Consider the following 144179-nt stretch of genomic DNA (forward strand, 5'->3'; position numbering starts at 1 on the left):
ACATTATCACTGGTTTATTTTGTTTTATGGTTTCTTTTAAGTTGTATTTTCTTAGACTGTATAGAGGTTTTAATTGTCTGGCTTTGGTTTTGAGTTTTTGGATTTAACCTGCATATTTTTATAATGGTTTCACATTAATTATTATTATTTTTAAAATATAAACTATTTTCTCAAAACACGACATTTTTCTAAGCTTCTGCTAAATTAATACATTTCAAGGCAAGTTGACTAATTGAACATATGTTTGAAATAAAAAAAGTAATTAAAGGTTTTTATCGAGTTAGCTTTGTTTTCAAAATCACTTCCATATGACATCGTCAAATACAACCATAACATCTAGGCCAGGTTTGGGGTGTTACATTTAGTAGTATCAGAGCCATATTGTAAAACTCAGCTGTAAATTTTGGGTTCCAAAATTTGGTTTTAAAGAATTGGTTTTCAAAGAATTTTAAACATTCTAAAGTAAGTATGTGGTACACCGAGTCTTCGGCGCCCATCCTGTAAGTATTTTTTATTTCTGATAGAAAATTCTAAAATTGTTATTGATGGTCTACTTGAAAACACCATAGCTAGTACATTCTGAAACTGTAGTGAAACTGATTAAGACTAAAACTTCCGAAAACAACTCTAAATTTCTGATACTTTATGCATAAAACATCTGTTAATAAATATTAAAACTAATGCATAAAACTTCTAATGTAGATAAAACTTCTAAGTCACAATGAGCTCACGAGGTATCCATGGTTATGGTATTTGAGGCTGAAGTAAAAGCTGTAGGGGGCTCCAGCTAAGTCCTCATCTCTGGGCAGTATGCCAAATCTGGACACGAGTAGACACCTGTATCACCTGCTACTGAGACTAGGTCTTAGAGTTATTCAGTTGGAGATGACGCATTGTCCTAAGCCATGCTGAGGATATTAGAGAGGGTCCCAATCTAAGGGCAAAAGGTCAATAACTGAATGACTCCGATCTAATAGAGCTGAGTTATTTAGGGTGTCACAAGAGTCACCCCTAATATGGCTGAGTACTCGTTGGATGCCACTGAGAGAATCATGGATGACTTGGGCTGTACCCCCGAGTAGAAGTTGAAGGGTGTAGTCTCCTTGCTTCGCGACAAAGTATATCAGTGGTGGTTAACCATTAAGGAGGGAACTCAATTTGACCGTTTAACTAGGGAGTTCTTTAAGACTATATTTCAGAGTAAATATGTGGGAGCCAGCTACGTTGTTGCTCGCAGGCGTGAGTTTTTGAACCTCACGTTAGGTGATTGATCTGTGCCCGAATATAAGACTGAATTTCTGAGGCTGAGTTGCTATCCTCGAGGTATGGTGGTGTCGAAGTATAAGAGATATGTATCGGAGTATGAGAGATGTATATCAAAGTATGAGAGATGTGTTAGGTTTAAGGACGGTCTAAGGGATAACCTGAGGGTTTTGATAGCTTCACAGAGGGAGCGTGAATTCGCAGTTCTGGTAGAGAAGACAAAGATTGCTGAGGATGTAGCGCCAGAGCAAGGACTGCGAGAGGGGTAAAAATAAGAGGGATTCAGAGCCCTCAAGTTTTGTGCAGAGGCCTAAAAAAAGGTCAGATCTGATGGGCTAGTTATAGTGGGGGCCTCTACTTTTTCTGTTGCTCCTACTGGGTTACAGCCGTACAGTGATTGTGGTAGACACCATCTGGGCAAGTGTTGGAAGAGGATTGGGGCCTGTTTGAGATGTGGGTCCCATGAGTACCGCATTTAAGAGTGTCCATTGAGGGCTGATCAAGTGCAAGCTCTAATATCAGGTCTTGCACAGCCATATAGAGTAGTTCAGCAGCCACCTAGGGGCCGTGGTCAGGCTAGAGGTGGTAACGATTTGGATCGTGGACAAAGAGCACTGGCCTGAGGTACTGGTCTTACTGAGGCGAGGCAGCCTACTTTGGTTTATACTGAACGTCACCGAGAGGACGGAGATGGTTCTAACGTCATCACCGGTACGTTCTTTATATTTGATGTACCTTACTTTACTCTGATAAACATAGGATCTATTTATTTTTGTATATCCTGTTCTGTTTTTAAAAATCTGGGGTTATCGGTTGAGAGTACTTCTAGTGAGGTTACTGTGATAAGTCTGTTAGGGCAGTCTATTCAAGTTAGTAAACTGTATAAGAATGTTCCGTTAGAGGTTCAAGGGGAGATATTTCTGGCTAATTTAATGGAGCTTCCGTTTGGGGAGTTTGATCTGATTTTAAGTATGTAGTGGTTAGTGGAGCACCGGGTCAGTTTGGACTGTGCATCTTAGAGGGTCGTTCTGAGGACCAATGATGATGTGGAGATGGTTATGATTGGTAAGTGTCGAGACTGTTTGTCGCATGTAATCTTCGCTTCAGTAACTTAGAAACTGGTTCAAAAAGGATGTGATGCGTACCTGGCCTATGTGAGTGTTTCAGATTCTAGGGACTCTTCTGTTGGGAATATCAGAATAGTAGGAGATTTTCTAGACATCTTTTCTGAAGAGTTACCGGGTCTACCTCCTAATCAGAAAGTGGAGTTTGGGATTGAGTTTCTTCCAAGTACAACTCCAGTGTCTATCACTCTCTATCGAATAGCACTAAAAGAGCTTGCGGAACTTAAGGCACAACTGTAAGAGTTGTTAGACTTTGGCTTTATTCGTCTTAGTATGTCTCCATAGGGAGCACCAGTACTATTTGTTAAGAAAAATGATGGGATCTTGAGGATGTGCATAGATTATCAGTAGTTGAACAAGCTAACCATTAAGAATAAGTATTCACTTTTGAGGATTGATGACTTATTTGATTAGTTCCGAGGGGCTTCTGTGTTCTCTAAGATCAATATTTGTTTAGGGTATCATCCGTTGAGGGTTAAGAAAGTGAATGTCCATAAGATGACATTTAGGACTCATTATGGACATTATGAGTTCTTAGTTATGCCTTTTGGGTTGATGAATGCACCGATTGCATTTATGAATCTGATGAATCGGGTATTTTAGCCCTATTTAGATCAGTTCATCGTGGTCTTTATCGATAACATTTTAGTTTACTTTAAGACTAAAGAGGAGTATGATGAGCATTTTAGAGTAGTGCTTCAAATTCTACGTGAAAAATAGCTTTACGCTAATCTAAGCAAGTGTAAGTTCTGGCTTCGTGAAGTGACTTTTCTGGGGCACGTAGTTTCTGTGGAGGGGATCTGAGTCGATCCTAGAAAGATTGAGGCTGTGTTGGATTGGAAATAACCTAAGAATGTGTCTGAGATACGTAGCTTTCTGGGTTTTGCGGGATATTATCGTCGGTTTGTTGAAGGGTTCTCTTTGATTGCTGCTCCTCTCACTAACCTACTACGTAAGGATGTCCCTTTTGTTTGAACTGATGTACAGTAAGAGAACTTTGAGAAGCTCAAGTCTGTTCTGACCCAGGCTCTTGTTCTGATACAGCCTGAATCTGGAAAGGAGTTTGTGGTATATAATAATGCGTCGCATATTAGTTTGGAATGTGTTTATGTAGGATGGTAAGGTTATGACTTATGCGTCCCATCAATTTAAAACGAACGAAGGGAATTATCTGACGCATGACCTCGAGTTGGATGCTGTGGTCTTTGTACTGAAAATTTGGAGGCACTATCTGTATGGTAAGATGTGTGTTATCTACATCGATCACAAAAGCCTCAAGTATCTCCTTACTCAGAAAGAGTTGAATCTTAGACAGCATCGTTGGATTGAAATGCTCAAGGATTATAATTATACCATCGAGTATTATCCAGGTAAGGCCAATATAGTAGCCGACACTCTAAGCCGAAGAGCGATATTTAATTTAAGGGCGTTGTTTGCTCGTCTTAATCTGTTTGATAATAGGGGTCTGTTAGCCGAGTTGTAGGTTAAGCCGACTTGAATTGAGTAGATTCAACATAATCAGTTAGTGGATGAGACTCTGGGTGTATGGTTCCGTCAGGTGAAGAATGGTACTACTTCTGACTTTGGGTTGAACAATGACAGTGTGTAATATTTTCGAGGATAGATGTGTATGTCGAATGATTCTGATATGAGACAGTCTATTTCGAGGGAGACGCATAGTAGCCCATATGCTATGTATCCCGGCAGTAATAAGATGTATCATGACCTTCGTGAGTTGTACTGGTGGCCGGGTTTGATGCGTGAGGTTACTGACTTTGTGGTTCGATGTCTAACGTGCCAGCAAGTTAAGGCTGAGCACCAGTTGCCTTCAGGTTTATTGTAGCCAGTCAAGATTCCCTTATGGAAATAGGAACGAGTGACTATGGATTTCGTTAGTAGGTTTCCCTTAACAACCACTAAGAAGGATTCTATTTGGGTCATCGTGGATCGATCGGCCAAGTCTACTCACTTTATCCCGAAGCCAGCGAAGTTGTATATCTCTGAGATAATTAGACTACACGGGGTTTCAATGTTAATTATTTCTAACAGAGTTCCTTGTTTCACTTCTCGGTTCTGGAAAAAAGTTACGTGAAGCTTTAGGGTCGAGATTAAACTTTAGTACTGCGTTTCATCCTTAGACCGATAGTCAGTCTAAGAGGGTGATTTAGATATTGGAGGATATGCTTAAAAGCTATGTGATTGATTTCTGAGGCAGTTGAGAGGATTATTTGCCGCTAGCTGAGTTCGCCTATAGTAATAGTTTCCAGGCCAGCATTCAGATGGCACCTTACGAGACCCTGTATGGTCATAAGTGTCATACTCCTTTGTGTTGAACTAAGTTGCACGAACGTCGAGTTTTGGGTCCTGAGTTGGTTTCTGAGACTAAGGATACTGTTTGACTGATTCGAGGTTCTTTGAAGGTGGCTTTTGATAGATAGAAGTCTTATGCGGATCTGAAGAGGCGTGATATTGAGTATTCTATGGGGGACTTCATTTTTCTCAAGCTTTCTCCACGAAAGAAAGTTTTGAGATTCGGTCGCAAGGGCAAGTTGAGCCCTAGGTTTATTAGGCCATATTGGATTCTGAAATGTGTAGAGCTAGTCGCTTATCAATTAGGGCTACCTCTAGAGTTAGACCAGGTCCACGATGTGTTTCACGTCTCGATGCTGAGGCAGTACCAATATGATTTGTCTCATGTTGTTTTTATTAAGGAGATCGAGGTTAGGCCGGATTTGACCTTTAAGAAAGAGCCGGTTTAGATTTTGGATTATGATGTTAAGGTTCTGCAGAAAAAGTCTATTCTATTGGTGTAGGTGCCGTGGCGGAATCATAGCACTGAGAAGGCCACATGGGAACCTGAGGACTTGATACGAATGTAGTATCCTTATTTGTTCTGATTAGGTAAATTTCAAAGTCAAAATTTCTTTTTAGAGGGCAGAGTTGTAATGCCCAACTTTTTTATCTCTGCTTTTGTGAATAATGGACACAAATATCTGAACCTGCTTCAGTGGTTAAGTGTTCTGGATGTGTGTGGGAGGTCTCAAGTTTAAGCTCTAACTTTAGCAAATTTTGGTTCTTTTGGGGTTAAGCCCCATCTTTGTTCAGCGGACTTATATTTAAGTGCCTGCAATCTCATATCAGAATGAGCTTGTTGGTTCGAGTGGTAAGGGTGTGTTGTGCTGGAGGTTTGGTGTTCAAATTTTTGCGGGAGTGTGGGTATTATTTTTGCTCGGTTATTAGATAGAATTTTGGTTGAACTATAATTCTGAGAAGTGGGTTAATGGGAGAGTGAATTTAGGGATTTGCTATCACATCTTTTATTTTTTTCTTATTATTATTATTTTTTTAAATTTCGGTTTCTTCCTAAAATTCTGACGTGATTTTTCTTGCTCTCCTCCCTATTCTGTGCTTTCAAAATCCATTCTTTCTTTTCAATCTATGTTTTATTTTACTCTTTCAATTCGAGCTTCATTCTACGGGGTTTGTTAATCGTCTTGGTAAGTGGGATTTTCTTATTCTGTAACTTAAAGTTTCTCTTCCAAACGTTGATTTGGGTTATACCTTTGTTTGGGTAGCAGCGAGTCAAAAAGATCGTGATTCTACCTCTATGGGATTGTAGTTTATCATTTGGTGTGTTGAAGTAAGCGGTTCTAGAGGCCTCAGGAGTGTTTTTTCATCGAAATAATACCAGGTATGTACCCGAAACACAGAAAAATAAGATTTTACGAAAGCCAAAAAACTCCACTATCGACGCCACACGATTGTGTAGTAGGCTGTGTGCGACGACACAACCGTGTGATCGACGAAGGCCAAGCCGTGAGCAAAACTAGGTTGTGTGATAGCCAGGGTGTGGCCGTGTGAGCCACATGGGTTAGGCTAGATTGGGCGTGTGGGCCAAACATGTGCATGAGTATGATAGTATATGCATGTTATACCCATATGTAAGCATGTGAGTATGGTTATTCTATATGTCTGAAACTGAATATTCTGTATCTGATATTAGGGTTGGGATGATATATATACATAAGGAGGAAGTGTTCTGAAAGGCGTTTATCGCCTATTATCTGGTAGCATGGCTGCATTATATCTGTTATGTGCTGCATCTGTACACTATAGTGTGTAGGGCTGGGTGGGTGTTTTAAATCCCACATGGTGTGTAGGGATAGACGGAGATGGTGTGTAAAGGATGGGGCTAGGATTTTGATTTTTGATTTTGATATGCATATCTATATCTCTAATAGGCTTAAGCCTGAATCTGTATCTGTCTGATTCTAATTTTCTGTTATGTGCATGCTTAATTCTGTGGGGTTACAGACTGAGTTTACATAAACTCACTCTTTTTTGTTTAATCTGTACAGGTAACTATAGAGTTAGGCGGATCGATGCAGTGAAAGACTCGATGGTGACCACAAGTTTTCATTGGTTTATTTTGTTTTATGGTTTCTTTTAAGTTGTATTTTCTAGGACTGTATGGACGTTTTAACTGTCTGGCTTTGGTTTTGAGTGTTTGGATTTAACCTGCATATTTTTATGATGGTTTCACATTAAGCATTATTTTTCTAAAAATACAAACTATTTTCTCAAAACACTACATTTTTCTAAGCCTCCGCTAAATTAATACATTTCAAGACAAGTCAACTAATTGAACATGTATTTGAAATAAATAAAAAGCAATTAAAGGTTTTTATCAAGTTAGCTTCGTTTCAAAATCACTTTCATGTGACATCGTCAAATAGGACCATAAAGTGACATCGTCAAATACGACCATAAAGTCTAGGCCATGTTTGGGATGTTCCAATAAGGTTGGTGGGAGGGAGAAAAAAGCAAGCAATAGCCAATTTGAAGATTAGCATAGTCATTGAGCAAAACATGGGAGAAAAAGTAAACAGTTTGAAGAAAAAACAAAAATCTTTAGTGTTGATCCGAAGAATTTATTTCTATAGGACATAAGTAAAATTTTTAAGATAATAATTTATAATTATAAGATCCAGAGAAAAAAAATTGAAACATTTTCTAAATTATTTAAGTTATGTGTCAGTGAATTTAAATAAATATTATTAATTCAAAACATCTAATTTAAAAGTAAATGAAAAAAATCAATAAAAACAAAATGTAAATGAAAAAAATTACAAACTAAAATAATTCATTTCAAAATTATGGTGTTTAGGTTACTATGTTTAACCAATCCACTTAAATGGTAAAAAGCAAAAATAAATGTAACCTTAAATCCTTTTATAGGTAGGAGATATACAATTAAAATTTAAAGTCTTAATTAGGGATGAGCAAAACTTGATTTGATTCGGAAAAATTAAAAAAGTATTCGAACTTCGAGTTAATTGAATCGAGTTATTCGATTTAAGTTTTGAGTTTTGAGTCGAGTTAAATTTTACAATTCAAATAACTCAAATAATTTAAATAACATATTAGTGTAAATACCCCTTTGTTTCTTGTCAAATTTGAAAATGAACAAATTGATCCTCTATCAACAAAAATTACAAAAAGAAATCAAAATAATTTTAAATTTTGGAGTAATCTTTGGGGGAAAGTAAAGGATAGAGTGGGCTAAATGATTTTCCTTTAGTTAAACAACGAGACAAATCTTTTGATATCATAAATAATGTCTGGAATCACGCAACTATTACTTTATGCAAAGCCATGATTCCACGTTAGGGATTCAAAGCCCAATATTAAGATTCGTACTTATAAATTTTAAAAATTTTTAAGTTTTATAAAGTTGATCTCGTTAAGAATAATACGAAAATATAAAATAAAAATTTAAAATTTAAAAGAGGATTAAATTAATTAATTTTATTAATTTTAAAATTATAATATTAAATTAGTTGACATCATCGAGGGAGAACAATTTTTTAATAATTTATTTAATTGATTTTTAATGCATTGTTTTAGGTTTTATCACTTTTTCATTTTAATTTTTAAAATTTCTTTTATCCGGATCAAGACTTCAAGAAAAGTATTTTTTTATGACCAAAATGAAAGCAATCTAGAAGTTGGGTGACGCAGTTAAGAATTTAATATTTGAGTGACTAAAATGAAAGCACCCTGAAACTGTAAAAGAATTATTCATAACTACTCTGCTTTGAAACAAAGGATCCCAGTTTTCACTACACTATTGCAATTACTTCTACTTCAACTATCATGCACATGCCAACAAGACCTTATGAGATCCAATCAACTAAATTTCTAATTTGGAAATGTTTATAATAAAAAAGGAAAACTTACCTCTTTTCAGAAACGCTCTTCCTGATTGTTCTTCCTAATCTCTATGTTATCCTCTACCTAACAACAAGAGCACATATCATGTTAGAGCAACCAAATACTGGACCTTTATATTTTAAAAAGTTAAAGTATGTAATTAACTTACTTCAGCCAATATGCATTCTATGTGAGCGATTGTTTGACCGTTACATTCTTCACAATAATATATATCATCATTAGATTTCTTTCTTCCTCACAAAAATCACAATAATACTCTCCAGAATCATCTGTTATAAAAGAATCCTTGAAAATGAAATGATGAATATGATATATGAATTTCACAGTATATGTCTATGGCATGGGAACACATTTCAAATGAAAATTGATATCACACTTTAGACAATGATAAAAAGGCTCTCCTACATAACTTCATGTACTTCACAATTGAAATTTCCAGACCTTATAAAATGAAAGAATGAGTTACAATTTCTCCCAAAATAAATAAAGACCATTCAAGTGAAATTCACATTTCAATGGTCGCCTTAAGGAATTAGCACATATAACATGGAGGTTTAAGTCACAATGTTCACAGCTATATACAAATTCACCTGAGAGTAATTCCATAGTGCAAGCATAACATCGTTGACATGTAGGGAGCAGGCGACTACCCAACATGTGATTTAAATGAAATGGGACTCGAATCTTTTGTGGCAACCTAAGGCAAGATTCATGAAGTATATACCTGCAGTATCTCAGAGGGCAAAAATAGGCTGGACCTAAGATTTTGCAATTTACAAATTTTGCATGCTGTTTCATATACAGGTTCATTACAATTGGCAAGGACAAGTTTATAGGGGTGGGTGAAATGGTGCAACTCATTTACTCTACCTGTCATTTTCTCTTCTAAAACCCCAATTTTGTGAGTTGTTAGAGCTGTACATTTCATATCAAGCTTGAAATTACACTGCTAGCAAAAGTATATGAAGTCATGACAAATGTCTCTACACTCATCACATGTAATTAACTGGTCACGCCAACGAGTTGAAGTATAGAGGTTAAGAGGATGGTTAGAATGAAAAGGGTGTTGTATCTCATATGACCAGGGATTTAAATTGCGGTCGCGGTCGCGTTTTCGGTCGCGTCGCGTTTGTCGCGGTCGCGGACATAACGGACGCTATTGCGGTCACTGCGGGTATCGCGGTCGTGAATTTTACATTACTTATTGTGTATTGCGGGTATAGCGGGTTTCGGCAGTAACGGTTTCGGACGGTGCCGTTACCGCTATATAACGGCCGCTATTTCGGTAACGGACCGCTATTTAAATCCCTGCATATGACAGTTTAGCACTTTTTTCATGTAGGTGAAGACCAGGACATGTCTTACAGAAGAAGCTTGAACCATTAAGTACCAAACGACAACCCCTGCAATAATTTTCTCCTTTTAACTCTTTAGTTACTTCATATATCTGGTGAGTGGATGATAGGTCGAAACAAACTCTGCACATTTACAAAGAAAAAAAAAAGAAAAAAAAATCAGAGACTGAGCAAACTCGTTTCTTAATTACATAAAAAAGTTGGGTTAAGTTTTTTGAGTAGTTGTTCAAGTGATTAATTATTAATAAAAGCATTAGAGAAAAAACATATTGTAACATATTCATAATAAAGTTGGAAACCAGAGTGTGGATGACATTACTCCATTCATTCTGCTCCACAAACAAAGCTTTGTTTTCCATGGGCGGGGGTGAGGAGGATGGGAGCTTTCCCGATGCAACCTTATCCTATAAACCAAACATGTATTAATATTTATTTCATCTAGACTCGGAGAGCTTCACAAATGTAGCTCATATTTCTACTATTAACTTTTAATTTACTTTTTTTTTACAAAAAAATTAAAAAGAAAATCAAAGACATCGATTTTAAATTAAAATATTAAGGTTAATTAGATCTTTGCTTTAGTTTTTGCATATAAACTAATTTTAAATTTCAACAGAGAATTTATCTGGGGAGAACTTATTAATTCATTTTATGAATGAGATGATATAATTCAAGTAAAAGAAAAAAATAATAAACATCCATTGTTGGTGGTGAAGGACAAGCTCCATCAACACGACAAAAGCTTAAACCTTAGCATCAATAGAACATTACGACATGTTGATAACTGGTTTTATCACAACTCAAGCATGACATATCTAGTGTGATTGCAAGTAACTATCACGATAAGGAAATCAATCCCAAATGCTCTAAAACAACGGGCAGGCAAAATCCGTAAATGAACTGAGCATCCATCGAATTGGCGAGGACGATGACAAAACCATCCCTAAAATTACTTCCAAAAGCAATACTACATGCATAAGTAAAACTAAAAAACATGCGATAAGATGAGACAAAAATTTCTAAAAGTGAAGACTTATTAAGCAATAAAAAACAAATAAAACTCAATACAATATGGGTCTAAACTGACTCGTGAAATAATTTATTATTTTAAAATATTCTCAAAAAAGAAACAAATTAATAAGCCTACAAAGAGTCATGCACTGCCCAAGAAAAATTGCTAGTGACTTATGGAGTTTTAGCAATAGCAAGCACTCCAAGAAAGATAAGGTTGGTGGGAGGGAGAAAAAAGCGAGCAGTAGCCAATTTTAAGATTAGCATCGTCATTGAGCAAAACAAGGGAGAAAAAGTAAACGGTTTGAAGAAAAAACAAAAATCTTTAGTGTTGATCCGAAGAATTTATTTCTATTGGACATATAAGTAAAATTTTTAAGATAATAATTTATAATTACATAAGATCTAGAGAAAAAAAAATTGAAGCATTTTCTAAATGCTTGCCACATGCTTTGCAATATGAATCTTGCCCTTCCTCAGCTTCCTTATTAAAATCTTTGAAAAAAGTGAGAAGATGATGGTGGCAGTCAAGTTTTAGGGAAGGCGAGAGTTTAGCGCAGTGAAAATCAAGACGGAAGCTACAAATCTCGCACACGTACAAAGGGGTACCAGTTCCACACACCTCTGAACAAACATTGCATTTCCGATTTTTGTAGGTATAGGTTAAGCGAAGAGGGTGCTTAGGATGCAAAGAATGAGAAAGTGTCCTGGGTATCTTATCACCGCACACCTGATGGAGATAGAAATTGCACAATCTACAAACATAGCACACTTCTGATGGTAGTAGATGTTTTTCACACGAAAAACAATCATAGACTTCTTCGCGTACCTTCCTATATTTGAAGAAGCTCAGCTCGTGACAGTGGCTGTAGTGGAAGATTGTCTTTTTCTTTCCATCTTTAAATCTCAATGGCTCTTGATCTTTAGGCAGCTGACCACTGACCGAAGGAGCACATGTCAGATCAAGACTGAAATCACATGAAGAACATTTGTACACACAGCCAGTAGATAGATACAAACATTTATCACAAATAAAATCGCTAAAATAATCCCATTGTAGTTGAAGTCGGTGTTGCAAGTGGAGGGGGTGAATAATCTCAAGAGGCAGATCACGATTCAGTTTATCCGCACATGAAATGTGCTTCCAGACCTTGCACCAAATACAAGTAAAGGCAGTACCAGAGATTTGCCCTCCACATTCTTCACAGCGACTCTCTTTAGTCTCCGTAAGATATATGGCGGACAAGTGAGATGTATGATTGCAGGGACGTATATGATGATATCCATGTGAAAGAAGAAAGAAAATGTAGAAATTTAAGATTAAACAAAGAGAAAGAGAATGGGAATTAATGAAGGTAAATTGTGTTATGCGAGGGAAAGTATAATTTCTTCTGTGATGGGAATAACTATACAAAGAATTTTATGGAAAGCGAATAAATAAAATAAAATAAAATAAAAAATTCAAGCGGGTAGATTGAAAGTTATCATTAAGTGTAAAAGATACCATATGTAAACCCATGATTTCAGGTTAGGAATTCAAAGCCCAAATCTTTAAATTAAAATATTAAGGTTACATCTTAGCTTTGCTTTTTGCATATAAACTAATTTTAAATTTCAACCCAGAATTTATCTTTTCTAAAGTGACAACTTATTAATTCATTTTATGATTAATGGATGATACAATTCGAGTAAAAGAAAAAATAATAAATATCCATCGTCGGCGGTGAATGACAAGCTCCATCAACACGACAAAAGCTTTAACCTCAGCATCAATAGAATATTACGACATGTTGATAACTGGTTTTATCACAACTCAAGCATGACATATCTAGTGTGATTGCAAGTAACTATCACGACAAGGAAATCAATCCCAAATGCTCTAAAACAGCAGGCGGGCAAAATCCGTAAATGAACTGAGCATCCATCGAATTGGTGAGGACAATGATAAAACCATCCCTAAAATTACTTCCAAAAGCAATACTACATGCATAAGTAAGACTAAAAAACATGCCATAAGAAGAGACAAAAACGTCTAAAAGTGAAGACTTATTAAGAAATAAAAAACAAATAAAACTCAATGCAATACGGGTCTAAACTGACTCATGAAATAATTTACAACATTTTCGACATTTTCAGCCCTCCTGTAGCAAAGAAACCAACCAAAAGCAACAAATCTAAATATTATTTCAAATTAAACGAATGATATATAATATAAATATAAATAAATTAAATATAAATCATATTATTCTTACAATAATGTTAAAAGTTAAAATGAAAAAAAAATATTTATACGATAGTCTAAGATGGCGGATGTTGTGACTGCTGAAACATCTTCATCATATTCTGAAGCTGCTGTTGGAGTTTGTCGTACTTTCTTCTCTGCTCTGCTTCCCTCACTGCAGCCTCTGCTGCTCTCATTGCTGCCTCTGCTTCCCTCGCTGCTGCATCAGCTTTAAGTTGTAGCTGGAGTTCTTTATATTTTCTTTGAACCTCAGCTTCTCTCGATGCTGCCTCTGCTTCCCTCACCGCTGCATTTGCTCTAAGTTGTAGCTGGAGTTCTTCATATTTTCTTTGAACCTTAGCTTCTCTCGATGCTGCCTCTGCTTTAAGTTGAGTAATTTGCTCAACTGTGGTCGCTTGCATATGAGCCATCTAGTCTCTTAACCTCTGAACTTCAACTTGAGCCTGACTCCCCGAAGGCATGTATTGCTACAAGCTGGATCCAAAATATTGGGTCGGGTTAACAAAAGATCCTTGAAATCGAACCCGACCTTACCTTACAAGACCAAAAACTTCAGTAATAATCCTGTTATCAATGTCCTCAAGATGAATAGAACTATCACTGGAAGCAATCACTTCGTACTCTGCCTTTTTATCCTTTAGTTTCTCCAAATAAATAAATCAAATAGTTAGGAACGCAAAATATATTATAAAAACAAATGCAACATAACTTAACAATATTTTCATTACAAACAATGAATTAAACCATTTGAAAATAAACACTATAAATATTTAAAACAATTCAAATTTTATTAAGTAGACATACCATAATTTCTGCAGCTTCAGGAGTCATAGGAGATCCATCTTTCTTCCTATGTGTAATGTCAAAAAGTTGAAGGCGTCCAACTTTTTGATCGGACGACAGTTCCTACAATATAGTAGTAAAAATATTATTTAATGGAAAGTAATATAAATCATTTGACACTATTAATAAATTCAAAATACCTCGGCCTCAACTACACAAGCAAAATTTTTCGACCCAACAGTGTGAGTGAATTTCTGTTTTTTCCTGCTGTTTTTTCCAACTCGATCACGATCCTACGTTATAAAATTATTATTACGTATATAGTAAATACTATAAACCGAAATAATTATAAGAGTTTGGAAGTACGTAATACCTCTCCTTTCTTTGATGTCCAAAATCTAACCGCATCTTCCCATTGGTACTTCAGCATTCCCGGCGGGACATTTTGCAATTTCTCTTCGAGGGTTATTTTTGTCTTAAAATAATCTTTCTTTAAATTACTTTTATGGTCTCTCCATCTTTTTCCCAATGCCTTCTTTACATAAGTATCGGAAACCTCTAAAGCAAACCTCGCCTACAAAAAACACAAGTTAAGAAAGTAAATATAAATATAACTTAAACTCAAGTATTATAAATGACATTAACGTTTTGTTACCTTAATATTATCGAGAGCTTGATTTTTGTTACTATCAGGCATTTGATGCCATGACTTGTAGTTGATAGGCAACATATTTTCATTTCGCGCTAGAATGCCCAAATATCCTGCTAAAAGTCGAGCTTCTGATCCAACAAGCTGACTAAAACTATTTCTACATACTTTGGCACGCTCGACTGGATCTAACTCGTATAAATCTTTAAGTAGCGTACGTCATCGACCTCTGCGCGTCCCACCACTTTCAGCTGCAAAATGGTATATTATAATATAAGAATTTGACCCTAAACTAACCTAGCTAAAATCTTAAATTAATAATCATATATATATCCTAAACCTAAAACCCTAAATTAAGTACTATAGTGATAATTAATTAATTCAATATTTTAAATTTAAATTAATACTATTCTCTTTTACAATTATATAAGAAATTTTTTAATATATAAATTAAAAAAATCAGTAATTATGTACCCAAAAAACTTTAAAATTATTTTCCCAATAATACTATTTTAATTTTTCCGTGTGTTTTATTTCAAATTATTTCTACGTGTTATTTTTTTGAAGATTTTAAATATTCAATTAAAAATAAGTTGAATTTTATTTAATTAATATAAATAATAAACCAATTAAGATAAAATGTTTTTTTGCGGCACTTTCACAAAAACGCAGCTAAAACCCCGAGCTTTAGCGGCGCCTTTCTAAAAATGCCGCTAAAACCCCGAACATTAGCGGCGCTTAATAAAAAACGCTGCTAAAACCCTGAGCATTGGCGGCGCTATTTTAAAAACGCCTTTAAAACCCACAGCATTAGCGGCGCTACTCCAGAAACGCCACTAAAGCCCTCGAAAGGTCACCAAACGACACCGTTGGGTTTGGTTTTTTGCGGCGTTTTCCCGAAAAACGCCGCTCATGCTTTTTTTTAGCGACGTGTGCTTAAAAACGCCGCTAATGCACAATCTTTAGCGGCGATTTCCTTAAAGCGTCGCTAATGCTCGATTCTTACCGGCGTTTTTTGTCTAAACGACGCTAAAAGTGCCGCTAAAAGCCTATTTTTGTGTAATGAGTTAGGGGGTTTAGAAGATGATGAAAAGGATGCAAAAAGTGGGGTTTTTAGAAGATGATGAACAGGATGCAAAAAGTGGGGTTTCTTATTATTATTCATTTCTCCTTTAAAACCTATTTTTAATTTACTTGGTTGGACATCCATGTTGACATTTAAAACCTATTTTATCTACCACGTCGAGTTGTTATGGTTTGGGAGGTAACAGATCTTAACGATAGAATGACCATTTCGTAACAAAACGGTAACGTAAGTGACTATATATTTCAAACATAAGTAACTAAATGTAACCTGAAACAAATAAAAGTGACTATTTTAATAGTTTATCCATTATAGAGTCCCAAATTTGCCCGGCTATCTAGAAAACCAAAACAGAAAATAAATAAAAAAGTCCAAATCTTAAATGTCCAGTTACAAATTACAAACCCAAAAAAATAATTAAAATTACAACCCAAAAAAATTGACCCAAAATGTTTAAAACTTTTCAGAAAAAAAACAAAAAACCTAACCTAACCATAGCCACAAGCCTCTGTCCCCACCTGCTCTACCAACCGCCTGCAAGGAAAAGAAAGAAAAGACAGAAACCAAACGAGCAGTTGAAATAGTAGAAGGAAATAAATCAGCTATAAAAGCCTGGAAACCGATTGTAAAAAGGGTTCTTTTTTTTGAAAAACACATGAAATCAAATACAACAAAAGAAGAAAAAATACAAAAGAAATAGATTAGAAAAATGTGATTTTTTTTATTTTCTCTCCGTTTCTGTTTTTATTTTTGCCTATAAAAATATAATAAACAAAAATACCAAAAGAAGGTCGAAGACACCTGTCCCTTTGCATTCTGTCGCTATAGGCGGCAGAGGTCCATCGTTTCTGATGAAAAGTGACGTCTTGTGGGCTCAGAGACTCGAAAAGCTAAAAAAATGGCCTTTTTATCTTCTCCGGCCACTGTGTACGACGGTGCCATCGTCGGAGACCGGTGGCCGCCACAGTGGCAGACTGCCGGAGCCAAGGCCGGACTTGAGGGCTTTGAGAGAGGGGGGAGAGTTTTTTTCAGATTTTTTTTTGTTTTGAGGGATGAAATGATTTTTTTTGCAAAAATTTTGACTTAGTATGAAACGGCGCTGTTTTGGGCCTAAGCTTCTAACTCCAAAACGGCGTCGTTTTGAAGCGGAGCCCGACGACCCGACCCGATTTGTTAAAGGATCTACGCTTTTTTATCCAATGGGTTATTTGTGGTCCTAACCCTTCCGCCTTTTATTTATGCTTCAATCTAGTCCTATTTATTTTATATATTTACAAATTTTGCCATATAATTTCATTTCTGTTTCATTTTGGTCCACCTGCGCATAAAGACGAGATATTTTCCTCTTTAGTCCTTGCTCCTTTGCGATCATCACATTTTAACCCCCTTATTTATTTTATTATGATTTAGGCCCTTAATTTCATTTTAATTCCAATCTGATCCTCATTTATTTAATTTTGACCATTCATAGTTTTTTTTATTTTTTATATATTATTTTATTTATTTTTCCTTATTTCTTAGTATTTAAAATTAATTTATTTCCTTTTTATTGTTGTTATTGTTATTTCACCATTTATTTATTCATTTATTATTTTTTATACTTTTAAAGATTAGATTGTTTACATTTTCTTACTTGCCTATTTGTTATTATCATTATTTTTATAATATTACTTTTTTATCTTATCTTTGCTACTTTGTCATTTCTTTTATCATTCTCGCATTATGTACGTTTATAATCGTCATAAAACTTAAAGCATTTTTTATTTATTTTACACTATGGATTAATATTTTTACTATTGTTATAGTTATATTGATATTATCATAGCATTTCATGTCATTTTAATATTCTCATTTTCAAATCACTACATCCTCCATTATGCTTAAATGTAATTAGTTGTTTTTATATTTTACTTTAAATACCATAAATACACAACATTTAAATGTTACAACTGTTATTATTCAAAACAAATTTTTAAAAATAGGCAAGGTTTCGTATTTGAGAAATTCAAAAAATCGTACCCTAACTTACGCGTTAAACTTAAATAACCGAATATCCTTTTAAAATTAAAATACATAAGATTTCAATTAAAAAATAAAGGCAAGCTTATTCTCAAAGGTTCAAGGTGCCGTGTCCTAATTTACGGGCTGTGATATTTTGTTATCTCGAGACGAGGGGGTCTTTAACGCTTATTTCGATTTATTCAAGCAAATTTTAAGTAAAGTTAACATTAATACAAAAAGGGATTGTATTTTTAAATTATTTTCAAGTTTTCAACTTTCGACACTAAGACACGAATAAACCAATTAGGTACCAAATTTGAGCTTTACGAGAGTGCTAACTCTCTCTCGTGCGTAACCGACTCCCGAATCCATTTTCTAAATTTTGTAGACCAAAAACCATCATTTTAGTAAATCAAACATTCTATTAAAACGGTTAAATTACGAGGTGATCCGATCACATCTCACAAAAAAGAGTTGGTGGCGACTCCCATTTTCGTCTTTTCTTAAAATAAAAAGTCGATTTCAAGAAAAGGTTTTGACGCCCATAATTTTTCAATTCCTTATATAAAAAAAAAACTTTTTTTTCCTTTTTTTATTTGGAAACTTTGCTAGATGTATAGTTTGTATACTAACATCGGCAAAGTGTAAAGAAGTAGTTTGTATACTAACATCGGCAAAGTGTAAAGAAGGCTTGAGGCATAAATGTATTTTTAATCTTAATGCAAAGGCAATAACTTTTTAAGAATTTTATGGAAAGCGAATAAATAAAATAAAATAAAAAATTGAAGCCCAAATCTTTAAATTAAAATATTAAGGTTACATCTTAGCTTTGCTTTTTGCATATAAACTCATTTTAAATTTCAATCGACAATTTATCTTTTTTAAAGGGAGAACTTATTAATTCGTGTTATGAATGGGACGATGTAATTCGAGTAAAAGAAAAAATAATAAATATTCATCGACGGCGGTAAAGGACAAGCTCCATCAACACGACAAAGGCTTTAACCTCAGCATTAATAGAATATTACGACACGTTGATAACTGGTTTTATCACAACTCAAGCACGACGTATCTTGCGTGATTGCAAGTAACTATCACAATAAGAAAATGAGTCCCAAATGGTCTAAAACGGCGGGTGGGCAAACTCTGTATAACCTTAAATCCTTTTATAGGTAGGAGATATACAATTAAAATTTAAAGTCTTAATTAAGGGTGAACAAAACTCGATTCAATTCGGAAAAATAAAAAAAAATTGAATTTCGAGTTAATTGAATCGAGTTATTCGATTCAAATTGAATAAGTAATTCGAGTTTCGAATTTGAGTTGAGTTAAAGTTTACAATTCAAATAACTCAAATAATTCAAAATAGCATATTAGTGTAAATACCCTTTGATGTTTGTCAAATTTGAAAATGAACAAATTGATCCTCTCTCAACAAAAATTAAAAAAAAAATATTCAAAATAATTTTAAATTTCACACAAGAGTGAAGTAAGGAATGGGAGTATACTTTGGGGGAAAGTAAAGGATAGAGTGGGTTAAATGATTTTGAGTAAAAAAGGATGGAAAAAGCCATGATTCCACGTTAGGAATTCAAAGCCCAATATTAAGATTCGTATTTATAAATTTTTGGGTAAACTACTAAAATAATCACTTTTGTTTGGTTCAGGTTACATTTTAGTCATTTATGTTTGAAATGTTACGTTTTAGTCACTTATGTTATCATGTTGTAACATTTTAGTCACTGAGCCGTTAATTTCTGTTAACTGTGTAACAATAAGCTGATGTGGCACATTAAATCATCATTTCAAACAAAAATTCTAGGTTAATTTATACAATCGGTCCCCATATTTTTTCGTTTGGAGCAATTTAATTTTTTTCTTTTATGATTTTTTTTAACTTTCTTTCTTTTACATTCTCTTATGGTTCTCCCTTTGTTTTCCTCATTTCTCCATTTCTTTCAACGTAGTTTTGCTATGTTTTATTTTTTTGAACAATTTAATTTTTTCTAGTGAGGCGAGCTTGTGGAGTAGTTACAAACAGAAAACATAGAAAAACTATGATAAAAGAAATGAAGAAGGGAGGAAAATAGAGGGAGAAGCAGAAGAGAATGGAAAAAAAAAGTTAAAAGAACTTAAAAGAAAATTTTAAATTTGTTTAAAATGAAAAAATATAGGGACCAATTGTAGAATTTAACCTAAAATTTTTGTTTGAAATGATGATTTAACATGCTACATCAGCTTACCGTTACACTATTTTTGGCAATTAACGACTCAGTAACTAAAATGTTACAACACGATAACGTAAGTGACTAAAACGTAATATTCTCAAACATAAGTGACTAAAATGTAACCTAAGGCAAACAAAAGTGACTATTTTAGTAGTTTACCCAAAATTTTTTTAAAAAAATTTTAAGTTTTATAAAGTTATATAAGTTGATTTTGTTAAGAATAATACCAAAATATAAAATAAAAATTTAAAATTTAAAAGGAGATTAAATTAATTAAATTAATTAATTTCAAAATTATAATAATAAATTAGTTGATTTTTTCAATAATTTATTTAATTGATTTTTAATGCACTGTTTTAGTTTTATCGCTTTTTCACTTTAATTCTTAAAATTTCTTTTACCCGGATCAAGACTTGAAGAAAAGTTTTTTTTTTTTATGACCAAAATGAAAGCAATCTAGAAGTTAGGTGACGCGGTTAAGGATTTAACACTTGGGTGACTAAAATGAAAGCACCCTAAAAATTGGGTGACAAAATTGCAAGGGTTTTTTTAGGTGACCAAAATGGAAGTGTCATAATAATTAACCAACTAGGTAGTTTACCTAATAAGGTATATTAATATAAGGTTACTTTTGTCTTTTCATGTTTTTAGTAAAAAAGCCATTAAAAATCTTACATGTGATAATATTTTACCCGTCCGCACGGGCATTAATAAAATATTATCTTCACCACTCCAACTAATGCTTTATTTAAGTTATTGATTGATCAGTTCGTGTCACGAGTCAATCGAGCATCAATTCGGTTAGAAAAATTATAAAAAAATTATTTTTTAATTAAAATAAGTCATATTAGTCGAATGTATTTTAATCTTTTTAATTAAAAACAAAAAAAAATATGCATATGGAGAGATTTGAACTCATATAAATTGAATTGGTAAAACTTTAAATTTGCAACTCAACCACTTTATCAATGACTCAAACTCTTGGTGTTGGTTCGCTTCAACATATTGGGTACAAGAAGGATCCTCGTTCCTGCACATGGGTAAAGGCTGCTCAAGCCAAACCAAACGATGATAAAGATGACAATGTTGAAGGAGGTGATCTGGTTCCACACCTCCCACGCCAACTCCACCACAAGACGCTTAATTTTCGGCCAAGACATCAGCTGTCCTCAATGCAATTGGGTCATTGCGAGATGACATTGGTTCATTACGAGATGTAGTTAGTGGCATAGATGCTAGGATGACTACGATAGAGGAAAACATAGCTTATCTTATGTATCAATTTCCTCCACCGCAGCCTCCTCAAGATAGCTAGGACTCATCTTGCATATCATGCATTTTCATGGTTTAATTAAATATTTTACATTGTTTTTCTTTTCCTATTTTTATGTTTGTTGCTTGTTTGTAGCACTTAAATGTTAACTTCGTATTTTGAGAAACTTTGGAGCTTGATGTTAATTCTTTATTCTTCTTTGCTTTATATTTTTGGACTAACCATTTTCTTTCTCTTCAAGCTTTAGTTTGGTTTGTAAAGGTAAATTGGTTGGTAATTCATCTCTATAATTTTGTAACCATTTTTCAAAAAAAAAATCGAGCCTTTAATTGAAATTAATTTAAAAAAAGGGGAGTATTTTATTCAAAAATAAATTTACCAAAATGTTTTGTTATATCAAAAAGGGAGAGATTGTTAAGTTTTAATTTGATAAAAGTTTTGATATAATAAATATAATGTTTTTGAATAAAACTTATTTTTGAAATAAAATTTGATAAAGTTCAAAGTAAAAATTTGTTTCAAAATATTTGTAAGAGGTAAAATTTTAAATATAATCTTTCAAAAACTTTCAAAATATTTTGGAACTTATTCAAATTGATTAACAAAATTTCCAAACATTTATCAAGTGTTAAAATGATCCCTGGGATTAAAGTGTCGATACCCTTTATAAGGTATCAATATCTCTGTTTGGTATCGGTACCAATTTTGTAATATCCCAAAAATTACTACAATAAGAAAATAAGTATCCTTGATATAGTAAAATAAGGAAATAAAGTGACAAAAAGGGAAATTTTGAGTAATGGCAACATTGGGAGGTATATTATGATAAATTAATTCATGAAAGGATTAAATCGCAAAAGTGAGAAAAGTTTTATTGATCAAGAGTAAATACTCAAAATTTGAGGGGGTAAAGTATTAATACCCTCTAGAGGTATCGATACATGTTGCTGTAGGAGGCATTGATGCACTGGTTTTTTACCTCATCAATGGCTCTATTCATTTCCTCAACAACCACAACAGTTGGAATCAAAATCAATTATGTAACAACCCATTTTTAGCGGTGTTGGAAATAGTGGTTTTGGGACCACGACTACGATAAGTGAGTTATTATTTTATTATTTATTTAATTTTTATATGGTTAATTTAAGATAGTATTAAATTTTTGTTAAGGAATTTTGAAGTTTAAATGGTTAATTAGTTAAAAAAGACTAAATTGTAAATGATGCCAAAGTTGATTTTTAGTAGTTAAAAGGATCAAATGGACGTGGAATCTTATTAAAAAGGAATTAGATGGTAATTATACCATAAAATGTGTTGGTGGATAGTTATGGACAATGTTTAGTTGAAAATTTTAATTATTAATAAGGGTGAAATGGTAAATTAATAATTAAGCATAAAAATTAGTAAGATAAAATCATCATCTTCCTCATTTTAGCCTAGGTAAACCGAAACAACATTGAAATAGAAGGGGGAATCTTCGGTCAAGGCATATTTTCATGCATGGTAAGATTTTAAGCCCTGTTTTAAATGATTTTTATGTTTTTGAACTCGTTTTAGCTTAATCTACTTAGCCCAAGGGTTAATTTGCAAAACTATTAAAGTTTGAGGGGCTTTTCATAGTTGAGTTTGAATTTGTTTTAATGTTAGTTGATATATTATTAATTTTGGTTGTTAAACAAACTTATTTTGTTAAGTGGTTTTTGATGAATTTAGGGTTTAAGGACTTTTTATGAAAATAGTAAAATTTTATGGTAACATGATGAAATGATGGTTTAATTGGGCTGGTATGGGTCCCTAAGAAATTCGGTTAGCATGTATGGAGGGTAAAAATAGTATTTTTACAAGTTTCGAGCTTAAAGAGCAATTTGTGAACAAGTTAAAATATGAGGGGTAAATTTGTAATTTTATGATAATATGAATTATGGATTGAATTGAATGCTTGATGTTTATTGAAGTACTTAATTGAATTTAATTATCTATTTAGATCAAGATAAACAACAACCGGACTTAAATCGTAGAAAAGCTAAAGTTTTAGACTAGACTTCAACCCGATTATTGCAACCATAGTTGTCGAGGTAAGTTCGTATAAATTATAATATCGTTAATGATAATTTGATTGTTTATATGATATATTATGTTAGTATAAATCGACTTGGTTTTCTGAATATATCAATGTTTTGATTAAATGACGGATAAATGATCCCGTTTGAACCTTAAGAATTCTTAGGATACGAATGAAATGTCATTAAGGATTTCATGTTTTGGGTGCTGGTCTTGAATGTCCTACTGATGGTTGAGGTCCTACATTTGTTGCGGATTCTCCATAGCTCGTGTGAGCAGCATCGTGTACCTAATATTTCGACCCACAACTCATGTGAGCAGGCCCATTTCACAGCTTGTGTGAGCACTATTGAAAAGGAAAGGTTACGGTTATATGAAAAGGCACATTATGTGTAAGTATTCCCGAGTATCCAATGTAATTCTAGATGGTTCAACGGGTAACTAAAGGTTTATGACAAGGTCTGTATACAATTAGATAATTATTCATAATCTTATGAAAAATAAACTTGATGAATGCAAATGAGTTCAATGGAATTAAACGATTATGTGAAGGATGTCATATTCATGAAGATTCATTTGTGAAATGGTTGATTTCTTATATGTAATATACATGAACTTACTAATTTGTGAATGTCGTGATGTTTATAGGATTGTATTAAACATACGACTATGGTAATGATGCTATGCATATTTCATAAAATGAGTTTATGAAGAGTAAGTTATGTTTTAGTTTATACGAGGATGGTAATTATACTAAGCACTAGTTGCTTATGTAGTTATGTTCCTTTGTTTTGTAGATTATTGGAAGCTCGATCAGTTGGAAGCTTGTCTAAGATCTATCACACTATCCAACAATCACTTCGGTATTTTTATGATATTTTGGCCAAGGTTATAAATGGCATGTATAGGGCTTTAGTGTAATGGTAGTTGTTGAATATGATAATGAACAGTTTGGTATGAATATGTATTTGGAGTACGTATTTTGTATGTTAGACTTATAATGCTTAGGCAAGTTTAAGTCTTTTGGTCACCATTAAGTATTTGAAAAATATGGTCCTTTTTATATTTTTGATGATATGTGAATGATTATAATTGATGTCATTAAGTAGTTAAATGGATTTTGTTTTGGTGCTTGAGATGTTGCATATGGTCTTGTTTTGATTGAAGTTGTTTTGGTTAAAATGTGGTGCCTTTGAATGACATATTGATTAGTTGAAATAGGTTGTTTGAATTAGTATGTTTATATGTGTTGACACCATTTTTTTTTGTGAAAACAAGGTCGACTTGGATTTTGAAAACAAAAACGAATATTGGAGTCGCCACCAATCTCTTTTTTTGATGAGGTGTGATCGGGTCACCTCGAAAAATGGTTGTTTTTAATAAACGGTTTAGATTTATTAAAACAACGCTTTGGGTCTGCGAAATTCAGAAAAATAGGTTCGGGAGTCGGTTACGTACGAGGAAGGATTAGCACCCTCGTAACTCCCAAAAATTGGTACCTAGTTGATTAATTAGTGTCTTAGTATCGAAGATTGAAAATTTTGAAGAGTTTTAAAAAATATGATCCTTAAAAAAAACTCGAATAACATGGATTGAAATTTAAGATTCTCTTGTTCCGAAGGAATATCACATTCAGCACGTTAGGACACGATACTTTAAACGATCGAAACCAAGATCTCCTTATGGTTTCAAAAACCCATACTTTGAAATTTTAATAGGATATTTGGCTATTTGGTCGAACGAGAAATCGAAACCCAATACGTTAGGGCACGTTTTCTCGAATTTCTAAAAGCAAAATATTGCCTTATTTAGAAAAAAAATTCCTTTTTTGCGTATTTGGATTAAAAAATTAATGTAAAATTTAAAACAATGTATGAATGAAATGGTACGTTGATGGATGACAACAATATGAAAATACGAATAAACAATTCATAACACGCATGATGGCAATAGTCGCGCAATGTACATTACTTTAATACTATCCAATAATAAGAAAACGAACGAAATAATATAACAACAATTGAAAGTAAGTAATAAAGATTTAAGATGAATAATACGAAATGCTCAAAATTAACAATGTAAAATTTAACATAAATAAAACATAAAATAGTTTGAAATAAACAATTTTAAACAATTTAAAATAAACTTTACATGAAATAGTTTAAAAGAAATGACACGTAAAAATCTAAAATAAATAATATACGTAAAACAGTTTAAGATAAAATAATAGAAAGCAATTCAAAATAAATAATATATGAAACAATTTAAAATTGATAATATCAAACAGTTTAATATGAACAATATAAATAAAATGAAATAAATAAAATGTAATCTGTTTAAAAAATAATAATAATGAATATAAAAATTCGAATAAAATAATAAATAACAAATTAAAGGATTAAAATAAAGCGGATTAGGGACTAAATTAAAACTAGGACGAAATTAAACGGATAACATTATAAAAAAAAATGAAAAAGTGAACTGAGGATTAAACTGAAAACGCGCGGAAGGAGAGAAGACCGAAAGGGAAATTATTCCCACTCTCAAAACGCGCCACTTCATAAGGGACCAAATTGGAAATGGGCGAAAAATGGAAGGATTCGCCGCACAAATAGCCCAAATGTTGAAAACGCGCGAATCCCCCAGGAGCGGGTCGGGTCGCGCACGGGCTGGCGTCAAAACGACATCGTTTAGCGTCTGGGGGGGTTTAATCCAAAACGGTGCCGTTTTGGTAAGCTATTTAAACCCTAAATTTTACCAAAAATTCCATTATACCTATCATTTAAAAAAAATTCAAAAACCTTTCAACTCTCTCTTCCCTCTCTCCCTTTCCGGCTGGGGGTCCGATCATCGGCCACCACGCCGGTCGTCGGCCGCCATCGACAGCGTCGCCATCCGCAATGCCGAGAAAACCAAAATGCCCCATTTTGCTCATCTTTTCAGGTGTAGCCCAGATTTGGGGTTAAAATTACCCAAAAGACCCTCCAAGTTCTGTAAAACGAAGAGAAAAGAGGACTTTTTGGTTTCCGTCACCCCGATAGAGAAACGCCCTCCGGCGATGCGGTCACGGGGCGGCTCCGGTAAGCCTCTGCTTCTTTTTGTTTATTATTTAGTATAAAAGGAAAAAAATAAAAGAGAAAAAAATCGAACAAGAAATTTAAAAAAAATCACCTCTGAGATCTATTTTCTGTTTTCTGTTTTTTTTATTAATCTTCGTAAAAAATTACAAAGGGTGAAATCTAGGCTTTTATAGTCGATCAAATTTAGTCCATTATTGCTCATGCTTCTATTCTCTGCTGTTGCATTTAATTTTTGCAGGTGTCAGACAAGCGTGACGATGGCGTGCAGCGGCGGAAGCAGGTGTGAGGAGGCTGGCGGCTGGGGTTAAAAGACCTAGGTGCGGTAGTGGCAACAACAGCTAGGGTTTCCTGCTACAATTTTTTTTTATTTTGTTGGGCTTTGGGTTTGGGTTTAATTGGGCTTGGGGTTATTTTATTTGTAATGGACTGTGGATTTTTTTGGTTTACTTTGGGCTCCAGGCAAAATTTGGGCCCTACAATATGTGTTTGAAAGGTGTTTGGGGCTATTGAATGTATGCACAATTGGAGTAGATGATTAGGTAAATTTTGGCCTTGAAAGGGCTTGTTTGTAGGGTTAAGTTATGGAGCACACGGCCTGGAACATGGGCTGTCACATGGCTGTGTGACACACAGCTTGGCTACACGGCCCCTGACATGGCCGTGTGTCGCAAGTTAGAGAGTTACATGGTCTAGCACACGGCCTGCGACATGGCCATGTGACCTAACTCTGTGAGTTACACGGTTTAATACACGGGCTGGGACACAGCCGTGTGTCCCTTTGTTCGAGCATCACACGGTTTGAGCTATGTCACACGGCCTGACCACACAGTCGTGTGACCCCTATTTTAAAAAATTGCTACTTTTTCCCAAATTTTTTTATTTGTTTCAAATTAGTCTCAAATTGTTTCTAATTTATTTTTAGGGCCTCGAAAGGCCCAATTTAAGGCCCAAATGTATTTGTTTGATAGGTTTGTAATAAGTTTTAAGTAATTATTATTAAATGAATGTATTGTTCTAATTTGTACGGTAATGCTCTATAACCCTAATCCAACGTCGGAGACAAGTTAGGTGTGTTACAAATTAAGGGTATAAATACAACTTCCAAAGCCTCTACAACAATCAGAGAGATTACAAAAGATCAAGAACTATCAAGAAAGACCAAGAACTCTTTTGACCAACCTTTTGTGCTTAAATTCTTCATCTTTTTCTTGTATACACTAGTGAGCCTTCATTTTATTTTATCAGCTCAAGTGTTTTTATTGTGTGAGTGCTTAATTAGCAAGCATCTTAATCTTATAAGGATTGTTTCTTTATTTTCTCATTTGTTCACTTTTTTTAGAGGGTTTAAATCTTAAGAGAGTTATAAGATAAATTTAACTTTCAATATTTATTTATGTTGTCATTTTGAGTCATTTTGGACCTCGATTTTTAAAATTTAGTTAAATTGCTTATTTTTTGATCGAAAAATTGACTAAATGTTAAAATTTTTACGATTTTGATGTGACCACTAATGTAGCAGTTCACGTATAATTCATAAAAGTTCAAAATAAATAAATAAAAAATATTTAAAAAATCAACAAAATTTAAAAAGTTCACAATTTTTTTAAAAAAATTGTCTTTATTAGCAGTGAAGTATACATAAAATGCCACGTGAGTTGAATGTCAATGCCATTAAAACTTTAACAGTTCAGTTAGTTTTTCCGTAAAAAAGTAAACAATTTGATTAAAATTTAAAGGTTGAAGATCAAAATGACAAAAAAAAGAGTCCAATCATAAAATAAGTAAACCTTAGGAACTAAATTTATCTTTATGCCTTATTTTTTAAAGTAATTAATATTTAATTGGAGTTTTATTTTAATAAAGCACAAGGGTACCTTTGATTCAAAGTAATTTCAGATTTTAGCACATAATCTTATATTCCCACATGATATAACATTTTTATATAGGGAGAGATTTACTTATACTTTTATAAAAAAGTTATGTGATCGATATGAAATAATCTTAAAGTGACACATATCATATAAACCAAATTTGAAAAATTTTCTAAATTCGACACTAAAAAAGTTTAGGGTAAACTATACAGATAGTCACCCAACTATAAAAAAAAAATTCATTTTAAGCACTATAAAAAAATTGTAATTTAAACACTTACGTTACATAATTTGATTAACGGAAATCTAAAAATTAAAATTAATATAATTAGATGGAAAATTAAAATTTAAAATAGAATGCCATTTTAGGTTTTCGTTGGGAATTTATTAGAATGACGAAAGTGATCAAACTATGTAAGGTGGGTAGATTGTAATTTTTTTTGGTGCCTAAAATAAGTTTTTTTTAATTAGATGACTATAAGGAAAAAAAAATTATTTAAAAGAAAAAAGAATAAGAGAATTATTTTGGATAACAATGGTGAGACTGTGACTGACCTACGAACAGCTTCCCTCACCTTTCTAATCTCTCACCCCTTTTCTCCGATTGAAATTTTGCAATGGCGATATCAACAATCTCTTCAACTCTGTTTCCTTCTTTAACAATCCCAAACACTTCTTCACCCAAGCCAAGGTTCACTATTTTATCTCATTCTTCACCACTCTCTTTCAACCCCTTGAAGCTCCCCAATTCTTCCCTCAAACATTCACAATCCACCACAAATATCTTTGCTGCTCCTGAAGCTTTGGAAGAGACACCTGAGGTTTGAAAATTTTCCCTTTTTTTTTTTGGAGAAATTTGGGATTTAGTTTAAAGGTTTAATTTGATAATGGGAATTGAAGAGAAAAAAAAACATAGCCATTTCTCCTTTGGGTATGATGGGGTTGTGGTTTTAGAAGTGCATTTGGTTAATTCTTTGTTTGTTTGCTGAGAAATGTGAGGTTAAAAAAAGAACTTTTACCATTTCTGATTTGTTATTATTGCACTCAAATTTGAAACCCTGAACACCAAAAAGTGAGCTTAGTTGAATTTGGATAATTGAAAGAAAATATGGGAATTGAAAAGAAAATAGACTTTGGCCTTGATGGGGTTGAGTTTTTAGAAGTACATATGGATAATTCTTTGTTTGTTTGCTAAGAAATATGAGGAAAAGAAAGATGAACTTTTCCCATTTCTGTTTTGTTCATATGAGCCTATTTTGATTTTCTTTGGCACTCAAATTTGAAGTCCTGAACATCAAAAACTGAACTTAGTTGAATTTGGTTAATTGAAAAACGATATGGGAATTGAAAAAAAAAAAACAAGTCTTTGTTGTGTTGATGGGATTGAGTTTTTAGAAGTGCATTGGGATAAATTCTTTGTTTGTTTGCTATGAAAAGTGAGAAGAAAATGGACCTTACCATTATATAAATTCTTTGTTTGTTTGTTATGAAATGTGAGAAAAAAAGTGAGCTTAGTTCGACATTCAATATTCCGTTCTTATGATTTGTGTCTTGCAGGTTGGAGGCTCTGAGGTGCCTACTTCATCTGTTAGTGTAGAAGCAGACAAGGTATGTATTTGAAATAGTGAAACTTGTTTAAAATCGTGTTGCAGCTCAAATAAGTTCTATTTCCGGAGTTAACCTCACTGTAAAAGATATTAGATATAATATGATATATCCCCATCAATGATAATATAAGTGCTCTCCTTAATACTCCTTTGAAAATATAGGGTATGTCATTAAAACCATTGATAGAAGGAAATTTGTCGGCTATATTCTAATATGACTCTATGGATGCTACTAGAAGGTTAGGTGACAAAGTTTAAGGTTCTTTTTCTCCTTGTTGCAGTTTTGTAGCTTCTGTAAAAAGTTTAATATATGTCAAGTCATTATTAGTGGTTTTCCTGGTTTTTGTTAGTGCTCACGGACTGACCACAGTAGGCATTTTGCAAACGTTAAACTATAGAGTTTATTGCTGTTCTGTCTTTGCACTTATGGTGATAATCAAGTATGCTATTGATTATATTTGAGGTAATCTTAGCTTGATTGGCATCGAGATGGTCTGTAGAAGGCTTGCATAGAATTGTTTTCATTATCGAACTGTACGAGGAAGAATGAATCACGGTATACATTTTATTGCTCTCCTCACTTTGCACATATTGTGATGATAAAAGTATGCTATTGATTATATAATATGAGTTAATCTTGGCCCGATTGGCATCTAGTTGGTCCGCAGAGGGCTTGCCTAGAAATGTTTTTGTTGTGAAAAAGTACAGGGAAGAATAAATTGGGGGTCAGTGGTTGCATCTTTTTAAGGAATGATTAACTGTAGTTTATATGGGGCTTGCTGTTAGCCATGTGGTTCCACTGATGGTCGACAAACCGCACTAGATAATAGCATTATGTCTAAATAGATTATATTTTGATCTTGCTTTCCGGTGGTTATATCGGAAATTCTTATTCGTGTTTCTTTCCACAGACGGCACCTAAGCAGAAGATCAGAATTAAACTCAGGTCATACTGGGTCCCTTTAATCGAGGACTCTTGCAAGCAGATTTTGGATGCCGCACGGACTACCAATGCCAAGACGATGGGACCAGTGCCATTACCGACCAAGAAGAGGATCTATTGCGTCCTGAAATCCCCACACGTGCACAAAGACGCAAGGTTCCACTTCGAGATTCGAACACACCAACGCCTAATCGATATTCTATACCCGACGGCGCAAACGATCGATTCGTTGATGCAGCTTGACCTTCCTGCCGGGGTTGATGTGGAAGTGAAGCTATGAAGAAGCAACACTGTAGGTAAGGTAAATTTTGTGTAAGTTGCTAAAGATGTCCCTTAAAACTTTGTGCTTTGTTTCATTCCTTGTATTATTGTTATCATTTTTGTAGCACTTATCATAATTTGATTGTTTTGCAACTTGAAGAACTTCAAGAAATGCAAATATTGAAAAGTACTGAATTTGCTAATTTGCATAAAGATGAAAGTTCTTTTTGAACTTTGCTTTGTTATTTCGAGAAATTAAATTGAGTTTTTCAATCATTTTAAATATTTTTTAAGAAATTAATTAATAATAATTTTAAAAAAAAATTGTAAAAGTTCAGATTTAGAGTGGAGTATTTAACTAAACTTTAAAATGTTCTAATTAAGTCCACGAAGTATCAATATTGAAACGATCAAGTCTTTCTATTTCTATTAGCCTAGTCATCAATTAAGGTATTAAATGCTAGTTTGAATCTAGTGTCGAGTATTTTTTAGTTACGAGGATAAAATTATAAATGCATATGTACTTATATGAACAACTTGAATCCGACATATTAAAAGAACAGATATTGTCATTATAGGACTAGTTAAAAAAAAACTGATTAGACCCAAATAGTTTATACAGGAGGCACATACGTGATTGCAATTTGATTCATGCTTTTTTAGACATGATCAATGCAAATATTTAAGTTGGCATTTCACACCTAAGTGAAGTTTATGAAAAGACTTGTTGATACAATATTAATACTTTGAAGAGTTAATTAGAATGTTTAGAAAATTGGAACCAATTTAAACATTAAGCCATTGTTTAGGTATGTTGGGAGGACAAGTATCATCGGGCCCTTATATTAGGAGTTAAATTGTATTTTGTTATCTCTACTCGAAAAATGAACAAATTAGTTTATGTACATTAACTTAAAGAGTAAATTTATTTATTTTTGTTGAAAATTTCATCCATTTGAACTATTAAAAATTGGTGTAGTTGATGAAATAAACAAACAGTAACATGTGACATGTACCTCATCCCGATGTACAAGAATCAATTTACCATTTTTTAAAGTAAAGAGAGCAAAATGCCATCTAGCTCTTAATACATGAGTCTCCATGATACTTTTACTGCATATTCAATAGAATTAAGATATATGTATATATATACACATACATAACTCCTATACAATGGCATCTTAGGCCAATATATGGATAAACAAGAAACGCAGCACGGAGCTTCATTTCACCTATGTCGTCACCTTGTCCTTCACCTTCCTCTCCATGTTGTCTGTATGGGAACTACTGGAAACAGATAAGATTTGCAGAACGGAGCTTTTTGACTAGCGATGGCTAAAATCAACTCAATTCGAACAAAATTCGATCAATTTTTTCAATGATATAATATTTATTTATCCTCCAATATTTATTTATTCGAACAAAATTCGATCAAGTTAGTAGGGAAGGTTCAAAGGAAAAACAGGTTTTATGGTATAAGCAAACATTAGCTTGTTGTTTCGTTGTTTCAGTTTCTAATGTTGTCTTGTGTTTGTTAAGTTAGTGAGTCTTATTGATTATGCATTGAAAACACTTGCTTGGGGTGCAACATGTGTTTACATGCGTTGTCATTTCTCCAATCCTGGTTTTTGATAGAAAGTGGACTGAATTAGATGATGAAAATTTCCGAGTGTTAATAATTAGTAATGCTTTATGTTGCTAGAAATATTCCTATATGTGTTCCGTACTTGTATCATGAAGATATAACTTTCAAAGATATTCTAAATTTAAAGAGAAACATAGAAAAATGTAATCTTATTCGTGTTAAATGCATATCTATATTTAATATTCGCATCCAAATCCAAATAAATTTAGAATGTCTAAACCTGGGTGAGAGAGTCCTATACATTAAAAAAACTTTTAATGAGCAAAATGATAAATTTTGTAATAATTTACTAAAAATGTTAAAATTTATGAGATAAATTTAATTAAATGGTTTGAAATTAATTTAAAATATAACATAGTATTTTTAAATCGTATAACATGTTCAATCAATTTATCATAATTTAAAAACCTCAAACAATTGAATTTAACCTCAACATTTGTATCCTATTCACATTAAATGCAGTAGTTCTAAGTTTTTTTAATTACAATATGTTGGGTGAAAATGTTATGTTATGTTTTAAATTAATACACTATATATTCAGAGGAGATCTATTCTTTTTAGAGAAGGCTTCTAAGTGTTCGAACCTCTCAATAGGTCGGTATTGTCCTTAAATCAAGTTAGAGTTTTGTCTCTCGACTTTGCAAAGAACTGAAGTCGACAATGAGATTCATATATAGAATGAGAGCACCTTGTTGAATCATACAGTTGATCAAGTAAGTAGCATATGTGTCCTTAAATGCCATATAAGGGGCAAGGGTTCAAACCGTGCAACGTTCACATCCCCTTCGTAGGATTTCACCGTGCAATATTTTTTTAGATTTTATAAATATTTTTCTGAAAATTTTATATATTTACTTCTATTTTTTATATTTTTAATGTGTATATACATTTAATAGAAGAAATTTTTTTATTTCCCTACTTTCCCTTCCTTGACTAAAAAAAATCTATCCAAAACAAAGCAAAGGATAATTATTTTCTTTACTTCTCTTTCCTTTCCCCTCGTTACTTCAATCTACAGGTACAAAAATTGTGATATAGCCAAACTTTGTACATAAACTCTCGAGTTTAAGTGGTTTTTATCTTTTTATTAAGGTTTAAATGTAAAATCGACCTTTAAATTATAATTTTTTTTTCCACTTAGATATTTAAAGGTTTTTTTTTTGTAAAAAAAATACCTTTAAATTATAATACATTATTAGCTAAATGCCATACATTTTTTTAATAAATGAGATAAAAATTTGATAATTTAAATACTATTTTTGAGAAAAATAAATAAATATTTAACTATAAAAACAGTATAATTTAATGAGAAATTTTATTATTAACACTTAAAATTGCATATTGATGAATGAACATCTGGCATGAACGAGAATGGATTTTAGAATTTGTTCATATTGTGTGATGATGCCTTGAGAGTTGAGACATATTGGTTAGAAATAGGAAAGCGATATGTTTTGGCATGTTGCTGTGCATTTTGAATAGGTTTAAAGATGGGTTAAGTGTAGACTTTTGTCATAATAGGAAATTTGGTCTTGTAGCTTGTATAATAAGGTACTTATTGGAACACACAGGCTAACACATGGCTGTGTATTCTTTATAATTTGGGAGGGTCTAGGTTGACACGGCTTTAGTTTATTACACAGTCTGGTCACATGCCCGTGTGGTACTGTAGATATGGTCATTTGATTTTCACAAGATCTCAGTCTCTCACACGGTCGTGTGACCCCTTTTTTGCATGTTTGCCTTTATCTTTTGAAAAGATTACAATTTAATCTTTGTTTGTTCTCAGGTCAACTCTAGAGCTTATGTAAGCTCATATAAGACTCGGGAAAAGTTTCAAATGGCATTACATGATTGAAATGATTAAAGTTAATGAATGGTTTGATTCGAATTAGTATGTAATATGATGTGACAAAATGCAACTTAATTGAATAAATATTAATATTTATAGATGATGATGGATAAAAAAAATTAAATTGCCTACGAATGGTCATGGTAAGTTAGTATGTGCGTATATTGAAGATCGGAACTTATATGAATATAAGCATGTTATATTGTATTGGACAGTGTTAGAATGTAAAATTTGATAATGAGATTTAACATGAGTTGCAATTGTGAGAGATTATGCATAGCAAATTATGATCCGGAAGGTTGGTATGAAATTGAGACGAATTAAACTCGATTTGAAATATATGCTACAATGTTATATTCTTTAACTAGTTTATGGAACTTATTTTAATGAACTTAAGCGGAATAAATGATGTTCTTGGTAGTATGCTTTGCATAGGTGTAATTATTGAGGGTTTTCATTAACTTATTCGTGTTGATATTGAATTTGTAGAAATACCACTGAGTTGATTACTCAGCGTACGATTTGTTTTCCGTGCGCAGATTGTGATATATTAAAGATCTTGAATTTCGATTTCAGCATCCAGAGAAAATCCCGAACCCAGTAATGTTGATGTATTTACGTTTTTGAATAGTTTGGCATGTACCTATCTAATTAAGTCACTATTAGTATATCTTTATGTTTATATGAACTTGAGTATCAAATTAGTATTTATTGAATTTAATTAATAGTGTTATTATATGCTCATAAGTAAGTTATTTGAAATGTGATGTGTATTCGTATCTAAATTAATTGTAGTTGTCCTGACAACAAATGTGACACACTGTAACTCGAACCTGACGATTGGGTCGAGCATGGGGTGTTACACAAATAGTACAAAAACTCGAATTACATTTTAATATTTACTTTATAATTTGACTAAAAAATAATTAATAACTAACCTAACACCAAACACTATAAAATACGTACTAGTTAGTATTAAGGGTTTTTTTACCTAGATAATACAAAAAAAATTAATTATGAAAATGGGGTATGTTGTAGATTATTTACGAGAATGATATACAGTAAAATTAGGTGCCTCCAGGAAATTTCCAAACGGACAATTTCAACGAAACCTTTCAATTTCGTATTTTACTATGTTCAACTCTATGTATTCCTCTATTCGTAGAGTACATTGAATGTACAGAAATGGCTATAGCAGAGTTTCTGTTATTCGTATTAACAGCTACTCTAGGAGGAATGTTTTTATGCGGTGCTAACGATTTAATAACTATCTTTGTAGCTCCAGAATGTTTCAGTTTATGCTCTTACCTATTATCTGGATATACCAAGAAAGATGTATGGTCTAATGAGGCTACTACGAAATATTTACGCATGGGTGGGGCAAGCTCTTCTATTCTGGTTCATGGTTTCTCTTGGCTATATGGTTCATCCGAGGGAGAGATCGAGCTTCAAGAAATAGTAAATGATCTTATCAATACACAAATGTATAACTCCTCAGGAATTTCAATTGTGCTTATATTCATCACTGTAGGAATTGGGTTCAACCACCTAGAAAAAATAATAATTTTTAAAAAATAAATTAAAAACAACATTTTAATCTAAAAAAGGGTGACCTAAATGTTAGTCCATTTATTTTAATTCATCGTAATTTGATCTTTGTATGTTTTCAAATTTAAAAAGTCAGTCAAATTATTTAACAATAAATTGTTGAGTTGATGATTTTTATTAATTCTTTGTATATGAAATTGATAAACGGGTTGATCTTATAGTATGTAATTTGATGATCAAGTTTAATGGTATTAAATAATTTTGACTAACTTTTTAAATTCGAAAACATCTTAAGATCAAATTATAATAAATTAAAATATAAGGACTAATTTTCAATTTCCATAAAATAAGGGTATGAAATTTAAAATTATACTACAACCACCCCAAATTAAAAAAAGAAAAAGTTAGCACATATGGTGTCACCCTTTTTTAGATTAAAATTTTATTTTTTGAAATATTTATTTTTATTTAAATATGATTTTTTATAGGTAATATCACCTTACACGTTAAGGACATTTAATTTTATTGTAAAAATTATATTATTCTCATAAATAATTTATAAAATGCCATATAATTAATTTTTTTTATTAAAGACAATTTTCCAGTGTAAGCCATTTTTTAATTCATGTGTTTACTCCTTGGAAGATAAGTGTCTGACTACAGAATCCCAAGTTTTGCATTGCATATGGTGTGCTGAGTTGCTGACAACCATGTGTTGGTGCTTTTTTTTGTTTTAAATTTTTTTTTTGAATTATAAGAAGAGGGTAATATCTTAACAGCAAAATGATTAACATGATTTAAACTCGGATCATACTTACAGCTATAAATATCATGTCATTAGACCAACACACAAGGTTCAATCTTTTCTGTTATATGATCACCCTAAACCAAATAATATATAATGTGAATACAAGTCAGCAACATAAACAATTTGATAAAAATATTTTCAAGACATTTCATGTCATATCCGAAGCAATATTTATCATTTAAAGTCATCGCTACACCACAAATGAATCTTAATGGCACAATATTAATAATTTGAGAATCCAATACTTATATAAGTTATAGGGATGAATTTAAAATTTGAGCAATAATTTAGAAATGTTAGTTGAAATTAAGTCCTTCGTCCCTCGCTCTTGCTAATTTAGTATTTTGTTATTTGTGGAAAACTGACTAAAGTAAAAAAAGACTTTGATGATTACTGCTATATTTTATGTTTTCAGAGTCAAAAATCACGTCCTCCCCCGAATGCCCCTCCAACTTCCTTTTTGTATGTCTTTTTCTGAGTTTCAGTGCGTTTCCCTTCTGCTCTCTCCGCTTCCAGTCTTGCTCTCCACGCATTTCTCTTCTCCAAGTATTTTTCTTGGTCTTTCTTTTTTAGTCTCATTTATATATAAACACAAAGCCAGAAGCCTTCAAACCACTTCAAACTTTTTGCTTCACAATCATCTTTACTAATGAGTTCAGCTACTAGTTTTGATTTTCTACTAAAACCCATTTTTCTTCATGGGTTTTCTGCTTCATTACATTTAGTTTTGTTGCTTTTATTGTTAATCGTGTGGGTGGTGAGCAGGGTTAAAAAAGTTAGTAGGGAAGGTTCAAAGGAAAGACAGGTTTTATGGTATAAGCAAACATTAGCTTGTTGTTTTGTTGTTTCAGTTTCTAATGTTGTCTTGTGTTTGTTAAGTTATTTTTATTGGTATACGAATGGTTGGTCAGAGCATAAGTTAATGAGTCTTATTGATTATGCATTGAAAGCACTTGCTTGGGGTGCATGTGCAACATGTGTTTACAAGCATTGTCAATTCTCCAATCCTGGTGAACAAAAGAGGTTCCCTGTTGTGTTGAGAATTTGGTGGGGTTTTTACTTTTCAATTTCATGTTATTGTCTTGTTATAGACATTGTTCTCTTCAAAAAACATGTTTCTTTCCCAAGCCAGTATTTAGTATCTGATGTCTTGTCTGTTGTTACTGGTTTGTTTCTATGTATTGTTGGGTTCTTTTTAAGAAATGAGGGTGAAGATACCCTCCTTGAGGAACCCCTTTTAAATGGAGATTCTAGAGTTAGTAATGGTGTAGAGTTGAGTAAGGAAAACGGGGGTGATACTGTAACCCCATATTCAGATGCTGGTATTTTCAGCATTCTTACATTTTCTTGGATGGGGCCTCTCATTGCTGCTGGCAATAAGAAACCATTAGACCTTGAGGATGTCCCTCAGCTAGATAGCCATGATAGTGTTATTGGGGCTTTTCCAAAATTTAAAAACAGGCTTGAATCAGCTGATAGTGAGGGAAATGTTGTTACCTCACTTAAGCTGGTGAAGGCACTGTTCTTTTCAGCTTGGAAAGATATTCTTTGGACAGCTTTGTTTGCATTTACGTACACGGTGGCTTCATATGTTGGCCCATTCCTCATCGACACTTTCGTTCAGTATCTGAATGGGAAAAGGGAATTTAAGGCTGAGGGGTATCTTCTAGTTGCTGCTTTCTTTGTTGCCAAGCTAGTGGAGTGCTTGTCTGAGAGGCGCTGGTTCTTTAAGTTGCAACAAGTTGGACTTAGGCAGAGGGCTGTATTGGTAGCAATGATATATAACAAGGGGTTAACCCTTTCATGCCAGTCGAAGCAGAGCCATACCAGTGGGGAGATCATCAATTTCATGACTGTTGATGCAGAAAGGGTGGGTGACTTTAGTTGGTACATGCATGATCCATGGATGGTAGTTTTGCAAGTTGGTTTGGCCTTGTTGATCTTGTATAAGACCCTGGGGCTAGCATCCATTGTCACTTTCATTGCTACTGTACTTGTTATGTTGGCAAATATACCTTTGGGGAAAATGCTGCAGAAGTTTCAGGATAAGTTAATGGAATCAAAAGATACAAGGATGAAGGCAACATCTGAAATTTTGAGGAATATGAGGATTCTTAAACTGCAGGGGTGGGAAATGAAGTTCCTCTCCAAGATTGTCGGGCTCAGGAGTGTCGAGGAAGGATGGTTAAAACGATTTGTTTATACAAATGCCATGACTGCTTTCGTTTTCTGCTTTGCACCATCCTTTGTGTCTGCAGCCACTTTTGGTGCTTGTAGGTTCCTAGGAGTCCCACTTGAGTCAGGGAAGATCCTATCTGCACTCGCAACATTCAGGATTCTTCAGGAGCCAATCTACAACCTTCCTGACACAATCTCAATGATAGCTCAAACAAAGGTGTCACTTGATCGAATTGCTGCCTTCCTCCGGCTCGATGACTTGCAGCCAGGTGCTATAGAGAAGCTACCCAGTGGTAGTTCCGATACAGCGATTGAGATTGCTGATGGGAACTTCTCTTGGGATATGTCATCCCCTACTGCAACACTAAAAGATATAAACTTGAAAGTTTCCCATGGCATGAGTGTTGCTGTTTGTGGTACGGTCGGCTCTGGCAAGTCAAGTTTACTTTCCTGTCTTTTGGGAGAGTTCCCAAAGATATCTGGAACTCTTAAGTTGTGTGGTACAACAGCCTATGTTGCTCAGTCACCTTGGATACAATGTGGCAAGATTGTAGACAACATATTGTTCGGTAAGGAAATGGACAGAGACAAGTATGACGAAGTGCTTGAAGCTTGTACCCTCAAGAAGGATCTTGAAATTCTCTCTTTCGGTGATCAGACTGTTATAGGCGAGAGGGGAATCAATCTGAGTGGTGGACAAAAGCAAAGAATACAGATTGCTCGTGCTCTATACCAAGATGCCGATATCTATCTGTTTGATGATCCTTTCAGCGCAGTGGATGCTCACACCGGATCTCATTTATTTAAGGTAATGTCTTCCTATGATCATATGGCATGTATTTTAAGAGTTCCTATAGTTAATTTAGTTGAAATAGTTATTTATGAGCTCTGAGTATCTTGTTTAATCTTTTGAATGGCAGGAGGTTTTACTAAAGAATTTGAGATCAAAAACAGTGATTTATGTCACTCATCAAGTTGAGTTTTTACCAGCTGCTGACTTAATTTTGGTGAGCTATTATTTACATTATTTTCAGTGATTTTCATCATATGTCTTAGATTCAAGAAATAATTTATTAACTGGATTCAACTTGTATTTACATATCTGCTAGGTGATGAAAGATGGGAGGATTGTTCAAGCTGGAAAGTATAATGATATTCTCAATTCAGGTACTGATTTTATGGAACTTGTGGGTGCACATAAGAAAGCTTTGTCGGCCCTTGATACTGTTGAAGCAAGTTCGGTTTCGGAACGAACTACCAGTGAAGGAGAATGTGATATAGGTACTACTAATGGGAAAGTGCAGAAAGAAGAAAACCAAGGTAACGAAAGCGGTAAAGTAGATGATGTCGGACCAAAAGGACAGCTTGTTCAAGAAGAAGAACGAGAGAAAGGACAAGTCGGGTTTTCAGTCTACTGGAAGTACATCACAACAGCATATGGAGGAGCTCTTGTGCCTTTAATATTGCTTGCTCAGATTCTCTTTGAGATTTTTCAAATAGGCAGCAACTATTGGATGGCTTGGGGATCACCGATGTCAGCAGACATAAAGCCTCCTGTTGGGAGCTTTACACTAATCATGGTCTATTTGGCTTTGGCCATTGCAAGTGCCATTTGTGTCTTTGCCAGATCCATGCTTCTTGGTACAGCTGGATACAAAACAGCCACTCTTCTCTTTAAAAAGATGCATCTTTGCATTTTCCGCGCTCCTATGTCTTTCTTCGATTCTACACCGAGTGGAAGAATCCTCAACAGAGTAAGCATCTAATGTTTTTCCTGTATGGATACAAAAGATTCAATTTATCTTCTTGTTTGTTGGCCTTTTTCCCCTAGTTTGTATAGTATTGTAAACTTTTTTGCTGCCTCGTATAGGCTTCTACAGATCAAAGTGCAGTAGATATGGACATTGCGCACCAAGTCGCCACATTTGCTTTCTCAGTTATCCAGCTACTTGGAATCATTGCAGTCATGTCTCAAGTTGCTTGGCAGATCTTTATCATTTTTATTCCAGTGATTGCTACCTGCATTTGGTATCAGGTAACTCTTGCCGAATTGTGGCTATGCAATGCATGAAATCATGAACTTATTACAATGCAGCAACATATCGAAAATCTCGAATTTTCTACTTTGTAAAACTCATTTAATCATTGCCTTATTGCTGAACAAAGGAATGCTCATAAACTTGTAATCTCGCAGCAATATTACATATCTTCTGGACGAGAACTTTCGCGGCTGGTTGGGGTATGCCAAGCTCCAGTAATACAGAATTTTGCTGAAACAATTTTAGGAGCAACAACTATAAGGAGCTTTGATCAAGAAAAAAGGTTCCAAGACACAAACATGGCACTGACCGACTCGTATTCTCGTCCAAAATTTTATGTTGCTGGTGCAATGGAATGGCTGTGCTTCCGCCTGGACTTATTGTCTTCTGTTACTTTTGCCTTCTCTTTATTCATTTTAATCTCTTTACCGGAGGGAGTTATTGATCCTGGTAAGTAAATGCAGATTCATATTGGCACCTTTGTTGACTACTAGATAACAAATGTTCTAGGAGAATGATTTGATGTGTTTTTCGTTCGTTTAGCTATTGCCGGGTTAGCTGTGACGTATGGACTCAATCTAAATATATTGCAAGCTTGGGTGGTATGGACTATGTGCAATATGGAGAATAAAATTATATCTGTTGAGAGAATACTTCAATACTGTAGTATTCCTAGTGAGCCTGCCCTTGTGGTGGAAACGAATCGCCCAGACCATTGTTGGCCGTACCACGGAGAAGTTCATATTCGTGATCTGCAGGTAAGGCAGTGTTGTGGCGTTCTATGATTCTGTTTCCAATGCATTGGCCGTATTAAATAAACGATGATGGTCTCGATGTAGGTACGATATGCTCCGCACATGCCACTTGTGTTGCGAGGCCTGACCTGCACATTTCCTGGAGGGTTGAAAACCGGTATTGTAGGGAGAACAGGCAGTGGTAAATCAACTCTCATACAAACACTTTTCCGGATCGTTGAACCTGCAGCAGGGCAGATCTTAATCGATGGTGTAAACATCTCATCGCTCGGGTTGCATGATTTGCGTTCACGACTCAGCATCATCCCTCAAGAGCCTACCATGTTCGAAGGGACTATACGAAGCAACTTGGACCCTCTTGAAGAATACACAGATGAACAGATTTGGGAGGTAGGTTCATTTTAGTAAAACACTGTCTTTTATGATCTGTAATCCAAGTCTAACATCCATCATTATTGTGTTTTAAAGGCATTGGATAAATGCCAACTCGGGGATAGAGTTCGAAACAAGGCCGGCCGGCTCGATTCTTCAGGTTCGATCCTTCTGTCTTAAAACACAAATGAGTTTGTCTTCTTTTGCATAAGTTATACTTTGTATGATTATTGTTGTGCAGTTAGTGAGAATGGAGAGAATTGGAGCATGGGGCAAAGGCAGTTGGTGTGCCTTGGGCGTGTACTATTGAAGAAAAGTAAGATCTTAGTGCTCGATGAAGCGACCGCATCGGTGGATACAGCCACCGACAACCTAATACAGACGACGTTAAGGGAGCACTTCTCTGATTGTACGGTCATAACAATCGCTCACCGAATAACTTCGGTTCTGGATAGCGACATGGTTCTGCTTTTAAGTCATGGTTAGTAGTACAGTAAGCTATGCTCATTAAGATGGATTCTTTGAAGTTCATTTCATTTGAATAGAAAAAAAAACACATTTGTTTTTGCAGGAGTAATAGAAGAATATGATAGTCCATCAAGTTTGCTGGAAAACAAGTCTTCATCATTTGCACAGCTTGTAGCAGAGTACACTGTGAGATCAAATTCTAGTTTTTGATAGAAACTGGATTGAGTTAGATGATGAAAATTCCGGAGTGTTAATAATTAGTAATGTTTTATGTTGCTAGAAATATTCGTATCTGTGTTACATACTTATATCAAACACGTGTATGAAGATATAACTTTCAAAAATATTCTAAATTTAAAGAGAAACTTATAAAAAAAAAGGTAACATTATTCGTGTTAAATGCATATGTATACTTGATATTCACATCCAAATCCGAATAAATTTAAAATGTCTAGCTTTAATGTTCAATAAATTCTCATTTTCTTTACTTTTCTTTCCTTTCCCCTTGTTTACTCTAATCTAAACATAAAGTTACTTAATACGATATATAAAAAGATTGTGATATAGTAAAACTTTGTACATAAATTCTCAAGTTTAGTGGTTTTTATCTTTTTATTAAGATTTAAATGTAAAACTGACCTTTAAATTATAATACTTTTCCCACTTAAATATTTAAAGTTTTTTTTGTTAAAAGTGATACCTAAACTATTAATTCCGTCTCATTTTACTCTCAAAACACAATACTAATCAATAAAAACATGACATGTAGTACATTCTTATCTAAACGTCGACATACATTTTTAAAAAAAATAAATGAGATAAAAAATTGATAATTTAAATACTATTTTTGAGAAAAATAAATAAATATTTAACTAAAAAAATAGTACAATTGAATGACACTTAAAATTGCGTCTATCATGTTATCACTTATTTGTGATTTCTAATTGGATTATCAAATCACATAAAATTATATATCACTTATATCTAATTGAATATTTATTTAATTCAATCACACGAATTATTTAAAAATTTTTAGACAATTTGACTTGACTCAATTAAATATTTATCTTTTATTTTTGACCGTAGAACGAGTTTGATATGAACCCTAATATGTGAAGCTGGAAGATGGGTTTTGTTTACATGATATGTATCCTTCTAGTGGAGTGATTAAGAAGATGACCACAATAATACGATCAATAAAGTAGATGACGACACATTATTTAAAATGAAGTTAAATGGATTTAGTTTTATTAATTTTAGATAATATATTATCACATGATTTACTAATGTTATACATCATTGTTTCAAATATTAAGACTTAATTAAAACTTCAATTTCCAATGCATTATAATTCTTTTATATATTATTATATGTAAATTTTGATTTTGTTGGTATGAAATTTTAAATTTAATATTTATAGGTTAAATTTATGTAATTTAATAATCATTCTATTTAATAATACATGGACTAAATTAATCTATTAATAGAAGGTAAAATTTGATTAAGTCCCTATAATGGAGGGTGCTTTTGGCATAGCGGCCCCCAATGGGAGGCCCACACAACGGGCTATTAGCTCAGTGGTAAAGCGCGCCCCTGATAATTAATGCATCATTGTGCCAGGGCTATAAGGGCTCTTAGCCACATGGATAGTTCAATGTGCTCATCAGCACCTGACCCTGAGATGTGGATCATCCAAAGCACATTAGCATGGCGTACTTCTCCTATTCGAACTGGGGTTTGAAACCAAACTTCTCCTCAGGAGGATATATTGGGCGATTCAAGTGAGATCCAATGTAGATCCAACTTTCTATTCACTCATGGGATTTAGGCGGTCCCGGGGACCATTTAAGTGCATTCACCTTTTTTTTTTTCCTCTATCTGAGCTCTAAAACTTGAATCAAATGAAAGTTTTTATACGTTAATCAAATGCTTAAAGATATATATATATTTAAAAATCAGCTTAATAACATTATCACGTTGAACTAATTAACAACATTATAAAAGATTATCAAATCCGGAATTATTCACAACCTTGACCTATTATTATATGATTAATTGATCTCCAACTTGAAGTTTAATATGTGTCAATCCTCCTGCAGGACATCTCTGGAACAGGAAGTGAGACATCATGCAACAACATTAGACTGGGCCATGTCTGAAATACTGAAAAACTCTCATGTAATGAAAATGGCAAAGTAACTAAAGCAAGGATCCATGTACTGAAATAGTGAAAGAAACCTTGAGGCTACACCCACCTGTTCCTTTGAACATGAGACAAAACATTGAGAACTGTGTGATCAATGGCTATGGCATCCCTTTCAAAGACCAAGGTCCTTGTTGCTGGGGAAAAGGTGAAGTTATTACGTGCATATATTGAAGATTCGATCATATGTTGTATTGGAAAATATTAGAATATAAAATTTAATAATGAGATCTAACATGAGTTGCAATTGCGAGAGGTTATGCATAGTAAATTATGATCCAAAAGGTTGGTATGAAATTGGGACGAATTAATCAACTCGATTTGGAATATAGTATGCTATAATGTTATATTCTTGAACTAGTTTATGGAACTTATTTTAATGAGCTTAAGCGGAATAAATGATGTTCTTGGTAGTATGCTTTGCATAGGTGTAATTATTGAGTGTTTTCATTAACTTATTTGTGTTGATACTAAATTTGTAGAAATACTGTTAAGTTGATTACTCAGCGTACGATTTGTTTTCCGTGCGCAAGTTAGAATATATTAAAGATCCTAAATTTCGGTTTCAGTATCCAGAGAACATCCTAAACTCAACAATGTTGATGTATTTACGTTTTTGAATAGTTTGGCATGTACCTATCTAGTTAAGTCATTGCTAGTATATCTTTATATTTATATGAACTTGAGTATCAAATTAGTATTTATTGAATTTAATAAATAGTGTTATTATATGCTCATAAGTAAGTTATTTGAAATGTGATGTGTATTCGTATCTAAATTAATTGTAGTTTTCCTGACAACGAATGTGACACATTGTAGCTCAGACTCGACGATCGGGTCGAGTATGAAATGTTACACAAAGAGTACAAAAACTTGAATTGTATTTTAATATTTACTTTATAATTTGACTAAAAAATAATTAATAATTAACCTAACACGAAGCACTATAAAATACATACTAGTTAGTATTAAGGGTTTTTCACCGGGGTAATACAAAAAATAATAATTACAAAAATGGGGCATATTGTAGATTATTTATGAGAATGATGTACAATAAAATTAGGTGCCTCCTAGCACCACCTATAAAAAATAAAAATTTAATAAAAATAAATAAAAATAATAAATTAAAAAACAATATTTTAATCTAAAAAATGGTGACCTAAATGTTAGTCCATTTTAATTCATCGTAATTTGATCTATGTTTTCAAAATTAAAAATTTAGTTAAATTATTTAATAATAAATTATTGAGTTGATTTTATTAATTCATTGTATATGGATTTAATAAACCGTTGGTCTTGTAGTAAGTAATTTGATGATCAAGTATAATGGTAGTAAATAATTTTGCCTAACTTTTTAAATTCGAAAACATAGGAAGATCAAATTATAATAAATTAAAATACATGGACTAACTTCTAATTTCTATAAAATAGAGGTATGAAATTCAAAATTATACTACAATCACCCCAAATTTAAAAAATAAAAAGTTAGCACATTGGGTCACTTTTTTAGATTAAAATATTATTTTTTTATATTTAAATAAAATATTTTATAGCTAATACCACTTGACACATAACAATATTTAATTTTACTATAAAATCTATTATTCTCGTAATTAATATGCAACATGCACATTTTCGTAATTAAATTTTTTTATTAAAGACAATTTTCCAGTGTAAGCCCATTTTTTTATTCGTGTGTTTACCCCTTGGAAGACAAGTGTCTGACTGCAGAATCCCAAGTTTTGCATTGCATGGTGTGCTGAGTTCCTGACGACCATGTTTTTGGCCTTTTCTCTCTTTTTTTTATTTTAATTACAAAAATAAAGTAAAACTCTAATAATAATACGATTAGTGCGATTTAAATTTAAATTATACGAAAAATAAATATTCTGACAATCAGATCAACACACAAAATTTGACTTTTTTTTGTTCTTTGCTCACCCTCCACCAAGTGACATATAATATGAATACGAGTCAACAACATAAACAATCGTTGAAAAGTGTTCAATTTAGTCCTCAAAGTATGACTTGTATTTCAAATTCATCTCCAAAGTTTAAATTGTATTAATTAAGTCACAAAAATATCAATATCATATCTATTAAATTATTCCATTAAGTCAGTCATTAACCTAAACATTAAAGGTAGCTCAAATCTAGCAGTAGTATATTAAAACCCCATAGGTCAAATTATAAAACCTTGAATCTATATATTTATAAAAAGGAATTCTCTTAAATTTTATTGATGTTTTTTTAAAAAAAAATATTAGATGTAAGCTATTCATGCTAAAATTATATATGCATTTAAAATTTTATAAAAATATTTAAAATACATTTCATGTTATATCTGAATCAATATTTATTATTTAAAGTGATGGCTACACCCGCAAATGAATCTTAATGACATAATACTAATAATTTGAGAATACAATAATTATTTGAAATATAGGGATGAATTTAAAATTTGATCAATAAATTAGGAATATTAGTTGAAATTAAGTCCTTCGTCCCTCGTTCCTGCTAATTTAGTATTTTGTTAGTTCTGGAAAACTGACACTAAAGTAAAAAAAGACTTTGATAATTAATCCTATATTTTATGTTTTCAGAGTAAAAAATCACGTCAGTGCGTTTCCCTTCTGCTCTCTCCGCACCCAATCTTGCTCACCACGCATTTCTCTCCTCCAAGTATTTTTCTTGGTCTTTCTTTTTTAGTCTCATTTGTATATAAACACAAAGCCAGAAGCCTTCAAACACTTGAAACCAATCAAAACTTTTATCCAAACACACAAAACCCAAGTTTTTTCTTCAGCCAAAGCTCCAAAAAAATGGAACTTTTTGCTTCACAATCATCTTTACTAATGAGTTCAGCTACTAGTTTTGATTTTCTACTAATACCCACTTTTCTTCATGGGTTTTCTGCTTCATTACACTTAGTTTTGTTGCTTTTATTGTTAATCTTGTGGGTGGTTAAAAAAGTTAGTAGGGAAGGTTCAAAGGAAAGACAGGTTTTATGGTATAAGCAAACATTAGCTTGTTGTTTTGTTGTTTCAGTTTCTAATGTTGTCTTGTGCTTGTTAAGTTATTTTTATACGAATGGTTGGTCAGAGGATAAGTGAGTGAGTCTTATTGATTATGCATTGAAAGCACGTGCTTGGGGTGCATGTGCAACATGTGTTTACATGCATTGTCAATTCTCCAGTCCTGGTGAACAAAAGAGGTTCCCTGTTGTGTTGAGAATTTGGTGGGGTTTTTACTTTTCAATTTCATGTTATTGTCTTGTTATAGACATTGTTCTCATCAAAAAACATGTTTCTTTCCCAAGCCAGTATTTAGTATCTGATGTCTTATCTGTTGTTACTGGTTTGTTTCTATGTATTGTTGGGTTCTTTTCAAGAAATGAGGGTGTTAAATTAATATCTCATATATTCTTTTTAGAGAAATTTTCTAAGTGTTCGAACCCCTCGATAGGTTGATATTGTTCTTGAATTAAGGTTTTGTGTCTCGACCATGAAAAAAGCTCAAGTCGAAAATGAGATTCATAGAGCGAGAGCACCTTATTGAATTATGCAGAGATGATAGCATATGTGTCCTTAAATGCCATATGAGGGGCAAGGGTTCAAACTGTCCATTTTTCATATTTTCAATATGTACGTACATTTAAATTATTTTTTTTTACATAATGATGCCACGTGATATTTAATGTCTACAAAAAAATAGACTAAAAAAATATAAGACAGGCACACTTTAGAAACCAAATTGGAAATTCGAGTATACTTTAATACCAAATTTGGACAAAAAAATTTAGATACCAAAATAAGAAAACAGGTATACTTTAAAAGTCAAACCGTGAATTAAACCAATAAAGTTAGGCTTTTTATTTCATTATGCAAAGGACTGTGAGGCTTTCATTTGGAAGCCAAGGCATCGTAAGTAGACTGTCAACTTTTAATCAAAATTTTTTAACTGCTATGCTACTTTTTAAGGCACCATTTGGACGAAGAAACAGTAAATCACAAGGCAATGCTGTTGGTTGATAAGTCATTCATTTGCACATAAAAGAGCCAAGACCAAGAGGAATATTTTCTGCTTAGGCAGAAATAGAACATTATGTTTCTTGTTTCTACCATTTAATAACACCTAACTTCACAGTTTCTTTGTTTGTCAGTGAAATGAGGCTACTGAATGGCAAAATTAATCAAGTGCAAGCTCTCTCTTGGAGCCTTTATGCATTATGAGCTCTAAATCTGATCAGTCATTTTGGTTTTTTCCCCTAAGAGACCAAAATCATCAGACAAAAGGACTTGGTGGGTTGCATCAGTACCTGATGTTGTTTATGCCTAACTGTCGAATTCTCTAATGAAGAGGGGTAAGGTAATGCATGTAAAGAGGTACAGTGGAAATGTACTGCAGCCATAGGTATGCATTTTTCTGCATTCTGTTCAATCATATTCTCTGTTAAAAAAAATTGGAATATATAAGCTTGTTATCAATGTCAATCCTTTTAAGCTTGTGTTATTTTTCATGATCATATTTCATTTTATCTACTACATAAACGTTATCTTTAGTTGTTTCATTTGCCGCAGGTCTTGACTTGAATTTCACAATCATGTATTATTCTTTTTTCCTCTGTCATTTCATTAGTATTTGACTTAAATTTATCACTTGTATTTTTAGAGCAAATTTATCACATGCTTTTTGTCATAAAATTCATGCTAGTTTGCATGTTATTCACATAATTGGATTGAGAACAGGATCTTGATATGGAATTACAGCATGTATGTTATTTAATCAGATATCCGTATGCAGCTGTTGATTAAAGGTTAGTTGAGTTAAGCTTGCAACTTCAAAATAGCTCGTGGACCTACGCTCCCAACTGATATTATAAAGGCTCACCGGTTTAAGATCGCAGCCTTCAAAACAGCTCGCAAACTTACATTCCCAACTGATATTATAAAGGTTCACCAGTTTAAGATCACAGCCTCCAAAACAGTTCACGGACCTATGCTCCCAGCTAATATTATAAAAGCTCACTGGTTTAAGATCGCAACCTCCAAAACAACACTCCTAGTTGATATTATAAAGACTCGCCGGTCTAAGATCGCAGCCTCCAAAACAGCTCGCGAACCTACGTTCCCAATTGATATTATAAAGGCTCGTTGGTTTAAGCCTCCAAAACAGCTCACGGACCTACATTCCTAGCTAATATTATAAAGGCTAACCGGTTTAAGATCGTAACCTCTAAAGTAGCTCGCAAACCTGCGTTCTTAGCTGATATTATAAAGGTTTAGTTGATTTAGGATCGCAGCCTCCGAACAGTTCACTGATTTAAAATCACAACTGATATCGAACAATTTTCTCTGAGTCCGCTGATTTACAAATTCTTACGGGAAATACAGTTTGCGGTATTCTGCATTACAATTTTTGACTCTTGTTCCGCACTATCGGACAACAAAATTTGTTCAATAAGGTTTCAAGTTAAAACTTATATAGTAAGCCCCAAATTACGCACATCATAAGTGTAAACTTGTTTTAGAAGAGTCACTTTATAACTCTTCTTCGACAAGATGAGGGATAAATTATTATATTAATAATAAAAAGAACTAGACCCGAAATCCAACTCGATTACCTGACCTATATAATAAAATTCTAAGGCACGGTACTAAGGGGGGCTTCCTCTTCCTGTCTGCTCCTGGTTCTCTACTCTTAGAGAATTAACCACTCAACCCTATCTATTTTCACAATAGTTGATCCAGTGCATCAACACCTTTTGCTAAATAAATTATCACTTAAAATTGCGTCTATCATGTTATCAATTATTTGTGATTTATTATCGAATCACATAAAGTTGCATATGACTTACTTTATTACGCATATATTTATTTGAATATTTAACTCAATCACATAAATTATATGAAATTTTTTAATCGCATTGATTTGACTTGAACGGATACTTATCTTTTATTTTTTATACTTTAGATCGAGTTCAATATGAACCCTAATATGTGAAGCTGGAAGGTGAGTCTTGTTTACCTGATATATGTATCCTTCCAGTGGAGTGATTAAGAAGATGAGCACAACGACAGGGTCCTTGAGAACATGGTTAATGAGCACAAAAAGAAAAAAAGATGAAGATGAAGAATGCTACAGGCAACGACAAATAAGATTTGATTGATATTTTACTTAAGATTTAGCAATAACGAGATATTGAGTTTTCAATGGAGAATGATAACATAAAAGCAATCATTCGAGTTAATCAGATTTATGTTTGATATATTGATCACATATAATTATATATACGATTAATAAATCGAATGATGACACATCATTTGAAATGAAAAAAATAAATTTAATTTTACTAATTTTAAATGATATATTTTCATTTGATATACTGACAGTATAAATTATCGTTTCAAATATTAACATTCAATTTCAATTTCAATTTCCAATTCATTATAATTTTATTATTATAGGTCAAATTTAATTTTGATGTTTATTTTTTTACATAATTTAATAATCATCCTATTTTATAATATTATTAACTAGAATTATTTTTATTTACCATATAAAAAATGTCTTGAAAATTATTTTTTCAATTATAGTTAAATTCCAAACAAAAGATTTCATCTACAGAACAATAAAAAATTTAAAAAATATTAATTCTGTTAAATAGTAAATGTTAACTTATTCCAATTTAATCTTATTTAATTATTTTAATAATATAAGGACTAAATTAATTCATTTCATAATAAAAGGTCGAATTTGATTAAATTCTTATAATAGAGGGACCAAGTACATTCACATTTTTTCCCCTCTATTCGAGCCCTGTTAAAATAAATGAAACTTCAATCAAATTAAAGTTTTTATACTATAATCAAATGCTTTAAAATAATTGCCTTGACATTTTAATAAAATAGTTAATAATATTATGAGTTTAAACTAATTAATAACATTATAAAATATTATGAAATTAAAATCAAATCCAGAATTAATCACAACCTTGACCTATTATTATATAATTAATTGATCTCCAAACTTGAAGTTTAATGACATTTTTGGAATAGGGGTGAGTAAAATTCTAAAAAATCAAAAAAAAATAAATCTCAAATTAATCGAATCGAGTTATTCGAATTATTTGAGTTTCGAGTTCAAATCAAATTAAATTTTACAATTTGAATTACATAAATAATTCGAATAACATATTGGTATAAATACTTTTTGGTCCCTGTCAAGCTTGAAAATGAGCAAATTGATCTCTCTCAACAAAAATTGCAAAAAAATAAATCAAAATAATTTTCAAAATTTTTAAATATTTATAAAAATTTCAAAATATATATAATATATAAAGAAAGTTAAAAATTAAAAATTTTCTAGAATAATAATTTTAGGATTTAAATAAGTTAATTAATTATTCAAATTTATCATACTAAAATATTTTATTATTATTTTGCTTTGAATTTTTTTTAAATATTTATTGTTTCAAATTTATGTGCTCTAACATGAAATTAGTTATACTATAATAAGATTTTAATTTAACATGCTTAATTTTTTAATTTAACTTGAATAATTTCACTCGATTCAACTCGATTCGAAAAAAATTTAAAATCGAATTAAAATGCTAAAATAGAACTCGTCAACTCAATTAATTTAAAAAATTTTCACTCGATTGATTGAATATTCTCCCCTACTTTGAAACAGAAAGTGAGACATCATGCAGCAACATTACACCGGGCAAGTGAGAAACTCTAATGTTATGAAATTGGCTAAGTAACTAAAGCAAGGATCCATGAACCGAAATTTTGGAGATCAATAGTGAAAGAAACCTTGAAGCTACACCCACCTGTTCCTTTGAACATCAGACAAAACATTGAGAACTGTTCGTAGGGATGAACAAAATCTGATTCGATTTAAAAATTTTGATAAAAAATTTAAATTTTGAATTAAATAGTTCGAGTTATTTGAGTTAATCAAGTTATTAGAATTAACTCGAATAAAAAATTAATTTTTTCGGTTTAACTCAAATATGAATTACACCATTCGAGTTATTCAAAAATTCAAATAAGAGGCAATGGAGCTAATAGTGGTTGGTTTACTCCTTCTAGAGGGCTAAGGCAAGGAGACCCCCTCAGTCCATCTATTTTTGATTAGTGCTGAAGGTTTTTCATTGCTTATTCAGGAAGCAAAAGCCAGAGGAAGGACGCTGGGGGCACCTATTGGTAGGGAGAAATTTTCGGTCAACTATTTATTTTTGCAGATGATTGTATTCTCTTCGGTGACGCCTCTTGTGAAGGAGCTGAGGTGGTTCGGACTATCATCCATGAATACGAAATGGCCTCAGGGCAGCGAGTGAACTTTAATAAACCCCTCATTTATTTTGGTGCAAATGTTGATGCAAATGTTCAGGAGGATATTGTCAGGCTTTTAGGGGTCCATTTGGCCTCTAATCCCGAGAAGTATCTCAGTTTGCCCATGATGGTGGGTAGGAGGAAGAAGTGGGCTTTTGCAAACTTTGTGGACCGATTCAGGAAACGAATTGAGGGGTGGAGTATGCGCTATTTGTCAATGGGGGTAAGGAGGTTTTCATAAAATCAGTTTTGCAAGCAACCCCAATTTATGCTATGCAATGTTTTCTTTTGCCAAAGGCGTTATGCAAAACTCTGGAAGGCACTATGAATCGATTCTGGTGGATGAATAATAAAACCTTGAAGGGTATTCACTGGAGTTCGCGGGATGTTCTATGAAAACCGAAATGTTTTGGAGGCTTGGGGTTTAAAAACTTATTTCTGTTTAATAAGGCATTATTAGCAAAACAAGTGTGGTGTATGTTAACCCAGCCCCATTGTTTGTTAGCTAAGGTTTTAAAGGCCCGCTATTTTCCGTTTTCTGACATTTTAGCAGCAAAGGTTGGTTCTTACCCTTCATTTACCTGGAGGAGTATTTGTAGCGCTCGGTAGTTGATCGGAGATGGGTATCTTGTGGAGAGTGGGAAATGGTACTCGTATTAACATTTGGATGATCCTTGGTTACCTGGAAGGGAGAATAACAGTCCCAGTTCAAGTAATTATGCCGAATTGGTCCACTGTGTACCAGTTAATTAATAATGATGACAGTACCTGGAATAGAGAGTTAATACACAATTTAGTGGATGATGTCACAGCAAGCCGAATCCTTGCCATCCCTATTTCAGAAAGCCGACCAGAAGATATGCGGGTATGGAAATATGAAGGCTCAGGAGAGTATACTGTCAGGAGCGGATATAGGGTCCTCATTACAGAGTATTTACATAGTAATTTACATACATCAACTAGAGATGAGGATTACAAAGATTTCTATATAGATCTATGGGCTTTGAAAATTCCAGCGAAAATAAAAATGCATATTTGGAGGCTTTTCAACAATTTGGTGCCTCATTATGGTCCATGAAGGGGTTAAGTTTTCTATGTCAGCTTTGTTGGGGTTTATTTGGGGTTATGAACAGGAACTATGGTTTGCTCAAGAGAATCTGTGTTTCTTCTGCTCTTCTGGGTAACGAACTTTGGAGGCCTCCTGACTATGGCTTTATTAAAATTAATTTTGATGCGTCGTATATCCAAGATAAAAAGTTTGCAATAACAGCAGTCCTAGCCAGAGATTACAGAGGGGAAGTTGTGGAGGCAGATACTTATCTGATGGAAGATGTGGATGATGTTTTTGTGGCAGAAGCTCGTGCTTGTGAAACAGCGTTACGCCTTGCAAGTATGAAGAGTTTTCGACGGCTGATTGTGGAAGGTGATTCTCTGTCAGTCATTAAAAAATTAAATACACAAGGGGAAGATAGATCGGTCATTAGACCGATTATTCATAATATTCATCGATTGCAGGTGGGTTTTGACAAAGTCTCTTACATTTTTGTGCCCCGCTCGGTTAATGCTGCAGCGCATGCTTTGGCGACGGAGGGTCGGAGAAGAAGGGTACAAGGGAACTGGGTTGATGGTCTACCGGAGACAGTGAGGCTAGTGGTAAAGGAAGACTGGTTAAGATGGAATCTGAGGAACTAAGATCTATATTTTGCTTTGTTTTTGGAGAAGGTTCTTAGAACTCCAATGCCGTTTGCAAAGCTTTGTTGGCTCTTGATTTGGATCGTCAATACTGAGGAGATGGAGCACTATTCCGACTGATATTGGAAGTTGAAAGATATTTCTGCAGGCTCACACGTTTTTCTATTAGTTTTAATTAGTTGTTCAGTACTTTTTAGGCTTTCACTTTTATTTTGCTTGACAGCTGTGGTTAGGTTTCTCTTTTGTCGGTTTCTCTGCTGTTAGTGACATTTCAGTTTTGGTTTTTGAGCTTGGTGAAATTAATATCAGTCTATTTTTGACCAAAAAAAATTTAAAATAATTAAGTTAAAAGATAAATTTACGTTGTTTTGATAAATGTTTATTCATTAAGTTAAAAAGTAAAATTATTATATTGTTTATGTAGTTAAATAATCTTGTAATTTATCTATTAGTTAAATAATCGGTCCATCTAAACGCAACATTAAGTATAAATAATAGAATTCGTTAACTCGATTCAATTTGACTTGAAATTTTTTGACTCGATTCGTAAAAATTTCAAATTCAGTTGGGTTGCTAAATAGGATTTGTTAACTTGACTAATTCAAATTTTTTTACTCGATTTGATTCGACTCGATCAAATATCACTCTTAACTGTGTGATGAATGGCTATGGCATCCCTTCAAAGCCCAATGTTCTCATTTAATGCATGGGCCATGTAAAGGATCCTTGTTGTTGGGGAAAAGGTGAGCTGTTTTGGGTGAGAGCAGCTCTATTGGTGGTTTTAATGGAGGAAAGCTTGAGTACATGTATATGTATATGCCATTTGGTGGTGGGGAAGCCAAAAAAATTGTTTGAATGAGTAAAAAAAATTGTTAGAAGGAAGAATGATTTGGTCTTATTCTCGTACCTTATTCTTTTTCATCCAACTAATAGGGTTCTGTAGAGGTCTTTGTACTATATCGTGGAATGCATTTTTAGTTTCTACAAGTAAAATATTCTCTTACGTTAGAAATATACGCAAAATGATCATTTATATAACAATTGAAGGAAAAAAAACAGTTAGTTTTATGAGGTGGAATTAATTAAATGATGTGGTATTAATTTAAGATATGACTGAGTTGTTCACTTTTATCTTTTGTACCTTAATTCTGACTATTACATTTATCCTAGCTCGACGGTCCGCCCAAAATATGGGAGGGTTTTGGTAAAAATATAGGTCCGAAATATGAGTTTGGGCAAAAAAAGAGGCCTGTTTTTTTGGCCTGAGCTCGTCCCGACCCGAATATAATAAATTATTTTTATTTTTTAATTTTAAAATATTTCTATAATACTTTTTTTTATTTTTAAAATAAATTTTTTGTGTTTATTAAAAATGGGTCAGGCTGGGCTAGGCTCGGGCTTAGGAATTTTTTCTCGAGCCGGGCTTGGACAAAATTTCAGGCTCATTTTCAGGCCAGGCCAGGGTCTAGGACGTGGGCCAAAATTTTTTCTGGGCTCAGTCCGACCCAGCCCATGAGCACCTCTAAATTTATCCTGTCCTTTTTCTTTTTATTTTGAATGTAATAAACTCAAAGTGCTTACTTCAAACTATTAAAAGTAAAAGAAGCCATTTGCTTTATCTAAACCCAAGTATTGTAAAATCTCCTAAAAAAAAGGACACCTTCCTTATTATCATAAATCAATTTGGCGATTCCATCGGCAACTTGATTATTCTTATTGGGAGCATACCTGAAAAACCACAATCTTCCATATTTTAATATATGTTTGGTTCTTCTAACCAAGGTTGAATTTGCATCCGTTGATTATCTATCTTCAATGACTTTAATCATTTCCATGCTATTCGTATGAATCAACAAACTCTTATATCTTCGTTTATTTAAAATAGTCAGCCCATCCAAAATACACATCCCTTAAGTAATGGTTATAACCAAGAATCTAATTCCCAACCTAATTTCACAACACTCCCCGACCAATGCATATTCCCCGATTTCATATCTTATTCATCGATTAAATACATCCAGCTACAATCGAGTAAATGAATATGCCACCTCATATATTAAACTTATGTTGTATCATTTAATTGAGTTAATCTCATAAAATTAAAAACTTTTTATCAACTATTACCAAAAATATGATCTTGTTAATTTATCTACCTACAGGGATCTTTATGTTTATTTTTAAAAGTACAAAAACTAAATGCATTCTTCATTATGGTACAGGGACCGATATAGTATTTTTACCAATAATTCCCTAATGGAAAATTGGAAATTTGCTTGGTAGTATATTAATAAATAAAAAAAACGTCATTTGTGAATCCATGGCTTGGTTCAGAATCGAATCTCAACATTGTATCTCCATATTATTATGTTTTTATAGACCCCAAATCATTGATTTCTTTGTCCCCCCCCCCCAAAAAAAAAAAATTAATAATTGATTTATTTGCATTTTAGCATTTGCAGGGACTTCCATTTTTCAAATAATTGTTTTTGGAAACTGAAAATTGGATCAATTAAACTACTAATATATCCTTCTTTCCTTGATCCCAAAGCACAGATGCTTTTCAACCAAGGTTGACTGCGCTAAATGTTTTTAAGTTTTAAAATATTATAGTTGAGTCCTTAAAATATTAGTATTATATCAATTACGTCGTTATGCCAATTTAGCTTATCAGCATATGGGTTGCAAGGGCAACATTAGAGGAGGACAAGCATGGCCTTGGTCCCTCCAAAGTGAAAAATTGCTCTTTTATTTCCTTTAAAAATAATAAAATTTTAAATTAATTTAATTGTAAAATTTTATGACCCTTCTAAAGTTTAAAATTTAAAATTGAATTGTTTATAGTTTAATTTCTCAAGGTATTGTAAAATTTTATGTTTATATAGTGATAAATTTACATTTTAGCTCTCTCAACAATTTATAATTCAAATCCAGCCCTCCCCCAGGAAATTATTTCTAGCTTCGTCATTGCTTGGTCAAATTATAAACATATGTTTAACATCATCTTTGGTAGGACGTGTTTAAAAAAAAAAAAGCCCTCTTAAATTTTAATGTTGTTTTTTAAAATACGTCAAATATGAACCGATATTGATGGTTAAACTGGCGAAAAGACCTAATTAATATAATACTAGTATTTTGAAGATTAGGTTAAAACATTTTGAAATGTAGGACCAACTTAAAATCTCAAGATAATTTGGGGGATAGTTTAGTGAATTGAACAATTTCAACTATTCCAAGTTTGCTTTGGTGGTTGGAGCAGGCTGTAGCATCTTTGATTTCATCAACTGCAAAATTTGTTGACTATGTTTAATTTGTTGGGAAAATTAAACGCCCACTTTTTACAAGGAGATTTATTTAACAGCTAGTCATAGTTTTGCTTGGTAGCGTAGAAAATAAGAAACTACAACTTGATTTTTATTTTTCAATTTTATTCTTAAATTATTAACTGATAAAAAAAATCATGCCATGTTTGGTTCGCTGTAATAGAATAGGGCTGTAATCGGTAATTCAATTATTTGATTGAATGAAATGGAATAATATTCTTACGTTAGGTTAATTGGAATGAAATAATATTCTTGTGTTTGGTTGAATGGAATAAATATTGTAATAGCATAAGAAAAAATACTGAAATAATCAGAGTACCCTTAGTAGAATTTTTGTAAGATAGATAATTATGATTTTTGTTATTAAATTTTAATAGCATTATTATTAAATATAATTTAATAATATTCTTAATATGATTATTTTTATATTAAATTATTTCAAATATTTTATTTTTATATTTTTTGAGTCCAAGTTTTAATTATTAACGTTTATAGGTTTTTTTTGTTAATATACCTTTTTTAAAATTAAATTTAGTTCTTAATATTTTAAAAAAAATTAAATTTAATTATTAATCTTTTGAAAGAGAGTTAAAATATTTTTTTAATTAAAATATTAATTAAAAATTAAAATTTTAAATACGGCAACTCTCGTAGCAGTCAAAGTGCATTTCATGCTTAGAGCTGTCCATGGGCCGGGCCGGGCCGGGTTCGGAAAAAATTTTCGGCCCGACTCTTAGGCCCGGGCCTGGCCCGAAATATGGGCCTGAAATTCCCCAAGCCCGGCCCGGGAAAAAAAGAGCAAGCCCGAGCCCGGCCCGATTTTTAATAAACACAAAAAAAATATTTTAAAAATAAAAAAATAAAAAAATTATTTTTAAAGTATTTTAAAATTAAAAATTAAAAAATAAAAATAAAAAATATATATTTATTATATTCGGGCAGGGCCGGGCCAGGCCCTGGCCAAAAAAGTTGAGCCCGAGCCCGGCCCATTTTTTAAACGGGCCTCTTTTTTTTGCCCAAGCCCATATTTCGGGCCTATATTTTTACTCGAACCCTCCCATATTTCGGGCGGGCCGTCGGGCCGGGCCGGGCCGCCCGGCCCATGGACAGGTCTATTCATGCTTCTTCTTCTTTAATTTTTATGAAAATTTTATAATTTTTTTGAGTTGAGTTTTTTTTTATTTTTTTATAATTTTAAATTATTTGTTGACGTGGTATATAAAATAACTATTGTCATATCAGATTGTTCACATGGATTGACACGCGGGTTGTCGTGTCAATTTCATTAAAAAATTAGTGTTTTAGTCAATGTAATTTAAAAAAAAAAGTAATTTAACTCTTTTTAAAGGTTTAATGCTCAAATTTAGTTAAAAAGAAAATAAGAGTTAAATTGACAGAAAATACAAACATTGAGGGCTAAATTCGTTATTATACTTTTTTAAAAAAACCAAAGAATCCTTAATCAGGGTCAATAGAAATGAGAGTTTAGAACTATTAATGGGTTGGTTCAGGTTCCAATTTTTTTTTATTGTTGGCAAATTTATAAAATATTATATTAATATTTATATATTTTTATAATAAATTAAATTTTAAAAATATTTTTATTTAAATTAAATTTGGGTTAAATTAAGTTGGCTTGAAACATAAAAATTTTCGTTTAAGTCCGAATCTAGTCATGTCAGACCTATTAGATCGGGTGAGCTTCCCGGCCCATAAATAGGTCTAATGAGAGTTAATTGAGCTTCATTCTCTCCAAATTTTTGAAAAAGATTCTTAAAAACTTAATGTTTAATTAAATTTACATGTTCGTTTTAAGATTTATACCTTCCTATATATATATATATCTATTTTTCATGATAAAATGCCATGAAAGGCAAGTAATCTTTTAAGATTATTACATAAATCCCATACGTTAAAATTAATAAATTATGTCATTAATTATATATTATCCATTTAAAAGGAAAGGTCCTTTGGATTTTCCTTGGTTCACAGGTGAATTAACTTCCTCTTTTCTTTTTTCTTTTTCTTTTTTGCAGTATATAGTAAAATAGTCTATTTTAATAGAAGATTTTAATCACATTTGAAATTTTAAAATTTAAAAATAGAGGGATTAAATTTCTAAAAATAAAAATATAAAGATTAAATTATAAATATACAAATAGTACAAGAACTTAACTATATTTTTAATATTTATTTTATAATTTAATTAAAAATAATTAATAATTAACCGAACATGAAGCACGATAAAATACGTATTAGTTAGTATTAAGGGTTTTTACTTAGATAATATAAAAAATACGAAAATGTGACATGTTGTAGATTATTTACCAAAATGATATGTTTTCTACAATAAAATTAAGTGTTTGTCAACCTATCAGGCACACCCCCTATAAAATATAATATTTTAATAAAATAAATAAATTAATAAATTAAAAACAATACTTTTTACCTTTTTTTTAATTTGGGCTGGTTGTGGTATGATTTTGATGGAAATTAAAAATAAGTCTATTTATTTTAATTTATTATAATTTAATCTTTATAGGTTTTCGAATTTGACTAACTTTTTAAATTCGAAAACTTACAAAGACCAAATTATGATAAATTAAAATAATAGTTAAAATAAAAAATTTAGATTAAATTATGATAAATTAAAAGAAATGGACAAACTTCTAATTTTCATAAAATAAAATATATTAAATTTAAAAATATGCCACAATCACCCTAAATTAAAAAAAATGTAAAAAATAGGAAAAGGGGTGCGGCCTGAAATTTTGGGTCACCTTTTTTTAGATTAAAATATTATTTTTTAAATTTATTTTTATTGAAATATTATTTTTTTTATAAGTAAAAAGGTATTATTCTCCTAAATAATTTACATATTTTCGTACTCCTTGGAAGACAAGTTTCTGACTACAGAATCCCCAAGTTTTGCAATGATGGTGTGCTGAGTTGCTGACGACCATGTTTTTGGCCTTTCTCTTCTTTGATCACCCTCCACCAATCTTGCTCTCCACGCATTTCTCTTCTCCAAGTATTTTTCTTGGTCTTTCTTTTTTAGTCTTATTTATATATAAACACAAAGCCTGAAGCCTTCAAACACTTGAAACCAATCCAAACTTTTATCCAAACACACAAAACCCAAGTTTTTTCTTCAGCCAAAGCTCCAAAAAAGATGGAACTTTTTGCTTCACAATCATCTTTACTAATGAGTTCAGCTACTAGTTTTGATTTTCTACAAAAACCCATTTTTCTTCATGGGCTTTCTGCTTCATTACACTTAGTTTTGTTGCTTTTATTGTTAATCTTGTGGATGGTGAGCAGGATTAAAAAAGTTAGTAGGGAAAGTTCAAAGGAACGACAGATTTTATGGTATAAGCAAACATTAGCCTGTTGTTTTGTTGTTTCAGTTTCCAATGTTGTCTTGTGTTTGTTAAGTTATTTTTATTGGTATGGAAATGGTTGGTCTGAGGATAAGTTGGTGAGTCTTATTGATTATGCATTGAAAATACTTGCTTGGGGTGCAACATGTGTTTGCTTGCAATGTCAATTCTCCAATCCTAGTGAACAAAAGAGGTTCCCTGTTGTGTTGAGAATTTGGTGGGGTTTTTACTTTTCAATTTCATGTTATTGTCTTGTTATAGACATTGTTCTCTTCAAAACACATGTTTCTTTCCCAAGCCAGTATTTAGTATCTGATGTCTTGTCTGTTGTTACTGGTTTGTTTCTATGTATTGTTGGGTTCTTTGTAAGAAATGAGGGTGAAGATACCCTCCTTGAGGAACCCCTTCTAAATGGAGATTCTAGTGTTAGTAATGGTGTAGAGTTGAGTAAGGAAAAAGGGGGTGATACTGTAACCCCATATTCAAATGCTGGAATTTTCAGCATTCTTACATTTTCTTGGATGGGGCCTCTCATTGCTGCTGGCAATAAGAAACCATTAGACCTTGAGGATGTTCCTCAGCTAGATAGCCATGATAGTGTTATTGGGGCTTTTCCAAAATTTAAAAACAGGCTTGAATCAGATGATAGTGAGGGGAATGGTGTTACCTCACTTAAGCTGGTGAAGGCACTGTTCTTTTCAGCTTGGAAAGATATTCTTTGGACAGCTTTGTTTGCTTTTACGTACACGGTGGCTTCATATGTTGGCCCATTCCTCATCGACACTTTCGTTCAGTATCTGAATGGGCAAAGGGAATTTAAGGCTGAGGGCTATCTTCTAGTTGCTGCTTTCTTTGTTGCCAAGCTAGTGGAGTGCTTGTCTCAGAGGCGCTGGTTCTTTAAGTTGCAACAAGTTGGACTTAGGCAGAGGGCTGTATTGGTAGCAGTGATATATAACAAGGGGTTAACCCTTTCGTGCCAGTCGAAGCGCAGCCATACCAGTGGGGAGATCATCAATTTCATGACTGTTGATGCAGAAAGGGTGGGTGACTTTAGTTGGTACATGCATGATCCATGGATGGTAGTTTTGCAAGTTGCTTTGGCCTTGTTGATCTTGTATAAGACCCTAGGGCTTGCATCCATTGCCGCTTTCGTTGCTACTGTACTTGTTATGTTGGCGAATATTCCTTTGGGAAAATGCTGGAGAAGTTTCAGGATAAGTTAATGGAATCAAAAGATACAAGGATGAAGGCAACATCTGAAATTTTGAGGAATATGAGGATTCTTAAACTGCAGGGGTGGGAAATGAAGTTCCTCTCCAGGATTGTCGGGCTCAGGAGCGTCGAGGAAGGATGGTTAAAACGATTCGTTTATACAAATGCCATGACTGCTTTCGTTTTCTGGGTTGCACCATCCTTTGTGTCTGTAGCCACTTTTGGTGCTTGTATGTTCTTAGGAGTCCCACTTGAGTCAGGGAAGATCCTATCTGCACTCGCAACATTCAGGATTCTTCAGGAGCCAATCTACAACCTTCCTGACACAATCACAATGATAGTTCAAACAAAGGTGTCACTTGATCGAATTGCTGCCTTCCTCCGGCTCGATGACTTGCAGCCTGATGCTATAGAGAAGCTACCCAGTGGTAGTTCCAATATAGCGATTGAGATTGCTGATGGGAACTTCTCTTGGGATACGTCATCCCCTACTGCAACACTAAAAGATATAAACTTGAAAGTTTCCCATGGCATGAGTGTTGCTGTTTGTGGTACGGTCGGCTCTGGCAAGTCAAGTTTACTTTCCTGTCTTTTGGGGGAGTTACCAAAGATATCAGGAACGCTTAAGTTGTGTGGTACAACAGCCTATGTTGCCCAGTCACCTTGGATACAAAGTGGCAAGATTGTAGACAACATATTGTTCGGTAAGGAAATGGACAGAGACAAGTATGACAAAGTGCTTGAAGCTTGTACCCTCAAGAAGGATCTTGAAATTCTCTCTTTCGGTGATCAGACGGTTATAGGCGAGAAGGGAATCAATCTGAGTGGTGGACAAAAGCAAAGAATACAGATTGCTCGTGCTCTATACCAAGATGCCGATATCTATCTGTTTGATGATCCTTTCAGCGCAGTGGATGCTCATACCGGATCTCATTTATTTAAGGTAATGTCTTCTTAATGATCATATAGCATGCATTTTAAGAGTCCCTATAGTTAATTTAGTTGAAATAGTTATGTATGAGCTCTGAGTATCTTGTTTACTCTTTTGAAGGGCAGGAGGTTTTACTAAAGAATTTGAGATCAAAAACAGTGATTTATGTCACTCATCAAGTTGAGTTTTTACCAGCTGCTGATTTAATTTTGGTAAGCTATTATTTACATTATTTTCAGTGATTTTCATCATATGTCTAAGATTCAAGAAATAATTTACTAACTGGATTCAACTTGTATTTACATATTTGTTAGGTGATGAAAGATGGGAGGATTGTTCAAGCTGGAAAGTATAATGATATTCTCAATTCAGGTACTGATTTTATGGAACTTGTGGGTGCACATAAGAAAGCTTTGTCGGCCCTTGATACTGTTGAAGCAAGTTCGGTTTCTGAACAAACTACCAGCGAAGGAGAAAGTGATATAGGTACTACTAATGGGAAAGTGCAGAAACAAGAAAACCAAGGTAACCGGAGCTTTAAAGTAGATGATGTCGGACCAAAAGGACAGCTTGTTCAAGAAGAAGAACGAGAGAAAGGACAAGTCGGGTTTTCGGTCTACTGGAAGTACATCACAACAGCATATGGAGGAGCTCTTGTGCCTTTAATACTGCTTGCTCAGATTCTCTTTCAGATTTTTCAAATAAGCAGCAACTATTGGATGGCTTGGGGATCACCGGTGTCGGCAGACATAAAGCCTCCTGTTGGGAGCTTTACACTAATCATGGTCTATTTGGCTTTGGCCATTGCAAGTGCCATTTGTGTCTTTGCCAGATCCATGCTTCTTGGTACAGCTGGATATAAAACAGCCACTCTTCTCTTTATAAAGATGCATCTTTGCATTTTCCGCGCTCCTATGTCTTTCTTCGATTCTACACCGAATGGAAGAATCCTCAACAGAGTAAGCATCTAATGTTTTTCCTGTATGGATACGAAAGATTCAATTTATCTTCATGTTTGTTGGCATTTTTCCCCTTGTTTTTGAAGTATTGTAAACTTTTTTGCTGCCTCTTATAGGCTTCTACAGATCAAAGTGCAGTGGATACGGACATCGCGTATCAAGTTGCCGCATTTGCTTTCTCAGTTATCCAGCTACTTGGAATCATTGCAGTCATGTCTCAAGTTGCTTGGCAGATCTTTATCATTTTTATTCCAGTGATTGCTACCTGCATTTGGTATCAGGTAACTCTTGCTGAATTGTGGCTAAGCAATGCATGAAATCATGAACTTCTTACAAAGCAGCAACATACCTAAAATCTCAAATTTTCTACTTTGTAAAACTCATTTAATCATTGCCTTATTGCTGAACAAAGGAATGCTCATAAACTTGTAATCTCGCAGCAATATTACATATCTTCTGCACGAGAACTTTCGCGGCTGATTGGAGTATGCAAAGCTCCAGTAATACAGAATTTTGCTGAAACAATTTTAGGAGCAACAACTATAAGGAGCTTTGATCAAGAGAAAAGGTTCCAAGACACAAACATGGTGCTGACTGACTCGTATTCTCGTCCAAAATTCCATGTTGCCGGTGCAATGGAATGGCTGTGCTTCCGCCTGGACTTACTGTCTTCTGTTACTTTTGTCTTCTCTTTATTCTTTTTAATCTCTATACCGGAAGGAATTATCGATCCTGGTAAGTAAATGCAGATTCATATTGGCAGCTTTATTGACTACTAGATAACAAATGTTCTAGGAGAATGATTGTATGCATTTTTCTTTTGTTTAGGTATTGCCGGGTTAGCTGTGACGTATGGACTCAATCTAAATATGTTGCAAGCTTGGGTGGTGTGGAATATTTGCAATATGGAGAATAAAATTATATCTGTTGAGAGAATACTTCAGTACTGTAGTATTCCTAGTGAACCTGCCCTTGTGGTGGAAACGTATCGCCCAGACCATTGTTGGCCGTACCACGGAGAAGTTCATATTCGTGATTTGCAGGTAAGGGCAGTGTTGTGGTGTTCTATGATTTTGTTTCTAATGGAATTGCCGTATTAAATAAACAATGATGGTCTCGATGTAGGTACGATATGCCCCGCACATGCCACTCGTGTTGCGAGGTCTGACCTGCACATTTCCTGGAGGGTTGAAAACCGGTATCGTAGGGAGAACAGGCAGTGGTAAATCAACTCTCATACAAACACTTTTCCGGATCGTTGAACCTGCAGCAGGGCAGATCATAATCGATGGTGTAAACATCTCATCGATCGGGTTGCATGATTTGCGTTCACGACTCAGCATCATCCCTCAAGAGCCTACCATGTTTGAAGGGACTATACGAAGCAACCTGGACCCTCTTGAAGAATACACAGATGAACAGATTTGGGAGGTAGGTTCATTTTAGTTAAACACTGTCTGTTATGATCGGCAATTGAAGTCTAACATCAATCAATATTGTGTTTTAAAGGCATTGGATAAATGCCAACTTGGGGATGGAGTTCGAAACAAGGCCGGCCGGCTCGATTCTTCAGGTTCGATCCTTCTATCTTATAACACACATGAGTTTGTCTTCTTTTGCATAAATTATACTTTGTATGATTATTGTTGTGCAGTTAGTGAGAATGGAGAGAATTGGAGCATGGGGCAAAGGCAGTTGGTGTGCCTTGGGCGTGTTCTATTGAAGAAAAGTAAGATCTTAGTGCTCGACGAAGCTACCGCATCGGTGGATACAGCCACCGACAACCTAATAAAGACGACGTTAAGGGAGCACTTCTCCGATTGTACGGTCATAACAATCGCTCACCGAATAACTTCGGTTCTTGATAGCGACATGGTTCTGCTTCTAAGTCATGGTTAGTAGTACAGTATGCTCTGCTCATTAAGATGGATTCTTGGAAGTTCATTTCATTTGAATAGATAAAAAAAAAAAACATTTGTTTTTGCAGGACTTATAGAAGAATATGATAGTCCATCAAGTTTGCTGGAAAACAAGTCTTCATCATTTGCACAGCTTGTAGCAGAGTACACTGTGAGATCAAATTCTGGTTTTTGATAGAAACTGGATTGAATTAGACGATGATGAAAATTTACTAGTGTTAGTAATTAGTAATGTTTTTAATTTGTAATTGTGGGTGTTTTGTGCCATTTTCTTTGGCTCCCAATAAACGATTTTCCCTTTTTTTGTGGTCCAATTGTTATGTTTTATGTTGCTAAAACTTTTCGTATGTGTTCCATACTTATATTATACACATGTATATAAACATCAGGGCGATAGCAGAAAATTTTGTTAGAATGGTCGAAATTAAATTGTAATTTTTACGATAGTAAAAATATAATTTTATTATTTTAATAGTCTATATTTTTATAATATATTTTAAAAATTAAATCAAATTCTTATATATATTTTTTAGGTTGGTATTAAATTGGGATGAATTAATCAACTCGATTAGGAATATAGTATGCTACAATGTTATATTCTTGAACTAGTTTATGAAACTTATTTTAACGAGCTTAAGCGGAATAAATGATGTACTTGGTAGTATGCTTTGTATAGGTGTAATTATTGAGTGTTTTCATTAACTTATTTGTGTTGATACTAAATTTGTAGAAATACCATTAAGTTGATTATTCGGCGTACGATTTGTTTTCCATGCGCAAGTTAGAGTATATTAAGATCCTAAATTTCGGTTTCAGTATCCAGAGAACATCTTGAACTCAACAATGTTGATGTATTTACATTTTTGAATAGTTTAGCATGTACCTATCTAGTTAAGTCATTGTTAGTATATCTTTATATTTATATGAACTTGAGTATCAAATTAGTATTTATTGAATTTAATTAATAGTGTTATTATATGCTCATAAGTAAGTTATTTGAAATGTGTGTATTCGTATCTAAATTAATTGTAGTTGCCCTGAAAACAAATGTGACACATTGTAGCTCAGACCTGACGATCGGGTCAGGTATGAAATGTTACACAAAGAGTACAAAAGCTTGGATTATATTTTAATATTTACTTTATAATTTGACTAAAAAATAATTAATAATTAACCTAACACGAAGCACTATAAAATACGTACTAGTTAGTATTAAGGGTTTTTCTCCTAGGTAATACAAAAAATAATAATTACAAAAATGGGGCATATTGTAGATTATTTATGAGAATGATATATAATAAAATTAGGTGCCTCCTAGTGTCACGGGGCTAAATCTTTCGTCTCGCGATCTGTTCGGCCTTAAGCGATCTGTTCGCTCCAAACTCGCCTAAGTCAGCCTTTACTCCCAAAAGTGAGGATTCCTTTAGAATTCTTCTAAGGCACCAATTTGTATAGCGAAAGCGTTTGTGCCCAAAGAAGCTACAAATGAACAATTGAAAGCCAAAGAAAGAATGCACACAAAGTGTTTAAGTAAATGCTCTCAATATTCTCTTATTCACAAAGAATAATGAAACAATGAATGAAGTCGGTACAAATGAGGGGGACACTCTCTATTTATAGTTGAGCTCCCCCAAAACCGACGGTCAAGATACATTTACATCGACGGACGAAATTAACTATATCCCTTGATTTTAGGGATTAACAAGATATGTCATATCAAATCAAATCTAATCTTTACAAGATATGATTCCCTCAATCTTCTAAAATTAGTTACCAAATTAACCTAAGTTATTATATCTTCGTTATCGAGCCAACCAGACTTCAATCTAACAGGCTTTTTCAACAGCTTCTTGAATCGGGTCAGTTCTTACGGGCCAAATGATCCCCATCTAACCAATAAACCTCAATCGGATGCATTTGGTGCGATGGTCACGGGCTTTGAACTGCGGCTCGTGACACTAGCACCACCTATAAAAAATAAAAATTTAATAAAAATAAATAAAATAATAAATTAAAAACAATATTTTAATCTAAAAAATGGTGACCTAAATATTAGTCCATTTATTTTAATTCATCGTAATTTGATCTATGTTTTCAAATTTAAAAAGTTAGTTAAATTATTGAGTTTGTATATGGATTTAAAAAATGGTTGGTCTTGTAGTAAGTAATTTGATGATCAAGTTTAATGATAGTAAATAATTTTGCCTAACTTTTTAAATTCAAAAACATAGTAAAATTAAATTATAATAAATTAAAATACATGGACTAACTTCTAATTTTCATAAAATAGAAGTGTAGAATTCAAAATTATACTACAACCACCCCAAATTTAAAAAACAAAAAACAAAGAGTTAGCACGTTGGGTCACTTTTTTAGATTAAAATATTATTTTTTATATTTATTTTTATTTAAATTTAATTTTACTATAAAATCTATTATTCTCATAAATAATATGCAACATGCACATTTTCGTGATTAAATTCCATTTTTTTATTCATGTGTTTACCCCTTGGAAGACAAGTGTCTGACTGCGGAGTCCCACGTTTTGCATTGCATGGTGTGCTGAGTTGCTGACGACCATGTTTTTTTGCCTTTTCTCTTTATCTTTATCTTTATCTTTTTCTTTTATTTGAATTACAAAAATAAAGTAAAACCCTCACAATAACATGATTAACGCTATTCGAATTTTAAATGGTTCGAAAAATAAATATTTTGACAATAACACACAAGATTTGGCATTTTTTGTTCTTCCACCAAGTGACATATAATATGAATACGAGTCAACAACATAAACAATCGTTGAAAAGTGTTCAACTTAGTCCTCAAAGTATGACTTGCATTTCAAATTCATCTCTAAAGTTTAAATTGTTTTAATTAAGTCACAAAAATATCAATATCATATCTATTAAATTATTCCATTAAATCAGTCATTAACTTAAACATTAAGGTAGCTCAAATCTAGTAGTATATTAAAACCCCATAGGTCAAATTATAAAACCTTGAATCTATATATTAAAAAAAAGTAATTCTCTTATATTTTATTGATGATGTTTAAAAAAAAATTAGATGTAGGCTATTCATGATATAATTATATATGCATTTAAAATTTTATAAAAATAATTTAAATACATTTCATAATATATCTGAATCAGTATTTATTATTTAAAGTGATGGCTACACCCGCAAATGAATCTTAATGACATGATACTAATAATTTGAGAATACAATAATTATTTGAAATATAGGGATGAATTTAAAATTTGATCAATAAATTAGGAATATTAGTTGAAATTAAGTCCTTCGTCCCTCGTTCCTGCTAATTTAGTATTTTGTTAGTTCTGGAAAACTGACACTAAAGTAAAAAAAAAAAAAAAGACTTTGATAATTAATCCTATATTTTATGTTTTCAGAGTAAAAAATCACGTCTTTCCCCGAAGGGCAAAGGCCCCTCCAACTTCCTTTTTACGTCTTTTTCTGAAGTTCAGTACGTTTCCCTTCTGCTCTCTCCGTTTCCAATCTTGCTGTCCACGCATTTCTCTTCTCATTTATATATAAACACAAAGCCAGAAGCCTTCAAACACTTGAAACCAATCAAAACTTTTATCCAAACACACAAAACCCAAGTTTTTTCTTCGGCCAAAGCTCCAAAAAAAATGGAACTTTTTGCTTCACAATCATCTTTACTAATGAGTTCAGCTGCTAGTTTTGATTTTCGACTAAAACCCATTTTTCTTCATGGGTTTTCTGCTTCATTACACTTAGTTTTGTTGCTTTTATTGTTAATCTTGTGGGTGGTTAAAAAAGTTAGTAGGGAAGATTCAAAGGAAAGACAGGTTTAATGGTATAAGCAAACATTAGCTTGTTGTTTTGTTGTTTCAGTTTCTAATGTTGTCTTGTGTTTGTTAAGTTATTTTTATTGGCATACGAATGGTTGGTCAGAGGATAAGTGAGTGAGTCTTATTGATTATGCATTGAAAGCACTTGCTTGGGGTGCATATGCAACATGTGTTTACAAGCATTGTCAATTCTCCAATCCCGGTGAACAAAAGAGGTTCCCTGTTGTGTTGAGAATTTATAATACTAAAGTATTTTATTATTATTTTGCTTCGAATTTTTTTTCAAATATTTATTGTTTCAATTTTATGTGCTCTAACATGGAATTAGTTATATTGTAATAAGATTTTAATTTGACATGTTTAATTTTTTTAATTTAATTTGAATAATTTCACTCGATTTGACTCGATTCGATTCGAAAAATTTTTAAATTGAGTTAGGATGCTAAAATAGAACTCGTCAACTCAATTAATTTAAAAAAAATTCACTCAATTCGATTGAATGCTCACCCTTACTTTGAAACAAAAAGTGAGACATGATGCAGCAACATTACACCGGGCCATGTCTGAAATAGTGAAAAACTGTCATGTAATGAAAATGGCCAAGAAACTAAAGCAAGGATCCATGAGCTGAAATTCTGGAGATCAATAGTGAAAGAAACCTTAAGGCTACACCCACCTGTTCCTTTGAACATCAGACAAAACATTGAGAACTGTGCGTAGAAGTGAGTAAAATCCGATTCGATTCGAAAAATTTAATGAAAAATTTAAATTTTGAATTAAATAGTTCGAGTTATTTGAGTTAATCAAGTTATTCGGATTAACTCGAATAAAAAATTAAGTTTTTTTATTTAACTCGAATATGAATTACACAATTCGAGTTATCCGAAAATCCGAATAAGAAAAAACAAAATTATGTTGTTTTGATAAATGTTTATTTTTTAAAAGTTAAAATTCAAAATAATTAAATTAAAAGGCAAAACTACTTTGTTTTGATAAATGTTTACCCATTAAGTTAAAAGGTAAAATCATTATATTGTTCATGTAGTTAAATAATCTTGTAAATTTATCTACTAGTTAAATAACCGGTCCATCTAAACGCAACATTAAGTATAAATAATAGGATTCGTTAATTCGACTCGATTTGACTCGATTCGATTCGATTCGAAAAAATTTCAAATTGAATTCGGTTGCTAAAATAGAATTTGTCAACTCGACTAATTCAAAAAAATTTTACTCGGTTTGACTCGACTCGATCGAATACTCACCCTTAACTGTGTAGTCAATGGCTATGGCATCCCTTCCAAGTCCAATGTTCTCATTTAATGCACGGGCCATATAAAGGATCCTTGTTGTTGGGGAAAAGGTGAAGTGTTTTGGGTGAGAGCAGCTCTATTGGTGGTTTTAATGGAGGAAAGCTTGAGTACATGTATATGTATATGCCATTTGGTGGTGGGGAAGCCAAAAAAATTGTTTGAATGAGTAAAAAAATTGTTAGAAGGAAGAATGATTTGGTCTTATTCTCGTACCTTATTCTTTTTCATCCAACTAATAGGGTTCTGTAGAGGTCTTTGTATTATAGCATGGAATGCATTTTTTGTTTCTACAAGTAAAATATTCTCTTATGCTAGAAATACATGCAAAATGATCATTTATATAACAATTGAAGGGAAAAAAGCAGTTAGTTTTATGAGGTGGAATTAATTAATGATGTGGTATTAATTTAAGATATGACGTGAGTTGTTCACTTTTATCTTTTGTACCTTAATTCATTTTGAATGTAACAAACTCAGTGCTTACTTCAAACTATTAAAAGTAAAAGAAGTCATTTGCTTTATCTAAACTTAAGTATTGTAAAATCTCCTTAGGAATCTCTTAAAAAAATTGGACACCTTCCTTATTACCAGAAATCAATTTGGCGATCCCATCGGCAACTTGATTATTCTTCCCGGGAACATACCTAAAAAACCACAATCTTCCATTTTTCAATATATGTTTGGTTCTTCTAACCAAGACTAAATTTGCATCCGTTGATTGCCTATCTTCAATGACTTTAATCATTTTCATGCTATCTGTATGAATCAACACTCTCTCAAATCTTCATTTGTTTAAAATAGTTAACCAATCTAGAATACACATCCCTTAAGTAATGGTTATAACCAAGAATCTAATCCCCAACCTAATTTCACAACACTCTCCCGACCAATTCATATTCCCCAATTTCATATCTTATTCATCGATTAAATACATCCAGCTACAATTGAGTAAATGAATATGCCACCTCATATATTAAACTTATGTTGTATCATTTAATTGAGTTAATCTCATAAAGTTAACTTTTTATCAACTATTACCAAAAATATGATCTTGTTAATTTATCTACCTACAAGGATCTTTATGTTTATTTTTAAAAGTATAAAAACTAAATGCATTCTTCATTATGGTACAGGGACCGATATAGTATTTTTACCAATAATTCCCTAATGGAAAATTGGAAATTTGCTTGGTTGTATATTAATAAAAAAAAAAAGTCATTTGTGAATCCAAGGCTTGGTTCAGAATCGAATCTCAACATTGTATCTCCATATTTTTATTTTTATTTCTTTGTCCCCCGATTTATTTGCATTTTAGCATTTGCAGGGACTTCCATTTTTCAAATAATTGTTGGAAACTGAAAATTGGATCAATTAAACTACTAATATATCCTTCTTTCCTTGATAGTTGATCCCAAAGCAAAGATGCTTTTCAACCAAGGTTGACTGCGCTAAATGTTTTTAAGTTTTAAAATATTATAGTTGAGTCCTTAAAATATTAGTATTACATCAATTACGTCCTTATGCCAATTTAGCTTATCAGCATGGGTTGCAAGGGCAACATTAGAGGAGGACAAGCAGGGCCTTGGTCCCTCCAAAGTGAAAAATTGCTCTTTTATTTCCTTTAAAAACAATAAAATTTTAAATTAATTTAATTGTAAAATTTTATGACCCTTCTAAAATTTAAAATTGAATTGTTTATAGTTTAATTTCTCAAGATATTGTAAAATTTTATGTTTATATAGTGATAAATTTACATTTTAGCTCTCTCAACAATTTATAATCCAAATTCGGCCCTCCCCCTGGAAATTATTTCTAGCTTCGTCATTGCTTGGTCAAATTATAAACATATGTTTAACATCATCTTTGGTATGACGTGTAACAAAAACAAGCCATCTTAAATTTTAATGTTATTTTTTAAAATACGTCAAATATGAACCGATATTGATGGTTAAACTGGCGAAAAGACCTAATTAATATAATACTAGCATTTTGAAGATTAGGTTAAAACATTTTGAAATGTAGGACCAATTTAAAATCTCAAGATAAATTGGGGGATAGTTTAGTGAATTGAACAATTTCGACTATTCCAAGTTTGCTTTGGTGGTTGGAGCAGGCAGTCCGCAGTTGCATCTTTGGTTTCATCAACTGCAATATTTGTTGACTATATTTAATTTGTTTGGAAAATTAAACGCCCACTTTTTACAAGGAGATTTATTTAACAGCTAGTCATATATTTGCTTGGTAGAGTAGAAAATAGGAAACTACAACTTCATTTTTATTTTTCAATTTTATTCTAAAATTATTGACACGTTTGATTAACTGTAAAAGAATAGGATTGTAATCGGTAATTCAATTGTTTGGTTGAATGAAATGGAATAAAATTCTTGCGTTAGGTTAATTGGAATGAAATAGTATTCTTGTGTTTGGTTGAATGGAATAAATATTGTAATAGCATAAGAAAAAATACTGAAATAATCAGAGTACCCTTAGCAGAATTTTTGTAAGGTAGATAATTATGGTTTTTGTTATTAAATTTTAATAGCATTATTATTAAATATAATTTAATAATATTCTTAATGTAATACCCAATTTTAGCCCGGGCTCGCATATGGAAACATAATTTTTGAGGATATGCAATCTTAGATATGATATGCAATCCTAGATATGATATGCAATCTTAGATATGATATATAATCTTAGAATATATGATTTTGTAATCTTAGAGATTTAATTTGTAGATACCCTTTAATCTCAGTCGTTGATGTAATTGATCTGTACCGTTGGATTTGAGGAGGCTCAACTATAAATAGAGGTCTCTCCCTTCATTGTTGAAAGGGAGGAGGAGGAAGAGGAATAAAAAAGAGAACGATTGGCAGTTTTTTAAAGGTGGCTTACTATTTTTTTCTTCCGATTATTTTTTTTTATTTATTTACGATTTTAAAAAGGGGGAGAAGGTGATACCACTGCGAATTTTATTTATTTATTTTATTTAGCCCCTCCGCCTTTTAATGTTTTTGTAATTAAGTTTTTTTTATTTTTATTTTTCTTAATTTACCCTTTTATTTATTTTTATTTCAATTGGGTCTAAGTTGAACGGCGTCGTTTTAGAGGAGAAGGGAAAATTTCCCTTCCAGCCCCTCTATGTAATTCGCGCGTTCAAATTAATCCTTTTACTTTTATTTATTTGCGGATTTACCCCTATTTTTTTACTTCCGACCCAATTTAGTCCTTTCTCATATTTTTCTTAAAATCAGTATTTCTAATTTTTTATGAAATTATTATTATATGTATATATATAAATATGTTTCTTTTGCATGTATTTACACCTTAAAAAAAACTAATATTTTTCGTATATTTTAGACACATGTTTTATTAATTTTGATATTATCTTAATTATTTTAATATATTTTCATGGATGTATGTATATTTTTTATTTATTTCAGTTATTTGTCTATTAATTTATGTTTACATATATTTTTTATTATCTTGTCCATTTATTTGATATTTTGCAGGCCATTATTTTACTTATTTGTTCATATATTTGCATTATTTCTATGCTATCGTAGTATTTATTATTGCATTATATATTTAATGTAGCATAACATTACATTTTTACTCGATTTTTAAAATCAAACTTTTTCAAAATGGATATTCTTTTAATTAAAATAAAAACTTATTATTGGGAATTCAACACGTTGTGTCCTAACGTATTGGATGTGACGCATTGATTTCTCGAAATGAAGATTTTTTTTAAAAATCATGAAGGAAATATTCCGAGTTTGAGATTCTAAAGGAATTGTGCCCTAACGTATTGGGTGTGATTTCTTAAATCTTGGATAAGTGGATGTTCTTTTAAAGTAAAGGAAATATTCCGAGTTTGAGATTCTAAAGGGATCGTGCCCTAACGTATTGGGTGTGATTTCTTAAGTCTTGGATGAGTGGATGTTCTTTTAAAGTTTTATTGTATAAGTATTCTGATCTAATTCATTTTGGGGGAAATTAGAATGTTGTGCCCTAACGTATTGGGTGTGGCATTTTTGCTTCTCTAAATTGAAAAGGGTCTTAATATGCAACGTTTTAAGTTTTTAAAGATTATATTTTTAAAATTTTCGACCTTAAGACATTAATTAATTAACTAGGTACCAATTTTTTGGCGTAATGAGGGTGCTAATCCTTCCTCATGCGTAACCGACTTCCGGACCCGTTCTTCTAAAATTCGTAGACCAAAGTTGTTTATAAGTGACCTAATCACACCTTAATAAAAGATTTGTGGCGACTCCCAACTTTCATTTTCTTTTTTTTAAGTCGACAACCTAAAATTTTTTGTTTTTAAAAAAAAATGGTTTCGACAGCTTGGCAACTCCGCTGGGGAATTTTTTAAGAGAGTCGAGCCACAAAGTTGATTAATTTTTATCTTATGGTCGAGAAAATATTTTAAAAAAAAACTCATGACATCCTTTTACATTCATTATCTTATTGTTTAAATATTGTTTGCATTATACATTTCATGAGTTGAACAATGTTACCCTTTTAAGTGGGAGTGAGAAACTATACCTTCGTGAGGTTTTACCTCCGTGTAGGGTAGTGGATTGCTTTCGGGATACATCCGTACCTATGTCTTCGTGATATTTTTCATCTCCGTGCAGCCATAGGGAAATGTATTCCCCTGAATTGAACTCGATCCATATGAGCCTATAATGAGTGAGGATTGGGGAATCTGCTGGTTCGGGTACCTTTACTCTAGAAGCCAAACTTCATATAATGAACCTTAGGAATCCACCCTAGGTAGAATTATACTATACCCTAGTAGATATCCAATTAGGGATCTTTACTATTTCTTGATTATATCTTGTGTTTCTATGTTATACTGACTTTTGGTGTTTTATTTGCATGACATGGCATTTCATTTCACGCATTGCATTAATAAATATATTAAGGGATTCTAATTAATCTAAATTACTCATCAGTTAATCTGGAAACCAATCAAGCTATCAAACACTGCTACGGAACTCGATCCAAAACTAGAGACATGGACCAAAGGCTAGAACAGTTCCAGAAAGAAATGCAAGAGCAAATGAATGAGCAATTAGAAAAGATTCAACAAAAGATGATGGAAAAGATAATGGAATCTCAAGGGAGTATGATGGCTAAGTTGACTCAGTTATTGGCTGGAGGAGTTGACAAAGGCAAGGGATTGGTACTCAACAATGAAGAATGTGACAATGAGGGACTTGTCTATCCTCCGGACTTTACACCCCAACAAGTTGATATATACCCGCGTAAGTCCTTTGTTACCATTAATCCTCCGGGTGATGCTGCAACGCAAATGAATTTTCAGATGGGATCAGGCTCTAACCCCGGTGCCAAATTTGTTAATCCTGCTATTCCTGATTTTGATGAAACGGTTGGAAAGGAAAAAATGAATGAGGAACTATCAAAACAGCTCGAGGAAAGGTATAAATGGTTGGAGGAAAAACTTAAAGTGATAGAAGGTACTGAGAGCTACCACGGAATTGATGCTAGAGAATTGAGCTTGGTTCCAGGTCTGGTACTTCCTCACAAGTTCAAAACACCAGAGTTCGAGAAGTATAATGGAACCAGTAGCCCCGAAGCACATATTACTATGTTCTGCAGGAGGATGACTGGATATGTTAATAATGACCAGTTGTTGATACATTACTTCCAGGATAGCCTCACGGGGGCAGCATCCAGGTGGTACAATCGATTGAACTGTACCCAAATTAATTCATGGAGAGATCTAGCGCAGGCATTCTTGAAACAGTACAGCCATGTGACTGACATGGTACCTGATAGAATTACTCTGCAGAACATGGAGAAGAAGCCTGGTGAAAGTTTTAGGCAGTACGCACAGAGATGGAGGAAGGTTGCTGTCCAAGTTCAGCCATCTCTTCTAGAAAGAGAGATGACGATGCTTTTCGTTAATACATTGAAAGCCCCATTCATCACACATATGTTAGGGAGTGCAACAAAAAGCTTTTCTGACATAATCATGAATGGTGAAATGATTGAAAGCGCCATAAGGAGCGGAAAGATTGATACTGGAGGAAATAACAGAAGGCAAGCCTCAAAAGAAAAGGGAAATGAGGTAAACAGCGTGAATACGTACGACAAATCGATTGCTAATCAACAGGGTTCATCAAGACAAGAATTAGGTGTGAAGCCAAGTACTGAAAAGCTCCAGTTCACGCCAATTCCAATGTCGTACAAGGAGTTGTATCAAAGCTTATTCAATGCGCATGTTGTTGCTCCTTTACATGTGAAGCCTCCACAGCCCCCGTATCCCAAATGGTATGATGCAAGTGCACAATGTGATTATCATGCAGGAATTACGGGGCATTCCATAGAAAATTGCATTACCTTCAAAAAGCTAGTTGAAAAATTCATCAACATGGGTATTGTCAAGATAGATGGTTCATCTAGTACCCAGTCATGATTGAATATGAAGGGGTGTCGAGAAGTGTTCACGATGAAACAACTGAAGAAGAGACCTTGTCAGATTTTTGCCCTTATAGACTTAGGAGTGTTTTAAATAATTTGACTGCAGAAGAAGCCCCTGTAGTATTTAGAGATTACTCAGAGTAATGTTCAAAACACACTTGTTGCCTTCAGCCTAGAGGCAATAAGAATTCATTTATGAAATAGGCTCATGTCTGAACGTCGTTATTCTAATAAAATACATCTTTGCATTTATTTTTTTAAGCCAATATTCTTTTCGAATAATTATACTTTCATTCTTTCGGATCTTCTTCCATATTATCATTTTATTCATCCGTAATTGTACAAATGATTATTCATACATTCTTTTGTATATTCTTTGGTATTTACTGTGGGTCCCCAGATATCAATGACATGAGTGATGCTGTTACAGACTGAGAAGTTCCTTTTGAGTGGGATTTGTGTTTAGAGGGATCTCATTACTTTAAAGATGACACAGATTGTAGCCTATTTTCAGACTTGCTGAGGATGGTAGAACAGGAATGAAATCTTACTTCATGAGGGGAGAATGGAGATTGTGACTTTAAGATTGCGTGCATAACCGAAGAAATGAAGCATAACCTTGTTGAGTTACTTCAAAGAGTTCAAAGATGTCTTCATATGGTCATATCAGGATATGCTTGAGTAAACACCGACATTGTAATTGGAACAACAATACGATATCAAGAATTTACAGTATGTTCAAGATTAACATCATGAATGATGCATTTAGAATTCTTTGTCGAGGCAATGCCTTCTCCTTTGGCTCATCATGGTTTAGCCTGTCGAAGTCAAGTTGCCATTTCTCCGTTGTTGGATTTCATCCTAATTGAAGAGGAAGATCTAAAGTTTTCGTCATAATTAAATTTTGCCCCAAAAGGCTCTATGAAAGAAATTTGATCACAAAGAAGATCTTACATTGGTGTTGATCGAAAGGGATAACGAGAACTTATCTAATCCTATGAGTTCAGATTCAAAAAAAAAACCAAAAACCAAAAACAAAAACAAAAAATGAAAGTGAAAGAAAAAAGAAAAGAAAATGGAGAGGCCAAAGTGAAAACCCGCAACAGACACTTTGAGACCAAAGGGGATTTGAGTTGAAAACCCGAAAAGGGTGGCTCAAATATTGATCAGAATGGGGCACGAGGTGATTAGAGCAACTCAAAGTTTAACCAGATTGGGGCATGTGGTGATCTTGTTATACCTGAATTATCAGGAAAAGGTAGGCAACATCTTGGGGCATTGGCAGAGTATTGTGGATCACCTAAACACATGTCAAACTCAGAAGGATCTTTAAAAAGTTTGTACAGAGAAGTTCAAGATGCGATATCTGGGGCACTCAATATTCATACTGAATTTTTTATTCTTGGAATACTTCATTCTTTTCCAAGATACATATTCCCAATCAATTTCTTTGCTATCATTGTTTACTATTTTTGATAATCTATTCCTTTCGAGCTATGCTTAGAACCAATTGTATTCTCATCCATTGTTATACCCTTTTTGCAAGCATGTTGCATTAGAATAATGATTAATGGACTAATGAAACTTTCACGAAGGAGGTTTTGCATATTACTCTAGGAGTTTCTAAATAATACAAGTGCCTGAAACAGGACTATTATTTAGAACGCACCGGGTTTAAAGGTTGGAAATCTGAAAAGGAACAGTCTAAACTAGGACTTTCTCTTTGGATTTTGCTGTAAAAAACATTGGATGTCGTGTTGATGACAATGTCTAAATCAAACAAGAAAGTAATGATCACCAGGAGGTTACCTCGGGGAAGAGAGCCTTTATTTGCGCATGAGCCTTTGGTACGATACCCTGGGAATGGTGTAAAGGACCATAAAGATTTAGATCATGTATCCTTGAATTGTGATAAGAAAGGATTGAGGAAAGCCACGTATTTGAGTGGGAGAATGATGGTATGAATTTTTGCGCCCCAATGGATTAAACTTGGAGGGCAACCTGACTAAAGGTTTCTTCAGAAAAGCCAGTCAAGTAAGAAGGTGTTGTAGCACGTTAGTCTCAAAGCCTTAATAAACTTCGAGTAATGACAACCTAAGCGGGATCATTCTCGGAAAAATAAAATTTTGCATTCATGCATTTGATGCATTTTGATCATGCCATTCTAATCATTAGGCATAATTAAGTTCATTATACAGGTCATGCTCCCCAGAGAACAGATTAGTGAAAGAGCAGATCTTGTCTTCCTGCATCGACAGCGAAGCAGATCGAAAACAAAACCTTGCCTTCCTCGTTTGTAGTCGAGCAGATTGAAGATGGCGGATTTTACCTCCCTGTGGTTATAGTGGAGTACATTGAAGCCAGTAATTCTACTTCCCTGGGCAACAGTGGAATAGATTGAAGATTTCAGATCTTATCTCCCTAAGCAGTAGTGGAGTAGATCGAAGATGGCGGATTTTACCTCCCTGTGGTTATAGTGGAGTACATTGAAGCCAGTAATTCTACTTCCCTGGGCAGCAGTGGAATAGATTAAAGATAGCAGATTTTGCCTTCCTGCATTGACAGCGAAGCAGATCGAAGATGGCGGATTTTACCTCCCTGTGGTTATAGTGGAGTACATTGAAGCCAATAATTCTACTTCCCTGGGCAGCAGTGAAATAGATTGAAGATTTCAGATCTTATCTCCCTAAGCAGTAGTGGAGCAGATCGAAGATGGCGGATTTTACCTCCCTGTGGTTATAGTGGAGTACATTGAAGCCAGTAATTCTACTTCCCTGGGCAACAGTGGAATAGATTGAAGATTTCAGATCTTATCTCCCTAAGCAGTAGTGGAGCAGATCGAAGATGGCGGATTTTACCTCCATGTGGTTATAGTGGAGTACATTGAAGCCAGTAATTCTACTTCCCTGGGTAGCAGTGAATAGATTGAAGATTTCAGATCTTATCTCCCTAAGCAGTAGTGGAGCAGATTGAAGATTGCGGATTTTACCTCCCTGTGGTTACAGTGGAGTACATTGAAGTTAGTAATTCTACTTCCCTAGGCAATAGTGGAATAGATTGAAGATTTCAGATCTTATCTCCCTAAGCAGTAGTGGAGTAGATCGAAGATGGTGGATTTTACCTCACTGTGGTTACAGTGGAGTATATTGAAGTCAGTAATTCTATCTCCCTGGTCAGCAGTGGAATAGGTTGAAGATTGTAAGTCTTATCTCCTTACAGTTGCAGTGGAATAGATTGAAGCACTAGCTCCTATACTTCTGAAGATGCAGTAGGAAGGAATGAGGCTACTTGAAGAAGAAGAGTTTCATGTTCCAGCAAGACCGGGCAACATTGGGCATTTTTAAAGTCTTTGCTCCGTTCATGTTACACGACAACGAGCAAAGAGGGGCAGCTGTAATACCCAATTTTAGCCCGGGTTCGCATATGGAAACATAATTTTTGAGGATATGCAATCCTAGATATGATATGCAATCTTAGATATGATATATAATCTTAGATATGATATGCAATCTTAGAATATATGATTTTGTAATCTTAGAGATTTAATTTGTAGATACCCTTTAATCTCAGCCGTTGATGTAATTGATCTGTACCGTTGGATTTGAGGAGGCTCAACTATAAATAGAGGCCTCTCCCTTCATTGTTGAAAGGGAGGAGGAGGAAGAGGAATAAAAAAGAGAACGATTGGCAGTTTTTTAAAGGTGGCTTACTATTTTTTTTCTTCCGATTATTTTTTTTACTTATTTACGATTTTAAAAAGGGGGAGAAGGTGATACCACTGCGAATTTTATTTATTTATTTTATTTAGCCCCTCCACCTTTTAATGTTTTTGTAATTAAGTTTTTTTTTATTTTTATTTTTCTTAATTTACCCTTTTATTTATTTTTATTTCAATTGGGTCTAAGTTGAACGGCGTCGTTTTAGAGGAGAAGGGAAAATTTCCCTTCCAGCCCCTCTATGTAATTCGCGCGTTTAAATTAATCCTTTTACTTTTATTTATTTGCGGATTTACCCCTGTTTTTTTACTTCTGACCCAATTTAGTCCTTTCTCATATTTTTCTTAAAATCAGTATTTCTAATTTTTTTATGAAATTATTATTATATGTATATATATAAATATGTTTCTTTTGCATGTATTTACACCTTAAAAAAAACTAATATTTTTCGTATATTTTAGACACATGTTTTATTAATTTTGATATTATCTTAATTATTTTAAACTTATATATTTTCATGGATGTATGTATATTTTTTTATTTATTTCAGTTATTTGCCTATTAATTTATGTTTACATATATTTTTTATTATCTTGTCCATTTATTTGATATTTTGCAGGCCATTATTTTACTTATTTGTTCATATATTTGCATTATTTCTATGCTATCGTAGTATTTATTATTGCATTATATATTTAATGTAGCATAACATTACATTTTTTACTCGATTTTTAAAATCAAACTTTTTCAAAATGGATATTCTTTTAATTAAAAAAAAAACTCATTATTGGGAATTCAACACGTTGTGTCCTAACGTATTGGATGTGACGCATTGATTTCTCGAAATGAAGATTTTTTTTAAAAATCATGAAGGAAATATTCCGAGTTTGAGATTCTAAAGGAATTGTGCCCTAACGTATTGGGTGTGATTTCTTAAATCTTGGATAAGTGGATGTTCTTTTAAAGTAAAGGAAATATTCCGAGTTTGGGATTCTAAAGGGATCGTGCCCTAACGTATTGGGTGTGATTTCTTAAATCTTGGATGAGTGGATGTTCTTTTAAAGTTTTATTGTATAAGTATTCTGATCTAATTCATTTTGGGGGAAATTAGAATGTTGTGCCCTAACGTATTGGGTGTGGCATTTTTGCTTCTCTAAATTGAAAAGGGTCTTAATATGCAACGTTTTAAGTTTTTAAAGATTATATTTTTAAAATTTTTGACCTTAAGACATTAATTAATTAACTAGGTACCAATTTTTGGGCGTAATGAGGGTGCTAATCCTTCCTCATGCAGTAACCGACTTCCGGACCCGTTATTCTAAAATTCGTAGACCAAAGTCGTTTTTAGGTGACCCAATCACACTTTAATAAAAGATTGGTGGCGACTCCCAACTTTCATTTTCTTTTTTTAAGTCGACAACCTAAAATTTTTTATTTTCAAAAAAAATGGTTTCGACACTTAATATGATTATTTTTATATTAAATTATTTTAAATATTTTATTTTTATATTTTTTGAGTCCAAGTTTTAATTATTAACGTTTATATTTTTTTGTTAATATAACTTTTTTAATTAAATTTAGCTCTTAAGTTAAATTTAATTATTAATCTTTTAAAAAAGAGTTAAATTAATTTTTTAATAAAAATTATAATTAAAAATTTTAAAATTTAAATACGGCAACTTTCGTAGTAGTCAAAGAGCATTTCATGCTTCTTCTTTTTAATTTTTATGAAAGTTTTATAATATTTTTTAGTTGAGTTTTTTTTTTGAATTTTTTTATAATTTTAAATTATTTATTGGCGTGGTATATAAGATAACTATTGTCATGTCAGATTGTTCACATGGATTGGCACGCGGATTGTCGTGTCAATTTCATTAAAAATTTAATGTTTTAGTCAACGTAATTTTAAAGAAAAGTAATTTAACTCTTTTTAAAGGTTTAATGCTCAAATTTAGTTAAAAAAAGTAAGAGTTGAATTGACAAAAAATACAAACATTGAGGACTAAATTCGTTATTATGCTTTTTTTTAACCAAAGAATCCTTATTCAGGGTCAATAGAAATGAGAGTTTAGAACTATTAATGGGTTGGTTCTTCCATTTTTTTTTACTGTTGGCAAATTTATAAAATATTTTATATTAATATTTAAAAAATTTTATAATAAATTAAATTTAAAAAGTATTTTTTATTTAAATTAAATTTGGGTTAAATCAAGTTGACTTGAAAAATAAAAATCTACGTTTAAGTCCGAATCTAGTCATGTCAGGCCTATCGGATTGGGTGAGCTTCCTGACCCATAAATAGGTCTAATGAGAGTTAATTAAGCTTCGTTCTCTCCAAATTTTTGAAAAAGATTTTTAAAACTTAATATTTAATTAAATTTGCATGTTGGTTTTAAGATTTATACCTTCATATATATATATATGTTTTTTTTTTCATGATAAAATGCCATGAAAGGCAAGTAATCTTTTAAGATTATTACATAAATCCCATACGTTAAAAGTAATAAATTATGTCATTAATTATATATTATCCATATAAAAAGAAAGGTCCTTTGGATTTTCCTTGGTTCACACGTGAATTGACTTTCTCTTTTCTTTTTTCTTTTTCTTTTTTGCAGTATGTAGTAAAATAGTCTATTTTAATAGAAGATTTTAATCACCTTAATAATTAGATTTGAAATTTTAAATTTTAAAAATAGAGTGATTAAATTTCTAAAAATAAAAATATAAAGATTAAATTACAAATATACAAATAGTACAATAATTTAACTATATTTTTAATATTTACTTTATAATTTAATTGAAAATACTTAATAGTTAACCGAACATGAAGTACGATAAAATATGTATTAGTTAGTATTAAGGGTTTTTACTTAGACAATATAAAAAAAATACGAAAATGTGATATATTATAAATTATTTACGAAAATGACATATTTTTTACCATAAAATTAGGTGTTTGTCAACCTGTCAGGCACATCACCTATAAAATATAATATTTTAATAAAATAAATAATTAAAAACAATACTTTAATCTAAAAAAGGGTGACGCCAAAAGTCATGCGATACCCATTTTTCTTATTGACTTTTTACCCTTCTTTTTTAATTTGGGTTGGTTGTCTATTTTATGGAAATTAGAAATAAGTCCATTTATTTTAATTTATTATAATTTAATCTTTGTAGGTTTTCGAATTTGATTAACTTTTTTAATTCGAAAACTTACAAAGATTAAATTATGATAAATTCAAATAATAGTTAAAATCGAAAATTTAGATTAAATTATGATAAATTAAAAGAAATGGACAAACTTCTAATTTTCATAAAATAAAAGATATAAAAAAATATGCCACAATCACCCTAAATTAAAAAAATGAAAAAAATAGGAAAAGGAGTGCGGCCAGATATTTTGGGTCACCCCTTTTTTTAGATTAAATTATTAATTATTAAATTTATTTTTATTGAAATATTATTTTTTATAAGTAATAAGATATTATTCTCCTAGGTAATTTACATATTTTCGTAATTAATTAAGTTTTATTAAAGACACTTTTCCAGTGTAAGCCCATTTCTTTATTCATGTGTTTACTCCTTGGAAGACAAGTTTCTGACTACAGAATCCCCAAGTTGCTGACGACCATGTTTTTGGTCTTTCTCTCCACCAAACGGCATATAATATGAATGTGAGTCAGCAGCATAAACCATCGTTGAAAAATGTTCAATTCAGTTCTCAAACTATGACTTGCATTTCAAATTCATCTCCAAAGTCCAAATTTTAAAAACTTGAATCTACGTATTAGAAAAAGTAATTCTCTTAAAATTTATTGATTTTCTTTTTAGAAACAAATTAAATGTAAGCTATTCAATCTATAGTTACATAGGTTTTTACAATTTGATAAAAATATTTTAAATATATTTTATGTCATGAATAAATATTTATTATTTAAAGTGATAACTACACAGGCAAAAGAATCTTATTGTGATAATCTGAGAACCCAGTAACTATTTGAGGTATGTGGATCAATTTGAAATTTTAGCACTAATTTAGGAATATTAGTTGAAATTAAGTCCTTCGATCTGTCCCCAGTTCCTGCTGATTAGTATTTTGTTATTTGTGGAAAACTGACAATAAAGTTAAAAACAGACTTTGATAATTGATGCTATATTTTATATTTTCAGAGTCAAAAATCACGTCTTTTCCCGAAGGCCACTCCAGTCTCCAACTTCCTTCTTTACATCTTTTTCTGAGGTTCAGTGCCTTTCCCTTCTGCTCTCTCCGCTTCCAATCTTGCTCTCCACGCATTTCTCTTCTCCAAGTATTTTTCTTGGTCTTTCTTTTTTAGTCTTATTTATATATAAACACAAAGCCTGAAGCCTTCAAACACTTGAAACCAATCAAATCTTTTATCCAAACACACAAAACCCAAGTTTTTTCTTCAGCCAAAGCTCCAAAAAAGATGGAACTTTTTGCTTCACAATCATCTTTACTACTGAGTTCAGCTACTAGTTTTGATTTTCTACTAAAACCCATTTTTCTTCATGGGTTTTCTGCTTCATTACACTTAGTTTTGTTGCTTTTATTGTTAATCTTATGGATGGTGAGCAGGATTAAAAAAGTTAGTAGGGAAGGTTCAAAGGAACGACAGATTTTATGGTATAAGCAAACATTAGCTTGTTGTTTTGTTGTTTCAGTTTCCAATGTTGTCTTGTGTTTGTTAAGTTATTTTTATTGGTATACAAATGGTTGGTCAGAGCATAAGTTGGTGAGTCTTATTGATTATGCATTGAAAATACTTGCTTGGGCTGCAACATGTGTTTGCTTGCAATGTCAATTCTCCAATCCTGGTGAACAAAAGAGGTTCCCTGTTGTGTTGAGAATTTGGTGGGGTTTTTACTTTTCAATTTCATGTTATTGTCTTGTTATAGACATTGTTCTCTTCAAAAAACATGTTTCTTTCCCAACCCAGTATTTAGTATCTGATGTCTTGTCTGTTGTTACTGGTTTGTTTCTATGCATTGTTGGGTTCTTTGTAAGATATGAGGGTGAAGAGATCCTCCTTGAGGAACCCCTTTTAAGCGGAGATTCTAGTGTTAGTAATTGTGTAGAGTTGAGTAAGGAAAAAGGGGGTGATACTGTAACCCCATATTCAAATGCTAATATTTTCAGCGTTCTTACATTTTCTTGGATGGGGCCTCTCATTGCTGCTGGCAATAAGAAACCATTAGACCTTGAGGATGTTCCTCAGCTAGATAGCCATGATAGTGTTATTGGGGCTTTTCCAAAATTTAAAAACAGGCTTGAATCAGCTGATAGTGAGGGGAATGGTGTTACCTCACTTAAGCTGGTGAAGGCACTGTTCTTTTCAGCATGGAAAGATGTTCTTTGGACAGCTTTGTTTGCATTTACTTACACGGTGGCTTCATATGTTGGCCCATACCTCATCGACATTTTCGTTCAGTATCTGAATGGGCAAAGGGAATTTAAGGCTGAGGGGTATCTTCTAGTTGCTGCTTTCTTTGTTGCCAAGCTAGTGGAGTGCTTGTCTCAGAGGCGCTGGTTCTTTAAGTTGCAACAAGTGGGACTTAGGCAGAGGGCTGTACTGGTAGCAATGATATATAACAAGGGGTTAACCCTTTCATGCCAGTCGAAGCAGAGCCATACCAGTGGGGAGATCATCAATTTCATGACTGTTGATGCAGAAAGGGTGGGTGACTTTAGTTGGTACATGCATGATCCATGGAAGGTAGTTTTGCAAGTTGCTTTGGCCTTGTTGATCTTGTATAAGACCCTGGGGCTTGCATCCATTGCCGCTTTCGTTGCTACTGTACTTGTTATGTTGGCGAATATTCCTTTGGGGAAAATGCTGGAGAAGTTTCAGGATAAGTTAATGGAATCAAAAGATACAAGGATGAAGGCAACATCTGAAATTTTGAGGAATATGAGGATTCTTAAACTGCAAGGGTGGGAAATGAAGTTCCTCTCCAGGATTGTCGGGCTCAGGAGCGTCGAGGAAGGATGGTTAAAACGATTCGTTTATACAAATGCCATGACTGCTTTCGTTTTCTGGGTTGCACCATCCTTTGTGTCTGTAGCCACTTTTGGTGCTTGTATGTTCTTAGGAGTCCCACTTGAGTCGGGGAAGATCCTATCTGCACTCGCAACATTCAGGATTCTTCAGGTGCCAATCTACAACCTTCCTGACACAATCTCAATGATAGTTCAAACAAAGGTGTCACTTGATCGAATTGCTGCCTTCCTCCGGCTCGATGACTTGCAGCCTGATGCTATAGAGAAGCTACCCAGTGGTAGTTCCAATACAGCGATCGAGATTGCTGATGGGAACTTCTCTTGGGATACGTCATCCCCTACTGCAACACTAAAAGATATAAACTTCAAAGTTTCCCATGGCATGAGTGTTGCTGTTTGTGGTACGGTCGGCTCTGGCAAATCAAGTTTACTTTCCTGTCTTTTGGGAGAGTTACCAAAGATATCAGGAACGCTTAAGTTGTGTGGTACAACAGCCTATGTTGCCCAGTCACCTTGGATACAAAGTGGCAAGATTGTAGACAACATATTGTTCGGTAAGGAAATGGACAGAGACAATTATGACAAAGTGCTTGAAGCTTGTACCCTCAAGAAGGATCTTGAAATTCTCTCTTTCGGTGATCAGACGGTTATAGGCGAGAGGGGAATCAATCTGAGTGGTGGACAAAAGCAAAGAATACAGATTGCTCGTGCTCTATACCAAGATGCCGATATCTATCTGTTTGATGATCCTTTCAGCGCAGTGGATGCTCATACCGGATCTCATTTATTTAAGGTAATGTCTTCTTAATGATCATATGCCATGCATTTTAAGAGTCGCTATAGTTAATTTAGTTGAAATAGTTATGTATGAGCTCTGAGTATCTTGTTTACTCTTTTGAATGGCAGGAGGTTTTACTAAAGAATTTGAGATCAAAAACAGTGATTTACGTCACTCATCAAGTTGAGTTTTTACCAGCTGCTGATTTAATTTTGGTAAGCTATTATTTACATTATTTTCAGTGATTTTCATCATATGTCTAAGATTCAAGAAATAATTTACTAACTGGATGCAACTTGTATTTACATATTTGTTAGGTGATGAAAGATGGGAGGATTGTTCAAGCTGGAAATTATAATGATATTCTCAATTCAGGTACTGATTTTATGGAACTTGTGGGTGCACATAAGAAAGCTTTGTCGGCCCTTGATACTGTTGAAGCAAGTTCGGTTTCTGAACAAACTACCAGCGAAGGAGAATGTGATATAGTTACTACTAATGGGAAAGTGCAGAAACAAAAAAACCAAGATAACCTGAGCTTTAAAGTAGATGATGTCGGACCAAAAGGACAGCTTGTTCAAGAAGAAGAACGAGAGAAAGGACAAGTCGGGTTTTCGGTCTACTGGAAGTACATCACAACAGCATATGGAGGAGCTCTTGTGCCTTTAATACTGCTTGCTCAGATTCTCTTTCAGATTTTTCAAATAGGCAGCAACTATTGGATGGCTTGGGGATCACCGGTGTCGGCAGACATAAAGCCTCCTGTTGGGAGCTTTACACTAATCATGGTCTATTTGGCTTTGGCCATTGCAAGTGCCATTTGTGTCTTTGCCAGATCCATACTTCTTCGTATAGCTGGATATAAAACAGCCACTCTTCTCTTTAAAAAGATGCATCTTTGCATTTTCCGCGCTCCTATGTCTTTCTTCGATTCTACACCGAGTGGAAGAATCCTCAACAGAGTAAGCATCTAATGTTTTTCCTGTATGGATACGAAAGATTCAATTTATCTTCATGTTTGTTGGCATTTTTCCCCTTGTTTTTGAGGTATTGTAAACTTTTTTACTGCCTCTTATAGGCTTCTACAGATCAAAGTGCAGTAGATATGAACATCCCGTATCAAGTTGCCTCATTTGCTTTCTCAGTTATCCAGCTACTTGGAATCATTGCAGTCATGTCTCAAGTTGCTTGGCAGATCTTTGTCATTTTTATTCCAGTGATTGCTACCTGCATTTGGTATCAGGTAACTCTTGCTGAATTGTGGCTAAGCAATGCATGAAATCATGAACTTCTTACAATGCAGCAACATATCTAAAATCTTAAATTTTCTACTTTGTAAAACTCATTTAATCATTGCCTTATTGCTGAACAAAGGAATGCTCATAAACTTGTAATCTCGCAGCAATATTACATATCTTCTGCACGAGAACTTTCGCGGCTGGTTGGAGTATACAAAGCTCCAGTGATACAGAATTTTGCTGAAACAATTTTAGGAGCAACAACTATAAGGAGCTTTGATCAAGAGAAAAGGTTCCAAGACACAAACATGGTGCTGACTGACTCGTATTCTCGTCCAAAATTCCATGTTGCCGGTGCAATGGAATGGCTGTGCTTCCGCCTGGACTTACTGCCTTCTGTTACTTTTGCCTTCTCTTTATTCTTTTTAATCTCTATACCGGAAGGAATTATCGATCCTGGTAAGTAAATGCAGATTCATATTGGCAGCTTTATTGACTACTAGATAACAAATGTTCTAGGAGAATGACTATGCATTTTTCTTTTGTTTAGCTATTGCCGGGTTAGCTGTGACGTATGGACTCAATCTAAATATGTTGCAAGCTTGGGTGGTGTGGAATCTTTGCAATATGGAGAATAAAATTATATCTGTTGAGAGAATACTTCAGTACTGTAGTATTCCTAGTGAGCCTGCCCTTGTGGTGGAAACGAATCGCCCAGACCATTGTTGGCCGTACCACGGAGAAGTTCATATTTGTGATTTGAAGGTAAGGGCAGTGTTGTGTTGTTGTATGATTTTGTTTCTAATGGATTGGCCGTATTAAATAAACAATGATGGTCTCAATGTAGGTACGATATGCCCCGCACATGCCACTCGTGTTGCGAGGTCTGACCTGCACATTTCCTGGAGGGTTGAAAACCGGTATCGTAGGGAGAACAGGCAGTGGTAAATCAACTCTCATACAAACACTTTTCCGGATCGTTGAACCTGCAGCAGGGCAGATCATAATCGATGGTGTAAACATCTCATCGATCGGGTTGCATGATTTGCGTTCACGACTCAGCATCATCCCTCAAGAGCCTACCATGTTTGAAGGGACTATACGAAACAACTTGGACCCTCTTGAAGAATACACAGATGAACAAATTTGGGAGGTAGGTTCATTTTAGTTAAACACTGTCTGTTATGATCGGCAATTGAAGTCTAACATCAATCAATATTGTGTTTTAAAGGCATTGGATAAATGCCAACTTGGGGATGGAGTTCGAAACAAGGCCAGCCGGCTCGATTCTTCAGGTTCGATCCTTCTATCTTATAACACACATGAGTTTGTCTTCTTTTGCATAAATTATACTTAGTATGATTATTGTTGTGCAGTTAGTGAGAATGGAGAGAATTGGAGCGTGGGGCAAAGGCAGTTGGTGTGCCTTGGGCGTGTTCTATTGAAGAAAAGTAAGATCTTAGTGCTCGACGAAGCTACCGCATCGGTGGATACAGCCACCGACAACCTAATACAGACGACGTTAAGGGAGCACTTCTCCGACTGTACGGTCATAACAATCGCTCACCGAATAACTTCGGTTCTTGATAGCGACATGGTTCTTCTTCTAAGTCATGGTTAGTAGTACAGTATGCTCTGCTCATTAAGATGGATTCTTGGAAGTTCATTTCATTTGAATAGAAAAAAAAAACATTTGTTTTTGCAGGAGTAATAGAAGAATATGATAGTCCATCAAGTTTGCTGGAAAACAAGTCTTCATCATTTGCACAGCTTGTAGCAGAGTACACTGTGAGATCAAATTCTGGTTTTTGATAGAAACTGGATTGAATTAGACGATGATGAAAATTTACTAGTGTTAATAATTAGTAATGTTTTTAACTTGTAATTGTGGATGTTTTTCATTGTTTTGTGCCATTTTCTTTGGCTCCCAACGATTTTTCCCTTTTTTTGTGGTCCAATTGTTATGTTTTATGTTGCTAAAACTTTTCGTATGTGTTCCATACTTGTATTATATACATGTATATAAACATAAGGGGAGATAATAGAAAATTTTGTTAGGATGGTCGAAATTAAATTGTAATTTTTACGATAGTAAAAATGTAATTTTGCTATTTTAATAGTCTATATTTTTATAATTTTTAAAAATTAAATAAAATTTTTATATATTTTTAAAGGCCTAAAGTATAATTTTATCTTTTCTAATTTAAAATTTTAAAAATTTTAAAACAGCTTGATGGGCCGAGGCCCTTGGCCTGCTCTAATTTTGCCCCTAATGAAATATAACTTTTAAAGATATTCCAAATTTAAGGAGAAACTTAGAAAAATTGAACATATTTGCATCCAAATCTGAATAAATTGGGAATGTCTAACTTTAAGTTCAATAAACTGCTAATAAACTTTTCCAACCTTCTTAGTCCAAGGATAAAAGAGTCTTATACATCAGAAAAATAGTAAAATGACAATTTTTATAATAATTGACAAAAAATGTTAAATTTTATGAGATGAATTTATTTAAATGATTTGACATTAAATTAAAATATAACATGGTATTTTAAATGGCATAACCGTTCACTCAACTTATTATAGCTTAAATTTTTTAAACAATTGAATTTTACCCGATCTTTCATATCCTATTCACGTCTTAGATGCAATAGTTCTAAGTTTTTTAAACTATAATAGATTGAGTGAAAGTGCCGTGTTATGTTTTAAACTAATACCTCATATATTGAAAGGAAGTTAATTCCTTTCGAAGAAGTTTTCTAGGTGTCATTCATTTCGACCCCTCAATAGGTCTTAATTATCCTTAAATCTAGTTAGGATTTCGTCTCTCAACTCTACAAAGAGCTCAAGTTAAAGATAAGGTTCATTGAACAAGAGCACCTTGGTGGATCATATAGTTGATCAAGTAGTAGCATATGTGTCCTTAAATGTCATATAAGGGGTAAGGATTCAAACAATGCAACATTCATCTCCCTTTCGTAGGTAATCCAATCCGACGAAGCACATCTACTCTAAAAATCCCCCTTCAACTCATACTTTATTTAGAGTTAGGAGACAATTTTAACTCGACAACCAAAATACAATGTAGATTCTTTTTTTAAGCTGTCTAATATAATTTTACTCGATTTTTGTAAATTCTATTATATTATATTTCACTACCAAAGAAAAAAAAATTGAAGGTTGGTGGAAAGTACCATCAAATGTCGAAATGAAGAGTAAAGAGCATGCAAATGAAATCCGTGGAAAGTGGTGGAAAAAACCCCCTATAATTACGATTGTTCGTTTTCAAAGTTACGCTATGTTCAAATTATTTAATATCTGTTTTGGCCCCTGTACTATAGTAAAATTATCATTTTGACTCTTTTACTATTTTTTGGTCACTTTACCCCCTCAACGTTCATTCTATCCATCACTTTAGCCCCTTGATCATTTCTATTTAAAAAAAAATTCTGCGTGACCATTTAAGCTAATCAAAACATGTAGATAGCCAAAATGAGGAGATAGGAGATGCAATAGATAGCTTACATCACTGTGAAGGCCCATGAAACATTTTACCAGAAGACCCCCCATAGAATGACTTATGATATTTATCTTTTTCCCCCTGATGCTCTATACAATGACTAGTTTTGCTGCCAGGCGATCCAATGTGTCTTGCAACCTAAAAGAAAGCTAGAATCAACCATTAGAAAAAAATCTATAAATTGCAAGGAACGACAGGCCACAACCCTTAATTAGAAGGAAAATAATTAAAAAAGATCAATAATATGATTATACCGGTTATCATTTCAACAATCATATCATGGAAATAGTAGGAAAAGACTTTGTGTTTTGTAAAGCAGAAGCAAGGTAGTAGAAAGATAAAATGGGTTAAAAAGAGTATGACAAGTTCATAATTGGCGTCGATTGTCCTGCTTAACCATCTCTAACCAGTTCATCAGATCTAATACAAGTGAGGAATTCAATGTCACATTTGTCAAGGGTTATTTGAGCTGGAGAAAAACAATTCTAAAATAAATAACAGAGACGTTCCTCCTTAAAATGCAAAGATTAAATAGTCATTTATATCCAATTTATAAAACATTATGACATAGCAGAGGTAAATAGCAACCTGTAACCAAGAAAATAAATTCCATTTCCTCTACGGTCTATAGAGAACTGACAATCGAAGAACCAAAAGTAATAGACATAATATAAATTATTAACCTGAGAACAGCTGATCTTTTCTATTCCAGCAACCTGCACAACTCGACCTTTAACCCTACAACCTGAATGTGAATGTTTATAATAAATTAAAGAGTGAAACATCACAAAAGAGGCCAACAAAAAAGATAAAAAAGAGTTAGGGATTTACCGAATGTAGCTTGAGAATTGATGCTGATTTCATGATAGATTGACCTGTATTTGACTCTGACTCTAATTGTCGGCGTAGGATAAGGGGACGACCGGTATTATAGGAGAAAATTCCTACACCTACGCGTATTTACACAACAAAAAAAGTAGAAGAAGAAAAAAGATTTCTTTTAAGCAAAGACAGAAAAAGAAACTGAAACAAAGATTCTTCACCTTCTTCAACCTTTTTTTTTATCTCTTTATTTCAGCGAACAGCCAATGGCATCTTAGTAAGGCAATGTAAAAGAAGGGCCTCTTCGTTTTCTTTATCTTTCAACTCCTCTTCCTCCGATTTCTTCTCATCTAGGGTTTCAGTGCAGTGAAATGAAAAGGAAAAAGAAGTAGTGATTGGTGTAGGTGTATTAACTGGTATTGTTGGAAATGGGAAATTTGGGGGATTTCAACTAAAGAAAAACAAACTATTATTTGGTGATTTAGGGCGCACGACAGAGATGAGAAGAAGAGGGGGTAATGAGCGGGCAACTAATTTTTTTGGGTGAGCGGGATTTCTATTGCTTATCTTTTGTGGCGTTTTTTATAAAACCGTCACAAAAATATCTCATTTTAAACAAAACGACTCTGTTTTACTTTGTTAAAAATATTTTATTTTGTCTACTAAAAATTTTTAGTTAAGTGATTCTATAAAACATTTATTATTACTATTTTTTATAAATTGGATTTTTATAAAAAAAATCAAGTACTCTCGAAATAAATATAATATATTTTAATAAGAAAATAAATGATTAAATGGCTGCAATTAATTATTAAGTTAGAATTATTCAATGTTAATTACGATTTCTATTAAAGATTGAAATGTTAATCACAATTTTATATTATTATTTTCCGATTTAATCTCCATTTTATTAGAGATATTTTTTCTTAACTAAAATATAATTATTATGCTAGATGTTCGATGTGGAATGATTTTAGTTTTTGTATTTCATTTTTATTTGTTATAATTTAGTCCTATCCAAAATAGATAGTTACCTAGTCATATCAATCTGTTACTTTTTTTTATTTATTTATCAATTTTTTTGTTAAATCTAATATTTAAATATATCAAATGGTTTAGATTAAATATTTTTAAATATAAAAGTATTAATTGATTCTATATTTTTTTATCATTTAACAAATCTCAAGTAAATCTTAAATCCTAAACCAGTTAATATATATAAAATTTATCTATTAAGTTCTTAAATAATTTAAACTATAATCATAATTTTAATATATTAAAATTAATATTATCTCTTTTACAATTATATAAGAAATTATTTAATATATAAATTAAAAAACTAATTAATAAAAACCCTAAAACCCTAACCCCTATCCCCTAAATCGTAAAACATAAACCGTAAACCCTTAACCCTTAAACCCCAACCCTTATAACTATCCTCCATAAGTTTTGTGACCGCATTTAGTATAGTTCTTTAATCTTAAAGATATTTCAAAAGATTCAAACTCCTAGTTGTAACAATACTCCTAGTTTCTTCAACTCCAAAAGATTCAAACTCCTCATCCACATCAACAGATGCCGCAATGCAGGTGATTTTTTCTTTTGGAACCTTGAATCCATCATCAACTTTAGGATTTCCTCGCTTCTCCCTAGCACCAATGTCCAAACCTAATAACTTAAAAAAATTCAATCAACAAACAGAAGGCGAATTGGAGGCAGAAACACCTAAAAGAAACATTCAACTACAAGCTGTAATGGTATCCATAGGAAGAAGAAAATAGTAAGGTGTTACAGATAATTTAAAATTTAAAAGTGCCAAGCAAAACCATGGGTCATATTCAGTTCCTGAAACAACAGAACAAACAAGTTATGAAACTTTTACACATGAACACCTAAGATTCCAATCAATCCTAACGAATAATAAATTCACATATCTACCATTTTTTTAATTTCACGTCAATATTATAAAATTAAAGTAACCAAATTATACTATATTAAAATAAAATGATACCAGATCGGGACTAAAACCATAATCAGACCATAATAAAAATCAATCATTCTTGCCTGAAATGATGAAAATATCCAAAGTTAAACACATTTCTATCAAGCAACAAAAATCTCTAACCACCAACAACAAAATATCAAGAAACAGTAGGATCCAAACCACACCAACAAAAATCTGCAAAAACCTTAAAATAGTAACCCCTATACCTTAAACTCTAAACCACATATACCCTAAATCAAAAACCTTAAACTATAGTGATAAATCTCTTTTTACGATTATATAAAAAATTATTTAATATGTAAATGAAAAAACACTCAGTAATCTATCCAAAAAACTTTTAAAAAACCCAAAAAATTATTTAATATGATAAATCCGAGCATTAGCGGCGCTTTTTCAAAAAACGCCGCTAAAGCCCTGAGCATTAGCGGCGCTTCTTCATAAACGCCGCTAAAAATAGAGCATTAGCGGCGCTTCTTAAAAAACGCCGCTAAAGCCCCAAAAACCTCAAAAAAACGACGTAGTTGGACTTAGGTTTTTTGCTGTGCTTTTTGGAAAACGCCGCTAATGCTCATTTTTAGTGGCGTTTTTTTAAAAGCGCCGCTAATGCTTAATTTTTAGCGGCGTTTTTATCCAAACGCCGCTAAAAGCCTGTTTTGGTGTAGTGTTCGTTATCTTGGAATTAAAAAAGTCGTGTTCTTAACTTACGGAATATGACTTTTTTCTAAAACCAAGATAGTCGAATATTTACTTTAAAATAAATAAAAACGAGATTTAAGTGATGATCAAAATGGCATTCATTCTTGTTCTCGAGGATTTAAGGCATTGTGTCCTAACTTACGGGATTAACTTGAAACAAGCTTCCTTTTTGTAAAAATTAATTTAGTTAAATAATGTATCAAAAAGGGATCGTGTTTTAAATTCTCTTCAAGTTTTTAATTTTCGACATTAAGATATCAAGTAATCAATTAGGTAACAATTTTGGACGTAACGAGGGTGCTAATCCTTCCTCGTGCGTAACCGACTCCCAAACCCATCTCTTGAATTTCGTAGACCAAAAATCACCGTTTTAGTAAATCTAAACTTTTATTAAAATGATCATATTTCGAGGTGATCCGACCACACCTAATAAAAAAGATCGGTGGCGACTCTATTTTCATTTTTCAAATAAAAAGTCGATTTCAAAAAATAGTTTCGACAATGATGATGATTGAATTAGTAATTTTTTTTTATTTGTAATTGTGGATGTTTTTCATTGTTTTGTGCCATTTTCTTTGGCTAATAAACTTTACCAGCTTCCTTGGTCTAAGGGAGAAAGAGTAGTATACGTTAAAAAAAATCACTTTTGTAATAATTGACAAAAGAAAATGTTAAATTTTATGAGATAAATTTAATTAAATGGTATGTCAATATTAATTTAAAATATAACATAGTATTTTTTAAAATGGCATGTTGAATCAATTTATCATTGGTTAAAAACCTCAACTTAACCTGAACTATTATGTCCTATCCACTTATTAAATGCAATAATTCAAGTTATTTAAATTATAATATGTTGGGTGAAAATGTCATATATGTTTTAAATTAATATCTCATATATTGAGAGGAGATCTATTCTTTTTAGAGAAAATTTCTAAGTGTTCCAACCTCTCGATAGGTTGGTATTGTTCTTGAATTAAGGTTTTGTGTCTCGACTTTGAAAAGAGCTCAAGTCGAAAATGAGATTCATAGAGCGAGAGCACCTTGTTGAATTATGCAGAGATGATAGCATATGTGTCCTTAAATGCCATATGAGGGGTAAGGGTTCAAACTGTCCATTTTTTATATTTTCAATGTGTACGTACATTTAAATTTTTTTTTTTACATAATGACACCACGTGATATTTAATGTCTACAAAAAAATAGACTAAAAAAATATAAGACAGGCACACTTTAGAAATCAAATTGGAAATTTGAGTATACTTTAATACCAAATTTGGACAAAAAAATTAAGATACCAAAATAAGAAAGCAGGTATACTTTAAAAGTCAAACCGTGAATTAAACCAATAAAGTTGGCTTTTTATTTCATTATGCAAAGGACTGTGAGGCTTTCATTTGGAAGCCAAGGCATCGTAAGTAGACTGTCAACTTTTAATCAAATTTTTTTAACTGCTATGCTACTTTTTAAGGCACCATTTGGACGAAGAAACAGTAAATCACAAGGCAATGCTGATGGTTGATAAGTCATTCATTTGCACATAAAAGAGCCAAGATCAAGAGGAATATTTTCTGCTTAGGCAGAAACAGAACATTATGTTTCTTTGTTTCTCCCATTTAATAACACCTAACTTCACAGTTTCTTTGTTTGTCAGTGAAATGAGGCTACTGAATGGCAAAATTAATCAAGTGCAAGCTCTCTCTTGGAGCCTTTATGCATTATGAGCTCTAAATCTGATCAGTCATTTTGGTTTTTTCCCCTAAGAGACCAAAATCATCAGACAAAAGGACTTGGTGGGTTGCATCAGTACCTGATGTTGTTTATGCCTAACTGTCCAATTCTCTAATGAAGAGGGGTAAGGTAATGCATGTAAAGAGGTACAGTGGAAATGTACTGCAGCCATAGGTATGCATTTTTCTGCCTTCTGTTCAGTCATATTCTCTGTTAAAAAAAATTGGAATATATAAGCTTGTTATCAATGTCAATCATTTTAAGCTTGTGTTATTGTTCATGATCATCTTTCGTTTTATCTAATACATAAACGTTATCTTTAGTTGTTTAATTTGTCGCAGGTCTTGACTTGAATTTCACAACCCCTGTCATTTCATTAGTATTTGACTTAAATTTATCACTTGTATTTTAGAGCAAATTTATCACATGCTTTTTGTCATAAAATTCATGCTAGTTTGCATGTTATTCACAGAATTGGATTGAGAACAGGATCATGATATGGAATTACAGCATGTATGTTATTTAATCAGATATCCGTATGCTTTTGACCTTGCAGCTGTTGATCAAAGGTTAGTTAAGCTTGCAACTTCAAAATAGCTCGCGGACCTACACTCCCAACTAATATTATAAAGGCTCGCCGGTTTAAGATCGCAGCCTTCAAAACAGCTCGCTAACCTACATTCCCAACTGATATTATTAAGGCTCACCAGTTTAAGATCGCAGCCTCCAAAACAGCTCACAGACCTACACTCCCAGCTAATATTATAAAGGCTCGCTCGTTTAAGATCGCAGCTTCCAAAACAACGCTCCCAACTGGTATTATAAAGACTTGCCGGTTTAAGATCCCAGCCTCCAAAACAGCTCGCGGACATACGTTCTCAATTGATATTATAAAAGCTCGCTGGTTTAAGCCTCTAAAACAGCACACGGACTTACATTCCCGGCTAATATTATAAAGGCTAACCGGTTTAAGATCGTAACCTCCATAGCAGCTCGCAAACCTGCGTTCTTAGCTGATATTATAAAGGTTAGCTGATTTAGGATCGCAGCCTCCGAACAGTTCGCTGATTTAAAATCATAACTGATATCAAACAAGTTTCTCTGAGTCCGCTGATTTACAAATTCTTACGGGAAATACAGTTTGCAGTATTCTGCATTACAATTTTTGACTCTTGTTCCGCACTATCAGACAAAAAATTTTGTTCAATAAGGTTTCAAGTTAAAACTTATATAGTAAGCCCCAAATTACGCACATGATAAGTGTAAACTTGTCTCGGAAGAGTCACTTTATAACTCTTCTTCGACAAGATGAGAGACAAATTGTTATATTAATAATAAAAAATAACCAGACCCGGAATCCAACTCGATTACCCGACCTATATAATAAAATTCTAAGGCACGGTACTAAGGGGGGCTTCCTTTTCCTCTCTGCTTCTGGTTCTCTGCTCTTAGAGAATTAAACCACTCAACCCTATCTTCTTTCACAATTGTTGATCCATGCATCAACACCTTTTACTAAATAAATTATCACTTAAAATTGCATCTATCATGTTATCAATTATTTGTGATTTATCATCGAATCACATAAAGTTGCATATGACTTACTTTATTACGCATATATTTATTTGAATATTTAACTCAATCACATAAATTATATGAAAATTTTTAATCGATTTGATTTGACTCAGACGGATACTTATCTTTTATTTTTTACCTTAGATCGAGTTCAATATGAACCCTAATATGTGACGCTGGAAGGTGAGTTTTGTTTACCTGATATGTATGGAGTGATTAAGAAGATGAGCACAATGACAGGGTCCTTGAGAACATGGTTAATGAGCACAAAAAAAAAAAAAAAGATGAAGATGAAGGATGCTACAGGCAACAATAAATAAGATTTGATTGATATTTTACTTAAGATTTAGCAATAACGAGATCTTGAGTTTTTAATGGAGAATGATAACATAAAAGCAATCATATCGAGTTAATGAGATTTATGTTTGATATATTGACCACGAATAAATTTATATACGATTAATAAATTAAATGACGACACATCATTTGAAATGAAAAAATAATTTTACTAATTTTAAATGATGAATTTTCATTGTATAAATTATCGTTTTAAATATTAACTCTCAATTTAAACTTCAATTTCCAATTCATTATAATTTTATTATTATAGGTGATTTTGATGTTTGGAAATTTTAAATTTATTTTTAACATAATTTAATAATCATCTTATTTTGTAATATTATTAACTATAATTATTTCTATCTGAAGTAATTGGTAATATTTATCGTGTAAAAAATGTCTTGAAAATTATTTTTTCAATTATAGTTAAATTTCAAACAAAAGATTTCATTTACAGAACAATAAAAAATTTTAAAATATTAATTCTGTTAAATAGTAAATGTTAACTTATTCCAATTTAATTGTTAACACCATTTTTTGACAAAAACGGGGTCGACTTGGGTTTTGAAAAATAAAAACGAAAGTGGGAGTCGTCACCAATCCTTTTTGATGAGGTGTGATCGGATCACCTTAAAAAGTGGTTGTTTTTAATAAACGATTTGATTTTATTAAAACAACGATTTTGGTCCACGAAATTCAGAAAAACAGGTTCGGGAGTCGGTTACGTACGAGGAAGGATTAGCACCCTCGTAACGCCCAAAATTGGTACCTAGTTGATTAATTAATGTCTTAGAGTCAAAGATTGAAAACTATAAAGAGTTTTAAAATACGATCCTTTGTTTAAAAAAAAACTTGTATAAATCAAATTACATGTTAATACCCTCTCATTTCGGAGAGAGAAAATGTCATACCCAATTAGTTAGGGCATGATATTTCACCTTCTCAAAAATGAGCTTGTCCAAAAACTCGTACAAATAAAATTTAAAAGGGTATTCAATTGCTTAAGTTAGATTAAAAAATCGTGGCCCAATACATTAGGGCACAATTTCTCAAAATTCTAAACATTGAATATTGCCTTTATTTATTTTTTTTAAAAAATCCTCATTTCGAGAAAACAACGTGTTATATCCAATGCGTTAGGACACAACGTGTCGAATTCTCGAAAATGAGCTTTTATGTTTTTTTTTAAAAAAAAGTAATCTCGATTATTTAGATTCAATGAAAGAAATCGGAACCCAATACGTTAGGGCTCGATTCTCTCGAAAATCCTAAATACCGAGTATTACTTATATTTTTAAATTTTTTTTTAATCTGGGTAAAAATTGACGTAATGGAATGACAATTATGATGATGTAAGTAAAATAATAAAAGCAAGGTCTACAAAATAAAATAAATACAAGGACAAACTAATATAGTACACAATAGCAAACGTATAAGCAATAAAATTAAAACATTCATTCTAAATAACGTAAATACGAATAAAGAAATAAATAAAGAAAATTATGAAAATGTAAAAAATATATATGTATATACACAAAATCATAGAAATGTAAAAATATACATATATGTGTATCTTTTAAAATTTTTATATAAAAAAAAAGTAAGTAAGCAAATGCATACATATACGTGCATAGAAATATGCATATATATATAAATTATAAAAGGTACACAAAAGTACATTTTTATATACATGTATTTATAAAAAAAATAAGTGCGTATATAGATATATGTAAATGTGCATATGTAAACATATATATGTTGTAAAAATATCTAATATAAAAATATAAACATACATGAGTCATAAAACATAGAAAACATCTACAAGAAAATGTATATTTTAAAAGCATAAAAAATGTATAGGTATATATATTTATGGAGATAGGATATGGGTATAGATATATAGATATATAAGTTATAAAATATGAAGAGTATATAAGCATGTACATGTATATAGTAAGGCTTAGAATCAAAAGATATGCATGAGCACATGGTAATAATAATAATAATAATAATAGTTATATTAATGATATTGTATGAAAGTAATAACAATAATAAAACAATTAATTTGATGAACAATTAATTAAAATAACAAATGGGGGACTAATTTGAAATTAAACAAAGTCTATGGGCCAAAATCAGAAATGGAAACAAAGAAAAGGGTTAACTTGAAACCCGCGAAAGGAGGGCGACCAAAAGGCAATATTCCCACATTGATCAAACGGTGCCGTTCTGGTAAGGCCGTGCGTATGGTCTCTGGACCAGATTGAAACAAAAGCCAAAACTTGGTGGCCAAAATCAAATAAAACAAAGGACCATATTGGTACAAAATGCAAAGGCGGAGGGATCTATTGTGCAAATAGCCCCTCAGGTGAAAAACACGCGGATCCCTTTGCTGGAACGGGTCGGGTTTTCGGTTTTTAGGTAAAACGGCGTCGTTTTGGTCCTCAATGCTCAAGCCCAAAACGGCGCCGTATTGTAGCCAGTATAAATGTCAAAAAAAGAAAAAAAAAACAATCTCCCCACTCTATTTTTTAGAAAAATAGAGAACTCTCTCTTTGTTCTCTCCACTCCTTCCCCATCCGGCAACGCCACCGGCCACCAGCACCCCGGCTCCGCCGTGGGCGGTGGTCAGAGTGATAAAAATGGTTTTTGAACCCCATTTCAAAAGCTGAAAGAAGGCCGAGCCTTTATAGACCGAAGGCCAAAGGGAAAGATCTCTGCGCCCTCTCTCGGTCCGTGTAAGGCGACAGAGAACCACCCTCCGACAGTGCGGTCACAGGGCGTCTCCGGTGTGTCTTTCTTCCCCCTTTTATTTACTACTTTTGTTTACATATATGAGTAAAAAAACGAAGGAAAGAAAAAGAGGAAATAGATCTATAAAATTGAAAAGAAAAATATATCACCTTGAATGTTTTTCTTGCTTTTTTTTATTTCTTTCTGCTAATATGTGTGTGTGTGTGTTTTTTTTTTTACAAAAATCAAAAGAATAAGAAAGTTACATTTTTCTTCGGCTTTGATAGCTGATTGCTACTGCTATTGATGTCCTTTGCTTGTTTTCTTATTTGCAGGTGGTTGATGGGCACAAGTGGGGCAATGGGACATCCGGCAGTGGCCGAAGCTGCTGGTGATGCGACAGGAGTGCGGCGGCCAGGAGCTAGGGTTTCAGAAAAGCTGAAACCCTAGTTTGACTTTGGTTTCTGTGTTTGGGTTTGTTTGGCCTTGGGTGTTGGGTTTGATTGGGGTTGTGGTGTAATAGGTTGGTATTGGTTTTGCTGGTATAGGCCCGGGCTAAAATTGGGCTTGTACATTAATCTTATTTAATTATTTTAATAATACATGGACTAAATTAATCCATTTCATAATAGAAGGTCGAATTTGATTAAATTCTTATAATAGAGAGACTATTCAAGTACATTTACATTTTTCCCCTCTATTCGAGCCTTGTTAAAATAAATGAAACTTCAATCAAATTAAAGGTTTTATACGATAATCAAATGCATAAGGATATTTTTTTAAAATAATTGCCTCGACATTTTAATAAAATAGTTAATAATATTATGAGTTTAAACTAATTAATAAAATTATAATATTATGAAATTAAAATCAAATCTGGAATTAATCACAACCTTGAACTATTATTATATGATTAATTGATCTCCAAACTTGAAGTTTAATGACATTTTTGGAATAGGGGTGAGTAAAATTTAAAAAAAATCAAAAAAAATTGAATCTCAAGTTAATTGGATCAAGTTATTCAAATTATTTGAGTTTCAAGATCAAATCGAATTAAATTTTACAATTTGAATTACATGAATAATTTGAATAATAGATTGGTATAAATATTTTTTGGTTCCTGTCAAGCTTGAAAATGAGCAAATTGATCTCTCTCAACAAAAATTACAAAAAAAAAATTAAATAATTTTCAAATTTTCAAATATTTATAAAAATTTCAAAAAATAAATATATAAAAAATATATAAAGAAAGTTAAAAATTAAAAATTTTCTAGAATAATAATTTTGGAATCTAAATAAGTTAATTAATTATTCAAATTTATCATACTAAAGTATTTTATTATTATTTTGCTTTGAATTTTTTTCAAATATTTATTGTTTCAATTTTATGTGCTCTAACATGGAATTAGTTATACTGTAATAAGATTTTAATTTGACATGTTTAATTTTTTAATTTAACTTGAATAATTTCACTCGATTCGATTCGACTCGATTCGAAAAAATTTTAAATCGAGTTAGAATGCTAAAATAGAACTCGTCAACTCAATTAATTTAAAAAATTTTCACTCGATTCGATTGAATACTCACCCCTACTTTGAAACAGAAAGTGAGACATGATGCAGCAACATTACACTGGGCCATGTCTGAAATAGTGAAAAACGATCATGTAATGAAAAGGGCTAAGTAACTAAAGCAAGGATCCATGAACTGAAATTCTGGAGATCAATAGTGAAAGAAACCTCAAGGTTACACCCACTTGTTCCGTTGAACATCAGACAAAATATTGAGAATTGTGTGTAGGGGTGAGCAAAATTCGATTCGATTCGAAAAATTCGATAAAAAATTTAAATTTTGAATTAAATAGTTCGAGTTATTTGAGTTAATCAAGTTATTTGGATTAACTCGTATAAAAAAATTAAGTTTTTCGGTTTAACTCGAATATGAATTACACAATTCGAGTTATCCGAAAATTCGTAAATCTGAATAAGAAAAGACAAAACTACGTGTTTTTATAAATGTTTATTTTTTAAAAAAGTTAAAATTCAAAATAATTAAGTTAAAAGGCAAAACTACGTTGTTTTGATAAATGTTTACTCATTAAGTTAAAAGGCAAAATCATTATATTGTTCATGTAGTTAAATAATCTTGTAATTTATCTACTAGTTAAATAACCGGTCCATCTAAATGCAACATTAAGTATAAATAATAGAATTCGTTAACTCGACTCGATTTGACTCGAAAATTTTTAACTCGATTCGATTCGATTCGAAAAAAAATTCAAATTGAGTTTGATTGCTAAAATAGGATTTGTCAACTCGACTAATTTAAAATTTTTTTACTCAATTAGACTCGACTTGATTAAATACTCACCCTTAACTGTGTGATCAATGGCTATGGCATCCCTTCAAAGTCCAATGTTCTCATTTAATGCATGGCCATATAAAGGGATCCTTGTTGTTGGGGAATAGGTGAAGTGTTTTGGCTGAGAGCAGCTCTATTGGTGGTTTTAATGGAGGAAAGCTTGAGTACATGCATATGTATATACCATTTGGTGGTGGGGAAGCCAAAAAAATTGTTAAAAGGAAGAATGATTTGGTCTTATTCTCGTACCTTATTCTTTTTCATCCAACTAATAGGGTTCTGTAGAGGTCTTTGTACTATAGCATGGAATGCATTTTTGGTTTCTACAAGTAAAATATTCTCTTACGTTAGAAATACATGCAAAATGATCATTTCTATACCAATTGAAGGGAAAAAACAGTTATTAGTTTTATGAGGTGGAATTAATTAAATGATGTGGCATTCATGTAAGATATGACTGAGTTGTTCACTTTTATCTTTTGTACCTTAATTCTGACTATTACATTTATCCTGTCCTTTTTCTTTTTATTTTGAATGTAACAACTTAAAGTGCTTACATCAAACTATTAAAAGTAAAAGAAGCCATTTGCTTTATCTAAACCTAAGTATTGTAAAATCTCCTTAGGAATCTCCTAAAAAATTTGGACACCTTCCTTATTATCAAAAATCAATTTGGCGATCCCATCGGCAACTTGATTATTCTTCCTGGGAGCATACTTGAGAAACCACAATCTTCCATATTTTAATATATGTTTGGTTATTCTAACCAAGGCTGAATTTGCATCCGTTGATTGCCCATCTTCAATGACTTTAATCATTTCCATGCTATCCGTATGAATCAACACTCTCTCATATCTTCATTTGTTTAAAGTAGTTAACCCATCCAAAAGACACATCCCTTAAGTAATGGTTATAACCAAGAATCTAATCCCCAACCTAATCTTACAACACTCTCCTAACCAATGCCAATTCCCCGATTTCATATCTTATTCATCGATTAAATACATACAGCTACAATCGAGTAAATGAATATGCCACCTCATATATTAAACTTATGCTGTATCATTTAATTGAGTTAATCTCATAAAGTTAACAACTTTTTATCAACTATTACCAAAAATATGATCTTGTTAATTTATCTACCTACAAGGATCTTTATGTTTATTTTTAAAAGTATAAAAACTAAATGCATTCTTCATTATGGTACAGGGACCGATATAGTATTTTTACCAATAATTCCCTAATGGAAAATTGGAAATTTGCTTGGTTGTATATTAATAAAATCAAAAAAAAAAAGTCATTTGTGAATCCAAGGCTTGGTTCAGAATCGAATCTCAACATTGTATCTTCATATTTTTATTTTTATTTCTTTGTCCCCCGATTTATTTGCATTTTAGCATTTGCAGGGACTTCCATTTTTCAAATAATTGTTGGAAACTGAAAATTGGATCAATTAAACTACTAATATATCCTTCTTTCCTTGATAGTTGATCCCAAAGCAAAGATGCTTTTCAACCAAGGTTGACTGCGCTAAATGTTTTTAAGTTTTAAAATATTATAGTTGAGTCCTTAAAATATTAGTATTACATCAATTACGTCCTTATGCCAATTTAGCTTATCAGCATGGGTTGCAAGGGCAACATTAGAGGAGGACAAGCAGGGCCTTGGTCCCTCCAAAGTGAAAAATTGCTCTTTTATTTCCTTTAAAAACAATAAAATTTTAAATTAATTTAATTGTAAAATTTTATGACCCTTCTAAAATTTAAAATTGAATTGTTTATAGTTTAATTTCTCAAGATATTGTAAAATTTTATGTTTATATAGTGATAAATTTACATTTTAGCTCTCTCAACAATTTATAATTCAAATCCAGCCCTCCCTCAGGAAATTATTTCTAGCTTCGTCATTGCTTGGTCAAATTATAAACATATGTTTAACATCATCTTTGGTATGACGTGTTAAAAAAAAAAGCCCTCTTAAATTTTAATGTTATTTTTTAAAATACATGAAATATGGACTGATATTGATGGTTAAACCGGCGAAAAGACCTAATTAATATAAGACTAGTATTTTGAAGATTAGGTTAAAACATTTTTGAAATGTAGGACCAATTTAAAATCTCAAGATAAATTGGGGGATAGTTTAGTGAATTGAACAATTTCAACTATTCCAAGTTTGCTTTGGTGGTTGGAGCCGGCAGTCCGCAGTAGCATCTTTGGTTTCATCAACTGCAAATTTGTTGACAAGGAGATTTTATTTAACAGCTAGTCATAGTTTTGCTTGGTAGCGTAGAAAATAGGAAACTACAACTTGATATTTTCTGACTCCAAGTTTTACTTATTAACGTTTATAGTTTTTTTGTTAATATAATTTTTAATTAAATTTAGCTCTTAATCTTTTAAAAAGAGTTAGATTTAATTATTATTATTTTTAAAAAGAGTTAAATTAAATTTTTTAATAAAAATATTAATTAAAAAATTAAAATTTTAAATACAGCAACTCCTGTAGCAGTCAAAGTGCATTTCATGCTTCTTCTTTTTTAATTTTTATGAAAATTTTATAATTTTTTTGAGTCGAGATTTTCTTTTGAAATTTTTTCATAATTTTAAATTATTTGTTGACGTGGTATATAAGATAACTATTGTCATGTCAGATTGTTCACGTGGATTGACACGCGGGTTGTCGTGTCAATTTCATTAAAAAATTAATGTTTTAGTCAACATAATTTTAAAAAAAGTAATTTAACTCTTTTTAAACGTTTAATGCTCAAATTTAGTTAAAATAAAAAGAAGCAAGTGTTGAATTGATAGAAAATACAAACATTGAGGGCTAAATTTGTTATTGTACCTTTTTAAAAAAACCAAATTTTTATTCAGGGTCAATAGAAATGAGAGTTTAGAACTATTAATGGGTTGGTTAGGGTCAAGCCTCCACTAGGTTCCAAATTTTTTTTATTTTACTGTTGGCAAATTTATAAAATATTTTATATTAATATTTATATATTTTTATAATAAATTAAATTTTAAAAATATTTTTTATTTAAATTAAATGTCAAATCAGGTTAGCTTGAGATATAAAAATCTTCATCTAAGTCCGAATTTAGTCATGTCAGGCCTATCGGATCAGGTGAGCTTCCCGGCCCATAAATAAGTCTAATGAAAGTTAATTAAGCTTCGTTCTCTCCAAATTTTTGAAAAAAATTCTTAAAACTTAATGTTTAATTAAATTGACATGTTCTTTTTAAGATTTATACCTTCATATATATATTTTCATGATAAAATACCATGAAAGGCAAGTAATCTTTTAAGATTATAACATAAATCCCATACGTTAAAATTAATAAATTATGTCATTAATTATATATTAATCCATAGAAAAAGAGAGGTCCTTTGGATTTTCCTTGGTTCACACGTGAATTAACTTCCTCTTTTCTTTTTCTTTTTTGCAGTATATAGTAAAATCGTCAATTTTAATAGAAGATTTTAATCACGTTAATAATTGAATTTAAAATTTTAAAATTTAAAAATAGAGGGATTAAATTTTTAAAAATAAAAGTATAAAGATTAAATTACAAATATACAAATAGTGCAAAAACTCAACTATATTTTAATATTTTAATATTTACTTTATAATTTAATTAAAAATCATTAATAATTAACCGAACATGAAGCAGGATAAAATATGTATAAGTTAGTATTAAGGGTTTTTACTTAGATAATACAAAAAAAAATGATATTGTGACATGTTATAAATTATTTACGAGAATGATATGTTTTCTATAATAAAATTAGGTGTTTGTCAACCTGTCGATGGCATCACCTATAAAATATAATATTTTAATAAAATAAATAAAATAATAATTTAAAAGCAATACTTTAATCTAAAAAAGGGTGACGCCAGATGCCCATTTTTCTTATTGACTTTTTCCCTTTTTTTTTTAATTTGGGATGGTTGTGGTATTATTTTGAATTTCATACCTCTATTTTATAGAAATTAGAAATAAATCCATTTATTTTAATTTATTATAATTTAATCTTTGTAGGTTTTCAAATTTGATTAACTTTTTAAATTCGAAAACTTACAAAGGCCAAATTATGATAAATTAAAATAATAGTTAAAATCGAAAACTTAGATTAAATTATGATAAGTTAAAAGAAATGGACTAACTTCTAATTTTCATAAAATAAAGATATAAAATTTAAAATTACACCACAATCACCTTAAATTAAAAAAAATGTAAAAAAATAGGAAGAGTAGTGCGGCCTGATATTTTGGGTCACCCTTTTTTTAGATTAAAATATTATTTTTTAGATTTATTTTTATTAAAATATTGTTTTTTATAAGTAATAGGATATTATTCTCCTAAATAATTTATAACTCTTTTCTTTTTAGACATTGTCCGTGAGATCCTATATTTTCACATGTACAGATCTGAATTTTGAAGAATAGATTGAGAGTATGGACAATTCAACCTACAAGAACAAAAAATCCACCAATTTGAATTTTACAAAAGATGGATAGATGGTGACCCAGACATTGGGACCACTAGGGGAAGATAATGGAAAATTTCTTTATTCCTGTGTTTACTCCCTGGAAGACAAGTTTCTGACTACAGAATCCCCAAAGTTTGCATCGCATGGTGTGCTGAATTGCTGACGACCATGTTTTTGGCCTTCTCTCTTCTTTGATCACCCTCCACCAAATGGCATATAATGTGAACGTGACTCAGCTGCATAAACCATCGTTGAAAAATGTTCAGTTCAGTCCTCAAACTATGACTTGCATTTCAAATTCATCTCCAAAGTCCAAACTATAAACACTTGAATCTACGTCTTAGAAAAAGTAGTTCTCTTAAAATTTATTGATTTTCTTTTTAAAAACACATTAAATGTAAGCTATTCAATCTATAGTTACATAGGTTTTTACAATTTGATAAAAATATTTTAAATATATTTTATGTCATATCCGAATAAATATTTATTATTAAGAGTGATAACTACACAGGCAAAAGAATCTTATTGTGATAATCTGAGAACCCAGTAACTATTTGAGGTATGTGGATCAATTTAAAATTTTAGCAATAATTTAGGAATATTAGTTGAAATTAAGTCCTTCGATCTGTCCCTAGTTCCTGCTGCTGATTAGTATTTTCTTATTTGTGGAAAACTGACAATAAAGTTAAAAACAGACTTTGATAATTGATGCTATATTTTATATTTTCAGTCAAAAATCACGTCTTTCCCCGAAGGCCACTCCAACTTCCTTCTTTACGTCTTTTTCTGAGGTTCAGTGCGTTTCCCTTCTGCTCTCTCCGCCTCCAATCTTGCTCACCACGCATTTCTCTTCTCCAAGTATTTTTCTTGGTCTTTCTTTTTTAGTCTCATTTGTATATAAACACAAAGCCAGAAGCCTTCAAACACTTGAAACCAATCAAAACTTGTATCCAAACACACAAAACCCAAGTTTTTTCTTCAGCCAAAGCTCCAAAAAAGATGGAACTTTTTGCTTCACAATCATCTTTACTAATGAGTTTAGCTACTAGTTTTGATTTTCTACTAAAACCCATTTTTCTTCATGGGTTTTCTGCTTCATTACACTTAATTCTGTTGCTTTTATTGTTAATCTTGTGGATGGTGAGCAGGATTAAAAAAGTTCGTAGGGAAGGTTCAAAGGAACGACAGATTTTATGGTATAAGCAAACATTAGCTTGTTGTTTTGTTGTTTCAGTTTCCAATGTTGTCTTGTGTTTGTTAAGTTATTTTTATTGGTATACAAATGGTTGGTCTGAGGATAAGTTGGTGAGTCTTATTGATTATGCATTGAAAATACTTGCTTGGGGTGCAACATGTGTTTGCTTGCAATGTCAATTCTCCAATCCTGGTGAACAAAAGAGGTTCCCTGTTGTGTTGAGAATTTGGTGGGGTTTTTACTTTTCAATTTCATGTTATTGTCTTGTTATAGACATTGTTCTCTTCAAAAAACATGTTTCTTTCCCAAGCCAGTATTTAGTATCTGATGTCTTGTCTGTTGTTACTGGTTTGTTTCTATGTATTGTTGGGTTCTTTGTAAGAAATGAGGGTGAAGATACCCTCCTTGAGGAACCCCTTCTAAATGGAGATTCTAGTGTTAGTAATGGTGTAGAGTTGAGTAAGGAAAAAGGGGGTGATACTGTAACCCCATATTCAAATGCTGGTATTTTCAGCGTTCTTACATTTTCTTGGATGGGGCCTCTCATTGCTGCTGGCAATAAGAAACCATTAGACCTTGAGGATATTCCTCAGCTAGATAGCCATGATAGTGTTATTGGGGCTTATCCAAAATTTAAAAACAGGCTTGAATCAGCTGATAGTGAGGGGAATGGTGTTACCTCACTTAAGCTGGTGAAGGCACTGTTCTTTTCAGCTTGGAAAGATATTCTTTGGACAGCTTTGTTTGCTTTTACGTACACGGTGGCTTCATATGTTGGCCCATTCCTCATCGACACTTTCGTTCAGTATCTGAATGGGCAAAGGGAATTTAAGGCTGAGGGCTATCTTCTAGTTGCTGCTTTCTTTGTTGCCAAGCTAGTGGAGTGCTTGTGTCAGAGGCGCTGGTTCTTTAAGTTGCAACAAGTTGGACTTAGGCAGAGGGCTGTATTGGTAGCAGTGATATATAACAAGGGGTTAACCCTTTCGTGCCAGTCGAAGCGCAGCCATACCAGTGGGGAGATCATCAATTTCATGACTGTTGATGCAGAAAGGGTGGGTGACTTTAGTTGGTACATGCATGATCCATGGATGGTAGTTTTGCAAGTTGCTTTGGCCTTGTTGATCTTGTATAAGACCCTAGGGCTTGCATCCATTGCCGCTTTCGTTGCTACTGTACTTGTTATGTTGGCGAATATTCCTTTGGGGAAAATGCTGGAGAAGTTTCAGGATAAGTTAATGGAATCAAAAGATACAAGGATGAAGGCAACATCTGAAATTTTGAGGAATATGAGGATTCTTAAACTGCAGGGGTGGGAAATGAAGTTCCTCTCCAGGATTGTCGGGCTCAGGAGCGTCGAGGAAGGATGGTTAAAACGATTCGTTTATACAAATGCCATGACTGCTTTCGTTTTCTGGGTTGCACCATCCTTTGTGTCTGTAGTCACTTTTGGTGCTTGTATGTTCTTAGGAGTCCCACTTGAGTCAGGGAAGATTCTATCTGCACTCGCAACATTCAGGATTCTTCAGGAGCCAATCTATAACCTTCCTGACACAATCTCAATGATAGTTCAAACAAAGGTGTCACTTGATCGAATTGCTGCCTTCCTCCGGCTCGATGACTTGCAGCCTGATGCTATAGAGAAGCTACCCAGTGGTAGTTCCAATACAGCGATCGAGATTGCTGATGGGAACTTCTCTTGGGATACGTCATCACCTACTGCAACACTAAAAGATATAAACTTGAAAGTTTCCCATGGCATGAGTGTTGCTGTTTGTGGTACGGTCGGCTCTGGCAAGTCAAGTTTACTTTCCTGTCTTTTGGGGGAGTTACCAAAGATATCAGGAACGCTTAAGTTGTGTGGTACAACAGCCTATGTAGCCCAGTCACCTTGGATACAAAGTGGCAAGATTGTAGACAACATATTGTTTGGTAAGGAAATGGACAGAGACAAGTATGACAAAGTGCTTGAAGCTTGTACCCTCAAGAAGGATCTTGAAATTCTCTCTTTCGGTGATCAGACGGTTATAGGCGAGAGGGGAATCAATCTGAGTGGTGGACAAAAGCAAAGAATACAGATTGCTCGTGCTCTATACCAAGATGCCGATATCTATCTGTTTGATGATCCTTTCAGCGCAGTGGATGCTCATACCGGATCTCATTTATTTAAGGTAATGTCTTCTTAATGATCACATGGCATGCATTTAAGAGTCGCTATAGTTAATTTAGTTGAAATAGTTATGTATGAGCTCTGAGTATCTTGTTTACTCTTTTGAATGGCAGGAGGTTTTACTAAAGAATTTGAGATCAAAAACAGTGATTTATGTCACTCATCAAGTTGAGTTTTTACCAGCTGCTGATTTAATTTTGGTAAGCTATTATTTACATTATTTTCAGTGATTTTCATCACATGTCTAAGATTCAAGAAATAATTTACTAACTGGATGCAACTTGTATTTACATATTTGTTAGGTGATGAAAGATGGGAGGATTGTTCAAGCTGGAAAGTATAATGATATTCTCAATTCAGGTACTGATTTTATGGAACTTGTGGGTGCACATAAGAAAGCTTTGTCGGCCCTTGATAGTGTTGAAGCAAGTTCGGTTTCTGAACAAACTACCAGTGAAGGAGAAAGTGATATAGGTACTACTAATGGGAAAGTGCAGAAACAAGAAAACCAAGATAACCAGAACTTTAAAGTAGATGATGTCGGACCAAAAGGACAGCTTGTTCAAGAAGAAGAACGAGAGAAAGGACAAGTCGGGTTTTCGGTGTACTGGAAGTACATCACAACAGCATATGGAGGAGCTCTTGTGCCTTTAATACTGCTTGCTCAGATTCTCTTTCAGATTTTTCAAATAGGCAGCAACTATTGGATGGCTTGGGGATCACCGGTGTCGGCAGACATAAAGCCTCCTGTTGGGAGCTTGACACTAATCATGGTCTATTTGGCTTTGGCCATTGCAAGTGCCATTTGTGTCTTTGCCAGATCCATTGTTCTTCGTATAGCTGGATATAAAACTGCCACTCTTCTCTTTAAAAAGATGCATCTTTGCATTTTCCGAGCTCCTATGTCTTTCTTCGATTCTACACCGAGTGGAAGAATCCTCAACAGAGTAAGCATCTAATGTTTTTCCTGTATGGATACGAAAGATTCAATTTATCTTCATGTTTGTTGGCATTTTTCCCCTTGTTTTTGAAGTATTGTAAACTTTTTTGCTGCCTCTTATAGGCTTCTACAGATCAAAGTGCAGTAGATATGAACATCCCGTATCAAGTTGCCTCATTTGCTTTCTCAGTTATCCAGCTACTTGGAATCATTGCAGTCATGTCTCAAGTTGCTTGGCAGATCTTTGTCATTTTTATTCCAGTGATTGCTACCTGCATTTGGTATCAGGTAACTCTTGCTGAATTGTGGCTAAGCAATGCATGAAATCATGAACTTCTTACAATGCAGCAACATATCTAAAATCTCAAATTCTCTACTTTGTAAAACTCATTTAATCATTGCCTTATTTCTGAACAAAGGAATGCTCATAAACTTGTAATCTCGCAGCAATATTACATATCTTCTGCACGAGAACTTTCGCGGCTGGTTGGAGTATGCAAAGCTCCAGTAATACAGAATTTTGCTGAAACAATTTTAGGAGCAACAACTATAAGGAGCTTTGATCAAGAGAAAAGGTTCCAAGACACAAACATGGTGCTGACTGACTCGTATTCTCGTCCAAAATTCCATGTTGCCGGTGCAATGGAATGGCTGTGCTTCCGCCTGGACTTACTGTCTTCTGTTACTTTTGTCTTCTCTTTATTCTTTTTAATCTCTATACCGGAAGGAATTATCGATCCTGGTAAGTAAATGCAGATTCATATTGGCAGCTTTATTGACTACTAGATAACAAATGTTCTAGGAGAATGATTGTATGCATTTTTCTTTTGTTTAGGTATTGCCGGGTTAGCTGTGACGTATGGACTCAATCTAAATATGTTGCAAGCTTGGGTGGTGTGGAATATTTGCAATATGGAGAATAAAATTATATCTGTTGAGAGAATACTTCAGTACTGTAGTATTCCTAGTGAGCCTGCCCTTGTGGTGGAAACGAATCGCCCAGACCATTGTTGGCCGTACCACGGAGAAGTTCATATTCGTGATTTGCAGGTAAGGGCAGTGTTGTGGTGTTCTATGATTTTGTTTCTAATGGAATTACCGTATTAAATAAACAATGATGGTCTCGATGTAGGTACGATATGCCCCGCACATGCCACTCGTGTTGCAAGGTCTGACCTGCACATTTCCTGGAGGGTTGAAAACCGGTATCGTAGGGAGAACAGGCAGTGGTAAATCAACTCTCATACAAACACTTTTCCGGATCGTTGAACCTGCAGCAGGGCAGATCATAATCGATGGTGTAAACATCTCATCGATCGGGTTGCATGATTTGCGTTCACGACTCAGCATCATCCCTCAAGAGCCTACCATGTTTGAAGGGACTATACGAAGCAACCTGGACCCTCTTGAAGAATACACAGATGAACAGATTTGGGAGGTAGGTTCATTTTAGTTAAACACTGTCTGTTATGATCGGCAATTGAAGTCTAACATCAATCAATATTGTGTTTTAAAGGCATTGGATAAATGCCAACTTGGGGATGGAGTTCGAAACAAGGCCGGCCGGCTCGATTCTTCAGGTTCGATCCTTCTATCTTATAACACACATGAGTTTGTCTTCTTTTGCATAAATTATACTTAGTATGATTATTGTTGTGCAGTTAGTGAGAATGGAGAGAATTGGAGCATGGGGCAAAGGCAGTTGGTGTGCCTTGGGCGTGTTCTATTGAAGAAAAGTAAGATCTTAGTGCTCGACGAAGCTACCGCATCGGTGGATACAGCCACCGACAACCTAATACAGACGACGTTAAGGGAGCACTTCTCCGATTGTACGGTCATAACAATCGCTCACCGAATAACTTCGGTTCTTGATAGCGACATGGTTCTTCTTCTAAGTCATGGTTAGTAGTACAGTATGCTCTGCTCATTAAGATGGATTCTTGGAAGTTCATTTCATTTGAATAGAAAAAAAAACATTTGTTTTTGCAGGACTTATAGAAGAATATGATAGTCCATCAAGTTTGCTGGAAAACAAGTCTTCATCATTTGCACAGCTTGTAGCAGAGTACGCTGTGAGATCAAATTCTGGTTTTTGATAGAAACTGGATTGAATTAGACGATGATGAAAATTTACTAGTGTTAATAATTAGTAATGTTTTTAATTTGTAATTGTGGATATTTTTCATTGTTTTGTGCCATTTTCTTTGGCTCCCAATAAACGATTTTTCTTTTTTTTTGTGGTCCAATTGTTATGTTTTATGTTGCTAAAACTTTTCGTATGTGTTCCATACTTGTATTATACACATGTATATAAACATCAGGGGCGATAGCAGAAAATTTTGTTAGGATGATCGAAATTAAATTGTAATTTTTACAATAGTAAAAAAGTAATTTCGTTATTTTAATAGTCTATATTTTTATAATTTTTTTAAAAATTAAATTAAATTTTTATATATTTTTAAAGGCCTAAAGTATAATTTTATCTTTTCTAATTTAAAATTTTAAAAATTTTAAAACAGCTTGAGGGGCCGAGGCCCCTGCCCTGCTCTAATTTTGCCCCTAATGAAATATAACTTTTAAAGATATTCCAAATTTAAGGAGAAACTTAGAAAAATTTAACATATTTGCATCCAAATCTGAATAAATTGGGAATGTCTAACTTTAGGTTCAATAAACTGCTAAGAAACTTTTCCAACCTTCTTAGTCCAAGGGTAAAAGAGTCTTATACATTAGAAAAATAGTAAAATGACAATTTTTATAATAATTGACAAAAAATTGTTAAATTTTATGAGATGAATTTATTTAAATGATTTGACATTAAATTAAAATATAACATGGTATTTTAAATGGCATAACCGTTCACTCAACTTATTATAGCTTAAATTTTTTAAACAATTGAATTTTACCCGATCCTTCATATCCTATTCATGTCTTAGATGCAATAGTTCCAAGTTTTTTAAACTATAATAGATAGAGTGAAAGTACCGTGTTATGTTTTAAACTAATACCTCATATATTGAAAGGAAGTTAATTCCTTTTGGAGAAGTTTTCTAGGTGTCATTCATTTCGACTCCTCAATAGGCCTTAATTATCCTTAAATCTAGTTAAGGTTTTGTCTCTCGACTCTATAAAGAGCTCAAGTTGAAGATAAGGTTCATTGAACTAGAGCGCCTTGTTGGATCATGTAGTTGATCAAGTAGTAGCATATGTGTCCTTAAATGTCATATAAGGGATAATGACTCAAACAATGCAACATTCATCTCCCTTTCGTAAGTAATCCAATCTAACGAAGCACTTCTACTCTAAAAATCCCACCTTCAACTCATACTTTATTTAGAGTTAGGAGACAAAATTTTAACTCTGACAACCAAAATACAATGTAGATTCTTTTTTTAAGCTGTCTAATATAATTTTACTCGATTTTTGTAAATTCTATTATATTATATTTCACTACCAAAGAAAAAAAAATTGAAGGTTGGTTGAAAGTACCATCAAATGTCGAAATGAAGAGTAAAGAGCAAGCAAATGAAATCCGTGGAAAGTGGTGGAAAAAACCCCCTAAAATTACGATTGTTCGTTTTCAAACTAGAGCTGTCCATGGGCCGGGCCGGGCCCAGAAAAATTTTCGGCCCAACTCTTAGGCCCGGGTCCGGCCCGGCCCGAAATGTGGGCCTGAAATTTGCCCAGACCCGGCCCGGAAAAAAAGAGTAAGCCCGAGCCCGGCCCGGCCCGGCCCGGCCCGATTTTTAATAAACACAAAAAAAATATTTTAAAAATAAAAAAATAAAAAAAATATTTTTAAAGTATTTTAAAAATAAAAAATAAAAATAAAAAATATATATTTATTATATTCGGGCCGGGCCAGGCCGGGCCCAGGCCAAAAAAGTTGAGCCCGAGCCCGGCCCAAAAAAGTTGAGCCCGAGCCCGGCCCAGTTTTAAACGGGCCTCGTTTTTTGCCCAAGCCCATATTTCGGGCCTATATTTTTACCCGAACCCTCCTATATTTCGGGTCGGGCCGTCGGGCCGGGCCGGGCCGCCCGGCCCATGGACAGGTCTATTTCAAAGTTACGCTATTTTCAAATGATTTAATATCTGTTTTGGCCCCTGAACTATAGTAAAATTATCATTTTGACTCTTTTACTATTTTTTGGTCACTTTGCCCCCTCAACTTTCATTCTATCCATCACTTTAGCCCCTAGATCATTTCTATTTAAAAGAATTTCCGCGTGACCATTTAAGCTAATCAAATGTGAACATGTGGATAGCCAAAATGAGGATTTTGCTATAGTATAGGGCCAAAATGAGAATTTCACTATCGTTCAAGGGCCAAAGTGGGAGTTTTGTTTTAATAGAAATGGTGAAAGGGCTAATGTGAGGAACAGAATGAAAGTATAAGAAGCCAAATTATCTAAAAAAATAGAAAGGCCAAAGTAAGAATTTCACTATAATACAAGGGCTAAAACAGATATTAAGCCTTTTCAAATTCAATTAATTCATGCTTTTCCTTTTTTTCTTTTTTCTTTTTTACTTGTCCTGGAGTTTTTCAGTTAAGACTTTTTATATAAAAAACTTATAATTTATTTTTTTAATTTATAAATACAAATATAATCATAATATATATTCAAATAATTATAAATATAATCAAATCAATATAATACACAATTAGACATAATATTGATGTATGATAACATTCAAATAAAAATATTAAAATTTTCAATACCTCAATTTTACTATTTTAACCGTAACCTAGTTAGTAACAACTATTATATTAGGCTCGAATTTTTTTGTTTAAGTTAATCCCTGAACTTAATAACTATTCTAATATTAAGGCATGAACTAGGAAATTATTCTCACATCGAGGCTTGAGTTTTTTTATTTTATTTTATCCTAAGTTAGTATTTGGACTTGACAATTGTTCTCGTATTAAGGCTTGAACTTTAAGGCTTTCAAAGAAATATCAATGACTAACTTGAATAAAAAAAAGTTCAGGCATCAAAGTGGATACAATTGTCAAGCTTAATGACCAACTTGGACAAATAAAAGTTCAGGCCCTAATGTAGAAACAATTGTTAAGTTCAGAGACTAACTTGAAATAAAAAAAAATTAAACCTCAATCTGGAATGATTGTAAAATTTAAGTCCCAAAAAATAATTTAATCCTTAGTCTTATAATTAAGATTTTAAGCTTACTAAATAATAAAAATATTATTATGTAAAAACATATTGATATTATTAAAATTAAAGTCCATATTTTAATTCTAATCATATTTACTAGTAGGAGAGGAGGGTCAGCTTTAGGGGAGAAATGTAAATGTAAAATCAATGGGGAAAGTTTCGTGATTTCCGAAACTAACTTGCCATCCCACTTGCAGCTAACTAGAATCTTTCCTTCACCAAACGACTCTTCCTTTGAAACCTGAAAATCCCTTCTTCTTTTTTTCTTTTTTTTTTTGCTTAAACAAGTTTCGATCTTTTTTTTTTCATTATTGATTTATTCTTATTGATGAAAATGGCACTTGAATCCTCAATTTTCAGCCGACCCACTTTCATTTATTCAACAAAGCCCTCATCTTTCATGTTTTTTAATCGAAATTTGAAGAACCAATCAAAGTTTTTACCCAAAACCAATCACTACCCAACTCCTGTTATCTCCACCTGTTCAAATCCCCAAGCTTTCAAAGCTTTTGGAATCCCCAAAAATGGTAGTTTTGGTCACGTGGGATCGTTGAGGGAAGAAAATGAAGGTGTGGGGAATGATCAAAAATTGGTTTTGGTGAAAAGGGGTATTTTGGTGGCAATGATTTGTGGTGTATTGGTGTTTGGATGCAAAAGAGTTTTTGCTGTAGATGGAGTGGCTAATGCTGGTTATGGAGTTATTGGGCAGTGCATATTGTTGTTGAGGAATGCTTGGCCTAAGGCATCTATGATTCTTAAAGTGTTTAAGGAACAAGGTCTGGTTTTGACCGCTCTTTTAGGTCTTTCAGCTTTCTTCTCGATGGCAGAGACTGCAATAACTACATTATGGCCTTGGAAGGTAATGATTTCTTTGACCCTGGATTTGATAGCTTTTATACTTATAAATGCATATTTGTTGTTATGGAAATCAAAATGAATAGGATAGGGGTTGTTGCAAGTGGAAAAGAATGTAGATGCTTTAGTCAGTTTATAAATACTCTCTTATGTTATACCAACTCTTTATGCCTGTGTTTGACACATATATGGACACAAATATGTAGTATCATCGTCTAAATATATGGAAAAACTTCGAAAAAAATGAGTATACCTGTGTAAGACACGTACTCATATCCAATGCTCACTTATCTTAGTATCATAGATTTTTTCTTTTGATTTTCATTTTTGTGACTGCTATGCAGGCTCCTTTGTGACTTGAGATATCTGGCTTAAGTTAATATAAGATTAAATCTTGATTTGCCATGTGAACATTCTATATGAAATCCATTTCTTTTTGTTAGTTTATCATGGTTGAATTTGGATGATAATCATCTCTTCTAGATATGAGCTTAATCATTGTAACTTATAAAAGGAAGCAAATTGTTAATAGTAAGCAACAGAGGAAGAAAGATAGACGGAAGCACCTTAGAGTGAAAAGGGAGAAGAAAGGTGAGTGAAAGAAGGAAAACAAAGAAAGAGAATAATAGAGAAAGACAAACAATTTATAGAATACTCCAGAGAACAACTTAGAAGTGTTTACTATTTCAACTATTAAACCTAAGTCTACATTGGTTAAGTAGTATTGCATTTTGGTCAAGCCATCAGGCAAGCCTTTTGAAGTATAGATTGTACTTTTTTTAATTTTCATGTCATCAAACCTTTAAGAATTCTGTCGTTTATTGATCATCTGACGTTACTTTGTGTCAGGTGCGTGAACTGGCTGATAAAGACTCTGAAGATGGTGTTTTTAAAATGCTTTCCAGTGATGTAACACGCTTTCTCACAACCATTCTTATTGGCACCACGTACTCTTCTTTTTATGCCATCACCTTGACCAGTTCCATTTCCATTTTTCTTTTCAGGTTTAGCTTGAAAGTGTTTCTTATTGTGGATTTTATTTCTCTACTCAGGGTGGTCAATATTGGAGCCACTGCTTTAGTCACAGATGCTGCCACAGCTATATTTGGGGAAGCTGGTGTTACTGCAGCAACTGGAGTAATGACCGTATGTACCAATATCATTTTCTTAGATTTCTTTTTGGGGTTGTGTTGCGTCTGTGGCATGCATGCCATCTTTGTGCCTTTCTTATATTATATTTTGTGAGAAGTCATCGAGGTGGTTGGTCTGCACATGAATATAGAAAAGTAAAATAACATATCTACTTATGCAATAAATATGAAAACCAGTTACCTTTTATCGTATGGTGCTAGGTTGCCATATTGCTTCTCACTGAGATTACTCCAAAGAGTATAGCTGTTCACAATCCCACAGAAGTTGCCAGATTTGTGGTAAGTTTTTTTATTCTGTCTTCCCTCATCGCTTGGTGTTTAAATTTTATTACCATCCAGATATGTGTGAAAGCAGCATTGCCTTTCTTTCCTGTCTTTCATTCTTCCTGCTTCATTGCTCTCTTGATGCTTTGCTATAGTTATCATTACCATTTAAAAATTGGCTGACTAACTGTGGTTAAAATGTTTCTAGGTCAGGCCAGTGGCATGGCTTTCTGTAATACTATATCCGGTAGGAAGAGTTGTGACGTATTTATCGATGGGAATGCTCAAAATTCTTGGTCTAAAAGGAAAGAGGTGAAGAAAATAATTATTTGGATTTAACTTTCTGCATCTTCTAAATCATCATGCATTTTCTTTTTTTTCTTTTTCAATGGTCTGCCAAATTCTCAACATATGTCTTCATTTTGTTATAGGCCTTCTAAATGGCTTATGCATTATCTCTTTATTTTAGTGAACCTTATGTTACTGAAGACGAATTAAAGTTAATGTTACGAGGCGCAGAGTTGAGTGGAGCAATAGAGGAGGAGGAGCAGGTAACCATATATATCACATATATTTGCTGTTATCTTCTGTTCTGTAGCACTAGACCAGTAGGTCTTCAATGAATCCAAAACGGATAAGTCCAGCTTAGCTATCTGCTACAATGCCAATGTACAGGCATGCTGCAGTCATTGCTTTCAATGTTCCCTGTTTATACTTGACTATTGGCATAAATCTAAATGAATCATTGATTAGTTCCTCTATCTTTGTTTATGGTTCTGGTGCTCTTATTATTGGAATCTCTGTGCAGGATATGATTGAAAATGTATTAGAGATAAAAGATACCCATGTTAGAGAGGTGATGACACCTCTTGTTGATGTAGTTGCAATTGATGCAAGCTCAACTCTTGTTGAGTTCCACAATTTGTGGTTGACTCATCAATATTCAAGGTAGAAAAGCTTAGTGATTAATCTCTTTGGCTGTTTTCCCTTAAAAACATGCTAAGAAATTTGTAAACTTCTTTGCAGGGTGCCTGCTTTTGAGCAGCGTATTGACAATATAGTAGGTATTGCATATGCCATGGATCTTCTAGATTATGTTCCAAAGGTAAGACAAGTTTCTACTCATAGCTTCTTCTTCATCGATAAGACTTTGTTTGTTGATGTATGCAACAATATAATAGTATGCCGAATTATATAATCTGTTTGATTTTGAAGGGTGAACTGCTAGAAAGTACTACTGTGGGAGATATGGCTCACAAACCTGCATACTTTGTGCCTGGTAATTCTGTTGGTTTCAACCTTTGAATTAATTTTACCTTTTTTCTCACTATTCATTAGGCTACATGGTAGATATTGCTTCAGTTTATTTTCATTCATAAATCCATTAACATATTTTGACAAGGTGTGACTATAGATTATATTCTAAGAAGCTATAACACTTAGTATTCTCAATTTGTTTTGCAGATTCAATGTCAGTCTGGAATCTTCTTAGAGAGTTTCGAATCAGGAAGGTTCATATGGCTGTTGTGCTTAATGAATATGGTGGAACAGTCGGGGTATGCAGTATACTTAATTTAGAATGATTTTTTTTTTTACATTTTTACTCTTGAATGATTCTTGTTGGAGTTTTTGTTAAAATGCACTTTTTCATGGTTAAGGTGTTTAATCGGAGGCACTTCTGTAGCATGCTTCTGTGCCTGCATAAAATAGCATAATTTTATCTGTAGGGCATAAGTTAACTGATTTACCATGCAACAAGGCAATGAGTAATAGTACATTTCATCCCACTATATATTCTTGTCTCATTTTTTTTATGCTGAACAGATAGTCACCTTAGAAGATGTGGTTGAGGAGATTGTTGGTGAAATTTTCGATGAAAATGATTCAAAAGTAAGGCTTTTCTATCTCTTTGATTGCTTTATTACTTAGTTTCTTTGCTATAAACTTTATATTCCTAATTATATAGATTTATTCAAAATGCACTTTCCGTTATACCACAAGTGGGGGACGGTTACGATTGTTATGCTTCAAACTTTTTGCTCACTTGATATCTGTTTCTTATATTTATCTTTCAATCTCTTCGCTTCTCAAAAATACTTTTTTTATTTATTATGTTGGCGTTGCATATCTTCACTTCCACAAAATTTAGAAACCAAATGAGGGGGATCAAGTGAGATATTAATAATATGCTATCACTACACGTGTCGACCTTCCAAGCTATGGACTTTATTTTCAAGTTTATATGGTCTTAGGTATTTCTGTTTCTTGCTATGACAGGAGGAGATCCAGAAGAAAACTGGCTATATCGTAATGCGGGCTGAGGGTATCTTTGATGTTGATGCTAATACATCTATTGATCAACTTTCTGAAGATCTAAATATCAAGATGCCAGAGGTTTATTACTGATATAAAGCCTCATGCATAAAATTTCATTTTGTTTACCAGCTTGTGCTAGTTTAGTTGAAATAGAAATGTTCATGAATATGCATTCAGATGTTAAAAAAAGGTCTTAAAATCTATGTTGCTTGGGCTCGATGTGAGTGTTGGATACATGTAGTATTTTCTAAGTTTCAGCGTGTATTTGAAGTATTCTTGGAGGTCAATCCCCATATTTGTGTGTTGGACCTGTGTGTTGAACACAGGTACTTCATGAAAAATGAAGAGTCTGAGCTATATAGCTTAAGAAACTACATACCTCATAGCATGAGGAACTGTATCCACATTTGCGAAGTGTCTGTTTGTCAATTATACATGTATTTTCAACATAATTTATTGTTGTTTTATAGGAACATCAATACGAGACAGTGTCAGGTTTTGTATGTGAGGCATTTGGATATATACCAAGGACAGGTGAGAGTGTCAAAGTAGAGCTTGAAAGGGGTAATCAAGAAGAAGAAGATGAGAATTCCGAAGCTGCATCTGATCGGCAAGACCTGAAGGAAAGGCGTCAAATATATAAACTCGAGGTACAGTTCGAACCCCTCTTGAGATATGCACTTATATTGAATAATGTAACATTTACCACTGTCTTCCCTCAAGTCATTTACTTATAATTGCGTCCTAATGATATTATCTTTATAACTCGGCGTGTTCTACCTTGATGGCGAAAGTGAGGTGATCCATCTCCCATTTCTTTCAGCCAAACCACTCAAATATAGATATTCTTAGATTTTATGAGACTACTGTCAAAATGGAAGTGAACAACCTTCAAGAAAATGGTCATAGAGCATGTTTGCATAGAGGCTTCGATGAGGCCAAAACTTGATCTTCTATATATGCCTGCATCACTGGAAAATCAGTTTGAGCATATATTGTCTTTGGTGCAGATATTAGCAGGAAATGCTCGAAAAGTAAGTGCCGTTCGATTTGAACGAGTAAACAATGAGGAAGCACTATTAGATGCCATGACAGTAACACCGATGGTTCCAAAAATCATGAAGAAATGGAGCAAGGATGAAGACTCAAATAATGGTAAACACAATGAAGATACATTTGAAAACAAGCAAGAGGATAACCTCTTGAACGATCATTATGTAATTGCTGATCACAAAGACGATAATGAGAGCTCCAATGGACAGTAATCATATTATACTAATTGTTTTTTGTTTTTTTTCCTTTTTCTCATTTGTGATTTCCCCCATGGACACCCCATTTCTAATTCTTACAGCTCCATAGGAAGAGGCAAAAGACTTGTGAAACGGAACTATGAAACAAAAAGAATATATGAGTAGACCAACATTGTACAAAATTTTCACAGATGAAAGTGCCAATGGCTTTGAGGAGAATGGCCTATTTTTACTTCGATGAAATTGTTGAATTTTTCACTAACCTCTAGTAGGCTCTGCTTGATCGATATTCATCTGTCTCATAGAACTAACCGTCTGATTATCTGAAGCACCTCGGATTCTACCGAGTCTGTTCTGCATGCTCCAAAATGAAGGATGGTCAACTACTTGAGATATTGTCTCATGCTGCAATGTATCATCAAAGAAATTGATAAGTGCCTCTGCAGCATTATCTTTCAGCTCCTCTGAATCATCATGTAACAAATCAAGCAGAAGAGGGACAGCCCCCGATTCGTTTAAAGCCTCTCGATCTGCTTGACTATAGCTCAACTGAGCAATAGCTCCGGATACCGTTTCTCTTACTTCGTTGCTCTGAGAGCTCAAAAGCTCAACCAAAAGGGGAATTGCACCCAAGTTTCAGATGACAGGTACTGTGTGCTTGTAACCCGAAAGATCCCAGAAAACATTAGCAGCTGCAGCTTTTGATTCAGCATTGCCTTCCCTAAGTATTCTCACCAAATGTTCAGCTATTACAACTGCATTCGCTTCTCCAACAGCTAATAGACAGAATGCATCCTCTGCGATCTCCTGACCGACTGATTCGGATCCTTGAATAAGCTCGGCAAACAACGGAATAGCCCCAGATTGAGCAACCAAGTCAATGTAATCAATATTAGCCAAAATCACACCAAGGGTATTGCCAGCGACAACTTTTAAAGCACCGTCTCCAACACGAAGCAGCTCCATGAGAACATCTATAACACCCAAGTCAACAAGCATACGACGAACACGCCTTGTAATACCAAGTAACCCGATTGCTTGACAAGCTCTTTCCCTAGATAACATGTTACCAACCCTAGCTGCCTCAACAAGAAATCTAAGCCCGCCTAAACTAACAAGTCCTCTCCTTACAACTCTCACCAATGACAATGCACTCAAAATCTCTAACAAGTACCTTCTAACACCATCCATGGATGAACTCAACATGTTCACAATAATCTCCAAACCACCATTCATGGCAACAATGAGGCGATTTTCATTACACAAATTCACAAGGCACCAAATACATTTCAGACAAATTTTTTGAACACTAGCATTAGATTGTGGCAACAACCTTAATATGGAACATAAAGCACCAGATTGGCCTATCTCAGTGGCTAATCTACCATCATCTCCTTGCCGAGCAATACATTTTAAGCAATGAACAACCAGTCCTTGAAGAGGACTCGAATTATTTGAACTATCATCAGCTATAAGATTACTAAGAATCGGTATTGTTTGACTCGGTATATATTCTGGGGCTTGATTTGATAGTTTAGACAATTTGATTACAGCTTTTATACGCATGGACTCAGTCCCAGAATCAATCATCCGTTCAAAGTGATTCAATGATTCTTCCCAATTTGGGTTCATCTTTTTCCTGGATTCTTCGTATCAAAATCACCAAATTAGGCTAAAAAAATTCAGATATTGAAAATTCAAGAAGGGGTTTTTGGGGGCATATAACAAAACCGATTCAACATGGGAAAGAATCCAATTTTGATGATTAGAAGGAAGGGGGACAAGCGTATAAAATCATATACAGACAAAACATTAAAGAAAACATGTTTAAAAGGGGAGGAGAAAAGCAGAAAAGTACCCTTTCAGAACCGATGATGAAAATTGAAGGTTTGGGAAGATATCAAAGAGGAAGACAGCCGCCTCTAGATTTGTTTATATGAGCATCAGCTATGTCGACACGAGGCAACCATTTTCATAGTTGTGAATTGTCTTTTTCGTCTTTCTTTTTCCCTTTTTTTTTTTTCCCGAGTTGAGATTTGTTTGTAAAATTGAAGGTGTTTATAATCCTAGAGTTGCTTGGACCCATCATATCACCACCCTTTAGTTCGATTAATTGATCTAAATTAATTAAAAATTTATTAAAAAGGTTAATTTTACTCTAATTGCACTCAATAGAATTAAGAAATAACAATCAACTCCATTAATACTCTATAGGAAAACTGCCTGAAAGACATAAATATAAAACCCGTTTCCCTCTTAGATTCCATGTATTTCAATTTTCGTTACCAGATATGAAATTGGTAAACCCTTTTACTTTCATACTTGTAAGAATTAATTCATCAAATTGTATTTCATATATAGCAATGCTAAATTGCCAATCCCATTAGGTGGCTATTTCCCTTGTGAGGACAAAACTGAAATCGAATGGGTTGGGATTTGTGTTGTTGGGGCGGTGAAACTTTGTCAACAGGTAAGTTGAGGCTAAGGCAACTTTATCCGTCGACCATCTGCCCATTCATGAACTTTAACTGATTCTATATACCTTTGTTCATGAACTTGTGGTATTTGGTTAACCCCACGAAAGTACGGTTGAATTAATATTTCCTTTTCTCCCATTTTCTAGCTCATATATTTAATTTCTAATTTTAAATTACTTTCTCAACAATGATATGTTGAAACATTTATTTCTTTGAGAAAATTATCATGGATGGAAAAAAAAAAGATTTTCTTCTAAGTTAATAGGACAGAGATAACAATGACATACATAACTTTCTGCAAACAGTAAAATAAATAATTAAATAATTACCGATTAAAGAAAAACCATCACAACAAAAAAAAAATTGAGTGGACAATAGACCTGTCCATGGGCCGGGCCGCCCGAAATATGGGAGGGTTTGGATAAAAATATAGGCCCGAAATATGGGCTTGGGCAAAATTTTAGGCCCGTTTAAAAAATGGGCCGGGCCTCGGGCAAGATTTTTTTGGCCCGGGCCCGGCCCGGCCCGAAAAATATTAAATATATTTTTTTATTTTTAAAATATAATAGTTTTTTATTTTAAGTTTATTTACTTTCATTTCCTTGACTAGTGTTACAAAATAATAATAATAAAACATCAAGTTTGTTTTACTAATCAAATGTTAGATTTTGTTACAACAATTAATACAATTAATAATTTGATAAATTTACTAATCAAATGTTAAATTTTATTACAACAATTAATACAATTAACAATTAATAATTTGATAATTTTACTAACAATTAATTTTAATAACAATTAGTTTTAATTTTATTAAAAAAATAATTTTAATTTTAATTTTAATTAAAAACGGGCCGGGCCGGGCTCGGGCCCCATATTTTTTATTCGGGCCGGGCCTGGGCAAAATCTCAGGCCCATGTTTCGGGCCCGGGCCTAGTAAATGGGCTGAAATTTTTTGTGGGCCCGGCCCGAACCCGTCCCGACCCGGCCCATGGACAGGTCTACAGGTGAAGAAGGGAGGGCTATTTTACCAAAATAATCTAAAAATATATATATTTACAAAAATAACCCTGGGTTTAAAACATTCACCAAAATAACTCGAAATGAACAGTAAAATGATGTTGTAGCCTGTCAATGGCCAAAATCACCTGATATTTTGGACTCACGATTGCCTGATAATTGTGTCAGACTTAAAAAAAATGAATTTTTTGGTTCTGGCCTGTTAATGGCCGGAACCAATGTATTTTTTAAAATCGTATAGTACTAATATACCGAAAACCGGAAAAAAGCGAAAAAAAAATTTTGGTACTAGCCTGTCAATGGCCGGCAACCCTATTATACAAAAAAAAATTTTCAGGTGTTGGGTTGTCAATGGCCGGCACCAGAATACGAAAAAAGTAAAAAAAAAATTTGGTGGTGGCCTGCCAATGGCTAGCACCACCTTTTTCCCAAAATGTTTTTTACTTTTGGTCTGTGAATGGCCGGCACCAGTATACGAAAAAAGTTAAATTTTTTTTTGTGGTAGCCTGCCAATGGCCGACACCATCTTTATGGGTAAATTTTTTTTTTCAGTTTTTTCGTGTCAATGGCAGATACCAGTATACGAAAAAAGTAAACTTTTTTTTAGTGGTGGCCTGGCAATGGCCGGCAATTACTTTTTTCGTATATTGGTGCCTGCCATTGACACGAAAAAACTGAAATTTTTTTTTACCCATAAAGGTGGTGCCAGCCAATGGTAGGCCACCACCATTTTTTTTTTACTTTTTTTGTATTCTGCTCCCGGCCATTGATAGACCAAAACCAAAAAAATTATTATTTTTAATTCTGATACAATTATCAGACAATCATGGGTCCAAAATACGAGGTATTTCCGGCTATTGACAAGCCACAATCCCATTTCACTGTTCATTTCAGGTTATTTTGGTGATTGTTTTTAAACTTGAGTTATTTTTGTAAATATAATATTTTTTGGACAATTTTGGTAAAATAGTCGAAAAAGAAATTGTGTGATATCATATATTTTAAAATCACAAAATAAATTATATTTACATTATATTAAATATGTTTTTATTTTTTTATCTAAACTCAATAGAAATCCACAAAATTAAAATTTAAACCTTTAACTTTATCATTTTACATAATTTCTTTAATAAATATATTTATTTTTAAATAATATAATTATTATTTATTAAAGTACTAAATTTTGACATGCGTGAACGGCCATCATAATTATTTATGGTAGTCTAATAATTATTTATTTAGCTGCTTTCAATTTCTTTAAGAACGACTTCCACATCAATTTTGCAGAGCCAAAATCACCCCTTCCTCTGCATTATTGCTTATAGATGCTCTTGTTCATCTTGTGTAGTGCTCATTCATCCAAAAGGTGCTCTAAATATGGCATGCTGCCTAAAAGGCTTTCGCCAATTTCTGTTGGGAGATTGGGACCCACTATGACGGTTACCACAAATCTTCAATTTTTTTTTAAATTGTATAATACTAGTATATAGAAAAGAAAAAAAAGAAAACAAAAATTTTTGGTATGGGTCAGTCAATGACCGGCACCAGAATACGAAAAGAAGTAACCACCTTTTTCCAAAAAAAAAAGATTTTTTTTTTACTTTTGATCTCTCAATCGCCGGCACCAGAATACGAAAAAAGTAGGCTTGGCAATGGCCAGCACCACCTTTATGGGTAGATTTTTTTTTTTACTTTTTTTTGTGTCAATGACAGGCACCTGTATACGAAAAAAGTAAAAAAAAAAAAGGAAAAAGGTGGTGCCGGCCATTGGCACGCCACCACCAAAAAAATATATATTTTTACATTTTTCGTATACTAGAGCCTGCCATTGACACGAAAAAAGTGAACAAAATTTTTTTTACCCATAAAGATGGTGCCGGCCATTGGCAGGCCAGCAACAAAAAATTTATTTTTTTAACATTTTTCGTATACTAGTGCCGGCCATTAATAGAACAAAAGTAAAAAAAAAATTTGAAAAAGATGGTGCCAGCCATTTGCAAGCACCACCAATTTTTTTTTTACTTTTTTCGTATAATGGGGGTGTCGGCCATTGACAGACCAGTACTTAAAATTTTTTTTCCCTTTTTTTCTGGTTTTCTGTATACTAGTACTATACAATTTTAAAAAAAATACACTGGTTCCGGCCATTAACAGGCCAGAACCAAAAAATTCATTTTTTTTAAATCTGACACAATTATCAAGCAATCATGGGTCCAAAATACCAGATGGTGCTGGCTATTGACAGGCTACAACCCCATTTTACTGTTCATTTCGGGTTATTTTCGTGAATGTTTTAAAACTAGGGTTATTTTTGTAAATACAAATCTTTTTTAAATTATTTTGGTAAAATAGCCCTCCCTTCTTCACCTGTAAGTATCTCTAAGAACCCTATGTTGCTCTTTTCTCCACCTGCAAGCATCTCTAAGGACCCTGTGTTGCTCCCTTCTTTTCTTTTCGTCCTTGTTAGAGGTATACTGAAGAAAAGATAATGAACGAAATACAGAGAATAGTATTTGCTGAATATTCTTAGTATCATTAGCTTTATTGTCGGCTATTGGCCCCTTAATGAACCTTCTCTCTCCCCTTGGGGTGCATGCATGGGCATAGACACAAATACATCAAAATTTTGAAGATCTGTGGTAACCGTCATAGTGGGTCCCAATCTCCAATAGACATCAGCCAAAGCCTTTTAGGCATCATGCCATCTTTAGAGCACCTTTTTGATGAATGAGCACTACACAAGATGAACAAGAGCATTTATAAGCAATAATGTAGAGGAGGGGGTGATTTTGGCTCTGCAAAATTGATGTGGAAGTCGTTCTTAAAGAAATTGAAAGCAGCTAAATAAATAATTATTAAACTATCATAAATAATTATCAGGGCCGCATGTCAAAATTTAGTACTTTAATAAATAATAATTATATTATTTAAAAATAAATATATTTATTAAAGAAATTATGTAAAATGATAAAGTTAAAGGTTTAAATTTTAATTTTGTGGATTTTTATTGAGTTTAGATAAAAAAATAAGAACATATTTAAAAATAATGTAAATATAATTTATTTTGTGATTTTCAAAGATATGATATCACATAATTTCTTTTTTGGCTATTTTACCAAAATAGTCCAAAAAATATTATATTTACAAAAATAACTCAAGTTTAAAAACAATCACCAAAATAACCTGAAATGAACAGTGAAATGAGGTTGTGGCCTGTTAATGGCCGGAACCACATCGTATTTTGGACCAATGATTACCTGATAATTGTGTCGGACTTAAAAAAAAATATTTTTTTGGTTTTGACCTGTCAATGGCCGGAACCAGTATATATTTTTTAAATTGTATAATACTTATATAGAAAAGAAAAAAAAGGAAAAACAATTTCGGGTATTGGTCAGTCATTGGCCGGCACCAGAATACGAAAAAAAGTAAAAAAAATATTTTTTTTTGGTGGTGGCCTTCCAATGGCCAGCACCACCTTTTTCCCATTTTTTTTTTACTTTTTCTCAAATTTTTTTACTTTTGGTATATCAATGGCCGGCACCAATATATGAAAAAAGTAAAAAAAAATTTGGTGGTGGCCTGCCAATGGCAAACACCACCTTTATGGGTAAAAAAAAAGGTGGTACCAACCATTGACAGGCCAAAAGTAAAAAAAAAAATAAAAGGTGGTGCCAGCCATTGGCACCATTGACAGAACAAAAGTAAAAAAAAATATTTTTTTTTGGGAAAAAGGTGGTGCCAGCCCTTGACAGGCCACCACCAACAATTTTTTTTTTATTTTTTTCGTATTTTGGTGTCAGCCATTGACAGACCAACACCCGAAATTTTTTTTCGTATAATGGGGGTACCAACCATTGACAACCCAGTACCCAAAATTTTTTTTCCCTTTTTTTCTGGTTTTCTGTATACTAGTACTATACGATTTAAAAAAATACTCTGGTTTAACGACTTTCTCGAATCTAACACGAAATTTTGCTTATTCAAAAGTCATAATATAAAAGGATATTTTGCTATTTAGGTTTAACGAAGAGATCGAAACCCTATAAGTTAGGGTACAATTCCTCGAATCACTAAAGCGCATAAATATTGCCTTATCGAGACTTCATTTATCTTTTGAAATTTTAAAAGGATATTTTGCTATTCAGTTTTAGCGAGAAAACCAAAACCCCGTAAATTAGGGTACGATATCTCGAATCACCGAAACGCTAAATATTGCCTTATTTTTTTTAAGTTTTTCCTTCTTTACGAGTTTGGACAAAATTATGAGTTACTTAAAAATATACGATGAAATAATACAATGTGTTGATGTAATTGTAAAGATGAATCTAGCATCAATAAACAAGTCATAACAAATAAAACCATAGAGCGAAAATGCATGATAAAAAATAACGCAACAATGTTTACAAGCAAATACACAATGAAGTACACATATATAAAAGAATGACAAAATAATAAAAGTATTCGGTTAAATGATTATAAACAAATAAATAATAATAAATAAATAACTATACCAAAATAAATAAATATGGGTTATAAAAATGCGATAAAAAAATCCAAATTCAGAGAGCTTTCAAACTCTCTCTCTAATAGCCTCAAATTCGGCCAATAGGGACACCGTCTGTGCCGCTGTGGCTCTACCATAGGCTGTGGTCGGAGCGACGTGTAGGTTGGAGGCGGCGGCTGCATGTGGCTAGGGTTTTTTTTGCTGAAAATTTTTAAGTTTGTGGGCTTGTTTAGTTTTGGGCTTGTTGGGTTAGGGTTAATGTGTAATTGGGCTGCTTGGGTTTGTTGTAAATGGACTGAGACTATTAATTTATTTATTTTTGGTTTATTTCGTTGGGCCCTGGCAAAAATGAGCTATTACAGGTGGAACAGATTAAATCTACCATAACAGATCTCGTCTCTCTGAAGTTGCAGTAAAGCAGATCATATCAAATTTTTTATCTCTTTGAAGTTGCAGTAGAGCAGGTTGAAATAGAAAAACTTATCCCCATGAAGTTCAGTGGCGCAAGTTGAAGATACAAATCTTATCTCCCTGAAGTTGCAGTGGAGCAGATTGAAGTTACTGGTGGCGGCCATTGACAGACCAAAAGTAAAAAAAAATCTGGGTAAAAGGTGGTGCCGGCCATTGGCAGGCCACCACCAAATTTTTTTTTCACTTTTTTCGTATTCTGGTGCCGGCCATTGACAGACCAATACCTGAATTTTTTTTTCCTTTTTTTTCTTTTCTGTATACTAGTATTATACAATTTTAAAAAAAATACACTGGTTTCGGCCATTTACAAGCCAAAACCAAAAAAAATATTTTTTTTAAGTCTAACACAATTATCAGGCAATCATGGGTCTAAATAACGAGATGGTTCCGGCCATTGACAGGCCACAACCCCATTTCATTGTTCATTTCAGGTTATTTTGGTGATTGTTTTTAAACCTGAGTTATTTTTGTAAATATAATATTTTTTTGGACTATTTTAGTAAAATAGCCGAAAAAGAAATTGTGTGATATCATATCTTTTAAAATCACAAAATAAATTAAATTTACATTATTTTAAATATGTTCTTATTTTTTTTATCTAAACTCAATAAAAATCCACAAAATTAAAATTTAAACCTTTAACTTTATCATTTTACATAATTTCTTTAATAAATATATTTATTTTTAAATAATATAATTATTATTTATTAAAATACTAAATTTTGACATGCGTGAACCGCCCTGATAATTTTTTATGGTAGTCTAATAATTATTTATTTAAGGATTAAGATGTATCTATTTGATTATTATCAAAATTAAAATTATAGATTTTATATAATAACACGGATTTAAATTTTATTATTCTTCAACCCTTCTTTAATATTGTATAAATAATATATTTTTAAAATTAAAAAATCAATAATGAGATTTATGAATCCACCAAATCTGTTTCTTCCAAATTTGTTATTATTTATGAATCTCGAATTTTTTATTATATTATTTAATTTCTGTATTAGAAAATTAATGTGACATGAATTGATTATAAAAATGGTAATAATATTAATAATCAGATTGCAATAATAAAATAAATAAAGTAACTTAAAATTAAAATGAAAATGGAAAATGCACAATTTAAAAAAAGATAAATAAACATAACATGAAGATATTAGAAATAATAAAACAACAAGAACAACAAAAACATTAGAATTAAAATAATAACAACAATAATAAAAACGCACAATTAAAAAAAGAGTACGAATAATCTATTTTTTTAATGTAAAGGGAAGAAGAAATAATAAATAAATAAATAAATAAAATAAAAAGTTTGTGGAAAGGTTGAAATAAAATAGATTAATTGAACTTAAAAGCAGAAATTTAAATAATAAAAATATAAAATATAAAAATGCAAAAGTATTTTAAAAAAATAAAAATAAAATAAGGACTGAAATTGAAAGCGAAACAAAATTTTGGGGGAGGAATTGGGAATTAAAATAAGGTGAAGGTCTTAATTGTAATGCGCAAATAAGAGAGAGGGACCAAAATGGAAAATATTCCCTGTCTTTCAAAACGCACAGTTCCAATATGGACTAAATGAAATAATGCAAAAATCAGAAGGAAAATTTAAAAAGCAAAAAAAAGAACAGGATTAAATTGAAAAAGAGTAAAAAATCGTAAGGACCGACCGGGAAAATAACCCCAGGCGCTAGAAAACACGTGGATCCTAGCCGCGCGGATCGGGTCTCGGATCCTAGCTACTTTTAATTTCTTTAAGAACGACTTCCACATCAATTTTGCAGAGCCAAAATCACCCCCTCCTCTGCATTCTTGCTTATAGATGTTCTTTTTCATCTTGTGTAATGCAGGTGAAGAAGGGAGCAGCACAAAGTTGTTAGATATACTTACAAGTGAATAGACCTGTCCATGGGCCGGGCGGCCCGGCCCGGCCCGACGGCCCGCCCGAAATATGGGCTTGGGCATAATTTTAGGCCTGTTTAAAAAATGGGCCGGGCCTTGGGCAAGATTTTTTTGGCCCGGGCCCGGCCCGAAAAATATTAAATATTTTTTTTATTTTTAAAATATAATAGTTTTTTATTTTAAGTTTATTTACTTTCATTTCCTTGACTAGTGTTACAAAATAATAATAAAACATCAAGTTTGTTTTACTAATCAAATGTTAGATTTTGTTACAACAATTAATACAATTAATAATTTGATAAATTTACTAATCAAATGTTAGATTTTATTACAACAATTAATACAATTAACAATTAATAATTTGATAATTTTACTAACAATTAATTTTAATAACAATTAGTTTTAATTTTATTAAAAAAATAATTTTAATTTTAATTTTAATTAAAAAAGGGTCGGGTCGGGCCGGGCTCGGGCCCCATATTTTTAGTTCGGGCCGGGCCTGGGCAAAATCTCAGGCCCATATTTCGGGCCGGGCTGGGCCCGGGCCTAGTAAATGGGCTGAAATTTTTGTGGGCCCTGCCCGAACCCGTCCCGGCCCGGCCCATGGACAGGTCTAGTGGACAATAGTTGGGCCAATTTAGTTATTAGCTAATAGCTAAGATTCTTGTTCTAACTTATGATTAGAAGTTAAGTCTAAGCATGGTTAATAAAACTCTCTGCTTAGTGGTGGTAGAGTGAGAAGCATAGCCCCATCATCAAATTTGACATATGAATCTTTTGGTTAAAGAGGCCCAAATTATTGAAAGAAAAATTGTTAAAATTTTAGGATTGGTTTGTTTAATTGAAAATTGTTTCAGGAATATAATTTCTAAAAAGTATTTATTTTTATGGAAAAATTAATATTTTCTGGTATTTAGATGAATTTGTGTCAAATTTTCTGAAAATATTTCGTAAAAACCGTTTTCAATAAAACAAACATACATTTGAAATTTTCTTATCTTTTTATTGTTTGATTGAGTTTATTTTATATCTATAAATTTATATTTTACATTTTTTTTGTATATATCGCAATGATTTATTTACTCATAAATAAAAACATTAAATTAAATATATAATATTACTCAATTATAAGCTAGAATATTAACAGCTATAAATTGAAAATAACCAAAGGGAAAAGATGATTCATGATTGTGTTATAAAAATATTTGAATAATAATAAATTAACAGTACATTATTTAATAGTATTGTTCAAGTGCATATTTAGTACTACACCACATAATTAATAGTTCACCACATAATAATATTGTCCAAGTGCATTACTAGTACTACACCATCTAAAAACATTGATATTTTAACCTTGAGACAATTTTGAAGCCAAATTTTTCTATGCTTCATACTTTTAGTCAAATTTTGCTTTGCATGCAAAAACCATATGAACAATTATACAAAGTATTAATGTGATTCATGAATAATTTTATTAACCTATCTATTCGAAAAAATTACAAGTGTACATAGATGAAAATACTACACTTAGGGTACCAGATCCAACACTTTATGACATATTTTAACCTTTATACTACAAAATATTTTTATCAATATATTTATAAATTTAATAAATATTTATTATTAAAATATTAATATTGCATATTTTCAATAATATGTTAATAATATTATTAAAAATTATTTTTTAAATTTATTATTAATATAATAATATTAAGCTTGATTTAAGCTATTTTTTATATAAAAATAAAATTATCATAGAGGAGTTCTTTTTTAAAAAATGACTTATGCTTTTTAAAATGGTAAGTCATTTTACAGGAAAAAATGCTTATTTTTCATTGACCTGTAAATCATTTTCCGCTGACCCAGCTATTTTTTGTGAAACAAACACATGAGAATACAAAAAACATTTTCCGTAAGCCATTTTCCATGAAACAAACACACCTTAATTCAACTGATTGATATTGATTCGTAGATCAATTGGTTCAATCTCTTTCTCAAAACCAACATATCTATTGATTCTCGATTTAATCAATTTGACTGATCGGTTCGATTCCAATAACCTTAGTAAAACCTATAGCTATATCTATACTATAAGATTTCCATAAAATAAGAGTTATATTATTATTAAGGTAAGTATTTGATACACTGATAATATATATTTTTATTTCATAAGTAAATTTATTTTTTTAATATTTTATTATATCCTCATAGACACTTATTTACTTCTTGACCCTGATTGTGAAGTTTACTCAGTGTACAAAATAATTTCCTTTATTGTTATTTTTTATAAATTAATAAAGAATTTACATTTGATAAAGTTTCAACCAAAAACTTCATAAATTTAAAATCATTAATTTTATCATTTCAATTTATTTTTAAATAAATTTTGAATAAATATATTTATTATATAAATTTTTAGCTAATCAAATTTAATAATATAAAATTTAACAAATTATTAGTTCATATTTTAGCAAATGCAAATCTTGCATAGTCAACAAAAGGCCATTGTATTCTACGACCATAAGCCCATGGCCTTTGTTTTAAGCCCATACATTGGGATAAGAGTGAGGTAGGCTGGTTCATGATTTAGTTGGTATCCACTAAATATCCCACATTACTTAGATACATAACAACTTAACCTTTTATATAGCTGAAGCAGCCGTCGGGGGTTGTCCCTTCGGGGACATCCGATAAAATTGGAACGATACAGAGAAGATTAGCATGGCCCCTGCGCAAGGATGACACGCACAAATCGAGAAATGGTCCAAATTTTTTTTAATTTTTTTCTTTGAATTTTACGATTTCTTTCTGGGTGTTTTTAGTTTCTGTTCTCTGTTTGCTTTGGTTTTTTAGTTTTTCTGGGGTTTTTTTTTTGTTAAAAAAAATCTCTGTTTTCTTTGCATTTTCCGATTTTTCCTGGGTTTTTTACAACTACGATAGCTGGTAAATGTAGTAAATGTTATTTTCTCTATTTTGTTTTGCATTTTTCGATTTTTTTTTCTGGGTTTTTTACAACTTCGGTATCTGGCAAATGTTAATTACTTGTATTTGGCTATGTCTAAAGGAGACTTTCGTTTTTTTCGAGTTTGACAGCTGATTTCTTTATAAATGGGTTGTGGGATCATTGATCAAATAATTTCCCTTGAGAAATCACAGATGGCCAAATGAGAATGATTGGGAAAATTTTGGGTTTAATATGGTGCTTGCTGAAAAGTATTATTTTATGTTATGAATGCTGATGTTCAATTCTTCTTGTGTAGAAATTGGACTTTATTTATTTTGTTTTTATCTCTTTCCGTTGCCTAGCTATTTGATTTTCTTTCTATTCAATAAAGCAATGCAATTTGAGATTTGTGCTATTGACCAGAATTTCTATGCATCATATATGCTAAAAATTTGTAGTTTGAAGTACCATATAATATAGTGAAGGATTAAATTGGGTTTGGCAACCATTGATGAATGAATTTGAATAGGACAGGTCCATAGTGTTGCTCCAAAGCCTGGAAATGATGCCAGGCGAATCACTTTTGATAATAACAATTTGAAGCCAGGAAATGATTGTCAGTTTCTCACTTTGAATCCATAAAGGTTGTCCCTTCAAAGAAAATCTTAGTGGGAAACATGACCTAATTTAGCTTCAGCCTTTAGTTGTTGTTTCTATTATACAGAGGCCGTGCTCGGTGCGACATGAGCTAATTTTTGTAGGTTTCTGCATCTGTTTACTTTTGCATTTGTATGCTCAGCTTGGTGTTCGACTTCATCGATTTTACTCACTTGATATTGCAAATTAGAATGTTTTTCCAGGTTGGGTCTATTTTACTCTATTAAGTAGTAAATTAGATTCAAGATGTCTTTTTTGGTGTTTTCTGAACAAGCTTCTGTCTTCTTCTTTTTTTTCCTAACTCTGATATGTGGTGTAATTGGGTTAAGAGGTCCTTTTACAATTTAATTAAAAGATTTTACGTTGCTGGTTTATGCTTGTCGTACAAGTAAGTATGAACCTTTATGAATGTTGAATATTATGGCTTCATTTATGGATTGAAATTATCATTTTTATCTCATGTCTTTATATATATAGTCACAACATATTTGTAGTCTATCAGTGCTAAGTGTCTGGTACATTTATAAGAATTGAGGAGCGAGTTTTAATAGGGAGGCACAAAGATTAAAGTTCAAGGTGACAACTTGACATGCTCCCATAGAGGGAGTCTTTGCAACACCTGAAAGAGCATATTCATACGGTCATCTAAACTCTGATGGTGTGGTTCAGGAAATCAGTCGTCATACTAAATCAGTCGTCGTACTAAATCTCGAGTGATTAGACCCCTACATACCATCTGTTCCCAAACACATTTCATTGGGGTTCTAACCTCCATCACGTCTGCCTTAATTCTCTTACTTTTACCTTTAGCTATCGCATTTACCCCTTTATCCGTATGATCGGGCAACGAATTTCCTGCTACGTTTGGTTCGGAGGGGTCATCTAACTTTATAATACCCATTTTGATGAGTCTTTCAACCACTTTCTTGAACGCAGTACAATTCTCAATCGAATGCCCCGTTATCCCTGCATGATATTTGCATTGAGCGCTTGTGTCATATCACTTAGGGAACAGGGTTGAATGGGTTTTAGATAAAAAGGGGCTACCACATGTGCATTAAATAGATTTTGATACAACTCTCCATAAGTTATCGGAATAGGTGTAAACTGGGGTCTTTCTGACCTCGAATTGGTTTCCTGCCTCGGAGGACCCTGATGACTGGTAGCTACCGTTTTTGGCGAGCTAACGGTGATTGGCTTTGAATATCCCTTGTTGTATGCACTTATATTATTTATCTCGCCTTCTTTCTTCCTCGAGGCTGGTCTCTTAAAGTTTTTCCCCGCATCTATTTTGCCGTTTCTCACCACATTTTCAATCATTTCACCGGTCATCACTATACCTGAGAAGCTCTTAGTGGTGCTTCCCAACATATGGGTGACGAATGGGGCCTTTAAAGTATTGATGAAAAGCATTGTGGTTTCTTTTTCCAGAAGAGGCGGTTGGACTTGAGTTGCCACTTCTCTCCACCTCTGGGCGTACTGCCTGAAGCTTTCGTTCTGTTTCTTCTCCATGTTTTGTAGCGTGATCCTATCGGGCGTCATGTCCGCTACATGGCTATATTGTCTCATGAAAGCTTGAGCCAAATCTTTCCATGAGCAAATTTGGGCACAACCCAGCTGGTTGTACCATTTAACCGCAGCTTCGATCAAATTGTCCTGAAAACAGTGAATTAACAATTGATCATTGTCGATATATCCCGTCATCCTCCGACAGAACATAGTGATATGGGCTTCAAGACAGCTAGTCCCGTTATACTTCTCAAATTTGGGCATTTTAAACTTAGGTGAGAGAACTAAATCAGGGACCAAACTCAAGTCTTTGGCATCGATCTTGCAACGGTAATCGGCATTTTCCATTGCTCTGAACTTTTCTTCTAGCCACCTACACCTATCTTCAAGTTGCTTTAGTAAATCTACTTTTGCCTTTTCTACTTCTGTTACATCGTTCAGATCAGGAACGACAGGGTTGGTCGCATTATCTCCCGGATTAGAACCCGAGCCTGTTTGAACATTTATAGGTACCGCGGTACCAGCTTGGTATTGAGGCCTAATAGTGATAGGTACTCTCTACGGGCACATCTCTGGTTGTGCCTGGGTACTCATCGGAGTGAAATCTAGAGGATAAACGAGATCTTCATGACTAACTCCAGAATCAATTACTGGGCTTTTTTCTTTATTGGTCGCTCCATCCAATAATTGCGATAGTTGATTCATCAATACTTGCTGGGATTCTAGCATGTCTTGTTAGATTTTATCCAGTCATTCCTGTATTCGATCATGCATTTCCTTTTGCAATTGTTCTAGCTTTTCTAACCTCTGATCCATTACTTTTGTTTGACGACGAGTACCGTAGTGATATTTGATTGATGGGTTTTTGTCGGTTTCCAAGGTAACTATCATATTTTAAATTATTAGGGTCATTTTATGAAATTTGATGCATATGATGTAATGTAAATACATGATATGAATGCAAAAAGAGGCACTGATTCTGATTCAACTTCATTAGAAAACTTTACTAGAGAAGAAATTTCTTTACATAAAATAGATTACATATACGGCTTTCCCCTCATACTCAAAGCCTTAACCTTTCTAAGGAGCCAAGCTAATTCTCGACCTCGGTCTGATTCTGACTCATACTTCAAACTTAATACATCAGCCTGAACCGCTAGGGTTTGTAGATGATCGGCTACTTCGTGTACTTGAGCCACTGCCTCGCCCATAATATAGTCTCTTTCTCTAATCTGATCTTGAGACCGATGGAATTGCTCTTGCCACTGTTCATTACTTCTCTCAAGAAGCTCTATTTGGAGTTCACTGTTTTGCAATGCATCCTCGAGCTCTCCTACTTTTCCCTTCAATTATTCAATTTTGCCCAAGCTTGCTTTTAATTCTACCGCAGAATTACGACTACGGTGTTGGTGAAGCGACCTTTCTAGCTCAGTTACTTAGGCCTTCAACTCCATCTTCTCGTTTTGGCAGACTAGTAGACTCTTTTCCAAAGCAACTTCTCGAGCTCGAGTATCCTGGAATTTCTTTTCCTATTGATTAACTTTCGTCTTTTCCTCCTGGATTTCTTGTCGCCATTGTTCTGACGTTTTACCTAAGCCGGCAGTTCTCATTGACCTACGCAACTTCTTGTAATCCGTCTTCAGGCTGTCTAAATCTTCTTCTGCCTTGTTCTTTCCTTCTCTCAATTTGTCAGCCTCTAATATTTGAATGTCAACATCCAGTCCTAATTGTATTTTTTCTTCTTCTAGTTGCTCTATTTTCTTCCCTAACTCTAAACTCCTCTTTTTAAAATCTTGTTTGATGATTTCTATCTCAGAGGGCAATACTTGTAGGTGTTCCTCTAAAGATCGAGCAGTTTTCGGATTTGACGCCGGGATATTATCATTGACCCTTTGATCATGCCACTGACTATGCTCGGGGGTCATTGCTGGACCCACAGCCAAGATCTTCATTCGATGAGTTTGGTTCCAGGAATTAGACATTTCTCGAACCTTTTTCTTGTAATTGTCCCCCTTATAGGAAAATTCGCAATGGGCCAACCCCTGCGTTGCTGGTTTGAATTGTCGCGATCTAAACTGTCTTGATACGAGTAGAGGAGCGTATCCGACAGCTCCTTATATCCCGAGCAGAGAAACCCAGTCAAAACATCCGCACCGGTATAAAATATCATCAGGAATCAACCAAGGAGCTCTCCATTCAATATCTTCATCTCGGAGATTCTGGAGTATCGCCATCAATTTCTCTTCTGAAACGTCATCTCGCCTTGGCGTAGCCACTAATTCTTCTAGAGGGGAATAACTATCAGAGAATACTCGATAAGAGACTTTTTCCACTTTCCAGAAGTGGCTATGAAACCATGTTAATAAGAGCTGTGCACATCCAATGAACCTTTCCTCTCCTGCTCTCCGGCATGCGTTCAAAGATCTGAAAGTTTCAGCCAATATTGCCGGAACGGGCGTAACCCTCTTACTAAGCCGATCGAATAAATCAGAGACGGCTTCATCTATGTGCCCTAAAGCTTTGGGGAAGACCACTAATCCATAGAAACCTAGAGCGAAGACATTGACTCTTTTCTTCACATCAGGGTGTACTAGTACCAAATTTCGCAAGCTCTTCTAAGGAACGCACTTATTGTCACCTTTCTGTTGGATTCGAGCAACAACCCACTGTTCACTCATCCTGTGATGTTCATCAATTTTTTTAACAACGTCGGGACACTAGCAGCTTTAGAATAAGCCTTGTCAACTTGAATCCTTGAACATCGAAGCAAGGTTGTAAACTCCTCCATGGTATGTGCCAAGTCCACTTTTTCAAAAGTGAAACAACTATAGGCAGGATTCCAAAATTGAGCAAGGTCTCGGAATAAATACTTGTCCACTTTGACACTGAGCAGATAAGGCAGGTCACCGTAGTTACAATAGAACTGTTGCTTGGTCTCGTTATCCCATTGATCCCAAATCTCTTTCATTTCTCAAAGATCATTTTGGACTACGTTGATGCGGGTGAAATCCCATAATTCTGACACATGCCCCTCA

The 144179-nt window shown here is 33.1% G+C and overlaps 6 protein-coding genes, 1 long non-coding RNA gene, 1 other non-coding gene and 1 pseudogene across 13 annotated transcripts; 7 read left to right on the forward strand and 2 right to left on the reverse strand.

Annotated features, from left to right (window-relative positions):
- The first annotated feature begins 28713 nt into the window (after positions 1 to 28713).
- Positions 28714 to 31302, forward strand: LOC107927175 (30S ribosomal protein S10, chloroplastic). The gene is made up of 3 exons (XM_016858202.2): positions 28714 to 29080; positions 29817 to 29867; positions 30778 to 31302. Exons 1-3 carry the CDS (start codon positions 28877 to 28879, stop codon positions 31087 to 31089), a joined length of 567 nt encoding a protein of 188 aa, XP_016713691.2. The 5' UTR covers positions 28714 to 28876; the 3' UTR covers positions 31090 to 31302.
- Positions 31303 to 37440: 6138 nt separating this feature from the next.
- LOC121203122 (ABC transporter C family member 3) lies at positions 37441 to 43101 on the forward strand. The gene is made up of 10 exons (XM_041104768.1): positions 37441 to 39909; positions 40022 to 40108; positions 40211 to 40855; positions 40972 to 41136; positions 41296 to 41590; positions 41684 to 41898; positions 41980 to 42285; positions 42364 to 42427; positions 42509 to 42748; positions 42839 to 43101. Exons 1-10 carry the CDS (start codon positions 37573 to 37575, stop codon positions 42943 to 42945), a joined length of 4461 nt encoding a protein of 1486 aa, XP_040960702.1. The 5' UTR covers positions 37441 to 37572; the 3' UTR covers positions 42946 to 43101.
- An 18166-nt stretch (positions 43102 to 61267) lies between these two features.
- On the forward strand, positions 61268 to 67160 carry LOC107927252 (ABC transporter C family member 3-like; annotated as a pseudogene).
- An 18992-nt stretch (positions 67161 to 86152) lies between these two features.
- Positions 86153 to 92124, forward strand: LOC121203371 (ABC transporter C family member 3). Its single transcript, XM_041104769.1, has 10 exons — positions 86153 to 88832; positions 88946 to 89032; positions 89135 to 89779; positions 89896 to 90060; positions 90220 to 90514; positions 90606 to 90820; positions 90903 to 91208; positions 91287 to 91350; positions 91432 to 91671; positions 91761 to 92124. Exons 1-10 carry the CDS (start codon positions 86469 to 86471, stop codon positions 91865 to 91867), a joined length of 4488 nt encoding a protein of 1495 aa, XP_040960703.1. The 5' UTR covers positions 86153 to 86468; the 3' UTR covers positions 91868 to 92124.
- On the reverse strand, positions 89134 to 94950 carry LOC121223385 (uncharacterized). 2 transcript variants are annotated; one of them, XR_005920725.1, is made up of 4 exons: positions 94407 to 94950; positions 94259 to 94320; positions 93581 to 93713; positions 89134 to 90044 (listed from the first exon to the last, which is right to left on the reverse strand). It is a non-coding gene; the product is annotated as an uncharacterized lncRNA (long non-coding RNA). The 2 variants fall into 2 exon arrangements; XR_005920724.1 differs by lacking the exon at positions 89134 to 90044 and having other exon boundaries at positions 93306 to 93713.
- A 16095-nt stretch (positions 94951 to 111045) lies between these two features.
- Positions 111046 to 116864, forward strand: LOC107927206 (ABC transporter C family member 3). The gene is made up of 10 exons (XM_041104770.1): positions 111046 to 113693; positions 113806 to 113892; positions 113995 to 114639; positions 114756 to 114920; positions 115080 to 115374; positions 115468 to 115682; positions 115765 to 116070; positions 116149 to 116212; positions 116294 to 116533; positions 116622 to 116864. The coding sequence occupies exons 1-10, from the start codon at positions 111330 to 111332 to the stop codon at positions 116726 to 116728; spliced, it is 4488 nt and encodes a 1495-aa protein (XP_040960704.1). The 5' UTR covers positions 111046 to 111329; the 3' UTR covers positions 116729 to 116864.
- Positions 116865 to 119813: 2949 nt separating this feature from the next.
- LOC107927276 (putative DUF21 domain-containing protein At3g13070, chloroplastic) lies at positions 119814 to 125671 on the forward strand. The gene is made up of 14 exons (XM_016858326.2): positions 119814 to 120665; positions 121511 to 121608; positions 121714 to 121807; positions 122014 to 122091; positions 122285 to 122388; positions 122546 to 122627; positions 122885 to 123024; positions 123103 to 123181; positions 123292 to 123355; positions 123541 to 123632; positions 123901 to 123966; positions 124354 to 124470; positions 124863 to 125042; positions 125403 to 125671. Exons 1-14 carry the CDS (start codon positions 120135 to 120137, stop codon positions 125655 to 125657), a joined length of 1980 nt encoding a protein of 659 aa, XP_016713815.2. The 5' UTR covers positions 119814 to 120134; the 3' UTR covers positions 125658 to 125671.
- LOC107927277 (U-box domain-containing protein 11) lies at positions 124727 to 127708 on the reverse strand. 5 transcript variants are annotated; one of them, XR_005920727.1, is made up of 3 exons: positions 127501 to 127708; positions 125906 to 127288; positions 124727 to 125363 (listed from the first exon to the last, which is right to left on the reverse strand). XR_005920727.1 is itself a non-coding variant. In XM_016858327.2 (2 exons), exon 2 carries the CDS (start codon positions 127272 to 127274, stop codon positions 126279 to 126281), a length of 996 nt encoding a protein of 331 aa, XP_016713816.2. In that variant the 5' UTR covers positions 127275 to 127288; positions 127501 to 127708; the 3' UTR covers positions 125549 to 126278. The 5 variants fall into 5 exon arrangements, 2 of the variants coding, with proteins under 2 accessions (XP_016713816.2, XP_040960706.1); XR_005920728.1 differs by having other exon boundaries at positions 124727 to 125355; positions 125906 to 127281; positions 127501 to 127707; XR_005920726.1 differs by having other exon boundaries at positions 124727 to 125355; positions 125906 to 127708.
- Positions 127709 to 138705: 10997 nt separating this feature from the next.
- On the forward strand, positions 138706 to 138808 carry LOC121223990 (U6 spliceosomal RNA). The gene has a single exon (XR_005921454.1). It is a non-coding gene; the product is annotated as a U6 spliceosomal RNA (small nuclear RNA).
- The last annotated feature ends 5371 nt before the right edge of the window (positions 138809 to 144179 follow it).

This window comes from Gossypium hirsutum, chromosome D11, assembly GCF_007990345.1.
Source record: "Gossypium hirsutum isolate 1008001.06 chromosome D11, Gossypium_hirsutum_v2.1, whole genome shotgun sequence".
Taxonomy (NCBI): domain Eukaryota; kingdom Viridiplantae; phylum Streptophyta; class Magnoliopsida; order Malvales; family Malvaceae; genus Gossypium; species Gossypium hirsutum.

Bases quoted from the DNA above. Each gene is read 5' to 3' on its own strand.
- LOC107927175 (XM_016858202.2), top strand. From the start codon at position 28,877: ATGGCGATATCAACAATCTCTTCAACTCTGTTTCCTTCTTTAACAATC. The intron at 29,081-29,816 runs GTTTGAAAATTT...TGTGTCTTGCAG, and splicing joins CTTTGGAAGAGACACCTGAG to GTTGGAGGCTCTGAGGTGCC. The intron at 29,868-30,777 runs GTATGTATTTGA...TTCTTTCCACAG, and splicing joins TTAGTGTAGAAGCAGACAAG to ACGGCACCTAAGCAGAAGAT.
- LOC121203122 (XM_041104768.1), top strand. From the start codon at position 37,573: ATGAGTTCAGCTACTAGTTTTGATTTTCTACTAAAACCCATTTTTCTT. The intron at 41,137-41,295 runs GTAACTCTTGCC...GTAATCTCGCAG, and splicing joins CTACCTGCATTTGGTATCAG to CAATATTACATATCTTCTGG. The intron at 42,286-42,363 runs GTAGGTTCATTT...TGTGTTTTAAAG, and splicing joins CAGATGAACAGATTTGGGAG to GCATTGGATAAATGCCAACT.
- LOC121203371 (XM_041104769.1), top strand. From the start codon at position 86,469: ATGGAACTTTTTGCTTCACAATCATCTTTACTACTGAGTTCAGCTACT. The intron at 90,061-90,219 runs GTAACTCTTGCT...GTAATCTCGCAG, and splicing joins CTACCTGCATTTGGTATCAG to CAATATTACATATCTTCTGC. The intron at 91,209-91,286 runs GTAGGTTCATTT...TGTGTTTTAAAG, and splicing joins CAGATGAACAAATTTGGGAG to GCATTGGATAAATGCCAACT.
- LOC107927206 (XM_041104770.1), top strand. From the start codon at position 111,330: ATGGAACTTTTTGCTTCACAATCATCTTTACTAATGAGTTTAGCTACT. The intron at 114,640-114,755 runs GTAAGCATCTAA...TGCCTCTTATAG, and splicing joins GTGGAAGAATCCTCAACAGA to GCTTCTACAGATCAAAGTGC. The intron at 116,071-116,148 runs GTAGGTTCATTT...TGTGTTTTAAAG, and splicing joins CAGATGAACAGATTTGGGAG to GCATTGGATAAATGCCAACT.
- LOC107927276 (XM_016858326.2), top strand. From the start codon at position 120,135: ATGAAAATGGCACTTGAATCCTCAATTTTCAGCCGACCCACTTTCATT. The intron at 120,666-121,510 runs GTAATGATTTCT...ACTTTGTGTCAG, and splicing joins CTACATTATGGCCTTGGAAG to GTGCGTGAACTGGCTGATAA. The intron at 125,043-125,402 runs GTACAGTTCGAA...TCTTTGGTGCAG, and splicing joins GTCAAATATATAAACTCGAG to ATATTAGCAGGAAATGCTCG.
- LOC107927277 (XM_016858327.2), bottom strand. From the start codon at position 127,274: ATGAACCCAAATTGGGAAGAATCATTGAATCACTTTGAACGGATGATT.